The sequence below is a fragment of the Scyliorhinus torazame genome, chromosome 18, assembly GCF_047496885.1.
Source record: "Scyliorhinus torazame isolate Kashiwa2021f chromosome 18, sScyTor2.1, whole genome shotgun sequence".
NCBI classification, from domain to species: Eukaryota; Metazoa; Chordata; class Chondrichthyes; order Carcharhiniformes; family Scyliorhinidae; genus Scyliorhinus; species Scyliorhinus torazame.
In genome coordinates, this window is record NC_092724.1 from 142,584,967 (window position 1) to 142,727,421 (window position 142,455).

The following is a 142,455-nucleotide window of genomic DNA, read 5'->3' on the forward strand; positions in this document are numbered from 1 at the left end:
AGAGAGAGAGAGCGGGAGAGAGAGAGAGAGCGGGAGAGAGAGAGAGAGAGCGGGGAGAGAGAGAGAGAGAGAGCGGGAGAGAGAGAGAGAGCGGGAGAGAGAGAGAGAGCGGGAGAGAGAGAGAGAGCGGGAGAGAGAGAGAGAGCGGGAGAGAGAGAGAGAGCGGGAGAGAGAGAGAGAGCGGGAGAGAGAGAGAGAGCGGGAGAGAGAGAGAGAGAGCGGGAGAGAGAGAGAGAGAGCGGGAGAGAGAGAGAGAGAGCGGGAGAGAGAGAGAGAGCGGGAGAGAGAGAGAGAGCGGGAGAGAGAGAGAGAGAGCGGGAGAGAGAGAGAGAGCGGGAGAGAGAGAGAGAGCGGGAGAGAGAGAGAGAGCGGGAGAGAGAGAGAGAGCGGGAGAGAGAGAGAGAGCGGGAGAGAGAGAGAGAGCGGGGAGAGAGAGAGAGAGCGGGAGAGAGAGAGAGAGCGGGAGAGAGAGAGAGAGCGGGAGAGAGAGAGAGAGCGGGAGAGAGAGAGAGCGGGAGAGAGAGAGAGCGGGAGAGAGAGAGAGAGCGGGAGAGAGAGAGAGCGGGAGAGAGAGAGAGCGGGAGAGAGAGAGAGCGGGAGAGAGAGAGAGCGGGAGAGAGAGAGAGCGGGAGAGAGAGAGAGCGGAGAGAGAGAGAGCGGGAGAGAGAGAGAGCGGGAAGAGAGAGAGAGCGGGAGAGAGAGAGAGCGGGAGAGAGAGAGAGCGGGAGAGAGAGAGAGCGGGGAGAGAGAGAGAGCGGGGAGAGAGAGAGAGCGGGAGAGAGAGAGAGCGGGAGAGAGAGAGAGCGGGAGAGAGAGAGAGCGGGAGAGAGAGAGAGCGGGAGAGAGAGAGAGCGGGAGAGAGAGAGAGCGGGAGAGAGAGAGAGGCGGGAGAGAGAGAGAGAGCGGGAGAGAGAGAGAGCGGGAGAGAGAGAGAGAGCGGGAGAGAGAGAGAGAGCGGGAGAGAGAGAGAGCGGGAGAGAGAGAGAGCGGGAGAGAGAGAGAGCGGGAGAGAGAGAGAGCGGGAGAGAGAGAGAGCGGGAGAGAGAGAGAGCGGGAGAGAGAGAGAGCGGGAGAGAGAGAGAGAGCGGGAGAGAGAGAGAGAGCGGGAGAGAGAGAGAGAGCGGGGAGAGAGAGAGAGAGCGGGGAGAGAGAGAGAGAGCGGGAGAGAGAGAGAGAGCGGGAGAGAGAGAGAGAGCGGGAGAGAGAGAGAGAGCGGAGAGAGAGAGAGAGAGCGGGAGAGAGAGAGAGAGCGGGAGAGAGAGAGAGAGCGGGAGAGAGAGAGAGAGCGGGAGAGAGAGAGAGAGCGGGAGAGAGAGAGAGAGAGCGGGAGAGAGAGAGAGAGCGGGAGAGAGAGAGAGAGCGGGAGAGAGAGAGAGAGCGGGAGAGAGAGAGAGAGCGGGAGAGAGAGAGAGAGCGGGAGAGAGAGAGAGAGCGGGAGAGAGAGAGAGAGCGGGAGAGAGAGAGCGGGAGAGAGAGAGCGGGAGAGAGAGTGAGAGATCCAGGCTGTGACCCTCCAGCTTGATCAAAACACAACTGAAAGCAAGATAAAACCCTCCTTGCCCGCAGAACCTTCCAGAATAGTCAGCACCAATCAGCATTGAGTACCAGCAAAGCACCTGACAATTTAATCAACTCTTCGGCCACCAGCCACGTCCATCAAGGCGTGTCATCACCAAACAGCACATCCTGCTGGGGTTTCCCATTTTAAAATTAATGGTGCATTCTTCATAAATTGTCCAGGTACAAAAATTGAAAGGACAAAACAAGGGACAGACAGGGATTAACAGGAGATCTTTACATCCCCCCCCCGCCCCCCAACTTCAGGCACAAACTTCAGGCATGGACGTTTCATTATGTGGTATGCAAGACATAAATCAACGACACATATTGTTGCAACAGGAACATTACCAATACCTCATCCTCAACCTGGAAGGTTCGGGACCTAGCCTGCTTGTCCTTCTACAGTTTCATTCTAGCTCCAGAAAACTTCAAATGCTCCCAAGCTATCGGACAGGCCCTTGTGAGTCTTCCCAGAAATGTGTCATCCAACTTTGAGGAATGGTCCTCTGGTTTGTGAAACTTCTCCATTGCTTTTAACAGACCCCGTAATCTCATGTCCGTAATCCAACTCAAACAGACTGAAACCAGTAGATTTGGTCGCAGAATCCCTGTTATCAAATAGTAGGAAATCCAACCCTTAGTCCCAATCCTTTGGGTAGTCGTGGCAATAGGCCCTAATCATGGTCTTGTGGGTCTAATGGTACCTCACTAAAGCTCCCGGAATTTGGGGATGATAGGCGGTTGATTTTAACGGTTTGATACCCAGCCCATCAATTATACCATGGAAAACCTTTGACATGAAGTTAGAACCCTGGTCCGATTGTACCTCTAAGGGTAATCCATTGCAGGCGAAAAGCTACGTCTGTTTTTCCAATACTATCTTAGCGGTAATGGTTGGTAAAGGCATAGCTTCCGGGAATTGTGTCTTATCCATGATCGTAAGGATGTACTGATGCCCTGCCTTTGTTTTAGGCAACAGTCCTACACAATCGACCAGTACCCGACTAAACGGTTCTTCAAACACTGGGATGGGTATTAATGGTACGGGTTTGATCACCTTCTGTGGTTTACCTATTACCTGACAGGTTCGACAGAACTGCACTACATCCTGGTGCAGCCCCGGCCAGGAGTTTGCAGCCCGAGAAGCACAAGATGGCGCCAGAGCAAGGCGACTCTCTGCGAGCTCTCCCTAACCTCCCGCTGCCTGGGGAAAGCGGGCAGCATAATCAAAGACCCCTCCCACTCGGCTTACTCACTCTTAAGACTTCTTCCATCGGGCAGGAGATACAGAAGTCTGAGAACACGCACAAACAGACTCAAAAACAGCTTCTTCCCCGTTGTTACCAGACTCCTAAACGACCCTCTTATGGACTGATCTGATTAACACTACACCCTGTATGCTTCACCCGATGCCGGTGTTATCGAGTTACATGGTGTACCTTGTGTTGCCCTATTATGTATTTTCTTTTATTTCCTTTTCATTTCATGTACTTAATGATCTGTTGAGCTGCTCGCAGAAAAATACTTTTCACTGTACCTCGGTGCATGTGACAATAAACAAATCCAATCCAATGGATTAGCACACTGGGCTAAATCGCTGGCTTTTAAAGCAGACCAATGCAGGCCAGCAGCACGGTTCAATTCCCATACCAGCCTCCCCGAACAGGTGCCGGAATGTGGCGACTAGGGGCTTTTCACAGTAACTTCATTGAAGCCTACTCGTGACAATAAGCGATTTTCATTTCATTTTCATTTCAAATGCCTGTTGACTGAGCCCTGAGTTTACCGTATTCCCAGATGTTCTGCCATTGGTATCTCATGCGCTATCCGCAGGACTACCTGATGATACTTGGACAGTACCACTACCTCATGAACAACCGTCCAGTCCTCAACCACGAGCCTATGAGGGTGTCTCCATTTCCTCATCAGAACCCCGTTCTTAAGGTAGCAACCCTCCTGAACCGCCCTCAGCCTCAACTTCGTATAGAGTTGTCTGTGCCAAATACTGTATCTCTGGATCGGTTTTCCAGGCCTCAGCCAAAGCTGTCCTCACAAACGCCTCACCGGAGTTATCATCCTCCCCAAGGATAGTTTTGGCTACTCCTCCCTGCCATGCAGTGTGGCAATAATCATGGGTGGTAACCTTTGTTTAGCCATAGGGTTGGTCACCACACAGTGGGTTGGGGGGGGTGGGGGGAAGAGAGAATCTCAGGAAATTGTTCCTGCAACTGTCCTGTCTCCTTAACCTCCATTGGACTCTGTAATCATGGGTGAAGCTACAACCTTCACTCCTGCCCAATCACTCCCAAAAGTCATTTAACTCCGCCCACTGGTAACTTCTTAACTATCTTGGCAACTACAGGACCAGACAGTAACTCACACACCAACTGCACTTTATACAATGAAACTGGGATATAATCTTCACTGATCCCATTCACTAAATCCGTAGTTCTCATTGAGCTCCCTGGAGGAGAAAATCAAATCTTTTTTGGATTTCACTCATGATTTTATCTTAATCTTTGTTTCATCCTTTGTGGGCCCAAATCAAGCACCCGTGAACCATACAAAAATATTATTTGTACTGGCTGAGGTTATTCATAAGGTCCCTGCCTTCTCAACCTTGCCTGAAGTGTGAGGATCAAGAGAAGAACAGCCTATGGTCCTCTGGGACTGTGTCGACATTCAAACAATTTTTATTATCTCCATATATTTTCTCTCTTGCGAAACAAGAGACTATTAGTGAGAATGCTGAATACTGTGGGGTGTATTTTCTTGTTCTATCCTGTGTCTTGAGTGCCAGGCAAAGAGCCAAAGCTTGTTCGGTTTCACCGACATGAATCTGCCTGTATTTGTAGTTTCAGGTCTATAGCACAGACCCAAAGTGCGGCAGGCACAGACTCATCCTCTACCAGGGCCTTGCAGCAGGGGAGGTTGGGGTTTGGGGGGGGGGGGGGGGGGGGGGGGCGGTGCTGCTACAATCCCAGAGAAGACTGAAGCAGCAGCCAAGTTTTCTCCCATTCAAATGGAGCTGCAGGAAAATAAAACCTTGTGTGCAGCACCTGAATTTTCAGGAGCCATCAATTTTTATTCTCTGGTCTGTATTGTCTGTCCATCTCCAATTCTCTATATCCTGTCTTTTTTTAAAAAAAATATATATATATATTCTTCAAAACGAGTACCCATTCAAGCATTGGTGTAGGTGGGGAGAAAATGAGGGATTGGATTTGTTTATTGTCACCTGTACTGAGATACAGTGAAAAGTATTGTTCTGCGTACACTCCAGACAGATCATTCCATTCGCAAAAACAAACATAGGACATACGATAAATACACAATGTAAATATATAGACACAGGCATCAGGTGAAGCATACTCAGTAAAGAAGATGCATGAAGAGACCAGATCAGACCATATGAGGGTCATTCAGGAGCATGGTAACAGCGGGGGGGGAAATCTGTTAGTGTGTTCTCAGACTTTATCTCCTGCCCGATGGAAGAAGTTGGAAGAGTGAATAAGCCGGTTGGGAGGAGTCTTTGATAATGCTGCCCACTTTCCCCAAGGCAGCGAGAGGTGTAGACAGAGTCAATGGATGGGAGGCGGGTTTGTGTGATGGACTGGGCTGCGTTCACGACTCTAGTTTCTTACGGTCTTGGGCCGAGCAGTTGCCAGGCTGTGATGCAGCCAGATAGGATGCTTTCTATGGTGCATCTGTAAAAGTTGGTTAGAGTCACTGTGGACATGCCGGATTGCCTTAGTTTCCTGAGAAAGTATAGGCGCTGTTGTGCTTTCCTGGTCGTAGCGTTGACCTGGGTGGACCAGGACAGATTGTTGGCGATGTGTACACGTAGGAATTTGAAGCTGTCAACCGTCTCCACCTATGCACCATTGATGCAGATAGGGGTGTGCATGGTACTTTGCTTCCTGAAGTGCATGACCAGCTCTTTAGTTTTGCCAGAGGGGAGATTGTTATCGTTACACCACTCCACTAGGTTCTCTATCTCCCTCCTGTCCTCTGACTCATCGTTGTTCGAGATTTGACCCACTAAGACTAGCTACATCCGCTCCTGCCTCACCTGCTTGCTTACATCTCTTGCAGAGACGAGCACTTTCCCCTCAGGCATTCCCTTACCCCTCTTCTTGGCCCAGGAAGTGGGCATTCCCCAGATGCACTGGGCTGGCAAAATTGGTTCTGATGATTCATGCAGGCTATCAGAGTGAAAGGCAAGTTTGATGGACCAGCCTTGTTTCCCCCCCCTCTTTGTGGATTTGCGTTATAGATAAACTAATAGCTGCTTTATGTCACATCTAAATGTAGAATACGTGTACATTGACTGCAGTCTGTGAATTCTACAATGTTCAGCATCACAATTAGACACCTCTCAGGATAAACTATAAAGATCAGCTATGACATTGAAAAGTGGCTCTCTAATATCTCCATTCATTTTCCCCATATTGTATGGTGCAAGCACTGATATGAGTGGAGGAGGTACAGATTCGAAATGAAAGATGCACCATCAAGTAAATCATCATATATGAGAGTGGGGTCCAGATCTGATGATATTCCATTTTACTACAAGAAAATACTTTACACCTCTGATATATAATAAAACGGCACGCGAGCAAGAATGCAGGGATGTAAAAATGCTCAGTTCAACAAATCAGATATTCTGTGGCTGTCATAATGATGAAGAGCATTGTCACTCTTAAGGCGTTGCTTGACACAGGTATAGCAAGTTGGTTCCACATTCTACTGAGCGTGACTATGCCATTGGAGCGCAGGGTTGAGAAGACCAGGCTGTCCTCCTGAACCTCTTCACAACTCGCTAAAAAAAAAACCAGTAAGAGAGGAAAATAGGTAGTAGGTCAAACATTGGGCCTCTACATCAGGGAATTGTGTTTATCGAGTGACAAAAACAAAACAAAAACAGTTTACTTCAACTTGTAATTTTGTAGAACCATTCTTTATTTCAACAGCTGTTAGCTCAGATGTCATCTGACTGACGCAGTGTACAAGTCAGCTGAAAAAAACCCGACAGAATGCAGAATGATTTGTAGTTGTGGTTTTCATTTATGACAAGTGATTATGGACAACACGCCTTTGGGCTGTGGACAATTGGACTTATTCAGTCCTTTGAACATTGTTTTGCCAACACAGGGAAATTGAATTCATCACCGCTTGTGTATAACCAGTACCCTTAAAACTAAGCTATATTCAAAGTGCTTTGTGGGTTCGAATTTCTGGGACTATGAAAGCAGAAAGCAATTAGATGGCACGTGAAGTTGTACTGTCTGTTCCGATCAAAGGTCAAAGGCAGGACACTTTGGTGTTTACAGTGAACAATCTACAAACTGAACTATTTTACATTATGGGGCAAGGAGCTTTACAAACAGTTGTCAGTAATGCAGGATTGTACAGCTATTTAACAAGCCGCCAGTGGCTGAAGTCAGTGCAACAGCTAATGAGCAACAGTATAGCTTTGAGATTAGAATTGATTTTCAAAAAGCGTTCATTAACAAAATGGCAACAAGTTCATAAAAACCACAGAATATGGTAATTACCCCAAATTCATATTTATGACCTTGTTTTGGTGGTGACTGGAAAGACTAACTAGATAAGACCTGTTACAAATTTGCTCTTCTGGATGCTAAGTAAACGGCCATCAAAACATGGTACTTTTCAGTCAACCGCACTTTCATAGATTATTAAACGTGAATCAGTTCACATTGCAAAAGCAGAACAACAGTCACAAAACTTTTTTAAAATGTCAATCCAACTTTGCTGATGGATCATGAGACCCGAGCAGAAAATATTAATCTTTCCCTTCTCGAATGCTGACAGATTTGCAAGGTAGGTCCAGTATTTTATTTTAAGGCTTCCCATTTCTTTCTCTTAAAAATAAACTACCTTCCCATGATGGGTCATGTGTAAATTTGTGGTCTGTTGAAGGACCAAGCCATGTAGATGAAAAAAAGATTCACGGTTCAGTCTTGGGCTAAATTGCACCATTTGCCTCAGTGCTTTCCAAGAAGTAGGTTGGGCCATGAGAAAAAAATTGCTTACATTAATGCAGCACTCTCCACTGCCAACAGCCATCTCAAAGTGCTTTGGGGTGGGCCCTTGCTGAGGACATGATCAAATATCCCTACTGACACTGTCTGGAAATGCTCACACACAAAGATTGGACTTGGGCAAAATATAGCAAGGCTATTATCACTTCACACATCAAGCAAACCCTGCAACTTCTGGAGACGAAACAAAATTTGAGGGGTTAGAAGGGGGGAGAAAAAAAAATTAAAACTTTTGAAGTTTTGGATACTGGATGTGGTTGTCCTCACTCTTGGTTTTATAAACCCATTATGTATTGGGCATGTTGTGTTGATTGCAATAATACTATAGCTCGGATGCAAATTTTCCTAGCATGGTCTCTACAGCACTACAAATTGTTTCATGAATGCTACACTCAGACTCTACTGGATTTATTAATGAATAAAACAGAAGTTCCAATTCAAAATTGTTGATAAAGTGGTAAAGGAAGTCCTTGATTTTAAATGAGCATCTTGTCATTTATATCGATCAATGCTGCCAAGAACTGAGTCCAGATGTGGCTTGTTTGGGTTCTGTTGCCACATATATTTTTCCGAAGATGACAGTTTTGCACTTCTTCCTCCTATCCCCTCCATCACTTCCTTCCCTCTATAGACCCCTTTATGACACCCACACCTCCCCAGAAAGCAGATGCAGAGATGGCTAAAACCAATTGTCCTTTTAAAAAAAAATAAACGCCATAAATAAGAGGGTGGGAACTGCAAATGGCTGAGGCCTCACCTAATCTCCACCCAAAATGTTGACCAATAATCTATTTCAATGGTGCCTGGCAACAAGCTCCAATTTGATCCCACACGCAACATCCAGGCTATTTTTTAGATGGAAGAGTTGTCGCAGGGTTGTGAAAAAGAACTTCAGCCAGCAGACAGTACAGCAATCAGATGTTTACTGTGATATACTGAATGTTTGACCTGACACATTTCAGATATTAGCTATGTACAGGTCCATGCCTAACATTTTGCATTTGTAGCTCCACTAGGAATCTGCGGCAGGGCTTTAAACAGTATTCTGCCAGCTTACTTTGCCAAAGCCATTACAAATTAAAAGATGGGTTACATCTAATTACTGAAATTGATTAAAATTATTCTAAGATATTAAAGAAGTTTTTTTTTACCCTTTTCAGTGTGGGCTCTTGCCATGAACATTTGATTTTTATGTTCCTCGAAAGGCATTAAAGTACAATGTGACATATTGTCGAAAAGTACAGTCATGCAATGTGAAATTGTAAAGAAAACAAATTCTATTGCTTTTGGCTGGTTTTGTTAATTCGACTTCACTGGCCAATGGGCAGTTTACGATGACATAGGGACTGGCCAGCTGCCAGACTTGACAGAGCATTATTCTTTCAGATCGCAGTTGCTCCATGAATGAACTGCAAACACTTTTGTGCAATTATTCAGATACGGTTTTTTTTCCCCAATGGCACCCAAAACAATAAACACAAAAAGGGTAGAACATGCTTTAAATATTCAATAGGCCTCGTGAACCATGTCTCATAACCAACCCTGTGGTAGCAAGCAGGCAATCATGCGTGCAGCTAAATTGCGACTAAGTATCACATAAGCTTAATACTTTTGCCAAAGAACGAGATAAATATCTCATTGGGACCAAGGATTGAAAGTTATGAAAAAAAGTGCTGAAAAATCCCCTTCAGCAGTATAATTCCTGGATTACTGGGAATAAGAAACATCATTTTAATGAAGACAAACAGTCAAGTATAAAAATGGGATGCCATTTATTCTGGCCTTTCACTCAAATATGTTCAAGCGTAAGAAACTTTCAAGAACAATTGTCCAGCAATTAAACAAGTTGCACAGGGCAGCTTTCTCAATTGGGGGAAATCAGTGGAATGTTTTCCTTTTAATTGTTATCCTTGTTTGAGGCAAGGTAGTTGGTTGGTTTGGGGGGGGGGGGGGGGGGGAGATCTTCATTTTGACTGAAGAATCAGGTACTTTGCTTTTCTACACAAACATGTGTACTGGAAAGGCAGTGCATTTGTTCAAACAACACATGTTGTTCTTTATAATAATCACACTTACACACTATATTAATTAACAGATGAAAAGCAGAGGTCCCATCTCGTTTCCCTCCCCCTCTAATTTGGGAGCATACAACGTCACAAGACACATTAGTGGTTTTCTTTAATCGCCACCGGGCCAAGAGCTCAATTTGAAGGACAGGCCTAATAATGGCCCACTTCAGTGCATCAATATCCCACAATTGATTCTGGTTTCCTGCCCAGAGTAAAAGCTGATATAGCTGCCATGCATCCAGATACCAGCACCACCTGGTTTGTTATGGTCTGAAGCTCCTGTCCCTCCCTCTGGGCAACCATGAAGCACATTTAACGATTCTGCACTGCTTTTAATTCCTGAATCAAGGCTGCCGAGCTTTTATACGCGGGAAGTGGTTATTTGTTTGTTTTTTAAACTTCCAATTTTAAAAAGAGAGAACCAAACGCTGCAGGACCTCGTTTGGTGATGGGAAAAATTGGAATCGAGAAACTTCTGAAATTTGGGTTCGAAAGGCAACTTTTCCGGAATCTCCTTGGGCTGTGGGACCCGGGTAACCGGACGGCACGGAAACAAACGAAGCTCTCGTCCTGGTAACCAGAGTTTCGAAGTTGCCGAGCGGACGGTTCTGCCCCAGCTTCATTGTTGCTTTTCCATTGTTACACAGCGCCAACCAAATGCCACCAGGAAACACTGTATCGAGACCAAAAAAAACCACACACACACACTTCCTACCTGCGCGTTGTATCTGTGTGTGCCCGGTTTCTCAGCTCAGTCTCGGCTCTTTGCTGCTACTTTTATTGCACCGTCTCTCCGCCAGTGACCGCCGGCAGCGCTGCGCTCTGCAGCCCGGCACTGCCGCCCGGGCCTTCTGGGAGATGGAGTTCACGTTCCTTTGACAATTAGTCCCAGCAAACATTTCCCTGCCCCGCCTTGGCCACAGTGCTCCCCCGTCGTTTGCCACCGACAGTCTCATGTGTTGTTTAGTTCATTGCCAAAAGAAAGATTTGCATTGACCAAGCGCCGCCTCAGGACACCCCAGTCGCATGTTCCCGCCAGTGAAGCGCAGTACATTGTTTTATGAAGTGCACTCGTTGCTGAAATTAAGCCTTTGACTCTTGCGCAAAGGTTTATGGCAGGGGTCAGTAACCTTTCAGGAGTAAAAACAGAAAATGCTGGACAATCTCAGCAGGTCTGACGGCATCTGTGGAGGAGGCTAACGTTTTGACTCTCATCCAGGCTCCAAACGTTAGCTCACTTCTCTCTCCACAGATGCTGTCAGACCTGCTCAGATTGTCCGGTATTTTTTAAAATTTCAGATTCCAGCATCCGCAATAATCTGCTTTTACCTTTCAGGAGCAAAACGCTGAGAGTTCTTTCAGTGGCTCTAGTTTCAGGTGGCCAGCAATCTAAAGTTTCCAAATATATTAACCCCCCCCCCCCCCCAACTCCCCTCTATCCTCCCCCCAACGCCCCCTCGCCAACCCCCCAAAGATTCCCTTCACCCAACTACACCCCCCACCTTCCCCAAACACCCCACTCCCTCCATCTCCCCAAACACCCCCCTTCCCTCCACACACACACAAATAACATCCAATTGGTTCCACGATTGCAGGGATCTGATACCACTTTTCAAGCAAGAACACTCTCCTGACAGTTGCGCTGCTGGTCACCCTCCGGGTAGCTTCGGCTTTCTGGCCGGGCTTTTCAAAACAAAACCAATTCGGAGCCACAAAGCTGCTCGAGTGTTGCAAACAGCAGCGTAGCAACAGGATAAAACTGATGCTGACAGACTGGTTTTAAAAAAGACCAGTTACTCTCTGGTCCCAATTTTTTTAAAGCCTGTCTGTCAGATCTGTGGCCCTGGCTGCTCAGACTGGATGGTCATCCAGCATGCCACTGAAAATCATCTTGCATGCCACTGTTGGCATGTGTGGCATCGGTTGCTGACCCTGGCTTATAGACTATCAGACGAACATAAATCTCTTTCAGGAAATGGGAGGATATGGTGTGGTGGTAATGCCACCAGTCTAATAGTCCAGAGGGTCAAACTAAGCCATGGGTTTAGTGGGCATGGGTTCAGATGGCAGTGAATGGAATTAAAATTCAATTAATTAATACATTCAGTAAATTAATAAAACATTTGCAATTGAAAGGCAGTCTCAGTAATGTTGCCACAAAACTATCATTGATTTTTGTAAAATCCCATCTGGTTCACAAATGGCCTTTAGACAATCTGCCGCCCAACCTTGCTCTGGCCGACACATGACTCCAGGCCCACAGCAATGTGGTTAACTGCCCTCTGAGATGGGCGAGCAAGTCACTCAGTTTAAGGGCAATATGGGATGGGAAATAAATGCCAGCCTTGCCAGTGGTGCCTTTGACGCACATCCCACGGCAGAATAAAACAAAAATTAAACACTGGAGAAATCACTGGTGCTTGGCCGTTGCCACAAACGCCGCTCCCTAACCATTAATTCCATCACCGTTCTGGCCACTGTCTCAGACTGTTTGCAACCTTCATATTCTATTTAACCCTACGTTTCTGACCACAGATTCCCTCTGTCACAATCATCACCTATTTCCACCTCAACAATATTGCATATCTCTGCACCCCACCCTCCCCTCAGCCCATCAGCCCTTGAAAATCTCATCCATGGTCTTGTTATCTCCTTACGCAACTGCGGCAATGCGCTCCTGAATGTCCTCCCATCCTCCACTTCAAGTAACCTGATTTTATCCAAAACTTTTGCATCAAAATAATTTCCAATATTCTATTGCCCCTGTGCTCCGTGCCTTACATAGCACTTGGTCCACCAATGCCTCAAATTTAAAATTCTCAGTCTCATGTTAAAAATCTGTCCATGTCCTTGCCCCTCCCTATCTCTGTAACTTCCTCCAACGCTCCGAGAACTTGATTTACTTCACTGTACCATTGGTGAGTGTGCCTTCCACAATTTAGGTTGTAAACTCCAGAATTCTATCTGGAGGAGAAGTTCGAGTTACCCCCGGGAAATGCCTTTAGATATATGCAGGTGAGGGCTTTTGTGAGGAGACAGGTGAGGGAATTCCCGTTGCTCCCGGCACAAGAAATTCAAGACAGGGTGATCTCGGGTGCATGGGTCGGGGAGGGCAAGGTGTCGGCAATACACCAGGAGATGAAAGAAGAGGGGGAAGCGCTGGTAGAAGAGTTGAAGGGTAAATGGGAGGAGGAGCTGGGGGAGGAGATCGAGGAAGGTCTGTGGGCTGATGCCCTGGGTAGGGTTAATTCCTCCTCCTCATGTGCCAGGCTCAGCCTGATACAATTTAAGGTGGTTCACAGAGCTCAATTGACGGGGGCGAGGTTGAGCAGGTTCTTTGGGGTAGAGGACAAATGTGGAAGGTGCTCAGGGAGCCCAGCGAACCATGTCCATATGTTTTGGTCATGCCCGGCACTGGAGGGGTTCTGGAGAGGAGTGGCGGGAGCAATATCTCAGGTGGTGAAAGTCCAGGTCAAGCCAAGCTGGGGGCTAGCAATATTCGGAGTAGTGGACGAACCGGGAGTGCAGGAGGCGAAAGAGGCCGGTATTCTGGCCTTTGCGTCCCTAGTAGCCCGGCGAAGGATCTTGCTAATGTGGAAAGAGGCAAAGCCCCCCAGCGTGGAGGCCTGGATAAACGATATGGCTGAGTTCATAAAGTTGGAGAGGATTAAGTTCGCCTTGAGAGGGTCTGCGCAGGGGTTCTACAGGCGGTGGCAACCGTTCCTAGACTATCTCGAGGAGCGTTTGAGGAAGGTCGGTCAGTAGCAGCAGCAACCTGGGGGGGGGGGGGAGAGGGAGCTGCCTGGGTGGGGGGTGGATGAGCAAGAGATAACACGAAGAGTCAGGGAAACTGGCACGTACGGGAGAGAGCCAGTGTACAAAGCTCTGTAAATATACTATTTTGCCATGTATATATCTTGCTCCGCGCGATTTCTCGTTTCTTTTTTTTTTGTTACGGGGGCGGGGTTATTGTTTGTAGGGGAGAAAAATTGTGTTAAAAACTTTAATAAATATATTTTTTTGAAAAAAGAATACGGGGACGAGCGGCGCCGCCCAATCAGCCACAGTCACAAGTGGAGTACCACAAGGATCTGTTCTGGGGCCGTTGCTGTTTGTCATTTTTATCAATGACCTAGAGGAAGGCGCAGAAGGGTGGGTGAGTAAATTTGCAGACGATACTAAAGTCGGTGGTGTTGTCGATAGTGTGGAAGGATGTAGCAGGTTACAGAGGGACATAGATAAGCTGCAGAGCTGGGCTGAGAGGTGGCAAATGGAGTTTAATGTAGAGAAGTGTGAGGTGATTCACTTTGGAAGGAATAACAGGAATGCTGAATATTTGGCTAATGGTAAAGTTCTTGAAAGTGTGGATGAGCAGAGGGATCTAGGTGTCCATGTACATAGATCCCTGAAAGTTGCCACCCAGGTTGATAGGGTTGTGAAGAAGGCCTATGGAGTGTTGGCCTTTATTGGTAGAGGGATTGAGTTCCGGAGTCAGGAGGTCGTGTTGCATCTGTACAGAACTCTGGTTCGGCCGCATTTGGAGTATTGCGTACAGTTCTGGTCACCGCATTATAGGAAGGACGTGGAGGCTTTGGAGCGGGTGCAGAGGAGATTTACCAGGATGTTTACCAGGAGGACATGTACCTCTGTCCTCAACACACTTCCTAAAACCTATACTAATACACCTCCTTTGCCTCAGGGTTGGTTTTTTGCTGTCTGCTTACACGTGATTGGAAGATTGATTATGTTAAAGGTGTTATAAAAATAGGATCCATACTGCAGCTTAGAATATATAATTAATCAGAAATTCTTGATCAAAATAGTACTCATTTTGAAGCACCTTGACGTATTTTATTTTAAATGTTATGATGGATTTGTGTTAAGTTAGAAGATTTCATGTGAAAGACCATAAGACATGGGAGCAGAAATAGACCATTCAGCCCATCGAGTCTGCTCCACCATTCAATCATGGCTGATATGATAAGTTTAGCCATTTATCCCTTAATTTCAGCCTGAGCGGTTGAGGGCCGAATGTAAAGAATAACAGTGGCATTGTGCACAACAAATTCATGAAACTTCACAACAATCTTCCAGTTCCCACTGAACATCCTGCAAACCATGCAACCTGAGGCCTTGCATTCCAGTTTGCTCTTTGTACTTCTGGACAGATGTTAGAAAGTTCTCTCAAATTTCCATCCAGCTGCACATCATAAATAATTCAGATTTAAATGTTTCCAGTGGTATTTGTCAGGGTTTTATTCAGCAGGAATGATGATGACACGGTGCTAAGATCATATGTACATTTTTTTTTTAAACTCAGTCACAGGATGTGGGTGCAACTGCCAAGGCCTGCATTTATTTCCTATCTCTTCTAATTCCCCTGAGAAGGTGGTGGTGAGCTGTTTCTGGAATACGACAGAGAGACTTGCTCAGCAATTTCAGGGGACAGTTAAGAGTTAACAATGTTATTATGGGCCTGGATTCATTCACGTGGAGGCCAGCAAAACCTCTTTCTCTAAATGGACATTTGTGAACCAGATCCATTTCACAATCAACCTCATAGTTTCATGGCCACCATTACTGATACTCACTTTTTAATTGCAGACCTGTTTAATTAATTATACTTTAATTAAGTGTATTTAAAGTCCCCAGCTGCCTTCTTGGAACTTTAACTCACATATCTGGATGATTATTCCAGGCCACAGGATTATTAGTGCCATGGCATAACCACAATGCTACAGTATCATTGCAGTGGCCACGTTTCAATTGGCGTCTTCAAGGATCCTCATCGGGAGTGACATTTCTTCACTGCAACCCATTTTTAATCAGTACTCTGGAAATAATTCAGATTTGCAGTAAATGCTGATCGGGTAGATCAGATTCTGACTCAGCAAACCTCTGAGGTTGTGGTTTCAAGGTTTAAACGCATAATCTGTGTTAATACCTAAGTGCTGTTTACTGAGATAGTTCTGCACGCCCAGTCTTTTGGTTGAGGGATGGAACCTTGTTGTTGATGTTGAGTTGACCTAAAAGATCCCACGGCATTATGCGACCTTGGCTAACATTTATCCTTGAATTGAAACAAATGCATAATGTATTCTGATCCTTCATCTCTTTGCTGTACGTCGATTGTTGCTATGTGCCTACTGTGCTTTCTTATATTACAACACTGACTACACCTTGAAAGTATTTCATTGGCTTCTGAAGCCCTGAAGCCCTTTGCAAAGTCCTGAGGATGTGATGGGTGTTATATAAATGCAGGTTCTTTCTTTAACATTTCTTCAGTTTTGACAGATCTGCATATTCGGTAAAGTAAGTTGCTCCAGTTGACTGTTGGTTTTGCATTGTATCATAAACCCCACAAAAGATTACAACAACATGCTGGAGTAATGCAATGGAGAGACATCACCAGGAACTACTAAATTCATTTCAAATGATCCAAAAGGCGAAACCCTCAGATAACCTAAATATAGACACATAGATTCTTCAGATAGCAAGTCATGTAATTTAAAGCAGACATTTTGACTTGATGTTTAGTTATTTAAGAATACAGTATATTTTTGCAAAACATTTTTTTTTAAGTCTTAGTGCATGATTCAGCTGAAGTCTGTTGACACACTATATATGTTGAGAACAACATGAGGAGCTCTTCATTTCATTCATTAAACTGACCAAAACTTTTGACTCAGCAAATCGCAATTCAGCTCCAAAGATTTAGATGTGCAAGAAACTTCATCACAATCCTGCAATTATTTCAGCATGATGATGTCACAGACCAGTTTTAAAATGTTATTGTTTATTGTCTGTGATTAAATATATTTGGATTTGTAATTCCTACCCTCAGAGCCATTGAGTCAGTTTAAGTAAGCCAGCAACAAGCTTTTTTGATTTAGAAAGGAAAAAAGTTAGTTTATTTTCCCACAGCCTTTAAGGGGATCAGGGTTATTGGGAGAATGCAGGAGAATGGGGATGAGAAAATATCAGACATGATTGAATGGCGGAGCAGACTCGATGGGCCGAGTGGCCTAATTCTGCTCCTATGTCTTATGGTCTTATGGTCCTGGAGGTTAATAAAGAAGAAAACGGGCCTGATCTAACCAAATGGGATCAGAGTCCCATAGCGAGCACTTTTAGCCGTGTATTTCCCAGTGCTTGCAGCGCCGATAACATCCTGCTATCTAACGCCCATCCAGTTAGATACGGGGCCTCAGCACGGAATGTGTGCCTTGTGGCTGCTCTCAGCCCCATTCTCTGCATCGCGGCGCTTCGCTCGCCGGAACTCTTCAGTGCAGCGAGAGATCGGGACGCCAATTTTAAATGGCATCCCAATCTCCCTAGTTCCTGATGTGACACCTGGGGCTGGATTCTCCGAGCCTCCGCGCCAAAATCGCGTTCGGCATGGGGCGGAGAATGGCCGTTCACACAGAAATCGTGACCGGTGCCGCTGAAGCGATTCTCCGGTCTCCGGTCCCCGGAGAATCGCTCGGGAACGCGCGCGCGATCTATGCGGCGCGGATTGGGGACCATTGACAGAGGCCCTCCCCTCCGCGATTCTCCAAGCGCAACTGACAGAGGTCCCGATAGCGTGGTTCAAACCATGTATCAGCCATGAGGAACCTCAACTGGTGGCTGCGGACTCAGTCTGCGGCCGCCCTGGTGGGGGGGGGGGCGGGGGGGATTGTTCACCGGGGGGGGGGGGGTCTCATGGATGGCCAGGGGAGCAATCAGGCAGCACTGATCCGGGCGGGCGCGATCTCGAGGGAGGCAACATTTTCCATGATGGTCCGCAGTGCGAGTCTGACATACCGCATGGGGAGGACACCACCGTGCGCAAGCGTGTACTCCCGACCAGAAGTGCAGGGCCTTGTATCCACAGCAAGAGCTGCGAGAAGCACTCCGGGACCCTGCAAGCCCCCTGCAGGTAGGAGAATCATTCAGGACTTTCTTAAGGCACGTCCAGAGTGAAACACCAGCGTTTTGACGCTGGCGTGGGGACATAGCCCCATTTTTAGAGAATCCAGCCCCTGAACTCCCCCAAGCCCCAACTCACTATAAGGGGGTCGCTGGGCAACCCTACACCCAACCCCCGTGCAGTGCACCCCCCGGCCTGATCACCGCCATGAAAAATGCCAGCTTGGCACTGCCAGCTTGGCACCACCCTTGTCATCTGGCAGTGCCACACAGGCACCTTGGCAGTACCAGGCTGGTACCCATGTGGTAATGTCATGGTGCCAGGCAATCAGTGCCAGGGTGCCAGTGTGAGGTTGTCTAAGTGGCACCAGCAGTGCCAGGGTGCCAACCTGCCCAGGAGGCATGCACCTCCAATTCCTTGGGAGACACCCACAAGTGCAGTTCCATCTGGTCCTTCTTTGAACGGCGCTCGCCCGAGGTCTCCAAGGCGAAGGGGATAGATCCCAACACCCTGGTTACCTCAGGGAACTGTATATTAGAGTGAGACTAGCTGTCTCGTTCTAATTTTCAGATTTGCCAAAAAGTCATCCCACCCTCAATGGGCGGGCTCTACATCATGAGGCTGAGCAAGCTGAGTAGATCCCAGAAGTGGGATTTACCAGGCATGTTGCATTTTCATTATTCTCTCGTACGTGACTCCTCTGTGACCACTAAATTGGCGACGAGGGTAAAGTGGAGCTATAGTCGGCAATGCTAACCGTTTGAAGCACAGCCACCACTTCTCTTCGTACCAGAATATGCTTTGCTCCATATCAAAAATGCCACTCTTTGGAAGATACAATGTGTTCGATGTGAGCGTGGAGGACTGGACGCAGTATGCAGAGCGTATGGACTATTTCTTTAAGGCTCCCGCTATAGTCAGGGATGAGTAACAGACGATGATCCTCCTGACTGCCTGTTGGGCCTCCACTTTCTGCATTACAAAAAGCCTGACATACGCAACAGCCACACAAGCCGTTCAATGGGTAAGATCAAGGCAGCCATGGACGCTGAAGCACAGCATAAGTCCTTCCGGGCCCACCCGATCCCTACGCACTGCTGCCAAGAATCGACATGGAACCCAGCTGACTAGAGGGCCTTGGGAGCATCCGCTGGTATGGTTAGCTGATTGGGCGGCGCCGCTCGTCCCCGTATTCTTTTTTCAAAAAAATATATTTATTAAAGTTTTTAACACAATTTTTCTCCCCTACAAACAATAACCCCGCCCCCGTAACAAAAAAAAAGAAACGAGAAATCGCGCGGAGCAAGATATATACATGGCAAAATAGTATATTTACAGAGCTTTGTACACTGGCTCTCTCCCGTACGTGCCAGTTTCCCTGACTCTTCATGTTATCTCTTGCTCATCCACCCCCCCCCAGGCAGCTCCCTCTCCCCCCCCCCCCTTCGGACGTGTGTCCCCCCCCCCCCCCCCCCCCCCAGGTTGCTGCTGCTACTGACCGACCTTCCTCAAACGCTCCTCGAGATAGTCTAGGAACAGTTGCCACCGCCTGTAGAACCCCTGCGCAGACCCTCTCAAGGTGAACTTAATCCTCTCCAACTTTATGAACTCAGCCATATCGTTTATCCAGGCCTCCACGCTGGGGGGCTTTGCCTCTTTCCACATTAGCAAGATCCTTCGCCGGGCTACTAGGGACGCAAAGGCCAGAATACCGGCCTCTTTCGCCTCCTGCACTCCCGGTTCGTCCACTACTCCGAATATTGCTAGCCCACAGCTTGGCTTGACCCGGACTTTCACCACCTGAGATATTGCTCCCGCCACTCCTCTCCAGAACCCCTCCAGTGCCGGGCATGACCAAAACATATGGACATGGTTCGCTGGGCTCCCTGAGCACCTTCCACATTTGTCCCCTACCCCAAAGAACCTGCTCAACCTCGCCCCGTCAATTGAGCTCTGTGAACCACCTTAAATTGTATCAGGCTGAGCCTGGCACATGAGGAGGAGGAATTAACCCTACCCAGGGCATCAGCCCACAGACCTTCCTCGATTTCCTCCCCCAGCTCCTCCTCCCATTTACACTTCAACTCTTCTACCAGCGCTTCCGCCTCTTCTTTCATCTCCTGGTGTATTGCCGACACCTTGCCCTCCCCGACCCATGCACCCGAGATAACCCTGTCTTGAATTTCTTGTGCCGGGTGCAACGGGAATTCCCTCACCTGTCTCCTCACAAAAGCCTCACCTGCATATATCTAAAGGCATTTCCCGGGGGTAACTCGAACTTCTCCTCCAGTGCCCCTAAGCTCGCAAACGTCCCGTCAATGAACAGGTCCCCCATTCTTCTAATCCCCGCCCGATGACAGCTCTGGAACCCCCCGTCCATCTTCCCCGGAACAAACCGGTGGTTACCTCTGTTCGGGGACCATACCGATGCTCCCATTACGCCCCGGTGCCATCTCCACTGGCCCCAGATCCTTAACGTTGCCGCCACCACCGGGCTCGTGGTATACTTTGTCGGCGAGAGCGGCAGCGGTGTCGTCACCAACGCCCCCAGGCTCGTTCCTTTACAGGCCACCATCTCCATCCTCTTCCATGCCACCCCCTCTCCCTCCATAACCCACTTGTGGATCATCGCCACATTTGCTGCCCGTAGTAGCTCCCTAGATTTGGCAGCGCCAACCCTCCTCGGTCCCTACTGCGTTCCAGGAACCCTCTCCTTACCCTCGGGGTCTTATTCGTCCACACAAACCCCATAATAGAACATAGAACATAGAACAATACAGCGCAGTACAGACCCTTCGGCCCACGATGTTGCACCGAAACAAAAGCCATCTAACCTACACTATGCCATTATCATCCATATGTTTATCCAATAAACTTTTAAATGCCCTCAATGTTGTCGAGTTCACTACTGTAGCAGGTAGGGCATTCCACGGCCTCACTACTCTTTGCGTAAAGAACCTACCTCTGACCTCTGTCCTATATCTATTACCCCTCAGTTTAAAGTTATGTCCCCTCTTGCCAGCCATTTCCATCCGCGGGAGAAGGCTCTCACTGTCCACCCTATCTAACCCCCTGATCATTTTGTATGCCTCTATTAAGTCTCCTCTTAACCTTCTTCTCTCCAACGAAAACAACCTCAAGTCCATCAGCCTTTCCTCATAAGATTTTCCCTCCATACCAGGCAACATCCTGGTAAATCTCCTCTGCACCCGCTCCAAAGCCTCCACGTCCTTCCTATAATGCGGTGACCAGAACTGTACGCAATACTCCAAATGCGGCCGAACCAGAGTTCTGTACAGCTGCAACATGACCTCCTGACTCCGGAACTCAATCCCTCTACCAATAAAGGCCAACACTCCATAGGCCTTCTTCACAACCCTATCAACCTGGGTGGCAACTTTCAGGGATCTATGTACATGGACACCTAGATCCCTCTGCTCATCCACACTTTCAAGAACTTTACCATTCGCCAAATATTCAGCATTCCTGTTATTCCTTCCAAAGTGAATCACCTCACACTTCTCTACATTAAACTCCATTTGCCACCTCTCAGCCCAGCTCTGCAGCTTATCTATATCCCTCTGTAACCTGCTACATTCTTCCACACTATCGACAACACCACCGACTTTAGTATCGTCTGCAAATTTACTCACCCACCCTTCTGCGCCTTCCTCTAGGTCATTGATAAAAATGACAAACAGCAACGGCCCCAGAACAGATCCTTGTGGTACTCCACTTGTGACTGTACTCCATTCTGAACATTTCCCATCAACCACCACCCTCTGTCTTCTTTCAGCTAGCCAATTTCTGATCCTACCTACTCTCTTAAAAAAGGCCTTGGTGATCACAATGGGGAGGCACTGAAACACAAACAGGAACCTCGGGAGGACCACCATTTTGACCAACTGCACTCTACCCGCCAGCGAGAGCGGTAACATGTCCCATCTTTTGATGTCCCCTTCCATTTGCTCCACCAATCTCGTCAGGTTCAGTTTATGTAGGGCCCCCCCAACTCCTGGCTATCTGGATCCCCAGATACTGAAAGCTCCCCTCCGCCCTCCTCAGCGGTAGGTCCCCTATCCCTCTTTCCTGGTCCCCTGCCTGTAATACGAAGAGTTCACTCTTCCCTACATTGAGCTTATAGCCCGAAAACTCCCCAAACTCCCTCAGAGTCTGCATGACCTCCACCATCCCCTTCATTGGGTCCGCCACGTACAGCAACAGGTCATCCGCATATAGCGACACCCGATGCTCTTCTCCCCCTCAGACCACCCCCCTCCATTTATTAGACTCCCTCAATGACATGGCCAATGGTTCGATCGCCAATGCGAACAGCAGAGGGGACAGGGGGCACCCCTGACTCGTCCCTCGGTACAGTCGAAAGTACTCCGACCTCCACTGGTTCATCACTACACTCGCCACCGGGGCCCTGTAAAGGAGCTTATCCCAACTAATAAACCCTACCCCGAACCCAAACCTACGCAGCGCCTCCCAGAGGTACTCCCACTCTACTCGGTCAAAGGCCTTCTCCGCGTCCATAGCTGCCACTGTCTCCGCCTCTCCCTCCTCCGATGGCATCATCATCACGTTTAAAAGCCGCCGCACATTTGTGTTTAATTGCCTGCCCTTTACAAATCCCGTCTGGTCTTCATGGATCACCCCCGGGACACAGTCCTCGACCCTCGTGGCCAGCACTTTTGCCAGCAACTTTGCATCCACATTGAGGAGCGAGATCGGCCTGTACGATCCACATTGCAGTGGGTCCTTGTCCCGCTTTAAGATCAAATAAATTGTCGCTTCCGACATTGTCGGGGGCAGGGTCCCCGCCTCTCTTGCCTCATTAAAGGTCCTCACTAGTAACGGGGCCAACAGGTCTACATACTTCCTGTAGAACTCCACCGGGAACCCGTCCGGTCCCGGGGCCTTCCCCGCCTGCAAACTCCCCAAACCCTTGCTCAGCTCCTCCAACCCAATTGGTGCCCCCAAGCCAGCCACCTCCTGCTCTTCCACCTTCGGGAATCTCAGTTGGTCTAGGAATCGTCTCATCCCCTCTTCCCCCGCTGGGGGCTGGGATCTGTACAGCTCTTCATAGAAGGCCTTAAATACCTCGTTTATTTTCGTCGCACTCCGAACCGTGGCTCCCCTTCCATCCTTGACTCCCCCTATTTCCCTCGCTGCCATCCTCTTACGGAGCTGGTGTGCCAGCATCCGACAAGCCTTTTCCCCATGCTCGTAGATCGCCCCCTGCTCTTTCCTCCACTGTGCCTCCGCCTTCCCTGTGGTGAACAGGTCAAACTCCGCCTGGAGCCGTCGTCTTTCCCCAAGTAATCTTTCCTCCGGGGCCTCTGCGTATCTCCTGTCCACTCTCAAAATCTCCCCCACTAACCTCTCCCTTTCCATGCCCTCTGTCTTCTCCCTATGAGCCCTAATGGAGATTAGCTCTCCCCTGATTACCGCCTTCAACGCCTCCCATCCCACCCCCACCCGCACCTCCCCGTTGTCATTGGCCTCCAAGTACCTTTCGATACACCCCCTCACCTTCCCACTCACCACCTCGTCTGCCAGCAGTCCCACATCCAGCCGCCACAGCGGGCGTTGGTCCCTCTCCTCTCCCAGCGCCAGTTCCACCCAGTGCGGGGCATGGTCCGAAATGGCTATGGCCGAATACTCCATCCCCTCCACCCTCGGGATGAGCACCCTACCCAGAACAAAAAAATCTCTCCGGGAGTACGCTTTGTGTACATGGGAGAAGAAAGAAAATTCCCTGGCCTGCGGCCTTGCAAACCGCCATGGGTCCACTCCCCCCATCTGATCCATAAACCCCCTGAGCACCTTGGCCGCCGCCGGCCTCTTTCCAGTCCTTGATTTGGAGCGATCTAGTGCTGGATCCAACACTGTATTGAAGTCCCCTCCCATTATCAGGCCTCCTATCTCCAGGTCCGGAATGCGCCCCAACATGCGTTTCATGAATCCTGCATCATCCCAGTTCGGGGCGTATACGTTTACCAACACCACCCGCGACCCTTGCAACCTACCACTCACCATTACATATCGCCCTCCATTGTCCACTACAATAGTCTTGGCCTCAAATAGCACCCGTTTTCCCACCAATATTGCCACCCCTCTGTTCTTCGCGTCCAGTCCCGAGTGGAATATCTGTCCTACCCATCCCTTTCTTAACCTGACCTGGTCCGCCACCTTCAGGTGTGTCTCTTGGAGCATGGCCACGTCCGCCTTCAGTCCCTTTAAGTGCGCGAACACTCGAGCCCTCTTCACCGGCCCATTCAGGCCCCTCACGTTCCACGTTGTCAGTCGGATTGGAGGGGCTCTCTCACCCCCTCCCCCCCTTGCCGACTAGCCATCTCATTTTCTGGGCCAGTCCCGTGTCCACGCCTCCCTCACCCTCCAGTCCCCCAGACGGGGGACCCCGTCCCGACCACCTCTTCTATGCCCCATTCCCTTTCGGCCAGTGCAGCAGCAACCCTTTCCCCCCCCCCCGCTTCCCTCCGCCCCGCTAGACCCCTGTCTAGCTTTTTTGCTCCCCCCCTGTCACTCCCGTAAGTCAGCTGACACCTCTGCCCCCGGCTACCCCCGCTATCCCATTGACCTCCGCGTGTGGGAGTTCCCCCTCCCACCTTTCCTCCCGCGGGCGGGAAAAACAAGTAACCCCGCGCTTTCCAAAGCCCGCTCCGCCCCCTCTGCCGCAGCTCCTGTCGCGGCCTTGTCTCTCTCCCCCAGCCCATGTAACATTTCCTGCGCGTGATTGTGATTGACCCCCTATATACAACAACCATCACACATCAAACCTCAAATATCCCCCCCACCCTCACAAACCCTCAGTTAGAGTCCAACTTTTCGGTTTGTATAAATGTCCACGCCTCTTCAGGTATTTCAAAGTAGTAGTGTTAGCCCGTGTATGTGACCCACTATCGTGATGGATCACAATCTGTTACTGGAACACTTTGAGGAAGACAAGGCAATTCCACCAATAGCGTCCGTCAGGATCCAAAGCTGGGCCCAATTATTGGCGGCGTCCAAAAATATATTTGAGCATCGCCCAGGGAGACAGATTGCGAATGCTGATGCGTTGAGCAGGCTCCCGGTGCTGATGCGCGCCCGCCTCCTCCCAGAGCTGACAAGGTAGTTGCCATGCTGAATTTCATGGATGATAATAATAATAATAGCTTACTGTCACGATTAGACGTCAATGAAGATACTGTGAAAAGCCCCTAGTCGCCACATTCCGGCGCCTGTTCGGGGAGGCCGGTACGGGAATTGAACCCGCATTGCTGGCATTGTTCTGCATTACAAGCCAGCTATTTAGCCCACTATGCTAAACCAGCCCCTATCCGATCACCGCTGCCCAGATACACGATTGGATACAAAAAGCCCCCATATTGTCAAAGGTCCGCCGTGTGGTCTTGTATGAAGATCAGCACGGAAGCTGCCCGATGTCTTGCGGACCTTTGTGACCAAGATGTTGGATCTCAGTATAGAGGATGGCATTCTTCTGTGGGGCGCCTGGAATGTGGTCCTGCACCGGGGCCGAGACCCCATACTACGGGATCTACACAACGGAAACTCGGGTGTCTCAAAAATGAAAATGCTGCCCCTTAGCTACGTGTGGTTGCTGGGCCTGGATGGAGAAATAGAACGGTTGACCCAACAGTGTGACATTTGCCACGAGCAGCAGAAACCCTCACCCGCCACACCACTTGGGTGCGTCTTCATGCCAAATTCGCCGGCCCTTTCCAGGGATCCATGTTCCTGTTTTTAGTAGATGCATATGCCAAGTGGCTAGAGGTCCACAGGCTATCCTCCCCCACATTGAGAGTCACGATTGATAAGTTCCAAGCGGTGGAATCAGGAGCAGCAGGAAAAGCAGAGACAGGCAAGCATGGACCAGGCAGTTCAGAAAGGTGATGCTGTTCATGTTCGGAACATCGGCGACACCGCCGAGTGGGTTCCTGGGACAGTGGTGCGATGGACAGGGCCAGTCTCGTACCAGGTGCGGACGTGAGAAGGGACAATGAAGAAACATTTGGACCACCTCAGGGGTGGAAGACCAGCATTGAGCCATGCCCCTACAGAGAAACCAGCTTCTAAACGTATCACTCGTCCCAAACAGGCTTTAGGGCATCGCCCCCGGGGGTGCGAAACCGGGATGCGAGAGGTCATTGACTCTGACTCAGATATGGAGACCCAGGCATCAGGGGCAAAATTCTCCCCCAACGGCGCGATGTCCGCTGACTGGCGCCAAAAACGGCGCCAATCAAACGGGCATCGCGCCGGCCCAAAGGTGCGGAATGCTCCGCATCTTTGGCGGTCTAGCCCCGACATTGAGGGGCTAGGCCGACGCCGGAGGGATTTGGCGTTTGTTGCCCCGCCAGCTGGCGCGGAAATGCGGCGCATGCGCGGGAGCGTCAGCGGCCGCTGTCAGTTTCCCGGCGCATACACGGGAGCGTCAGCGGCCGCTGTCAGTTTCCCGCGCATGTGCAGTGGGGAGAGTCTCTTCCGCCTCCGCCATGGTGGAGGCCGTGGCGGAGGCGGAAGGGAAAGAGTGCCCCCACGGCACAGGCCCGCCCGCGGATCGGTGGGCCCCGATCGCGGGCCAGGCCACCGTGGGGGCACCCCTCGGGGTCAGATCACCCCGCGCCCACCCCAGGACCCCGGGGCACGCCCACGCCGCCTGGTCCCGCCGGTAAATACCAGGTTTGATTTACGCTGGCGGGACAGGCAATTTCTGGGCGGGACTTCGGCCCATCTGGGCCGGAGAATCCAGCGGGGGGTCCCGCCAACCGGCGCGGCCCGATTCCCGCCCCCGCCTAATCTCCGGTACCCCGGCAGGGGGTCGGAGAATGACGCCCCAGATGTTTCTGACGTTGAGCAGGCTGGAGATCATGCCCTTACCAGATGGTCAGCAAGAAAGCGGCATTCCCCGGAGTGTGTGTCCCCCACCCCCCCTCCCCCCCGGCCCCGAGGTGCTGTAAGTGCAGCCGTGGTTGAAGAAGAGCAGGCACCCTCCTGCTCCACCTTCCTGACACAGGTCTTCAGACTTTGGGAGGGATGTTATAACCCTCATGCGGCCTAAGGGGAGGGACTGATTATCCTCAGCTGGGTCATTGATTACGGACATAAAAGCCAGCCCAGATAGGAGCTGAGGCAGAGAAGTCCTGACTGGGACTTGGATTGTGACCTGTAAATTGATTTTGTTATACGCTCGAGCCTGACTCTTCTGTGACCACTTAACCTGACTCGGGTCAAAGGTGTGTGATAAGCCCTATACTATGTGAAATCGACCCGATCGTGGCGATTCACCTCACCAAAGATCAACTGTCGTCTGGTGTCAGAATTAATCTCTGCCAAGATGGAAAACTCTTTAACCTAAGCTTCTTCCATATCAAAGCTAAACTGACACCATCAGTATGCATGGTATAGAGTTTGCAGATGACTGCAGTGCCAATGCCTACTCTGCACCAAATTTGCAAGCCTCTCTCCATCTCTCAATTCTGCATAAAATATACTTGGCCTGTCTTTGGATGTTGTCAAAACGCAACTAATATAACAACCCATAACTGGTCAGTTAGGAAGGGACGACTCTGAAATATATCAAGTACACACCTCTGTGAAAAGATAATCATTGGCAAGGAAATCCAACATCAGATCAGCTGCACCAGCTCAGCCATCTACAAACTTTGCAGTGCGTGACAACAAAGACCTTGGCATGTCAACAGAAGTCCTAAGTGCACAGAGCAGTTGTTGTCACCAGACTCCTGCACTGCGGTGAGATTCAAACTGTTTATCAGTGACATACAAGAGCACAGGAGAAACTCGACCAGACACTCCACTGTCCAAATGGCTGAAACCACCTCCCTTGCCAGGTCCTGTTCTCTCAACTGTCAAATGGGCAACATTCCAGGGGAGGACAAAGAAAATGTTTGAAAAGCACTCTGAAGCTCTCCTTGAAGAGCATCAGCATTGCCATAATGACTGGTAGGAGTTGGTCACCAATCATTCAAAATGACCACAATATATGTCAAAAACTCATACTCGCTGCAGAGAGAGAGAAAGAGTAAGAGAGAAAGAAAGAAAGAGAGAAAGAAAGAAAGAAAATAAGAAAATCTTGCACAATAGACCCAACTACTAATTGGCATGTCCTGCCCATTATTCAGATGTCATCCTTAAATCGAGGGACAGTGGACAATGTCGGCAAGTAGGATTTCAACAGAAAACCAAAGCAGTTTAGCTCAAGATGTTTTGAAATCCGCCTGCTGGGCAAATAAAATTTGCTTTATGTCACTTCGTAAAATGTGCGTCACACAAAATTTCACAACTTCTCCTGCGCAGTTACTTCGCTTTTTTGCTAAAACATATCCTTATTCTTTCATAAGACCACAAGTTTATTAGCCATGTGCCTTAAGAAATTGACGTCAACATGTTGTGGTCAATTGCAGACCAATTTTGTGGATAGACCTCAACCAAGTATTTAGCCCCTATTTGTACTGTCTGTTTCAGGCAAGTACCTTGGACACCAATGGAAGAACCGTAGCCAAAATGCAGAGCTGTGCTCTTTCCGCATAGAATAACACACCTGCCTTCTACTTTACTGGGCCTTCAGGTGCCTTCTTATGCCTGTAAACGTTTCTGTAAGTCCCTTAAAACCCCCCTGTTTTGGTCCCTTGAATATCTAGTTCTTTGGCTTGACCACCATTTTTATGATTGACTGCATCTCCATAAGATTCCGTCTTGAAACATTTTACTATATTAAAGTTGCGATATAAATGTAACTTGTTGCTCTGTATCCTACATTGTGAAAATGTCAAATGTGTCTGAAATATTTTAAATTCATTGGTGTGATATGATAACACATTGAGTCAAATGCGTATGGTAGATATATGGTTTAATCATAACCTTTTGTTCTGCGGTTTCCTCTCAGCTTGCAGTACATTTTATCAGTTTTGTGCAGCAGTTGCCTCTTCGTTTAAGGAAATTGTGTGGTATCTCTGCTTCCTGTCACATGGTTGGGTTGGTCTCTGACAGAGGGATAATATCCAAAATGAGTATGTTTAGAGTGATGGCTGAAATGCTGCTATTGAAATGAAGATTCTGTCTGGAATACGCAAACTCTAATGGGAGCAGTTGGAAACTATGGAACAAATGGCTGTATATTGTGCAGATGTGGAATCAGGTCAGACTGACATTTAAAACATTGAACTGATAATTATTAAAGTGCAAGGTGATATTTTTGGGCCTCAACACGTTATTTTCAGACTGTATGATTCTTTCTCACTTGTCCTGCAAAATCATTTGTTTGGTCTTTTGGACTTGAATTTATTAAAGTAACAAAATATGGACACAATATTAATTGACATTAATTTTTTAATCAGCTCGTTGAACTTTATGGTTTATTATATTAAAGTTGTGCAGATATTTATTTATGTAAAATGCAGTCATCAGCCACTCGACAAAGGAAAGTATTTTCAACACTCTGTCTGAGTTTGGGGGTAGGAGCCATTACTTCTTTTATTCTAGGAATCCTGTTAATTCTGCCCCTTTAGCTGTAACTGTAGTTTTTCCTTTAGCTGCAGATTGTTTTCTCACAGATGACAATTAGGCAGCTTGATCTCAAGAACCTGCTAATGCCATTCTTCAGATTTACATTGTTTTCTGCCCTGTGGTCTGAAGTATAACCAGCCCCAGTGACATGTTGAGAGGTTGTAGCTTGTTCGCTGTTGGATGAAAGTGACCAGAGGTAAGTGGTTCAGGGAGTTTTCCCTTTTGGTCAAAGTGGGTAAAACAACCTTCTACCTGACATCTCCTTTAACCGAGAGGAGATTGGGAACTTGGTGTGTGGAGAATTGCAATACGGAACCATGTTGTCACACATTAACACAACTGTACATGTTATTAGAACAAGACACTATTGGTGCTACAACTCCACCAGTACCTCACTGTTTGAATATTTTAAGTTGCATTGAAATTTAAAAATAGTGAACAAGGAAAATGGGCTTCTAAGCACCCTTTTCTTAATGTTCTCAGTCCCCTTAGAGCTCCAAAATGGTGTCCGTGGGGCACATGGACACTTATGGGATGAATTGCGTGGAACATTGTAGCTCATGTGTACACACAGTAATAGTGTCAAGAGTCACCTCTTGCTGCTATGTGACCAAAGGCAATGGCCATGCAGGTCAATGCCCTGTATGCTGGCAGCTGTCATGATGCCCCCATTCTGTGGCAATCAGCTGCATTTGAGCCACCACTGCAAGTCAAAGGGTGACTACCAGGTGACAACGTCTATCCGCTGACGATATGCTGATGATTAGGTTACGCAACCCATGCACAAGTGAACAGCATGCATATGATGAATACCATGTTGGCAGACAAAATGCAGTTCATTGGCATGCTGAAGCAATGCTTCTGCTGCCTGAGCCATTCTGGAGGAGCCCTGCCATATTCGGCATAGGGAATGTCAAGATATGTTGATGCACTGTTGTGCGTTGCATATCCTTCCCATCATGAGACGCCCTGGCCACCTGGCAGCCAAGGAACAGGAGGATCAGGAAGAGGAAAAGGATGAAGAAGAGGGAGAGAGAACCTAGCTGGTCCCATACTCGCCCGACCGCAGCATCGCTGGTGGGAGGCTGCTGACTTTCAGTGGTGGGGGCTGCAGATGTTTGTGGAGGACAATCTCGAGAAGCTCAGTCCCTATAAAGCCTGTCCTTTCCCTTTGCCATCTCGGCATTTGTGGCAGCAGTCAGGCCTGGGTGGCTAACAGGCTAACAAAGACAATTGTGGAGTGGCAGGGTGGAGGAAATGAATGCTGTCCTTCTGAGAGAGATTAGCAGATTCATGGTCCACGGTGCCACTGCCACATTCCTGCTGCAGCACTTCAGTAATCCTAAGAATTCACTGGGGGACAGATTACTGGATTGCTGAAGTACCCTCCAAACCTCTTTGCACATTGTAAACCACTAAAATGCTGGAGGCAGTCTGAGTTCACATGACACCAAGCTGACAACATGATAAATGTTTGAGCTTCTACTGCAGCACTCAGATTGTAGGTCGCTGCTTCCTATGCTACAATATCAGGCATCAAATGCTGCATAATGGGTGGATCTCCAAGTTGGTCAGCCCATCCATGCTGGGAAGGATGGGCTCCAAGTTGCCAAAGGAGCTCTGCGCCAACTTGGCGCGGGACCCCTCTTTCCTGTTGGGTCACGGTGAAGGAGGAGGTCATCCAAACACTTGGAAGTTTAAAAATTGATCAGGAGGAGGTATTGGATAAACTGCTCACGCTTCGAGTTGATAAGGCGCCAAGACTGGATGGGTGGCATCCAAGGATACTGAGTAAAGTGAGAGTGGAGTTGCAGAGGTACTGGCCATAATCTTTCAGTTTTCTTTCGCTGCAGGAGTGGCGCCATGGGGCGGTGTAAAGATAAGCCCAGTAACTACAGGCCAGTCAGTTTAACCTCAGCGGTGGGGAAACTTCTAAAAATGATTAATCAGAACAACTTTTATGGTCATTTGGGCAAATGCGGGTTCATTAAAGAAAGCCAGCACGGATTTATTAAGCCATATTTAGCGAACTTGCTGGAGATTTTTGCTGAGATAAAGAGTGGGTTGATGAGGGTAATGGTGTTGATGTGGTGTACATAGATTTCCAAAAGTCATTTATCAAAGTGCCGCACAGCAGACATGTGCGCAAAGTTATAGCTGAAGGTATAAAAGGGACAGTGGAAAGATGGATATGAAATTGGCTGAGTGACATGAACCAGTGAGTGCCAGTTAATGGATGATTTATGGGCCGGAGGAAAGTTTGTAATGGAGTCATCCAGGGGTCAGGGCTGAGACTTTTGTTCTTCCTGATATGGAGTAATGACCTAGATCTGAGTGCACAGGGCACAATTTCAACATCTGAGGATGATACAAAACTCGGAAAGATTGTGAACCTTGAGGAGGATAGTGTAGAACTTCAAAAGGATATAAATAGGTCAGTGGAATGCGTGGACAGGTGGCAGATGGAATTTAATTTTGAAAAGTGTGAAGTCATTCGTTTTGATCGAACTTAGAAGGACAATGGCTGGGATCTCCGAAATCCTGGCCACGTGTTGATGCCGGCGTCAAAATCAGGGCGAGCGAGGCCGGCACCATCGAGCCTCCAGGCCCAGTCATTCTCCCCTTCCTTGGGGGCTAGTATGGCGCCGGAGTGCTGTGCGCTGCTCCGGCACCGAAAGCCGGCCCAACACGGCCGGCGCGGGTCCATGCATGTGCGCCACGGCCGGTGCAGGTCCACGCATGTGCGCCACGGCCGGCGCGGGTCCATGCATGTGCGCCACGGCCGGCGCGGGTCCATGCATGCGCATTGGTTCCCATCTCCGTGCCGGCCCACCAGGATGGCCCCCGCGGTCAGAACTCCGAGATCCCGCCGGGTGGGACCATACGTAAACCACACCAGCGGGACTCGGCGGGCACTCGGCCCGTCGAGCGCGGGGAATCGGCGCGGGGGCTGCTTTCAACGGCCCCCGAATGGCGCGGCGGCGACCACGCAGGCGCAACTGGCGCCTATTCTCTGGTCGCCCGACAATCAGCGGCCTGGCGTCAGAGCGGCGTGGCTTTGGAGAGGGTGCAGAAAAGATTCATGACAATAGTTCCAGGGATGTGGAACTTCAGTTATGGAGATAGATTGGAGAAGTTGGGGCTGTTTTTGTAATAACTTTAACTCACCAGCTAGGCATGAAACAATTAACGTTTAGTTACAACACACTATCTTACAGAGCCATGTAGCTTCGTGGCTGCCAGTCAGCATCCTGAGGCAACAGCTGGTGCAATCTCGATGGGCTGAATGGCCTCCTTCTGCACTGTAAATTCTATGATTCTATGAAAAGCCAGCGCTTGCTAGGGTGACCCAATCATCTCTTAAAGTGGCCAGACACCACTCCCCGCCGGGTTGGAGAATCCCCGGGGGAGGGGCGAATCTTACCCCGTCGTCCCGACGGCGGCGGCGTTTTTCTGGCGGGGGCGGGATTCCCGCCACGCGGGGGCCCTCGGGATGGGGCGCGGGGGGATGCGATCCCGAGTGGGGGGGGCCCACGGTGGCCTGGCCTGCGATTGGGGCCCACCAATGAGCGGGCGGGCTTGTTCCGTGGGGGCACTTATTTCTTCTGCGCCGGGCTCCTGCAGGGCTCCGCCATACTGCCCAGGGGCCGGCGCGGAGAAGAGAACCCCCCGCGCATGTGCAAAAATACGCCGGCCGGTCTGCGCATACACGGAATCACGCCGGCCATTCTGCGCATGCGTGAACTCGCGCCGGCCCTTTGGCGCCGGCTGGAGCAGCGCCAACCCCTCCACCTAGCCCACGAAAATGCGGAGAATTCTGCACTTTCGGGGGCTGTTGACGCCGGAGTGGTTGGCGCCGGTTTCCCAGCCGGCGTGGGGGACTAAGTCCCCAGAATGGAGAATCCCGGCCCACAGTTTTCCTCGGTGAAGAAAAGGTTAAGAAGAGTTTTCATAAAGATATTTAAAATCATGGAAGACCTGGACGGAGTAATAGGGAGAAATAGGGAAAAATCCGAGGCCACTCAGAAGACGACGTACCCCAGCAACTTCAGGAACTGAAACTAGGCGTCTTGTTGGTGCCAGGGGGGGATCAGCAACATTTCTGTGCATTTCCAAAACTTGATGGTCAGCAAATTAAGTTGGAAGTGGATACGGATGCAGCTGTATCATTAATACCTGAGACAATTTATAATCAAAAGTTGAAGCACCTGCCTTTAACATCAGCAAATGTGATCCTAAGGATATACACAGAAGAGGTTGTACCATTAAAAGGATACATTATGGTAAAAGTAGAAGTAAATGGATAAGCAGCAGGGTTGCCTCTTCACGCTGTATGTGGTCATTTTCCTGCTTTATTTGATAGAGCATGGCTGCCAAATGGCATTTTTGTAAATTAATTTTATTGCAAACATGTATCAAAACAGGTTACAACAAATAAACACCCGGGAAACATACTTCCCAGCAACCAACTATACAATCTGTACAACCTTTCTTCCCCTTTTTCTCCCTCTCCCACTCTCCGCCCCTCGCGACGAACAGCTCTTCACAAACATCCCCCACGTTTTCTCAAACCTCTCTGCAGAGCCCCTGAACTCATACTTTATCTTCTCCAACTGCAGGAAATCATACAGGTCACCCAACCATGCCACTACCCCTGGTGGCGATGCCAACCACCACTCGAGTAAAATTTGCCGCCGTGCAATCGAAGAGGAGGACGGCCGACGTCGTGGCCTTCACCTCTCTATGAGCTCTGGCTTCTCTGAAATCCCAAATATCGCCACCAAAGTGTCCGGGTCCACCACCTACCCCACTACCCTGGCTAAGACTGTGAACACACCCGCCCATAATCTTCCCAATTTTTCCCAACCCCAAAACATGTGCGCGTGATTCGCTGGCCCCTGCACACACCTCTCACATTCATCTGCTACCCCCGGAAGAACTCACTCATTCTCGCCCGAGTCATATGCACCCTGTGCACCACCTTAAACTGTATCAGGCTCATCCTTGCACAAGAGGAGGTCCTGCTTACCCTTCGCAATGCCTCACTCCATACTCCCCAATTGACCTCCCCTCCGAAATCCCCTTCCCATTTATCCTTGATCTTCACCACCCATTCGCCTCCCTGCTCTCCTAGCCACTTGTATATATCCCCAAATCGTCCCGCCCCTCCCACGTCCGGAAGCAGCAGTTGCTCCAGCTGGGTGTATCCTGGAAACCAGCTGGCAATGGTTAATCTCAACTGGGGAGCAGTAAATCAGCTCATGGACTCAGAGAGCACCCTACAACAACTTCTGGGGATGTATAAGAAGGTGTTTGTAGATTCACTAGACCAGAGTTGAAGGGCAACTAAAGTACAAGCCAAACAGTACACCCAAATGTATCAAAGCTAGAACCATGCCATACGCCATCAGATTAAAAGATGAAGAAGAACTAGAAAGACTAGTCCAAACGGGAGCCATTGAACCAGTCGCTACAAATGGTTGGGTAATGCCAAAACCTCCTCCACTGAAATGCGATGGATCAGTGAGAATATGTGGGGATTTTAATACCACTATTGACCTCATATTCTGCGCAGATCACTATCCACTGCCGCTGATTGAAGACTTGCTTGCTGGACTTTCTGGGGCCAGAAATTCAGTAAAATTGATCTTTCAGAGGAGTGTTTACAAATGAAAGTGGCTGCAAAATCACAGCCACTACTCACCATCGTGACGCACAAAGGTCTGTTTGTGATGAATGTAGAAATTATTTTATATTTTATCTTTGTGGCAGTGATGTTATTAAATGCCTGGATTAAGGTATATATTTGTTGCAGTAATATTATTGAAGAACCTAGGTTAAGCTATCCAGACTGTGTGTCTGCTAATGTTGTAATTAAGGAGTCATAAAAGTCGGGGTCATGATAGATTCCAACCACTTACTTGGTTACAGATAAAAAGCTAATGGGATATTGTTATGATGGCTGGAGAGTAGATAATTTATGAGGGGCTGTATTTAATGCTAGCGAAACAGGTCATGTGACATCTTAGTGGGACACAGATGATGTAAGTAATGGGAGGAGCCAGGTCTGTCTGTAGTTTTGCAGTTTGCCATGGGATCTGAGTCTGACAAGACAGAAGGACTTTGAGTTCATAGCTTTCATAGAATTTACAGTGCAGAAGGAGGCCATTCGGCCCATCGAGTCTGCACCGGCTCTTGGAAAGAGCACCCTACCCAAGGTCAACACCTCCACCCTATCCCCACAACCCAGCAACCCCACCCAATACTAAGGGCAATTTTGGACACTAAGGGCAATTTATCATGGCCAATCCACCTAACCCGCACATCTTTGGACTGTGGGAGGAAACCGGAGCACCCGGAGGAAACCCACGCACACACGGGGAGGATGTGCAAACTCCGCACAGACAGTGATCCAAGCCGGGAATCGAACCGGGGACCCTGGAGCTGTGAAGCAATTGTGCTAACCACAATGCTACCATGCTGCCCAGTTGAACAGCAGTTTTGCCAAATGCTGCTAGGTGTAGCAGAAGTGTACTGGTTCTGCTCATGAAAGGATCTCTCTCACCAAATGTTTCTACACAGCTAAACAAGTAATCTGTTAACTTTACTTATAAGTGACTTCTCAGATCACGAGGTAGGAGTGCGGTCACGGGCAACGGAGCTCCGACAGTCGCGTCCCGTTCCCGGGGGAGAGACAAAAAAACAAAAAAACGGTCAAACCGGCCGGACTGCCCCCCCCTCCCTCCACGCATGGCAGGAGAAAATGCGGGTACCGAGCCAGAGGCGGGGACCGACCCCTACCCCCCCCCCCCCCCCCCCCCCCCCCCCCCGGTGGCGACCACAAGGCAGACGGCGGAACAAAGGAGGACACCCAGCCCAGCCAGAAGCCTCTCTCTATCTCGACCCTCCTGACCCGGCGTGTGGGTGAGTGAGAGGAAAAAACAAAAGAACTTCCCAAAAAACTTTTTGAAGAGGAAACTTGTGAAGAGAAAAAAAAAATTATTTCCCCTTTTTAAAAAAAAAGTTTAAAAAATTTTTTTTGTTGGAAAAAGTGGTTTAAGAGGGGGGAAAAGAAGTGTTAAAGGAGAGAAGGGAAGGGGGAAAGAAAAGGGGGAGAAAAGAAAAGGGAAAGTGGGGGGAGAAAAAAAAGGGAAAGAAAAAAAAAGTGCCAGAAGGTAGCCAAAGCAGAGGGAGATAGGTCGCCAGAAACAAAAGGGACCATGGGCGAGCCCACTCAGACGGGGTAACCGGCAAATGAAGCGGTGGAACGGAAGGCCCGCCGCAACAAAAAGAACTGGGCAGACAGGAACTTTTTCCCCTTGGACCAGGAGGGAACTGGAACTGGAAGGCAGCCTTTGCTGAGGCGCTGAGGGAACATCAGCAGGAAAACAAGGCAGCAGCTAGGGCAGACATGAAGGCCGCGGTGCAGGCAGCAATAGGTCAAGGCCCTGGTAGAGGTGCAGCTCGCCCTGGGCAGAGCAGAGGAGAGACTGGAAGCCCAAGAGGCGACCATTATGGGGCTGGAAAAAGCCGCGACTGACAAGAGCGACCGGATCACGGCCCTGGAGAAGGAGGTGGAGAGACTGGTCACAACGCAGGGGAGCTTGAAGGGCAGAGTGGACGATCAGGAAAACCGCTTGAGAAGTTAAAATGTGAAGGATAGTGGGCCTTCCAGAGGGGGCTGAGGGTAGAAACCCCACTGCATACGTGGCTGAGATGCTGGGTAACTTAGTGGGGAGGAAAACTTCCACAACCCACCAGAAATGGACAGAGCACACTGGTCGCTGTGCTCGAAGCCCAGGGCAGGGGATTATCCGAGGGCAGTTATAGCTAAACTGCACCGGTACCCGGACAGGGAAACAATCCTGCGCTGGGCCAGGCAAAACAGAACCTGCAAATGGGAAGGACACTTCATTAGAGTCTCCGAGGACATTGGGGCAGACCTAGCCAGGAGACGGGCCAAATTCAATAGAGCGAAAGCAGCTCTTCACAAGAACGACAAACATTTGGTATGCTGTACCCAGCGAAACTCTGGGTCACATACCAAGAGAGTACGACTTCACAGCCCCCGCCGAAGCAAACAGGTTTGTCGAGGAACACGGGCTGGAAAGCCGACAGCAAGGGTAGAAATAATTGGCCCCTGGCAAGGGGCAACAGCGCGCCAACGGAGGGGGGTGAGGCAATGCCAGGCCAGCCCATCCACCCCCCACCCCCCCGCCACGGCAAGCGCACCCTGAACAAAAAGCAAACCACAACCTGAGAGACCGCTTCATGTGGGAGACCAGGCCCCAGCACGAGGGAACGAGAGTAGCGGAGAAGGGAGAGCAAGCGAGAGGAGTGCAGGGTAGGATGGGGGAAGAGCGGGCAGAAAACCGGAGAGGTCAGGCGAGGGAGAAGCGAAACAGTAACTCCCCGTGAGGGGGACCCCCGCATGAGCAGGAAAGCTAGCGGCGGAGGCATGCAACAAAGCAGGGCCACAGCGCGCCACCAACAGGGGGGACGCGCCAGGCAGGGGGGAATGGACCACTCAACAGAGACGAGAGAGCAAACGGGGATAGGAGCAGGGGAAAGAGGGACAAAGGAGAGCTATACGGGAGAGGGGAGAAAAAGGGGGGGAAAGGGAGGGACCGGCGGGGAGGGGGGGGGGGGTCACAGGGAAGGAAGAACAAACAAGGCTAGAAAGGGAATAGCAATAGGGCTACAAAGTGCCACAACCAAAGGCTCGTAACAAGGAATCGCCGTAAGCATCCAACCAGTACGGCCTCTGGGCAAAGGGAGACTCCAAGAGTGCAGGGGACTACCCGCGTGGCGGCCACACGGTGGGCGGCCATGTCAGGTGCCCCCTGGACAAAGGGAAGTCCTGGAGCGCAGGGACCCGACCGCATGGAGAGAGCAGTAACAGCGGCCATCCTGGACGGCCCCCTAACAAAGGGAAACCCCGGAGGGCAGGGGCGCGACCACCAGGTAAGTATGGTTAATCCCACAGGAGCGGGGGGCAGAAGCCCCCCACCAGGATAGTCACCTGGAACATAAGGGGACTCAATGGCCTAGTGAAAAGATCCAGAGTCCTCACCCACCTAAGAAATATGAAGGCCGACATAGCCTTCTTCCAAGAGACACGCCTGAGAGAGCAGGACCGACTGTGGGTAAGAAAGAGCTGGGTGGGGCAGACCTACCGTTCCTGCTATGGGACGAGGGCCAGGGGGGTGGCAATACTGATCAGCAAGAAGACGATGTTTAGGGCGATGAAGACGGTTACGGACCCAGGGGGAAGGTACATCATGGTCAGCAGGGTCCTGGATGGGGCACTGGTAGTACTAGTTAAAGTGTACGCGCCCAACTGGGACGACACGAGCTTCATCAAAAAGACTTTGGCAGAAATCCCTGACACAGCGACGCACCGACTAATCATGGAGGGGGACTTCAACTGTGTTCAGGACCCAACGACTGACAGATCAAGCTCCAAAACGTGGAAAACGTCAAGCATGGCAAGGGAACTCGGTCACTTTATGGAACAGATGGGAGCGGTGGACCCCTGGAGGTTCAGTCACCCAGGGGAGAAGGAGTTCTCTTTCTTATCCCCAATGCACAACGTATACACCAGAATTGACTTCTTTGTGGTGGAGAAAACGGTGCTTCCAGGGATAGACAAAGTGGAATACTCAGCAATTGTGATATCCGACCACGCTCCACGCTACATGGACGTGAGGCTGGAGACGGGCAGGGCCCAATGCCCCAAATGGCGGTTGGACATTGCCGTACTAGCAGACAAGGTCTTCAACAAAAAGATATCACAGGCCATAGCAGAGTACACGGAGAACAACCAAAACATGGAGGTCTCACCCTCCACATTCTGGGAAGTGCTAAAGGCCGTAGTAAGAGGGGAAATTATCGCTTTCAAAGCTCAAAGAGATGGGGCGGAAAGGGCGGCTGGGCAGCAGCTAGTCGACTCCATACTGGAGTGATGCACGATCAATGACCACTAAAGCAAGGTTGGAGTCCAACTGAAGGCTTCAATTAGCTAGATGTTTCCCCCAGCAGCTCAGGTACAGAATGAAGGCTGCTAGGGCGGCACGGGCTCTTAAACCCCATCTTGCAGGGCGGAGCTACCACACAGCTTGACCAATAGGAAACATACAATATCTACCAATGGTGTTCCAGCATTACCAGGTACCGTAATACCTCTACACGGATTACCACATTCACCCCCTGTTAAAAAATAGTCCAGCGGGGGTGGTGGCCTGATATTACAACATGGTAATGTGGTAGAAATTATAGTTATGGAGGTACCTTAATACCTCCGTACAGCGTTTTGCAACTATTTACAATTCTATTTACTATTTACAATTTATGATTCATAATTAGCTACACACGTTAAAATGACGCAATCAGTCGACCGGGGGCCCTGGTCGTCCTCTGTGATCGTCAAAGCTTCAGTGGTGACTCCGGTGGAGGCTCAGACGTCTGTGACTCCGGGGGCGTGGCCTCGATCTCCGTGGCAGCTTCGACATCCCTAGACGGTGCTGGTGGGGAAAACGGTTGACCTGAGAAGGGAGCGTCTGCGGTGGGTGGGGGGGCCTAGTCGGGGCCGGCGGAAGGACCGATCCTCCTGTAAGGTGCACCGGTGGGAGGGAGGGTGGGACTGGTGACTGGGGCGTACGTGGGGCTCCGGCGGGCGCCAGGTCTCGTAGGGAGACCGAATCTTGTCGGCCGTCGGGGTACGCCAAATGGGGGTTAGCGTGGAAAAGATGGACCCTCTTGACCAACGGGTCCGACTTGTGCGCCCGCACGTGTTTTCGGAGCAGGATGGGTCCGGGAGCTGCCAGCCAGGTCGGGAGCAAGGTCCCAGAGGAGGACTTTCTGGGGAAGACCAGGAGACGTTCGTGAGGTGTTTGGTTGGTTGTGGTACAAAGCAGTGAGCGGATGGAGTGGAGGGCAGCCGGGAGGACTTCCTGCCAGCGGGAGACTGGGAGATTCCTGGACCGTAGGGCCAGTAGAACGGTCTTCCAGACCGTTCCGTTCTCCCTCTATATCTGTCCGTTACCCCGGGGGTTGTAACTTGTCGTCCTGCTCGAGGCGATTCCCTTGCTGAGCAGGAATTGACGCAGTTCGTCGCTCATAAAGGAGGACCCCTTATCACTATGTATGTAAGCGGGGAACCCGAACAGTGCAAAGATGCTATGGAGGGCCTTGATGACGGTGGTTGCGATCATGTCGGGGCAGGGGATGGCGAATGGGAACCGGGAGTACTCGTCAATCACGTTCAGGAAGTATGTGTTGCGGTCGGTGGAGGGAAGGGGGCCTTTGAAGTCCATGCTGAGGCGTTCAAAGGGACGGGAAGCCTTTATCAGGTGCGCTTTCTCTGGCAGGTAGAAGTGCGGTTTGCACTCCGCGCAGATTTGGCAGTCCCTGGTGGCTGTCCTGACCTCCTCGATGGAGTAGGGCAGATTGCGGGTCTTGATAAAGTGGAAAAAGCGAGTGACCCCCGGGTGGCAGAGGTCCTCGTGGAGGACTCGGAGGTGGTCCACTTGTGCGTTGGCACATGTGCCGCGGGACAGGGCATCAGGAGGCTCGTTTAACTTCCCGGGACGATACAAGATCCCGTAGTTGTAGGTGGAGAGTTCGATCTTCCACCGCAAGATCTTATCGTTTTTTATCTTGCCCCGCTGTGCATTATCAAACGTGAAAGCAACGGCCGTTGGTCGGTGAGGAGAGTGAATCTCCTGCCGGCTAGGTAATGCCTCCAATGTCGCACAGCTTCTACTATGGCCTGGGCCTCCTTTTCAACTGAGGAGTGGCGGATTTCGGAAGCATGGAGGGTACATGAGAAGAAGGCCACGGGTCTGCCCACTTGGTTGAGGGTGGCCGCCAGAGCTATGTCAGACGCGTCGCTCTCGACCTGGAAGGGGACTCGTCGATGGCGTGCATCGTGGCTTTTGCAATGTCTGCTTTGATGCGGCTGAAGGCCTGGCGGGCCTCTATCGACAGGGGAAAAGCTGTGGATTGGATCAGGGGACGGGCCTCGTCCGCATAGTTGGGGACCCACTGGGCATAGTAAGAGAAAAACCCTCGGCAGCACTTCAGGGCCTTGGAGCAGTGAGGGAGGGGGAACTCCATAAGGGGGCGCATGCGTTCAGGGTCAGGGCCTATAACTCCATTTCGCACTACGTAGCCGAGGATGGCTAGGTGGTCGGTGCTAAACACACATTTATCCTTGTTATATGTAAGGTTAAGGATCTTTGCGGTCTGGAGGAATTTTCGGAGGTTGGTGTCGTGGTCCTGCTGGTCATGGCCGCAGATGGTGACATTATCGAGATACGGAAATGTTGCCCGTAAACCGGACCGGTCAACCATTCAGTCCATCTCGCACTGGAAGACCGAAACCCCGTTGGTGACACCGAAGGGAACCCTTAAGAAGTGATAGAGCCGACCATCTGCCTCGAAGATAGAGTATCTGCAGTCACTAGTGAGGATGGGGAGCTGGTGGTAGGCGGACTTAAGATCCACCGTGGAGAAGACCTTGTAATGCGCGATCCTGTTTACCAGGTCGGATATGCGGGGGAGAGGGTACGCGTCCAGCTGCGTAAACCTGTTGATGGTCTGACTGTAGTCAATGACCATCTTATGCTTCTTCCCAGTCTTTACCACCACTGCTTGAGCTCTCCAGGGACTGTTGCTAGCTTCAATGACCCCTTCCGTTAGTAGCCTTTGGACCTCTGACCTGATGAAGATCCGGTCCTGGGCACTGTACCGTCTGCTCCTGGTGGCGACGGGTTTGCAATCCGGGGTGAGGTTCGCAAACAGGGAAGGCGGATCGACCTTGAGGGTCGCGAGGCAGCAGACAGTGAGGGGGGGTATAGGGCCGCCGAATTTGAAAGTTAGACTTTGGAGATTACACTCGAATTCTAAACCTAGGAGTGTGGCCGCGTAGAGGTGGGGTAGGATGTAGAGCCGTTAATTTTTAAACTCCCTTCCCTGGACTGTGAGGTTTGCTACACAAAACCCCTTTATCTCTGCTCAGTGGGAACCGGAGGCCAGAGAGAATTTTTGATTAATGGGGTGGACGAGGAGAGAACAGCGCCGTACCATGTCGGGGTGTATGAAGCTCTCCGTGCTACCAGAGTCAATTAAGCAGGACGTCCAGTGCCCGTTGATTAGTACTGTTGTTGTAGCAGTTGAGAGTGTTCGAGGCCGGGACTGATCGAGGGTCACCGAGGCTAATCTCAGCAGTTGAGTGTTCTCTTCGGGCGGTGTGCGGTCAGCTGAGCTGGGGTCCTGGGAGTCCATCCAAGATGGCGGCTCCCATTAGTCGCACATGGCTGGGGGTGCCTAAAATGGCGGCGCCCATCCATCGAACGTGGCGTCCGCGGGACAAGATGGTGGCGTCCGCGGGACAAGATGGCGGCGCCCGGGGGCCACACGTGGCCCTGGAGTAGGAAGATGGCGGTGCCCCACAGCTGCACGGGGACCGTGGAGAGGTTTGTGGTGGCGGTCCGCATTCGCCGCCGGAGACTGCGGCGACCGCATGGGCCTGGCATACCACCACGAAGTGGCCCTTTTTACCGCATCCTTTGCAGGTGGATGCGCGGGCCGGGCAGCGCTGCCGGGGGTGCATGGCCTGCCCACAAAAGTAGCAGCGGGGCCCCACGGGGTTGCCAGGCCACCTTGCAGCACAAGCTTGTGGGGGGATGGGGGATGTCTCGGGTTCGGCTGCAGAGGGGTTCCACGCTGCCCAGGGGGCTGCCGCGCGGTCGGGAACGTAAGCGCGGGCGTTTCTGGAGGTCACATTCAGGGAGCTTGCAAGGGCCCGTGCCTCCTTGAGGCCTAGGGTGTCTTTTTCCAGAATCGCTGGCGGATTTGGGAGGACAGCATACCTGCCACGAAAGCGTCCCAGATCAAGAGTTCTGTGTGTTCGCTCGCCGAAACTTGCGGGCAGCTGCAGTTTCTCCCAAACACCAGGAGCGCACGGTAGAATTCTTCCAGCGATTCCCCAGGGATTTTTCGCCTCGTTGCTCGCAGATGCCGGTCGTAGACTTGGTTTACCGGGCGAATATAATGTCCTTTTAGCAGCTCTATTGCTGCATCGAAGTCTTCCGCGTCCTTGATGAGGGTGTAAATTTCCGGGCTCACCCTCAAGTGCAGGACTTGCATTTTCTGTTCTCCCGTGGGTGTGTTTTCGACCATTCTGAAATATCCTTTAAAACACACCAGACAGTGCTTGAAGGTTGCCGCTGAGTTCGCCGCGTGGGGGCTGAGTTGCAGACACTCCGGCTTGATTCGGAGCTCCATCCTTTTAAATCTAGCTTATTAAATTGATGCACGATCAATGACCACTAAAGCGAGGTTGTAGTCCAACTGAAGGTTTTAATCATAGATTATCATAGAATTTACAGTGCAGAAGGAGGCCATTCGGCGCATCAAGTCTGCACCGGCTCTTGGAAAGAGCACCGTACCCAAGGTCAACACCTCCACCCTATCCCCATAACCCAGTAACCCCACCCAACACTAAGGGCAATTTTGGACACTATGGGCAATTTAGCATGGCCAATCCACCTAACCTACACATCTTTGGACTGCGGGAGGAAACCGGAGCACCCGGAGGAAACCCACGCACACACGGGGAGGATGTGCAGACTCCGCACAGACAGTGACCCAAGCCGGAATCGAACCTGGGACCCTGGAGCTGTGAAGCAATTGTGCTATCCACAATGCTACCGTGCTGCCCACGGTAAGCTAGATGTATCCCCCAGCAGCTCAGGTACAGAATGAAGGCTGCTGGGGCGGCACGGGCTCTTATACCCCGCCTTACAGGGCGGAGCTACCATACTGCTTGACCAATAAGAAACATACAATATCTACCAATGGTGTTCCAGCATTACCAGGTACCGTAATACCTCTACACAGACTACCACATGGAGGTAGACCATAAATACTCCGAGGCCCCGACCGTAGAGCTCCTGGCAAAGAGGGAAGAGCTACAAAAGAACTTTGATCTGCTCTCCACCAGGAAAGCAGTGCGCCAGGCACGTGGGACCCTATACAAACATGGAGACAAAGCCAGCCGCCTGTTGGCACACCAGCTGAGAAAGCAGGCAGCCACCAGAGAAATTGCACAAATCAAGGATACCAGAGGCACATTAGAAACAGAACCGGAAAAGATTAACAAAACCTTCAAGGCCTTCTACCAAGGGCTGTACACCTCAGAGCCCCCAATGGGGGAGTCTGGGATGAAACGGTTCCTTGATGGATTGGACATTACAGTCGTGGGGGAGGGCAGAAAACGGGGTCTGGAAGCAGCACTAGCACTGGGAGAGATCATGGACAGCATTAGCTCCATGCAGGCGGGAAGGTGCCGGGACCAGACGGGTTACCGGCGGACTTCTACAAAGAATTTGTGACAGCACTGGCCCCGCACCTGCGGGAGGTGTTCACAGACTCACTAGCGAGGGGCACACTGCCGCCCACGCTAGCACAGGCCTCAATCTCGCTGATACCGAAGAAAGATAAAGACTCATTGGTATGTGGGTCATACAGACCCATCTCACTGCTGAACGCAGATGCCAAAATACTGGCCAAAATCCTAGCCAAAAGGCTAGAAGACTGCGTACCATAGGTGGTCGCAGAGGACCAGACGGGTTTTGTCAAAGGTAGGCAGCTAACCTCGAACATCAGGCGCCTGCTGAACGTGATAATGACCCCCTCCGGGGAGAGAACACCAGTGGTGATCGTCTCCCTAGACGCAGAAAAGGCCTTCGACAGGGTCGAATGGAAATACCTCATAGAGGTACTGGAGTGGTTCGGGCATGGAACAGGGTGTCATAATATGCACCCATGCACACCATGAAGTAAAAGCAGGCAGTGACAGACACCCAGGTGAGCCAATCAACATACAGAACAGAACACAACCAATCACCAGACAGAACACCAGAGGAGGGCTTCCAACTATAAAATACACGAGGCATCAGCACTCCGCCTCTTTCCACTGGTGACAACTGTAGTGACAGTCAGGGTGTACAAATCATTCAACATCTTCTACACATGGATCAGAGCTAGGCTGGTCTAAATAGTTAGAGTTAGTTTACTTAGAGTAGTAGAGAGTCAACCCACAGCAGCTGTGTGCTTCGTTACTGAAGTTCAATAAATTTATTTGAACCAACGCTTACGGTTGGTGTATGCTTTATTGTTTATCTGCATGGTGTTGCAGTCCGTGTTACCTCAGGGTGAATAACACGACACAGGGTTCACCTCCTTGGTAAAACTCTTATACAACGCTCCCATGGCGAGCGTACGGACCAACAACACCAACTCCCGATACTTCCAGCTGCACAGGGGCACCAGACAAGGGTGCCCACTGTCCCCGCTGCTGTTCGCACTAGCAATCGAACCATTAGCAATTGCTCTCAGAGCAGCAAAAAGCTGGAGGGGGATCCAAAGGAGCGGCAGAGAGCACAGAGTCTCTCTCTATGCAGGTGACCTGCTCCTCTACATTTCGGATCCACAGAGCAGCATGGACAGAATCATCGCGCTCCTGAAAGCGTTTGCCGCCTTCTCGGGCTACAAACTCAACATGAGCAAAAGCGAGATCTTTCCGGTACACCCACAAGTAGGGGGGGCAGCACCAACGGGACTGCTGTTTAAACAAGCCCTACACAAATTCCGCTACCTGGGGATCCAAATAACCCATGACTGGAAAGGGATCCACAAATGGAACCTCACCAGTCTGACAGACAAAGTAAAAAAGGACCTGCAAAGATGGAACACACTCCCACTCTCCCTCGCGGAGAGAGTCCAGACGATCAAAATGGATGTGCTGCCCAGGTACCTCTTCCTACTTCGATCCATCCCCATCTACACCCTAAGGCCTTTTTCAAAGTACTATACAAACTAAACATGGCGTTCGTATGGGGGTGGGGGGTGGGGGGGGGGGGGGGGTGGGGGGGTGTGGGGGGGGGGGGGGGGGGGATGGAGAATGCTAGGATCCCAAAGAAGGTCCTACAAAAAACAAAATCCAGGGGGGTGCTAGCCCTCCCAAACCTACAATTCTACAACTTGGCAGCGACGGCCGAGCGAATAAGGGGATGGATCAAGGAGCCAGAAGCCGAGTGGGTGGGTGCGGAAGAGGCCTCCTGCAAGGGGACCTCCCTCCGGGCCCTCGCCACGGTGGCACTCCTAGCCCCACCCAAAAAAACACTCCAGCAGCCACCCTCCTGTCCTTGAACCAACTAAGGCAGCAACTTGGACTGACCAAACTGTCGGACAAAGCTCCCATCGGCAACAACCATAGGTTCACACCAGCGCTGACTGACCCACCTTCAAAAAATGGGGACACGACGGAGGGACACTGACAGTCAGGGACCTATACACTGACAGCAGGGTAGCAACAATGGACGAACTGACAGAGAAATTCCAGTTAGCCGGAGAATCTTCCGCGCCTTCAGGGGCTAGGCCCGCCCCGGAGTGGTTGGCGCCCCGCCGGCCGGCGGGATAGGGGCCTGGCACCACGCCAACCATCGCCGAAGGGCTTCCGCCGGCCTGCTTGAGTCAGCGCGGGAGTGCCAGCGCGTGCTGGCGTCCGCAAGGACCACAACGGCCGATGCAGAAGGAATAGAGTGGCCCCACGGCACAGGCCCGCATATGGATTGGTGGGTCCCAACCCTGGGCCAGGCCACCGTGGGGGCACCTCCCAGGGCAAGATCCCCCCGCGACCCCCCAGGAACCCAGGAGCCCGCCCGCGCCGCCAGGTCCCGCCGGTAAGGGACCTACTCTGACTTACGCCGGCGGGACCGGCTACAGGCAGGCGGGACTTCGGCCCATCGGGGGCCGGAGAATTCGGGCGGCCCCAACACCCATTGTGTCACACCATACCCCGCCATTCTCCGAGGTGGGCGACACGACTCAAGTCGGGCCGGATCTTGGGGGGCGGAAGAATTGGGAGGACGGCGGGAACGGGATTCACACCGACCCCCGACGATTCTCCCACCCGGTGAGGGGTCGGAGAATCCCGCCCCACGTCTTCAAAATGTGACACAACTGAGGTTGTTTTTAGAATCGATCAGCACGGTAGCATTGTGGATAGCACAATTGCTTCACAGCTCCAAGGTCCCAGGTTCGATTCCGGCTTGGGTCACTGTCTGTGCGGAGTCTACATATCCTCCCCGTGTGTGCGTGGGTTTCCTCCGGGTGCTCCGGTTTCCTTCCACAGTCCAAAGATGTGCAGGTTAGGTGGATTGGCCAAGGTAAATTGCCCTTAGTGTCCAAAATTTACCTTAGTGTTGGGTGGGGTTACTGGGTTATGAGGATAGGGTGGAGGTGTGGACCTTGGGTGGGGTGCTCTTTCTAAGAGCCAGTGCAGACACGATGGGCCGAATGGCCTCCTTCTGCACTGTAAATTCTATGAAATAAATTCTATGAATTTGGCTCTGTTTAATCAACTTTGCTCAAGAGTCGCCAGATATCTTTCGACACCGCCACAAGGTTCAGAACCGAATACTGAGCAATGCTCATTTATTTACACACAGTCAAATCTACTCATGCATAAACTCTACAAACTATACTACCACTATTACTAAAGCCTATATCTAGCTTCGGGCACCCACTCAGTCAGAGGAACAATGGCCGTTGCTCGGTTCTGAGGCTGCTGGGTTGAGCTGTTTACAGGGTAGCAACTAGGAGCGTCTATCTCGTAGCGTGCATTGGCTTGGAACTTACTTGGCCTGCTGTAGCTGCTAGGCTGGTCTCTCTCTTCGCTGAGAGCCAAAACCAAAGGAGGGCGTTCTCCCTTGGGGGATACCTTTTATACCCAAAAGGACTTTGCGCTCTTTTGGGCGGGCCCTGAACTTGGCCTCAACTAATTGGGTCTTTCCCAATCATCGGTATCGATTTTCCTCCAATAGCGGGGTGGTTCCCTGATCGCTGGGCGTGTCCTGGTGACTGTCAGTCAGCTTTGTCTTAGCTTCTCCTGGCGCCGGGGAGTCTGTCCTAACATTGTGTATCTAAGTGTTTCCCTTTTGTCCCCGGAGATGGCTCATTAGTATGTAAATCGTTTGGTAGTTTCTGTCCTGTCTGAGCGTTCAAGGTTCTAATCAACAGACAGGGCTTGCACCTGCTTGTTTCTCAGCAATGTCCAATTTTCCCTGCAGTCTTTGCAAGTGTCCATTTTGCAATCGGGACGCGGCCATCCCAGATGGCTACAATTCATACTGACAAAACTAATTTTTATCGTTTGTCTCAACTGTCCACCCTCTGCTTTCCTCCTTCATCCAAACCTTTGCAGCCCCTATCCCAACATGCACTGTTTCATTCGCCAATTATCTGCTCATTGACCAACATTGGCTCCCGATCTGGCAACACCGCATTCAAACTCCTGTCTCCCTATCTCTGTATCTTTCTCAAGCACTCTGCGCATTCCTTCAATACTGGCCTCTTGAGAACGCATGTGCCTTCAGCTGCTCCTGAAAAATTCTGGAATCCCTCCTTGAAACTCCCTGGCTTGGATTTCTGTCCCAGGGTCAGGTTCACAGAGTCGAAGGCAGCACGGTGGCGCAGTGGTTAGCATTGCTGCCTCACAGCGCTGAGGTCCCAGGTTCGATCCTGGCTCGGGGTCACTGTCCGTGTGGAGTTTGCACATTCTCCCCATGTTTGTGTGGGTTTTGCCCTCACAACCCAAACATGGGGCAGCACAGTAGCACAAGTGGCTCGCTCTGTGGCTTCACAGTGCCAGGGTCCCAGGTTCGATTCCCCGCTGTGTCACTGTCTGTGTGGAGTCTGCACGTTCTCCCCGTGTCTGTGTGGGTTTCCTCCGGGTGCTCCGGTTTCGTCCCACAGTCCAAAGACGTGCAGGTTAGGTGGATTGGCCATGATAAATTTCCCTTAGTGACCAAAAAGGTGAGGAGGGGTTATTGGGTTACGGGGATAGGGTGGAAGGGAGTGTTTAAGTGGGTTGGTGCAGACTCGATGGGCCGAATGGCCTCCTTCTGCACGGTATGTTCTATGTGCTATGTGCAGGGTAGGTGGATTGGCCACGCTAAATTGCCCCTTAATTGGAAAAAATGAATTGGGAACTCTAAAATTATTTTTTAAAAGGTTCACAGAGTCGGCAGGTTTCCTGGCTCTGTGAACCCAACCTTCAATGATACTAAACTAGCTGGAAAAGCAGGCAGTGAGGAGGAAGTAAAGAGTTTACAGACGGCTACAGACAGGCTAGGATAATGGGCCAAAATTCGGCAGATGGAGTTTAACGTGGATAAGTGTGATGTTATCCATTTTGGCCAGAAAAATAGAAAGCAAATTATTATCTAAACGGAGATCAGATTCAAAATGGGTCTGGGCAGAGGGATCTGGGTGTCTTTGTTCATGAATCACAGAAAGTCGGGTTGCAGGTACAGCATCTAATAAAAATGCAAATGGAATTTTACCATTTATTGCAAAAGGACTGGAGTATAAAAGTAGTGAAATGTTGTTGCAATAGTATAGGGTGTTGTTGACACCACATCTGGAGTATTGTGTCCAGTTTTGGTCTCCTTATTTGAGGAAGGATCGGGTGGCATTGGAGACAGTTCAGAGGAGGGTCACCAGATTGATTCCGGGAATTAAAGGGTTGACGTATGAGGAGAGATTGGACAGTTTGGGTTTATACTCGCTGGAGGTGAGAAGAATGAGAGGGAATCTGATCGAGGTATATAAGATACTAAGAGGAATTGACAAATTAAGCGTAGACCAAATGTTCCCCATTGTGGGGCAATTTCCAACGAGAAGTCACGGACCTTGTTTGAGAGGCAGTAGATTTAAAACTGAGATGAGGGGAAACTACTTCTCGCAGATGGTTGTCAATTTGTGGAACACTCTGTCCCACAGTGTGGTGGAATCTGAATCATAAATAGTTTCAAAAAGGAGATAGGATATATTTCTGATTTTTAAAAAAACAGTTAAAGGTATATGTGGAACAGGCAAGGAGGTGTTTTGAGACCCGGAAGATATCAGCCAGGATCTGATTGAATGGTGGAGCAGGCTCAAAGGGCTGAATTGACGACTTCTGCTCCTAATTCCTATGTTCTTATGTTTAAAAACGACCTCTGCAGGTGGTATTTTCAATCGTGGTCAATCTCAGAACAAACGCAGATTGGGCGCAAGGCCTGCCACTGTGCTCTGGCATGGTGTTTAAATAAATAAAACAAAAAACATCCCTCCAGCCCTCACCCCCCACCACACACACTCCCTATACCCCCTCCATGTCACCCTATGCTCATGCGTGCTCCTGTATCCAATCCCTATACCCCCCATAAGCTTCTGCCAGCCCATGTCCATCTACTCACCGCATTGTCCCCATAAATGTAGGCCAACTGAATGAAAACTCATGCCAATCCATGGCCACACTCACCAACCTTTGTCTTTATCCCCCTCCATGCCACTGACCTTAGACAGTTTCTTGAAAGCTTTTACACTTCCTGGACAGTTTTGACAGCTGGACGACTCTTTTACAGTTCCTTATCATTGAACAGTTCCTTGACACCTGGAGAATTAACAGTCCCTTGACAGTTGGACAGTTTATTGGCAGCTGGACAGCTCTTTTACAGCTTGACAGTTTCAATAAATTTGTGTGTAAAAAGTGCATAATCACTTTTAACAATCCCACAGGGTGCCGTACCTCTCCCGAAGGTGTCCTGTGACCCTATGAAAAGGGGTACCTCAGTTTTCCAAAGGAATACCTGGCTATCCAAATGAATTCACCAAGTTCCGACCTCCTCGTACCTGTTCTGATCTGCACACTCTGGATTCCACACAATCCCACTTCAGTGGAGGCAGCAGATGCTTTAAATGACCAGCTGCCCCCACGAATTGCGCATGTACAAACCCTGGCCTGATCCAAGCCCGGCCCCAGCGAAGGTGGGAAATGACAGGTTCAGGGGCAGGATTTTGTACTTTTGGCCATTTATGAGACTGGCCACGATGGAGGACCTCTCCCATATCGCGGAAATCCAGGCCTCTGTCTCTTTGCTTCCCAATCATCCAATAAATTGCACCTTAGAACTCAACTCTTTGACCAAGCTTTATTTGTCCTGATGTGGATGGGTGTCATATTTTGCTCCTGTGAGCTGACTTGGGATATGCGATATACAAATGCAAATTGTCGCTGAATAGAATATGCACCAAGATCGGAATTTTTTTTTTAAGTGGGTGTCACTTAGTGGTATCTTTCCCATAAAGCTGTGACTCTCGACATATGGAATATTAATAATGTATAAGCAGACCAGTTTAAGGATTTATCTGGAGAGTCACTGGGCCTACGGGTATTTGCTCTTTCCTGACAGATTGCAACTCATTGTCAAATGTTTCTCTGCAACCCTATCACCAAACTGGCATCTTCCAGGAACTGCCAAGTTACGAGACAGTGAGAAGAAGGACAGAATGCCCGTCTTCCAAAAATGAACAGCGTTTTTCAATTCAGGACTCAGGAAATGAGATTTCAAATTTACAATTCATAGCAGAAGAGCTGCTGCTATTTGAAGATCGCAAACAATCTCTTCGAGAGCTTCCTGTTAGTCTGACAGAGAAAAGAAAAATGAGGTCAGTTCTGTCCCATTACGGCAATGTCTTGTATTGATATTGAGTTGTTTCCCTTCCCGCACTTAGTACCTAGACTTTCATCTGTTCCCATAGCAAGGTTTCTACTGGAACAAGTCGTTAGCCTGTCAGCAAGAGGCTTATAGCTTGAGGGGCGCCGCCCCACATCAAGCCTGGCTGACCAGGAGTGTCTCCCACTCTTACTGCCTGCCATTGGCGTGTTGGAAAGATTTACAGGTTGATACTCAACCTGTTTGGCCACATAATGAATGTACCTTCCTTGGCCATCAAGTCCTGGAGTGGGACTCGAAGCCGGAGCTCCTGCTCAGAGGCAGGGACGCTATCCAGTGCACGACAGGACCATTGATAATTAATAAGTTTGGTGAAATATAAACAGCTGTCTTGTTGTTTTATATAGAACCTATTTAAATTTGGATGCTATTTCCACAACATTTATTGATAAGAAGTAGCTGAATATGGCTTTAAAAGTTCTAGGATTATTCCAAAGGTCTCACTTCACCTACTACTGTCATAAGATACCTGATCATTTGGATGCCTTTGCTGCAGAGTGTTCCTTTATCCTAAACATCCATGATCTCTGCTCTCTAACCTTTATACATCTCCTTCCAGTGTGTTCCTTGTTTTTCTTTCCCTACTTGAATGCCCTCCCACTGATGTATTCCCGTTTCCCCAACTTGGGATGACAGTTCTTGCACGGTGTCATCTGGGTGAGAACACAACCTCACATATTGAAGGTTTCTCAGGATGCCATCCCATGGAACCATCATTTTATTTGGACGGGAGCAGTGGTGGCAAATCCAGCATTCGTTGTCCATCCCAAATTGGGACGGTGGTGGTGAGCTTTCTTTCTGAGCTTCTGCAGTCCATGTGGTGTAGATAAATCTGAAGTGCTGTCAGGATAGGAGTTTCCGGTCTTTGACCCAGTAACGTGATGGAATGGCGATATAGTTCAGTCAGGATGGTGTGTGGCTTGGAGGGGAACTTACAGGTAGTGGTGCTGCCGTACATCTAGCTTTGGGAATTCAAGAGGGGAGTTCCTCTCCTAGAATCCCTAGACTCTGACCTGCCCTTATAGCCACAGCGTGACTTGACTGAATGTATGGTCGTTAAATTTACTGATGATACAAAGAGAGATAGGAAATTAAGTTGTGAAGAGGACATCAGGGGTGGGATTCTCCAACCTCCCGCCGGGTCAGAGAATCGCTGCGGCACCGCGCGAATCACGCAACGCCGCTCCGACGCCGGGACGCCATTCTCCGATGCGTGCCAATACAGGCGCCCGGCCGCACAGAGAATTGTTAGGCAGTCCAATGCATGCGGTTGGATCTATGTTGGCATGGGTGCACAGGGCACATGGCCAACGCAGCTTGTATGGGTGGCTGCAGCCATGCGGGTCACGACAGTGGTTTGTACCGTCCCCCTGGGGAGGGGGTGTGTGTCACACGTGTGGGGGGTAGGGGGGTTGGTGCCATGGGCACATTGCTGGGTACTCACCCTGGCTGCCCTCAGTAGGTCGTTGAGCTTTTTGCAACGCTGGATGTCAATGCAATGGCACTGATGGCCACGCCCACCTCCCTCCACAGACGTCGGGCCACGTCGTTGTGTTGGGCCCTCTGGCCGAGTCCAGGGAACAGACGCTCCCTTCTCTCCTCAAGGGCGTCCAGGAGCGTCTCCAGGTCATGGTCCGTGAACCGGGGGCTGCTCGGCGTGGCGCCATGTTGCTCCATCGGCGTCCTGTGCGCCCATGTCGCCTTATGTGTCCCGCGGCGCAGCGCCGATCGCATGGCGCCGGGTCTCCGACGCTGCTCTGAGGCCACGGCCCTGCACTCCCCGCCACGCCCCTGCTAGCCCCCTTGCACGCCGGAGAATGGGGTCCCGGAACGGGCGCTGACTGCGGAGTGAAACACTCCTGTTTTGACGCCGGCGCTGACACTCTGCCATTGGAGCAGAGAATCGCCCCCCAGAAGTCTGCAAACTAATATGGATAGGTTAAGTGAGTGGGCAAACATTTGACAGGTGGAGTATAATGTGGGATAATGTGAATGCTTTAGAACATAGAACATAGAACATTACAGCGCAGTACAGGCCCTTCGGCCCTCGATGTTGCGCCGACCTGTGAAACCACGCTTTGGTAGGAAGAATAGAAAAATAGTGTATTATTTAAATGGGGAGAGATTGCAGAGCCTTGAGGTGCAGAGGGATCTGGGTGTCCTGGTACATGAATCAAGAAAAGTTAATATGTGGGTAAAGCAAGTGATTGGGAAGGCAAATGGAATGTTGTTGTTTATTGCAAGGCGAATGGAATATAAAAGTAGGAATGTTTTACTACAGTTGTACAGGGCATTAGTGAAATCAGTATCGTGTACAGTTTTGGTCTCCTTGATATAAATGCACCAGAAGCAGTTCAGAGAAGGTTCACTCGACTGATACTGGGATGGAGCAGAGTTGTCTTCTGAGGAAAGGTTGGGCAAATTAGGCCAGTATCTGCTGGAATTTAGAAGAATGAGAGATGATCTCTTTGAAGCACATAGGATCCTCAGGGGACTTGACAGGGAAGGTACCGTAAGGATGTTTCTCCTTGTGGGGGAATCTAGAAAGAGGGGACACCATTTACAAATAAGGAGGGGAACTGAGTCAGCCATGGCAACATGTTACCTGGGTGATCAATGGGTGGAAGTCAGGGTGGTGGAGATGACAATCGGTAGGGTGGTTGGGAATTCGGGTTGGGGTGGGCGGATTGGGGGTACCTAGGGAGTTTGGGGTATTGCCAGGCTGGGGGGAGGGGGAGTCCATTGGCCTGTGAGGGGCCGGGGCAGGTTTGTTGTGTATGTGGGGGGTTGCTGTGGGTCAGTGCCAAAGTTACCCAAAAGCTGAAAGTGATTTTAAATCTACGGTCGTTTTCTGAATAAATTGTCATTGTAACACAGTCAGAACCATTCAAAGTTTACAGAGGATGGGTCCCGGGTTCAATTCCGACCTTGGGTGACTGTGTGGGTTTCTTCCGGGTACTCTCGTTTCCTCCCACAGTCCAGTGCAGGATAGAGTGGGAGTGTGGGCCTAGGTAGGGTTCTCTTTCGGAGGGTCGGTGCAGGTTCGATGGGCAGGATGGTCTCCTTCTGCACTGTCGGCATTCTATGTTCATTATAATCTATACCAATTAATCTATCAAATAAATCTGGCATGCTGATCCAAAAAATCATTTTGTCCATATGTCCTCAAAGTGGATCAGTAAAGGAAGTGACCCATTTCTTTGTCCATTGCAATTTAAGTTTAACTTTTCCACAGAGAGAAAAGGAAGTACAACAGTGGATCTCTCAGCAGCTGGGAGACCTGGAAGCAAAGCCAGCAGAAATTACTGAAGAGGCTCAAGGAGGAAGCATCACATGCTATATCCTGGCTGGAACTGTGGAAGGGCTCTCTGGGTGAAATAGAAGGTATGAGTGACTTCTTCAGTGTGGGATGTTGTTCATAGCACAGGAAGCATCAAAGCGTCAAGTGCAAAGGGGAAATCAGCTTTCTGAAGATTTTCCCATCGGGAGGAGATGGAGATATATTTTAGTCAAAGTAAACATCACTGCAGCTCAGTGGAGGTACCTGAATGAATTTGATAGAGGGTAGGATTGTTTTTAAAGTTTCTCATGGAATAAATTGAAGAAAGACAAAGCTGGGGACAATAGTAAAGAAGAACAGATACCTGGAAGTGGTTGCTCATCAAGCAGTTCAGGTGATCTATCCATTAAATATTAGTTATTAGGAGGCTATTACAACACTTTATTAAGAGTTTTCAGGAAATAATAGATACCAGCAGTGAGGAATGGATAAAAAGTAGAAGTGTGGGTGAAGGAGGGGACATTTGTTTATATAGCACAACCTCAGAATATCCCAAAGCATCACCCAGCCAGGGAAACACTTTTCAAAGCATAGTACCTATTGTAATGTAGGGAACAACACCAACCAAATTGAGCATAGCGAGATCCGCAAAACAGCAAAGAGATAACAGCCAGATTTTTTAACTGATGTTGATTACTAAACAATAGTCTCATGGAAAGGTTCAGATTGTTTATATAGAGAACATTGACCATACCTAGGGAGCATTTTAAAGCTTTACATTTACTAAGAAGCTGTGATGTCATTCACTCCAAATTCATGGTCAATTTTGAAGATAGTGAGGAAACAATATCCTTTGTTCATTGATGCACGATCAATTAAACTCAAAGACGAGGTTGTAACATAACTGAAGGCTTTAATAGACTGGATCTGTTCCCCAGCAGCTTCGGTACAGAATGAGGGCTGCTGGGATGGCACCTGTTCTTATACCCCGTCTGTCAGGGCGGAGCCACATACCAAACAGCCAATGGTAAACTCCTAGGCTTACCCAATGGACTACAGCCTCTCGGGTACTGCAATACCTGATACTACCACATTCATGTTCCCAAAATGTTCAGCAGGAATTGAAATCCCGCAGCCTTGCTGACACACTCCCACTGTCACTGAGGCAAGAGAATGGCAGAAGGTCTGAGGGCTCAACTGAGACTTAAATACATCCATCAGGGATAACCTGTTGGGAGCAGAGATTCCCACCTATCCAAACACAGACATCAATATAGGAGTCAAAGTTGGGACAGAGGCACCCCAGCATTGTCTTACTTCTAGAAGTGTCTACATTCCTGGTCCTCAGAGAAAACCTGGTGTAGGATCAGCAGAGAAATACCCAGTGAGGCCAGGCGTACGATTCTGTGAACCTGTAAAGCGTGACCTCACCCGGATGAACTGAGGAAGAACTGAACTGTTTTTTTCTGTAAGAAACAGGTTAAGCGCAACCCACTCGCAAAGGGATACCCTGAAAGATATTTCTGGGGGTCAGGATGAGATGGGTAAATTAACCAACAGGCCACTTTTCCAACTCTCCAATGGGTGGGAATCTTAGATGCTTCTCCAGTGGCATGTGTGCCTGTCAAAGATTGGGGTCAACAGCAAATTTCCCAAGTGGGCACTTCTGCCCCAGGTGTAAGCCCTCATATCTTTGGGCTCCATGTTTTTTATATCTAACAAACTCACACAGGAATGTTACCTTGGTGCCCCTAATGTCAGCATTTTCCATATTTTAATGATCCCTTACACCGATTTCCTCTAACGTAAATGCAGCATCTAACAACCTCTTACATAGGACAATCTTATCTGCTGGTTGGTCTTGAATTGTTAGCATGTTCTTTGCAATCATGTTTGCCGTTTTATTATAAAGTCCTGGAGTATCTAAGATTTTTGACTTTGTAGGTGCCGGGGCTATGTATGATATTTTCTCACAGAATATCAACAATAATTTGTATAAATTTAAGCTGTGGATACCAACAGATATTAGTCTTAGATTCCAGGGTTATCCACCGATAGCCTTGTGCAAACCTCCAGAGCAAATGAATTTGAACAGGTACCAACCAACCAGCAGGCAATGGAAAGGCAAATGGGGCAGTGCATCATGGGCTGGACTGATAGAACTTGCAGGCCATATGAGCCACAGTTTGGAAATCCTGCCTTTATATCAAATTTCCAAAAGTGTGGACCTTCTACTCACTTTAGTATTCAATAGAGTAACGCTGTTTAGCATGGCTCACTAGCAAATCATGAATAGATGGATTGATATGTGTCTCCATCAGGATTTCTGCACTGGGAAAGTAATGGAAAGTACTTTGTCATATATGGAGCGTTTCATTGAGTGATATAATAAGTGAGGTCACGTATGCAACACACAAAGGCCTATCCTTCGATAGCTCAACTGGTAGAGCGGAGGACTGTAGATGATTAAAGCTGACATCCTTAGGTCGCTGGTTCAATTCCGTCTCGAAGGAAGCCTTACCCACCTTTTTATGGGCGGCACGGTAGCACAGTGGTTAGCTTCACAGCGCCAGGGACTCGGGTTCGATTTCCAGCTTGGGTCATTGTCTGTGGGGAGTCTGTACGTTCTCCCTGTGTCTGCGTGGGTTTCCTCCGGGTACTCTGGTTTCCTCCCACATGTCCCGAAAGACGTGCTTGTTAGGTGAATTAGACATTCTGAATTCTCCCTCTGTGTACCTGAACAGGCGCTGGAGTGTGGCGACTAGGGGCTTTTCACAGTAACTTCATTGCAGTGTTAATGTAAACCTACTTGTGACAATAAAGATTATTATGATTATTTTATGTACTATTCACTGCTTTGTGCTCTGTTGTGGACTAGGTCGATATGGCAATGGCATCCAGTCATACTTCACCTTCCTGCGCTTTTTGGTCTTCCTGAATCTTTTTGCCTTTCTTTTGGTTGGTGGTTTTGTGCTCCTCCCGTCCATCTATATCAGTAAACTGGAACTCAATCAGACAGTCGCAGAGCAGCCGCAGAACAGTGAGTATGCCAAGACTGTGACACGAAACAGCACACCAATTTATATCACTATTAATACACTTTGTGCCTGTTCCTCTTTAAATGGGCTAAATCGCTGGCTTTGAAAGCAGACCAAGGCAGGCCAGCAGCACGGTTCAATTCCCGTACAGGCCTCCCCGAACAGGCGCCGGAATGTGGCGACTAGGGGCTTTTCACAGTAACTTTATTGAAACCTACTTGTGACAATAAGCGATTTCCAGGGGCAGCACGGTAGCCTTGTGGATAGCACAATTGCTTCACAGCTTCAGGGTCCCAGGTTCGATTCTGGCTTGGGTCACTGCCTGTGCGGAGTCTGCACATCCTCCCCGTGTGTGCGTGGGTTTCCTCCGGGTGCTCCGGTTTCCTCCCACAGTCCAAAGATGTGTGGGTTAGGTGGATTGGCCATGATAAATTGCCCTTAGTGTCCAAAATTGCCCTTAGTGTTGGGTGGGGTTACTGGGTTGTGGGGCTGGGGTGGCGGTGTTGACCTTGGGTAGGGTGCTCTTTCCAAGAGCCGGTGCAGACTCGATGGGCTGAATGGCCTCCTTCTACACTGTAAATTCTATGATCCTATGATTGCCATTTCATTTCATTTTCATATCATTTCATTTCATTTCAATTGGTTTATCCAGTTAAATTGACAGGTTAAATAAGTTGGCTCTTTAGTTACAAGCACTGTTAACTACCTTTTTAACGATTGAAGCTGAGATGGGTGCATGTATGGTAGCCAACATTCAGCATATTCAGAGACCTATTCTTCCATTGCTTTGATTGACTGTCTGTTGGTGGGCAGTATTTGTTGTGTTAGGGCCATTCTTGTTTCCAAGAATTTTTCAATCACTTTCTGTAATAAAAGATCCCTCCTGGTCCTTCATTGTGATTACCTTTGACTTTATTTCAAATCCAGCTGATCCCAAGGTGCTAATTTCAAAATATCTCTGCAGTCTCTATTTGTTTTCTTTTAATTGAACAGGGAAACTTTGTGCGGCACCTGTCCCATTGCCACTATGTTCAATTGCCCTGTTTGGCAGTTAGAATCCGAGATCATCACAAAGAGGTTTTACTGGACGTTCGATGTGTTCTTCAGAGATTTCTGTAATCTAACTCATTTACGCCTAAAAACCAATGGTTTACTCACTAGGATTTTAGACTTAACCATTGGAAATAGTAAGTCATCTATATCTAAGGTTTTATTTCATGGGTCTTCATTTACATTGTAGGCAGCAGTCTTAAACTGAGAATATCCCATTTACACTCTCACTGTTAGTCTCAGACTGAGAATATCCCATTTACACTCTCACTGTTAGTCTCAGACTGAGAATATCCCATTTTTAGTCAATTCTAGTCTTAAACTGAGAATATCCCATTTACACTCTCACTGTTCGTCTCAGACTGAGAATATCCCATTTACACTGTCAATTCTAGTCTCAAATTGAGAATATCCCATTTCTAGTCAATTCTAGTCTTAAACTGAGAATATCCCATTTACACTCTCACTGTTATCTCAGACTGAGAATATCCCATTTACACTACAGGCACCAGTCACCGTCACAGGCTGGGCAACTCAGCCTTGCCACTGGATTTAAACCATTAGCACATTATTTGCAGCATTTGGCATGAATGCCAGTTCATCAGTCTATTTGGGATCTGTACCTGTTTGGTTCTAGATATCATGGACGCCGCCTGACATTTTAAATGGAATAGCAGTATCTGCATTGGATTAATGTTCAACCTAATCGGTTTATATGTATATTTCCCCAAAGTGTCAAGGCCTTGGATGTGAAACTACCCTCACACTTCCTGAGGTCTCACCCTACTTTTCTCCTAGCCAGACTGAGGCCTGGTGTTCGCTTTATGTTACAATTTCAGTATTGGTGCTAAATACACTTTCAGTGGTGCATTCTCATTGCACTAGCTCACATTAACTTACACTGTAGTCAATTAAGTTGCTGAGGACAGCACAGTAAATCAGCAGACACAACATTAACAAAATGTGTTTTCAATTTCCTTTTCAGCCTCTGAATGTTTCAAGTACGATCCATACCTTCATGGCTTGGTTCCTTTTTATGCATATATCTTGGATCTGTTCTCTGGAACGGTAATTTACTTTTGCTGAAAAAAGAGACATGCTATCAAAGTTTTTCATCTGGCACTCACCTGGACAGCTACACACGATAAATCAACAGTAAAAGGAACAACAATTTAAATTGCCTGAGAAGAGAGTGCTGATTGGTTGGCAAGTAGGCTCTGATTGACAGAGGCGTTGCCATGGAGAATGCAGCAGAAAAGAGTTAACTGTTAACTACCAAGACTTGTGTTACAAATTAAAATCAGACAGGTCAACTCTGATTGGTCGAGGTATTGCAGTGGGGAACAAACCGGGAAATGGCCGTCCCCCAAGCCTTAGTTTAGCTGGAAAAGGCGAAATCTGAAATGAAAGTGCAGGAAATGCTCAGCAGGTCTGGTAGCATCTGTGGAGGGAGAAACAGAGTTAACATTTCGAGTCCGCATGATTCTTCTTCGGAGCCGCTGCGTTTTTCCAGTATTTTTATATTTTCATTTTCGATTTCCACCATCCGCAGTATTTTGGTTTTATTTGATGTCATGACTTCTATATGGTTGGCCCAGTAACATAACCACTGGGTAATTCAAGGGTAGAATAAATGCAACTAAATTTGTTCACACATGAGGTTTGTGGTCAATACCAAAGGGAACTAATGTTGCACATTCCCCTACAGGGGGGGGGTGCAGTTTGACCATGTATTCCTTCTATCCACCGCATGTTTGTTCAGTGCCCACAAAAACTGCATCAGACGTTGTGATTAATGCCTTGTAGTCTCTAGTTAAATTTTTTAATTGAGGTTTGTAAGTAATTGATCCTAAAATCTCCCCTTCTGCCCCTGTACGCTGTCATTTGGTCAATTAACTCAGATAATTAGTTTGAGCCGGCACTCCGAACTGAAAAACCGCTTGGTATTAACAGCTGGGGAGGTAGAGTGACAGGGTAATGGAAAACCAGATTGATTTGGTACGCAAAATTAATTAAGAGGCTGGGAATATTGTCTGATCTGTGTCTTTCTCTCTCTCTCTCTCTCTCGAATTACCAGTCCTTTGATGGTTTCTGAGGGAAAGTACTTGGGGGGGGGGGGAGAAGAGGGGAGAGATCAGGGGGGGAGATGGGAGAGATCAGTGGGGGGGAAGAGGGGAGAGATCGGGGGGGGGGGGGGGGGGGAGAGAGATCAGAATATGAAAAATGCTGAAAAAAGATTCAAAAGTAATGGACAGAAAAAAACTTTTTTCCCTCTTGGATTAACAGCCTGAGAGGTACCCACAGCTGTTTTAGCTACTGAACAATAATTTCTAAAAAGGAAAATACAGTGGTTTAAGAAACTTAGATGGTGGGGACAGATGTTTTAGCCTTCACCTAGTTGATCACTCACAAGCAGGTCCTGTTGGGGTGGGGGTCATCTTCTTCCCGGTGTGGCAGGGGGGTCTAATGGAGTTCCTGTATTTGGAGAAGGTGAAATTTTCTCTGAGAGAGGCAGATGTGGGGTTCCACCATAGATGGGGTTTGTTTATCTTACATTTTGGGGATCTGGTCGCCATCAAGGGGTGGGGGGAGGGGTTGTATTGGGCTTATGCTTATTTTTTGTAAAAATATTAAAATGTTGAAAATTTTAATAAAAATATATATTTTTAAAAAGAAACTTGGATAACAGCATAAAATTGCAATGTTCATAATTAACACCACAAAACAATAACATTGTAAGATTGCAACATCTCCCCACAAGATGGCACCATCATATGTTTTATTGAATTAATTTAGTTTGTAGAAACCGGCGAAAAGGTGGGCACTGATCTTCTCTTAACACCTTTATAGTTGCTGCTCACTTAATGCAATTATTCTCACTAAAATAACTGTACCTTGAGTGCCTCATTTCGCCAATCTCCCCAGTTAAGAGAGTTAGTGGACTTTAACCAGATACCGGGGCATATCATCACAGGTCAAATGGCTAATTTGCTACATGTGGAGTTACAGATAACTACAGTACTAAATCCCGGCACAGTGGTCAAGAACTCCAACATAACAAATTTAGAGGTGGTGAAGGTAAGGCCGCTCAATTTAAATTATGATTGGGATCCAAATCCATGCGACCTGCATTGGGCTTTGGTGGAGAGACTTTAATGAGAAGCCTAAACTATTTAGCGGCAATTATCTTGTTCAGAAAATGCACCATCTTTAAAGTAGACTTTAAGGTGAATGTGTAGGTGAGCCACTGGCTAAGGGCGGATGGAGGCTTGGTCCCAGAGCTCTGCGGTTCTTCAGAGTTGAATGACATCAGCATATATTCCCTTAAATGGAGAAAATTGAGCTACTGTTATTTTATTGTCTGTGTGGGAACCATTGTACCATTTACGCTGAAGCGTTAAAGGGAATCAGGGCAAGTGACTCTTGGAGATAGACTAATGCTGCCTGGTGTGTTCTTCAATTCCCGTTACTAACTGCAGCTTGTAAGCTGATCCAAAAACAATGGCAGGTCACCCATTTAACCGAGGCAGCCAAGTATAGTTTATATAGCTTTGTGGTTTAACAAAATTATCCTTTTTTAACTCCATGTTACTCCACTGGAGGTTTGTATGATTTTTTGACATGTGTTAGGTTGAAAATTATTTTCAGGAACTAATTTTCATCAAAAGATTTAATAAACATTTTTAATAAACTATCTTATGTAGAACAAATAAGTCCAGAAGGAAAAAATAAGTTTCAATGGAGTGTCGACGTTGGAAAGTGCTTTTAACATTTTTAAATGCTGCAAGGCACTTCACAACAGGTGAAGCGGACTCGGAACTAGCACTTAGAGAAGAGATGGGAAGAGTGAGCAAAGGCATAGATATGTTTTGAAGAGGATTTAAAGGTGTAGGGAAGGAATGGAGGAGATCTGTGGGGCCGTGGTGGTGACTCCGGGGCCATGAAAGGTCTGTTTTCATAATGTGGCCAATCATGTCGATTATCCGCCCGTAAATCCTTCCAATATGTCTGATGGTAGGCGGTGAGAGCGGGAGAGTTTTCCTGGTCAGCCAGACTGCAGAAATCACGACGGCACTTTGCCAAGCATAATCGACCAATCCAATAGAAGTCCATGGGTGCCATCATCTTCCTCGGGCATGGTGCCTGAAGGAGGTGGGGTGAAGTAGCTAGAACGAGGCTTGGAGAAGAGAATTCCATACTGCAGGCTGGCGAAGGGTTGATGACCTTCTTCAATAGTGGACCATAGTGAGGAAGAGAGCTGTTACACAGGGGGAAGCCAAGATGATGCCACCTGGGATATTGACTGAAAGAGGTTGCAATGGCGCAGAAGAGTGACGCCATTTTGACATTTTAAGTGAGGCTAAGATGTGGAAATCTCCGTGCGGGGACCTGAAGATCCAATGGAGCTTTTCCATTATGGTGGCGAATGTGGATCAGCAGGGGATAAGGGGCGGGATATAACCAAATGGGAACAGAGTCCTGTAACCAGCGCATTTAGCCAGGTATTTCCCAGAAGCTTGCAGCACCAAGAAACACCACGCTATCCACTGGGACTCTGGTTCTATTCAGGCCTTAGCGGGGAACACCCTGCCAAGGCCGCACTTAGTTTCATTTCCTGCACTGAGGAACTCTGCTCGCCGACCCTCAAAGCCCCAACTCACCCATAAGAGGGTCCTTGGACCCTCCCCGCACCCCACCACATCCATGCAGGGCACCCCGGAGCCCAATCCCCTTCATGGGAAATATGCCAGCTTGGCAATCCCAGCCTCGAACCCTGGCAGTGCCACCCGGGCACCTTGGCAGTGCCAGGCTGGCACCCAGGTGGCACTGCCATGGTACCAGACTGGCAGTGCCAAGGTACTGGGGTGGTCCCAGTAGTGCCAGGGTGCCACCCTGTCAAGAGGGCAAGCATCTGGGGGCCTCCAACCCCCTGGGAGAGGCCCACGATTGCTCTCTTATCTAGTCCCTGTTTGTGGAGACCAGCACTGAACAGCACTCGGCCAAGGGCTCCGAGGTGAAAGGTTAGAATCCAACGCCTCAGGGGAGAGCAGATTAGAGTGAGACTCGCTGTCTCCAAAATATTTCCAAAATAGTGACCCCGCCCACAATGAGCGGGATTCAGATCACAACACCTCGCGAGATCACGTTCGATCCTGCAAGGCGTGGCAACCTAGGTAGCTCCCGAAAGAACAAAGTGCAGATTTTGAGAATGGATTTCCGAAGGTGAGCATTTGAGGAACCAAATCCCAAACATGGATAGCGGCCTCAACAATGATGAAAGGTTAGCTGGAAGAGAGGAGGTCAATGTTTATGGATAGGGATTAGGTGATGTTAATGAGCCGTTGGGAAGGTGGATGGAAGGGGGCGAGTGGGGGGTTTCGATACAGTTTCTATGGTGTGGAATTTATCTCTTTCCACTGCTAAGCTAAAGGACGTTTCGGGTCAATCAAAGCCTGCAGAACAATGATCAAATATGTTATAATTAGAAACGCAATGATCTCGTAATTAGATGTGGAACCAACATTAAATGTTAACGTTACGATTAAAATCATCAAATAATTCCTTCTCTAACATTGATTGTTTTTTTTTTACAGGGATTCATGGAAGATTCCTACATGTTCTATGGGTATTATACATTTGATGGAAAACAGATCTTTAACTATAACCTCCCTCTGGCCTATCTGCTGACCATGGCCCTCTACTTCCTCTTTTGCCTTTGCTGGATTCTTAAAAGGTTAGAACTTTCATAGCCCTTAGCACTTTCCTCGTGCCAAATTCATTGCTGTTGACGCAGTCACGAGCTATCAAAACAGTCCAAGAACTCAGGGGAAAACCTAAATTCAGGAAACTAAAATCAGATGAGCTGTCTGTTCAGTCGGCTAGACAGCCAGCATGTGGATCAAGTTAGTGCCAGCAGCATGGGATTCGATCCCCATCCCGGCTCGGGCGGATTCGGGACTAGCCTCCTAACCCAACCCATCGTAAAAATCACAGCACTTTGCTGTGATTCTGCAAATAATTACGAAGGACCTGACTTCAGGCAGAGAACAGGAGAGGAGGATAATATATATGTTGAACTGTTTCTAACTAGTGAACGCCTTTAGGATACAAGTTAAATTATTGAAAAGGAATCAACCAATTTTCCCAAGATAGAAGATACTCATTGAAGCCGGCAACAATCTCAAATATGGAATTAAATAATGTCATAACTTAATTTGATCTGCTTATAATGGCTCTTAAAAGTTGTTCTAAGGCTTGTAGAGGCCAGGTTGCTGATGACAAATGATCACAGATCTATTCCAAATGTGCTTGCAGTCCTGTGTGAATTTGGTAGTATTATATCTTTTGTGTATTGTTGCAAGGCAAATATACAAGCTGAGGTTTGGGATGACACTATGTCACATCAGAGTGTTGAAAATGCAATGTGAGACTCTGGCGGTATTTAATGGAGGTGATGGGGGTCTCACCCACCGACTGGAGGGCCACAAGAGACTCACGTTGTCTCTTTTCGGGAAGGCCCACCAAATGAAACGTTGCTTGGGTATTTAACTGGACAGTGGTGGGCCTGCCCCTAGATCAAGGACCCCAGGGGCCAAGTTCTCACCCGCTGAGGGCTGACAGCTAATCAGAGGCCGGTAGCTCTACTGAGTAGCTGCACCATCACAGAGGTTGAGGCTGTTGTGGGTATGACACCCACCGAAGGCCCAGTATTATCACTGGATTGCAGGCCACCAAGTGTTGACAGTGATAACATATAGCAAAACGTTGCATTTAGGGCGTACAGGGAAAAATGGTAGGTTGGCAAATCTAATGAAAACCACAACATTCTGCATTACAGCTTCAAGCTAGAAAAATGCCCCAAGATGCTTCAGTGTTTTAACTTAAAATGAAAATGGACAGAAGCTAAAATATAAAATTGAAGTGCGGAATAAACAGATTTGGCCATAACTCCTGGGCTTCTCCACACCGTGTTGGGGGCAGGGGGCTGGGGGAGGGGGGTACTCCAAAGATGCGCATGAAAATCCCCTTTGGAAGTTCCCACATAAGGGTTTGCATGGTAATTGTACAGAAGCACAAACTTCCCCTGGACAGCACAGGGAATCATCTGAAAATTAGATTTAAATTGCAAACATCTGACAGTGTCTAGTTGCTCAGAAAAGGTTAAAAGGATTCAAACACTTCTAACTTCTGCATATCTATTGCATAACCCAGGCCGTACCCCACTGGACTCCTCCGATATGTCCAACCCCCGAATACTCCCTCCACGGGACTTACCCACTTCCAAGATCCCTGAAAGGCCACTCGTCCAATTGCAATGTCACCCACAGTATTCTCCCAAGACCAGATCCTCCCCAGTCCCCACCAGGCCCAACTCTAATCCCCACACGGACACCCCCAAGCCTGACCTGAACCGGCCTGAGGCCCGAGACGCTCCACTGAGGCCTGACCCCCTCCGCACTGATGTCAAACTGCCCCCCTAAAGCTCAACACCCCCTCCCCTCGTGCCCCGAGCGCTGACCACCGACCCCCCTGCGACCTCCGGCACCGACCTCTGACCACTCCGACCACCGAACTCCCCGACTTCAGATCTCTCCCGCACCGACCTCCAATCTCCCCCCCCCCCGACCTCCGATTCCCCCACCATGACCTCTGACCCACCACTCCCCAAATCCTATCCACTTCCCTTTGACAAATAACTTCGTCCTGGGCTGTCAAGGGCTTGAAGTTTCACTGGCCCTTTAAACTTACCTAGTTTACAGCAGCTAGTGCAGTAAAAAAGGGTGTGTGACCTCCTTTTGTTCGACACACTTCAACAATAAAAAAAATAAAAATAATAATCGCTTAGTAGGCTTCAATGAAGTTACTGTGAAAAACCCCTAGTCGCCACATTCTGGCGGCTGTTTGGGGAGGCTGGCATGGGAATTGAATCAGGAATTGTTCTGCATTACAAGCCAGCTGTTTAGCCCACTGTGCTAAACCAGCCTAGGCCCTGGGGGCGTGTTGCACTACCTTGATCTTACCTGGCCTGAGTCCAGACACACTGAGAGAAAAAGTTCATGCATAAAATTGGGTGCACAGTGGCAATCCGATGATGATTGCCACTCCGAGAGAGTTCAGGCCCATTATGCACTGGGCTGGGCTCTTATTTCTGGGACTTAATCTGTGGGTAGTTGATGCTGTCAGTGTACTGGTTGCATACGTGATGTAAATGCCTTGTTACTGTCGCAATCCCATTGAATTTTCAATAAGTTTACACCTAAATTAAAGTTCCTCGTTAGTATAGTGGTTAGTATCCCTGCCTGTCACGCGGGAGACCAGGGTTCAATTCCCCGACGGGGAGAGTTTGTACCTTACCAGAAAAAAATTGGGAAATATTTTTCCACTACAGAGACCTGGTTGAGGGAAGGGCAGGATTGGCAGCTAAACGTTCCAGGATTTGGATGTTTCAGGCGGGATAGAGGGGGATGTAAAAGGGGAGGCGGAGTTGCGCTACTGGTTCGGGAGAATATCACAGCTGTACTGCGAGAGGACACCTCAGAGGGCAGTGAGGCTATATGGGTAGAGATCAGGAATAAGAAGGGTGCAGTCACAATGTTGGGGGTTTACTACAGGCCTCCCAACAGCCAGCGGGAGATAGAAGAGCAGATAGGTAGACAGATTTTGGAAAAGAGTAAAAACAACAGGGTTGTGGTGATGGGAGACTTCAACTTCCCCAATATTGACTGGGACTCACTTAGTGCCAGGGGCTTAGACGGGGCGGAGTTTGTAAGGAGTATCCAGGAGGGCTTCTTAAAACAATATGTAGACAGTCCAACTAGGGAAGGGGCGGTACTGGACCTGGTATTGGGGAATGAGCCCGGCCAGGTGGTAGATGTTTCAGTAGGGGAGCATTTCGGTAACAGTGACCACAATTCAGTAAGTTTTAAAGTACTGGTGGACAAGGATAAGAGTGGTCCTAGGATGAATGTGCTAAATTGGGGGAAGGCTAATTATATCAATATTCGGCGGGAACTGAAGAACATAGATTGGGGGCGGATGTTTGAGGGCAAATCAACATCTGACATGTGGGAGGCTTTCAAGTGGCAGTTGAAAGGAATTCAGGACCGGCATGTTCCTGTGAGGAAGAAGGATAAATACGGCAATTTTCGGGAACATTGGATGACGAGAGATATTGTAGGCCTCGTCAAAAAGAAAAAGGAGGCATTTGTCAGGGCTAAAAGGCTGGGAACAGACGAAGCCTGCGAGGAATATAAGGAAAGTAGGAAGGAACTTAAGCAAGGAGTCAGGAGGGCTAGAAGGGGTCACGAAAAGTAATTGGCAAATAGGGTTAAGGAAAATCCCAAGGCTTTTTACACGTACATAAAAAGCAAGAGGGTAGCCAGGGAAAGGGTTGGCCCACTGAAGGATAGGCAAGGGAATCTATGTGTGGAGCCAGAGGAAATGGGCGAGGTACTAAATGAATACTTTGCATCAGTATTCACCAAAGAGAAGAAATTGGTAGATGTTGAGTCTGGAGAAGGGTGTGTAGATAGCCTGGGTCACATTGAGATCCAAAAAGACGAGGTGTTGGGTGTCTTAAAAAATATTAAGGTAGATAAGTCCCCAGGGCCTGATGGGATCTACCCCAGAATACTGAAGGAGGCTGGAGAGGAAATTGCTGAGGCCTTGACAGAAATCTTTGGATCCTCGCTGTCTTCAGGGGATGTCCCGGAGGACTGGAGAATAGCCAATGTTGTTCCTCTGTTTAAGAAGGGTAGCAAGGATAATCCTGGGGACTACAGGCCGGTGAGCCTTACTTCAGTGGTAGGGAAATTACTGGAGAGAATTCTTCGAGACAGGATCGACTCCCATTTGGAAGCAAATGGACGTATTAGTGAGAGGCAGCACGGTTTTGTGAAGGGGAGGCCGTGTCTCACTAACTTGATAGAGTTTTTCGAGGAGGTCACTAAGATGATTGATGCAGGTAGGGCAGTGGATGTTGTCTATATGGACTTCAGTAAGGCCTTTGACAAGGTCCCTCATGGTAGACTAGTACAAAAGGTGAAGTCACACGGGATCAGGGGTGAGCTGGCAAGGTGGATACAGAACTGGCTAGGCCATAGAAGGCAGAGAGTAGCAATGGAAGGATGCTTTTCTCATTGGAGGGCTGTGACCAGTGGTGTTCCACAGGGATCAGTGCTGGGACCTTTGCTCTTTGTAGTATATATAAATGATTTGGAGGAAAATGTAACTGGTCTGATTAGTAAGTTTGCAGACGACACAAAGGTTGGTGGAATTGCGGATAGCGATGAGGACTGTCGGAGGATACAGCAGGATTTAGATTGTTTGGAGACTTGGGCGGAGAGATGGCAGATGGAGTTTAATCCGGACAAATGTAAGGTAATGCATTTTGGAAGGTCTAATGCAGGTAGGGAATATACAGTGAATGGTAGAACCCTCAAGAGTATTGAAAGTCAAAGAGATCTAGGAGTACAGGTCCACAGGTCATTGAAAGGGGCAACACAGGTGGAGAAGGTAGTCAAGAAGGCATAGAGCATGCTTGCCTTCATTGGCCGGGGCATTGAGTATAAGAATTGGCAAGTCATGTTGCAGCTGTATAGAACCTTAGTTAGGCCACACTTGGAGTATAGTGTTCAATTCTGGTCGCCACACTACCAGAAGGATGTGGAGGCTTTAGAGAGGGTGCAGAAGAGATTTACCAGAATGTTGCCTGGTATGGAGGGCATTAGCTATGAGGAGCGGTTGAATAAACTCGGTTTGTTCTCACTGGAACGAAGGAGGTTGAGGGGAGACCTGATAGAGGTATACAAAATTATGAGGGGCATAGACAGAGTGGATAGTCAGAGGCTTTTCCCCAGGGTAGAGGGGTCAATTACTAGGGGGCATAGGTTTAAGGTGAGAGGGGCAAGGTTTAGAGTAGATGTACGAGGCAAGCTTTTTACGCAGAGGGTAGTGGGTGCCTGGAACTCGCTACCGGAGGAGGTGGTGGAAGCAGGGACGATAGTGACATTTAAGGGGCATCTTGACAAATACATGAATAGGATGGGAATAAAGGGATACGGACCCAGGAAGTGTAGAAGATTGTAGTTTAGTCGGGCAGCATGGTCGGCACTGGCTTGGAGGGCCGAAGGGCCTGTTCCTGTGCTGTACATTTCTTTGTTCTTTGTTCTTTGTTCTTTGTAAACGTGATCATGAAAGATATGCAATTATTTATCTTGAGGCGTGTGCCCATTGCAATCTTTAGTGGTTTGAAAAATAACGAGGAAGAAATATTGGGGATGTAACCCCCTGGAAAGTGTGCATGAAAGGCTATGGCAGCCCTGGGGTTCAGCATGTGGTTTGATGTGATCGGCGGTGCTCCTTCAAAAAACATAAAAGCTTTCTCTTCCCTCCAGGATTGTGAATGGATTTAAGCAGGAATGCATGCAAGAGGCGAGTTACAGCACCAGACACAGTGCCAAAATCTTCTCCCATTGGGACTTTTGTATCAAGGCACCCATGATGGCCACACTTAAACAACAGAGCATTGTAAATGACCTGAAGGTATTGCCACTCAATATTCAGCTTCACTGCAATGGTGCTTCAAAATTTCACCGAAACACCATAACATAACTTCTCACGCAGTTCGTTAATTAATTCAGAAACCTTACTCCTAAACTCTCTTCACATTTGGCTTTTTGATGATACCGTTACAGATTCTGCAGTAATTGATTCGTCGTTATGAGGTCGATAAAATCTACCTAATTTTAATATTTCTGTCAGTTAGAAAATGTCATATAGCTTAATTTTATCCATTGGCAAATCTTTGATTGAGCTGAATGGAAACCGCAACATTACACCTCGCAGCTTGTGACCTTCACAGCTATTAATTAGCAAGACTTGACATTTATTGATCTGTAGGATACAAGAAAGATCAGGGACGGAACTAAGTTTTAAGCATATTATGATAACATGGTCCCTTTAAGTGGCGATCTTTCATGGGCCACGTGAACCCTGACCAAAGGGGAAAAAGTGGGGGGTTCTGGGAGCAGGGGCCTGGCAAAGTGGACCCAAGGGCCAAGGAGTAATGACCTTTGTGATATACCTCTGTGCCTGTATAGAGTTAAACCTGATTGTTGTTTCCAATAAACCTCTTTGTTGTACACAAAGCCTCCTCAGTGATACCTCGCGCTATTGCACGTATCTTCCTCCCCTCACTGTTTTTTTTTAACCCTTTGGAATAATGGGGGAAGGATTCCTGAGCCAATTATCCACCCATTGAACTACATTGAACATTCCCTCCGTGGCCAATGAGACCTGGCATTGGCCTGAACCCAGTGCTTCTGGTCCAGACGTAGGGATGTGCTTCCCACTGCACCACAAGGCCCCCCCTCTACCGAACTCTTGAGAAGTATCAAACATTCTTGCCAGGCTGCAGCAGTTCAATTTTAATGATTTGAACCGGATAGTTTGCAGTGTAGATGGCAGTGTAGATTTTGTCGTGCTTTGCAAGCCCGAACTGTGCTCCTACAGTGATTTCTTTTTTTCAGACTTATTTATGGTTTTATGAATTGAACCATCTGCGGCAAAAAGGAACAATTAAAACCAGTAGCAATGGCTGATATCCACCAGCATCACAAAGTGCGGCAGGAATATTTAGGTGAAATATCGCCTTGGTCATATTGTTTCGAAGGATGGTGTCACTTTTCAGTGATCAAGACTGCAAATTCGAGACTGTTGCCAATTGCATTGCATTTGGTAGAATCATAGAATAGAATCAAAGAAGAATTACAGCACAGAAGGAGGCTATTCAGCCCATTAACTCGGTACTGTCTCACTGCGAAAGCAATTCAGCTAGACCCACTCCATGGCCCTTTCCCCGTAACGCTATAAATGATTTCTCTTTACGGATTCATTCAATTTCCTTTTGAAAGCCAGAATTGAATCTGTCTTCACCACTACTGAGACAGCGTATTCCAGATCCTGACCACTTGATGTTTTCAAAAATGTATTTTCCTGTTGCTTTTTGTCCTTTTGGCAATCACCTTATATCGGTGTCCTCTTGTTCTCAAACTTTCTGCCAAAGGGAGCAAGCGGGTTCTCCTTGTCTACTCTGTATTAACCCCTCATGATTTTGAACATCCCTGTCATCTCTCCTCTCAAAATTCTCTTCCCCATGGAGAACATCTCTAGCTCCTCCGATCAATCTACGTGACTGGCATCTCTCATCCCTATGTAATAACCCCACCAGGCCCGTGGGGTAACCGTAATTGATTTCCCTGTGGGATCATTGAATACGAGCCTCCCCGCTAGTGGCTGGAGGCCCACCCAGCTGGAACTTGCAAGATTGGGCATAAAAGCCGGCCCAAGCAGGGACCGGCATGTCGGTTGCCCCAGCGGAAACTGTGACGTGTAACTAATTCACCTCCTTGGGCAGACTTTATGTTGCCTTAATTAACATCTATGTTCATCCTACTGCTGGCTTCCTAGTCATTAAACCCTCGGACAATTCTCATAAATATTTTCTTCAACCTAAATAAAGCCTTCACATGTTCCCGAAATTGCAATGCTGTGAATTGCCACAATGCTCCAGTAGGGGGTGCACTGCGGATTTTGAAGAGTTTAGTGTAACTAAACTTGCTTGCAAACAGACAATTCACCAATGCTTTAAAAAATTGGCATTTCTCAACAAAAATATTGAAGATGGCAATTGAACAAAATATGGAGCCCAGTTAAGCTTGGCCTGATTAGATTAGGCCATCAATTCATCTTAATTAGCTTGTTTCAATTAGATTTTCAATTCCTGACAAAGCTCACTGCAGGATGTTTTCAGAAATGATTCCGAAACGATAATTGTGACGCTGTTTCAAAATGTAACGCCTTTAATATTTAGGAAATGTCAGTTTAATATAAGTTTGCAATGAACTGACTGAACAAGGCTGGAGTTCTGAATGGAGACAGCTTCTTGATCGCTGGTTTGTTTTTGCTAGATTGATTTGCAGGAGCAAATCTACAGGAGGAAGAAAGCAGAGCGAAGCACGAAGGACAAAATGTTCCTCTACTCCATTCGGGCTGTGCTCAATCTGTTCATCATGCTTCTACTGACTGGAGCTTTTTACTGCATTTACCAAGCGACTAAATCATCCCAACAATTCCAGCAGAAGGTCAGTGCATAGCTGCCACTGTTCAGGTTACAGAATATCGAGTGACGATATTTCAGATGTAAAATGATTCAGATGTTGCAGCACATTACGGCCAACTGATTTATGACAGTGATCCACACGATTCTCCTCCCAATACATTTCATCCAACCCTAGCCTCCTGTTCCTTTCTCCCATGTGCATTTGCCTACCTTCCCTTTCAAATGCATCCGAGCTATTCACTGCCACTATTCACTGTGGTAGGAGGTTCCACATCCTAACCACGCTCCGGGGAAAGAAGTCTCTCCTGTATTCGTTATTGGATTTGGTAGTGGTTGCTTTACAGTTATAGCCTGTTGTTTTGGGTAGTATCAAAATGATACAATTGCTTTTCTCAAAGGCAGCCAAATCGAATGCGCTTTCAACGTAAATCATTTGTATTTCAAAATACTTCACCTATTCTGTCCCCAGTTTTAGAGATTGACCAGAGGCAATCTATCAGACCAGAATCAGAATCTCATGGTTCTAAACTGTGGGTGGAAATTAAAGGAGCGGTCACGGCACTGAGGACCCGGGTCACTGTCTGTGTAGAGTTTGCACATTCTCCCTGTGTCTGCGCGGGTCTCACCCCCACAACCCAAAGATGTACAGGGTAGGTGGATTGGCCGTGCTAAATTGTCACTTATTTGCAAAAAACATTTTAAAAGGAAATTAAAGGAACAGGGACATAACTACTTTAAAAAAAAAATTAAAAATTGGAGTATCCAATTCTTTCTTCTTTCCTTCTTTGGCACCGGTATGATGATGGTCTTCTTGAAGCAGGTGGGAACCTCGGAAAGGAGCAGGGAGAGGTTGAAGATGTCCGCGAACACACCCACCAGTTGGTCCACTCAGGATCTGAGTGCACGACCAGGGACCCCGTCAGGACCCATTGCTTTCTGAGGGTTCACTTTCAAGAAGGCCGACCTTGATATGAACATGATTTGCGACCTCTTTCCCCCTCCACCCCCCACCACAGCGTTCACAAACATCCTCCAACCCCCCCTCAAAAAATCAGTCATCATCACCCTTGTGAGTTGCGCCCTATACACCAATAGTCACATTCAATATCAAACTTAAGAATTTACCAATTAGCAATTTATTTACAGCACAGTATAATGAGCATATTTTTGGCCTACTGATAAATGAGAGGAAATTGTTTGTCCTGAAATTCATGGGCTTGTGAAGCTGGTGCTAGGGTGAAAAATGGGCACGGGAGCCAGGTTGTTTAAAGCTGAGAGGAGGCAGGTGCTTCTAGTCCCCACCTGTCTGTGGGGCCATTGCAACAGGTGGAATGACCTCTCTCACCAACGTCACCTTTGCTAGAAACAGGGTAATGTAGCTCTGCATGAAACCAGCCGACTTATTACATCAATAAGGCACCAGGAGCCTAATAGCACCTTTCCAGTGACAATCAAATGGAGTCAGGGAGGTAGTGCAGAGACCAGCCCACAGTGATAATAAGACGCTGTCCACAGATTCAAAATTAGGCTCCCAAGATAGGGCAGACTAGCACATCTGTACGAAGGCTGCTGCTCCAAAGATGTGAGGGCTGTCATGTGTGCATCTTCTGTTTATAAAACAACACACTTTTCTTTCCAGGGAAATGGAAGCGGGAAAATTTATTTTCTCTTCGAATTCTTCATGGAATATCTCCCACCCATTGTCATCTCTGTCAGCAATATTCTTCTGCCATTCCTATTTTGGATAATTGTCCGATATGAAGAGTATCCGCCAAACACTGAAATCAATTTGATATTAATCAGGTAAACTTTCTTTGACGTGTAATTAGGCATGGTATTTTATTGATGTGAGGGCTGCTGCAGGTCTGCCCATCATTAAAGGAAAATGTATTTCACGCATTAGTCTATTCTTTCAGAGATTGACATCATCTAATTTCTTCATCCCATTTGAAATGATCTTATTTCACTTCAGTCACTATGGATATGTCATAAAATTACTCATTGCCAACCAGCATTATATTTGGATGAGAAAAATCTACAGAGAGCTTTAGTCAGTTGCAGCATCAATCACTGCCTGTGTTATGGGATGGTTTTACATCCTGGGCTAACTCGGGGAAAATACTGAAATAACTCAGGGAGGCACAGTGGTTTGCCCTGCTGCCTCACAGCGCCAGAGACCCGGGTTCAATTCTGGCCTTGGGTGACTGTGTGGAGTTGCCACATTCTCCCTGTGTCTGCGTGGGTTTCCTCTGGGTGCTCCAGTTTCCTCCCACAGTTCACAGATGGGCAGGATAGATGGACTGGCTGTGCTAAAATTGCCCCTTAGTTTCCAAAGATGTGCCGGTTAGTTGGGGTTATGGGGTAATGGGGATAGGGCAGGGGTGTGGGCCTAGGTTTGGTGCAGACTTAATGGGTCAAATGGCCTCCTTCCGCACTCTAGAAATTCTATGAACTCGGGGATGAACCTCTCAATCATTATTGCTGAACCCAAGTAGTAGCACTGTAGTAATAAATTTTAAAATCATGTGTTTTGAAGCAGCACTTTCATGTCATTGGGACATTTCCAAGTGCTCCATAGATGATGAATTGATTTTCAAGTTAAGTCAATGCAGTTATATAGATCAATGTGACAATTTTTTGTACTGTTGGTTAGTGGATAAATGTTAGACAGGATACTGGGAGAATTGTCCTGCTCTTCTACAAACATTGCCACTATGCCACTGTCTCCACATTTGACAACATTGCTGGTCTAGTAATCGAACGATTGAGGTTAATGCTCCATGGAAATTAATTAAAATCGAGAATTGAAAGCGAGTCTCAGTGATGGTGACCGTGAAGCATTATTTTGTCATTGAAAGCCCTTCTGGTTCGCGAAAGTCTTTTAGTAGAAGGAAATTTGCTATCCTTACCTTTCAGACCTACATGTGACTCTAGACTCACAGTTTAAAAAAAAATAAAAAAATTTTAGTGTACCCAATTAATTTTTTCCAATTAAGGGGCAATTTAGCGTGGCCAATCCACCTACCCTGCACATCTTTGGGTTATTGGGGCGAAACCCACGCAAACACGGGGAGAATGTACAAACTCCACACAGACAGTGACCCAGAGCCGGGACCGAACCAGGGACCTCGGCGCCGTGAGGCCGCAGGACTAACCCACTGCGCCACCGTGCTGCCCAACTAGACTCACAGTTAACTCTTAAATGCCCTCTGAAATGGCCTGAGCTCAAGGGCAGTTAGGGGTGGGCAATAAATGCTGACCCAGCCAGAAAGGCCCAGATCCCATTGATGAATAAAATAAAGAATCTTTGCTGGGTCTTGGGTTTTTAACTTATATATAGACTGCGAAGGTCTGAAGTTTGATCCTTTAATTGAGGTATATAAGACGATAAAGGGGATTGACAAAGTAGACATCGAAGGATGTTTCCTCTTGTGGGGCAATCGAGGACGAGTGATTGTAGTTTTAGGATAAGAGGTAGCAGATTTAAAACAGCGATGAGGAGAAATTACTTTCCTCAAAGGGTCATGAATCTGTGGAATTCAACACCCCAGAGTGCAGTGGATGCCGGGACAGTGAGCAAATCTAAGGAGGAGATAGGCAGATTTTTAATTAGTAATGGGTTGAAGGGTTATGGAAAACAGGCAGGAAAGTGCAGTTCAGGCTGAGAGCAGATCAGTCATGATTGCATTGAATAGCGGAGGGGAATCGAGGGACTGAATTGCCGACTCCTCCTCCTAGTTCTTATGTTGTTGGCTAATGGAACATTAGACAGTTGTTCCTCAGGCGGTGTGGTGGGGCGATGTTGACAGGGTTCCTCCTGATAACCACTGTTGTCTATTCACTCCACTTGGAGCAGTCATCAGGTGAAATTGCGTAGCCATGTACAATTCCATCCTTACGTACAGTACCCGTCCAGTATTTTCACACAGCACCATCTCAGGGGGCGGCACAGCAGCACAGTGGTTAGCACTGTTGCTTCACAGTGTCTGGGACCAGGGTTCGATTCCCGGCTTGGGTCACTGTCTGTGCGGGGTCTGCACGTTTTCCCTGTGTCTGCGTGGGTTTCCTCCGGGTGCTCCAGTTTCCGCCCACAAGTCCCGAAAGGTGTGCTTGTTGGGTGAATTGGACATTCTGAATTCTCCCTCAGTGTACCCGAACAGGTGCCATAGTGTGGCGACTAGGGGCTTTTCACACTAACTTCGTTGTAGTGTTAATGTAAGCCTACTTGTGACTCTAATAAATATTATTATTATACTCAGCCTGCTGTAGCACAAACAAATCTCATGTGGCTATTGTGCCAGGATTTTTACAGCATAAATCATTGGCTTGCATCACAATACCACCAATTTTTAATTATAACCGCTTCTAGTTTGAACTCCAGCAATAACAGCGGGTATGAGTGTAACTGATGTCATATTACCCAGAAACAGAGTTATGTTTAGTCGGAGCAAAGTTTTCTGTTCCAGATAATCAGCTGGTGAAGGGTCGAACTGGAACTTTATCTTTCCGTACTCGACAAGCTTTTATTGGCAGAGATACACATTACATAGAACATAGAACATAGAACGATACAGCGCAGTACAGGCCCTTCGGCCCACGATGTTGCACCGAAACAAAAGCCATCTAACCTACACTATGCCATTATCATCCATATGCTTATCCAATAAACTTTTAAATGCCCTCAATGTTGGCGTGTTCACTACTGTAGCCGGTAGGGCATTCCACGGCCTCACCACTCTTTGCGTAAAGAACCTACCTCTGACCTCTGTCCTATATCTATTACCCCTCAGTTTAAAGCTATGTCCCCTCGTGCCAGCCATTTCCATCCGCGGGAGAAGGCTCTCACTGTCCACCCTATCTAACCCCCTGATCATTTTGTATGCCTCTATTAAGTCTCCTCTTAACCTTCTTCTCTCCAACGAAAACAACCTCAAGTCCATCAGCCTTTCCTCATAAGATTTTCCCTCCATACCAGGCAACATCCTGGTAAATCTCCTCTGCACCCGCTCCAAAGCCTCCACGTCCTTCCTATAATGCGGTGACCAGAACTGTACGCAATACTCCAAATGCGGCCATACCAGAGTTTTGTACAGCTGCAACATGAACTCCTGACTCCGGAACTCAATCCCTCTACCAATAAAGGCCAACACTCCATAGGCCTTCTTCACAACCCTATCAACCTGGGTGGCAACTTTCAGGGATCTATGTACATGGACACCTAGATCCCTCTGCTCATCCACACTTCCAAGATCTTTACCATTAGCCAAATACTCCGCATTCCTGTTATTCCTTCCAAAGTGAATCACCTCACACTTCTCTACATTAAACTCCATTTGCCACCTCTCAGCCCAGCTCTGCAGCTTATCTATGTCCCTCTGTAACCTGCTACATCCTTCCACACTGCCGACAACACCACCGACTTTAGTGTCGTCTGCAAATTTACTCACCCACCCTTCTGCGCCTTCCTCTAGGTCATTGATAAAAATGACAAACAGCAACGGCCCCAGAACAGATCCTTGTGGTACGCCACTTGTAACTGAACTCCATTCTGAACATTTCCCATCAACCACCACCCTCTGTCTTCTTTCAGCTAGCCAATTTCTGATCCACATCTCTAAATCACCCTCAATCCCCAGCCTCCGTATTTTCTGCAATAGCCTACCGTGGGAAACCTTATCAAACGCTTTACTGAAATCCATATACACCACATCAACTGCTCTACCCTTGTCTACCTGTTCAGTCACCTTCTCAAAGAACTCGATAAGGTTTGTGAGGCATGACCTACGTTTCACAAAGCCATGCTGACTATCCCTGATCATATTATTCCTATCTAGATGATTATAAATCTTGTCTCTTATAATCCCCTCCAAGACTTTACCCACTACAGACGTGAGGCTCACCGGTCTATAGTTGCTGGGGTTGTCTCTGCTCTCCTTTTTGAACAAAGGGACCACATTTGCTATCCTCCAGTCCTCTGGCACTATTCATGTAGCCAATGATGACATAAAAATCAAAGCCAAAGGTCCAGCAATCTCTTCCCTGGCCTCCCAGCATCCTCATCTTCCCTGGTCCCCATCTAGCATCCTCTCCGCCACCGTAATACTGCTCTTGACTAGCAGCGCCGTGCACCTCCTAACCAAGCAGCCAAAGTTTCAGTAGGACCACAGGATAAGCCCCAGTTATTGCCCACCCCCCAATAGCATTAAATACTCAATCACTATACAGTACAAATAATGCAAGAAGAAGGAGAAAAACAGGAAAAAAATGTCTTCCCATGCAGGAAAATAAGGATTTCTGTGTTGTAGGAAGTTTCACTGCTTTTGTGTTTCTCCATTTGTTTCCATTTAGGAGTGTATTCTTAAGACTGTCCAATCTGAGCATGCTGGTATTCTCCTTGTGGCAGCATATCACCTGCTCTGATGGTAAAAAAGAGGATTGTGAAGCCTGTGGTTACAACATACACTACCAAGTGAGTGAAAAAACAACAATAAATAGTAGCTTTAGAGAGCTCGGTGGTGCGGGAGAGGCTGTCGCTGCAGCATCACACAGCAATCCAATCTCTTGCAAGTTTTTGACTTAGTTAAGGAAGGGACATTTTGGCATTCTTCACGGGATCGCTTTCATTGGACTTTATGGCAACAAGACTGCCATTTCCTCTGACCTGTGAGTGTAAGGAATAACCTTCATGTGCATATCGTCCTATCACATCCTCGGGACGTTCCAACATGCTTTGCAACCAATGAATTCATTTGGCAATCAGTGATCACAGACGTGAAGCTAGTTGGTCCATAAACTCTTCCGGGCCAATCCTATTTTGGTTAAACAGACACATTCCTCAGAGAGGTGGTCTGAGTTGTTAATAATAATTGTTATTATTATTATTATTAGTTGTCGGATGCCATTGTACAAAGCGGAATTACTCTTGGCAAGCCAATACAGTGAGCCAAACATACGTGATTCTAGTTTGAGCATTTAATTCCGATCAACATTTTGCTGCAGAAGGTAGTGTTTTGTTGCCAGATAATGTCCCAAATCTCGCTGGACCCATTGTTTGCAAACAGTACCAGGGAGAGTTTTCAGAGTGTTAGATGAATAATAACATTTTGTTACTCAAAGATCTCCAATTTAAATGAAGCATCTCCTCGCTGTACAATTTCTCAGTTGCAAATTGATGCAGATATCACACTGCTGCTTGCATGTTTACTGATATTTATTTCTGCTTCACCCTCCAGTGTTGGGAGACAAAGATTGGACAAGAAATGTACAAGCTGATGTTGTTTGACTTTCTAGCTTGCATCGGTGTCACATTTTGTGTGGAACTTCCAAGAAAGTAAGCAATTACAAACGAGACATTTCCACATGCCCCGGAGCTGAGAAAATTAAGGCCTGAATTTTCACTTCCCGGTTGGGAGGGCAGACTGGGGCAAATTACTGGCTTCACAAACCAGACTCGGGAAAAGGTACTCCAATTTTGGTTCCAGGGGATAATAGGAGTCAGGCCTGCAAACCCCTGATGTAGCGTAAATAGACATAGACATAGAACATACAGTGCAGAAGGAGGCCATTCGGCCCATCGAGTCTGCACCAACCCATTTAAGCCCTCACTGCCACCCTATCCCCATAACCCAATGGCTCCTCCTAACCTTTTTTGGTCACTAAGGGCAATTTATTATGGCCAATCCACCTAGCCTGCACGTCTTTGGACTGTGGGAGGAAACTGGAGCACCTGGAGGAAACCCATGCAGACACAGGGAGAACGTGCAGACTCCGCACAGACAGTGACCCAGTGGGGAATCGAACCTGGGACCCTGGCGTTGTGAAGCCACAGTGCTATCCACTTGTGCTACTGTGCTGCTATGCTGCCTGTAAAGGCGGAGGAGGACCCAGCCGGTTGGGCGACTCGGTCAGGTTTAAACAGCGAGCTGGTAGCAAGGTCCAATTGTGGGCCAGGGAGTTGTTACTGTGCCTTGGAGGAAATGTCATTGAGCAGTCAGGTGAATGAGCGCAAACTCTCCAAATGTTGTCCGACTAGTTGCTGACTCTGAAATAAATGGCACACCCTGGGCTTTCCATCGGCAAAAATAGCCATTGTCGCCACCTATTTACACTGTAATTAAGGAAAATACTAAACCATGCCAAACAAGGAGAGGTGCCACAAGACACATCTATTGAGATGGCACCATCTTGGCCTCACTAGCTGCTCACAATATTCTGGGTTGAGGCCGGTGACTGTTATGCCTCTGGAGATGTCTGGTGCACATGACAATTGACATGATCCCTCATGATGTGTTTCCAATATGTTGAAGCCAATGATTTTGATAGTATTTTTTTATGTAACGGAGTCAAACTCATTAATTTTACTGTTCTCTCTTGTCAGGAGTGCGTGTTTCCATGTGCAATTGTGGTTTTCAAGTTAAAGGTTTATTTTGTGAAAGTTGCTCACCAGGGACTGGTTGAGGGTGAGCGTGAGATTCCGGGACCGCAGGTGAATCTATTCTAGGGTAGCAGGCTTCTGGCAATGACCCTCTCTTGCACAGAATCAGCCTGGCTACATGGGCATGCCCCTCACCTGCTCTGCCATTGCTGCCCATCCATGTCAGATTCTTGATAATGGACAGGGGCATCCTCCTCCTCCTGCTCCGCCTCCTCCTCATCTTTTTTATCTTCCTCCCCTTCAGATGTTGGAACTCTGGGTACGACTTCTTCCTCGTCCAGTTATAGGTCCCTCTGCTGCACGACATTGCGTAAGATTCAGCACACCACTACTATTCAGGATACCCTTGCAGAGGAATAACGTAGATCTCTACCCCAGTGGTCAAGGCACCCAAAATGCATTTTGAGGATGCCAATGGCTACTATTCCAGATAAACACATAAATATTATAATACTTATTTTTGAGCTTGGTTTGTGGTTGCCTAAAGTTACCTTCTGTAATGTTCTCAGCTTATTTCCATTCACACCAAACACAATCTGGTCCCGAATCATGGAAAGTCACCGCAGAAAAATTACAGGTTTTAGTTTTTAACTTTAAATCAGTGTTGAACTGATCTATGGACTGTCCTGTCTTCTGTAAATGTGATCCAAACACATAGCGTTCATAAATTTAATTCTTTCTGGGGGTGCAATGTTCATCAAATCTTTGAATTACTTCATTAAAATTTTTACTATCTTCATCGTTTGCGAATTTAAACATATTAAACACACCAATTGCTTTGGGCCCTGCCGCTGTTAGGAGCATCGCTTCCTTACACAAATCTGAGTGATCTCCTAAATTTACTGCAGTAAGAAACAGATTAAATTGCTGTTTAAACACATACCAGGTGCTGTCCACATTACCATGAAATCTGAGACACATTGGTGGCTTTAACGACTCCATGTAGTTCATTCTTACAGTTTGCAAAATCTTCAATTCTCTGTGGACCTTGTGGCAGGCTTTACTCGATGTGATGTGATAGTTTTTTTTCTCAGCGCTTATTACCATCCAGTCCTGGTACCATGTAATGTTCTTGTCGAATGGTCCTGATTTATATTATAAGAACACTTGTAGGTAAAGCTATAAATGATTTATTAACATTAACTGTGGGTCAAATATATACAAACAACAGATGGATAATAGTATGATCATGCAGAAACATCCTCTCTCCCAGCTCCCTAGTCAGTCGGTGAATTACAACACAATTATGATATCACTACACATTCTACATTGGGTTTCAGTCATATTGTGATTTGAGCTCCAAGGTCAGTACACCCTCACTTCAGGGTAAAACCCTATTGTCCTCCTCCCCATTCCCAGTGCACACAATGCTTCCCCCACCTCCTGGCATCGTGCTCTCCCTCCGGCCTCACCAGGTCACGTTCACTTGTCTCTATGTGCCACACCCATTTTGTCTCTTCTTTGACACAGTACCCAGTGCTCACTTCCCTGATACACACCACTTCTTGCCACCAGTGTGCCTGAGTCAGCAGGGGCAAAAGGCTTGCCCTTGTTATTCCAGCAGCCCACCCTTGGGTTAAAGCCAGGCCTTTTCTGTGGCAGCTGCTACAACTTTTCATTGTTACCCAAAGGAATCCCTGGACCTATCGAAAAAGGAACCACATCTCTCCAAAGAACTCCACAAATTTTAGATCTTCTCCTGATTGGTTTAGTTTTGCCCAAATCGTATTTCCCATTCACTCCTTGTGAAAATCAGATCCGACTGAAGGCAGCTGCGGTTTCATATATACAGCTGTCTCTGTGAAACACTCATACCAAAGTGCGACCCTTCAGCCTTCTCCCCCCGCCCCCCCTCTCTTTATTGTGGATGTCTGGTATGGTTCTAAATGGGAACAATATCGTAACTTTAAAGATGACGTTAAATAGGATGGGAAACGCACAGACAAATAACACTGGTGCAGGTCTGATGGGCTGAAAGGCCTCTGTGTGTATTATGACATTCAATGATTCCTGATGTTACATTAAATAATGCAGTCGAACTCCCAACATTCCATGAGAAGCTATACTTACATTATTGGAAAAAATTCTATATTTTTATTAATCCCTGATGTATTCAAAATTTATTCCATCTGCAATTTCTGATTCACGTTCCTTCAGGTTGAATTGCATTGTGTGTTCCAATATCTGCCCATACCTAAGTACAAGGGTAACCTCCCCTGTAACCTTTGTCTAAAGCAAAGCAAGGCAAGGAATGTACTGAAACACTTTTTCCATTGTTTAGATTTGTGGCAGAGCATGGTCCCATTTGGTTAACTAAAGTGTTGAAGAAGCAGCAATTCCTGGTTGCAGAGAATGTTCTGGATATTGTTGACGGACAAACTATCGTCTGGATTGGGATGTTTTACTCTCCATTACTGCCACTTCTCAACATCGTCAAATACTTCATCACTTTCTATGTGAAAAAGGTAAGCTAGAGAAAATAAATGTGACTGCAGCTAGAGTTTTGCTTTTAATTGAAGACAGTCAGTAGGTGGTAGTGTATTACTGGGGCTCAAACCAATCTTCTGTCACACGAACATGATTCTCTGGTGATTGGAATGAAGGTAAATGGGCCAGAAAGATCCTTGCTGTTCAAATTTGTAAAGAGGCTGTGCACATAAGCAGCGTTCATGGACAAACAGACGGGTCAGTTTTGCACATGTTTATCCGATAGCCCAAGTTAGCCCATTCAAATCTGTCTCCCACCTGGAAGAGGGCGAAACTTGGCCACTCACGTGGAAGGCCTAGGAGAAGGCAGGAGGAGGGAATGAGCATCAAGGACAGCACCAGAATTTTAAAACCACTTCCCAGTCCCAGCAGGTTGAATGACCTTACAGCATGGCTGAATTTTGACCGAATTACTGCACGTTTTCTTGCATATCCTTATATGGGATTTGGGCTTAGAGCAACATTGTTACCTTCAGGACAGGTGACATCGTCCGCGATTCAAGTTAAAATCTGGTTTTGGGGGCGCTTGGCAGGGAGTTTCGCGACGGCCATGTTTCCGAGACCGCCTCTGATGACCATGCGCCTGGCACTACCCCCGTCCAGCATCAGGACGCGTCCCACCCCACCCATGTCCATCAATGGTGCCCAGGCCTGCTTCCCCATGCCCCCCACCCGCCCCCGTTAATGAATTGTGCAGCTCACGGTGTCCTCTGTGTCTTCGCAGGAGACGCTGGCCCATAGCAGAGCGTGAATTCTCCTTTTTTCCAGCTGCAGAAAAGGAAGGAAACAGCAACAGGAGCTGCCAGGCATCTGCAGCCACCAGCAGGAACAAGCAGCAAATGCAACCTGCAGCTGTGACATGCTCTCACAACTAAAAAGGCTCATTATTCATTTGAAATAGCCTTCAGCTGTGAAGCTAGAGGATGCTCACAGTCAAAGGGAGTGAAATTGACTTTCATGAGAGAAGCTGCACCAGGGCTCTGTCCTGGAAGAGTTTGGTAGGACAGGCAGGCTGCAGCTATGGTTGCCCCTGTTATGGGTCTCCACAATATTTAAAGATGGCTTGAAGTCCTCACAGACGCAAAGCCCCTCCACCACCCCACCCCCCCCCCCAACCGGCCCAGAGGCAACCCACGATCTGGGACACTTCAATCCCCCGGTCAAACCCAACCTCACCACGACTCACAGCGAGGAAATACATCAACTAAGCAACAGTCCAAGTCCCAGGAGGACCATCCTGAGATTCCAGCTCCTTCATGGGCAGGCTTTTATCTCAGGAAATTAACCAGCCCACAGTTGGGCCTCCGTCCTTCAGCGGGGCAGCTCGTACTCCACGTGCCTCATGGGGAGATTAATTGGGTCATCCCAGGTCTCGTGGGGTTATAACATCCCTCACTGCCTAAGTCCGTAAGTCCTTCTGTTGTTGGGAGTGGATGAGTTTGTCTTTTTTGCTACTCCCCTGGTTGTGCCTGCGGCTGTCGTGGTGGTGGGCCGAGGGGGGTGTATCATGTTGGGGAACGCCATTTTCACATGGATCATCCGGGGGACACCATCGGGCGACCGTTCCCTGTCGAGACCATGTTCTGAAAAGCCGGACGTCTGAATCGCCATGACGTATTCTGAATCTACCACTTCACGCATCTGAGTGTTGGGGCCCCTCGGGGGTGATAGCCCCAGGCCCCCTTGTGCTAGGCTGGGGAGCTGGAAGACAGTTCCTTTGATGGGGTTTGTCCTGACGCTGGCTCCTTGCTCCAGATGTGGTCCAGGTCCTTCTGCACCGTTCGTTCTAGCGTGTTTACCGAGTAGGACACTGGGCCAGTCTGCTTCCTCATGGAGACCAGCGGGCATCAACTCCAAAGTTTTGGATGTATACTGCGTCCCCAGGTCGGAAACCTCTGGCCTGTGTCCATTTCTTTCAGTACTGCCTCTGAAGGTCTTGACTCCTTTCCATTTTCCCACTAATATCAGGGAACACATAGACATAGAATTTACAGTGCAGAAGGAGGCCATTCGGCCCATCGAGTCTGCACCGGCTCTTGGAAAGAGCACCCGACCCAAGTCCACACCTCCACCCTATCCCCATAACCCAGTAACCCCACCCAGCACTAAGGGCAATTTTGGACACTAAGGGCAATTTAGCTTGGCCAATCCACCTCACCTGCACATCTTTGGACTGTGGGAGGAAACCGGAGCACCCGGAGGAAACCCACGCAGACACGGGGAGAACGTGCAGACTCCACACAGACAGTAACCCAGTGGGGAATCGAACCTGGGACCCTGGAGCTGTGAAGCAATTGTGCTAACCACCATGCTACCGTGTTGCCCCGAACGTTAGGGTAAGATGAGCCCTGAGCCTCCGGCCCATCAGCAGTTCAGCCGGTGCCACTCCAACCGTAACGTATGGTGTGGTCCGGTAGCTGAACCAAAAGATGCCTGGGCAGGCTTTTATCTCGAGGAATTAACGGGCCTGCTGTTGGGCCTCCGTCCCTCAATGGGGGTGCTCGTACTCCACGAGCCCCAAGGGGAGATCAATCGGGCCATCCCTGTGGGCATCCTGGGAGTTATAAGAAGCTGCATGCTGGGTAATGGAAATGGCTTGTCACCTCCTCAGTTCCTCTCAGAAGCCATTGCGCCAGCTTCACGTTTTTGAAAAGGAGTACTAAACGACTCCCGCGTGATTTTGCGCTGGGGAGTCAGGTAATTCCTGGGAGGCCGCTGCATTCGACTTCAATCTTGTTAATGAATGCAAATTAAGGTGAGTGATATTTAAAGGGGCCTCGCGGCTGTCAAAACCCAGCCCAAGCTCCATGGCCGCCATTGCTCCCTCGGGGCCAGGACCCCCAAATCTTGTCCCGCCACATCTCTGGGGTTCACGATCCACCATTGAAAAGCCCTGCTGTATGGAGCTGAGTGATGGTAAATATTCATTACCTAAAATGTAAGCTATTCAATACACAGTTGTGTTTTTTTTAATAAACTCACTCAGATGTATATTTGTTTTTTTTTGCTTATTCTCTTTGTGATATGGAACAACAATTCAACCTGTAATGTGCCAGCCTGTGTTCAGGTATAATGAGTTTTCATCTGCTTGATTGTGTCTGCAGCATTCTTTGTACAACTACTGCCGCCCTGGAAAAAGACTGTTTCGACCATCGAGCTCGATGATTTTCTTTCAGTTGATTTTGCTCTTTGGGCTTGTTGTAGCAATTGTTCCCATCATTGTCAATGTCACTCTGTAAGTATGTGTGGAAAAACAGGAACAGTTTACACGTGGGAGAGGAAATCGGCGGGGAGTGGGGGAGACGGGGGACGGGGGACGGGGGGGGGGGACGGGGGGTGGACGGACGGACGGGGGGATGGACATGACTAATCCAACACAGAGAGACTGAATGGCCACTCTTTGTGCCAATGACTCAATGATTTGTGAAAGATTTAAATTTAATTATCAGGATCAATTATTTTGCCTTGGTGTAGGAATGCAAAATGATGATCAAATTTGGAGATGGACTGAGAAGAGTGTTTTGTCCAAAGCAAGGTCATAATGTGTGATCAGTAAGAAGTCTTACAAAACCAGGTTAAAATCCAACAGGTTTATTTGGAAGCACTAGCTTTTGGAGCGTAGTTCCTTCATCAGGTGACTCCTGATGAAGGGGTTATGCTCTGAAAGCTCGTGATTCCAAACAAACCTGTTGGACTTTTACTTGGTGCTGTAAGACTTCTTACTGTGCCCACACCCCAGTCCAACGCCGGCATCTCCACATCATAATGTGTGATCACCTCCCTGATTAGAGAAGGAGGGAGTTGACATCCATAAATAAAAAGAAGGCACATTATCAGAGAATTTAGCTATTTCTCTTCTTAATTGGGCTGAACAGTGTTTACTTCAACAATCAAGCCAAACATCCATTCACAAAATAATTCTGGGTGAGAAGCAGAATTCAAATGTAAAAAGGAACTGTTAATGAAATTGGCTGTCTTCCTGCTTGCTGGCATCGCCGTTGTTTCATGCCAAGACATCCCCTTCATTTGGCACCAGATTTAAACTGCCAGAGGGCATGGGGAAAATCATACCACGAGTATCACTGGATACTTGCGGCAGCTTTCTTCTAAGTCTTACCGCTGACTGAAAAATCTGGGGCGAGTGATGAAACAACATGATGGCTGACCCAAATCTCACAGCAAATAAACATGCCTCAATGGTCTCCCTATAACATCCACCCAAACCCACATCCTTCTTTGACATTCTCTCACTTGAGGCAATGCCTCTAACTTGCTGGCTGGCTGGTGGTACTCCTTTGTATCATCCCTGTGACCAACCTCATGTAAGGGCCCTAATATTTGACTGTCAGGAGGCTTTTTGACCGTGAATCGTGTTTAAGCGTTAAGTGAGCAGAATGCAGCCTTCACCTGATCTCTCTGCACGTATATTATTTGTGGCTGATGTTCTCACACGCACTATTGATTTTGACAGCATTTGTTCAGATCTAGGAGCTGGTTTACATCACTGAAAAGTCTGAATGTAACTCCTGATTATCCCCCAGGGTCCATCCATCAATACCATGTGGTCCATTTCAACAGCATAAAACAGCCTGGGAAATTATTCCAAAATTGGTGTCAACACTTCCATCAGAAGCGCAGATCTTTCTGAAGTACATTACCTCAGAACCCTTTATCCTGTTGCTGATCACTGTTTTATGGTAAGAACTGCAACAGATTACTATAAGAACATTTACGGTTAAGGAACAAGGGGTTTCAATTTGACATTTTAAATTATAAATAGAAAAATTAGTGATCTAATGGAAATTTGTTGCTTTACAATTTACTACATTTCGGTAGCACAGTGGTTAGCACTGTTGCTTCACAGCGCCAGGGTCCCAGGTTCGATTCTCGCTTGGTTCACTGTCTGTGCAGAGTCTACACGTTCTCCCGTGTGTGCGTGGGTTTCCTCCGGGTGCTCCGGTTTCCTCCCAGAAGTCCTGAAAGACGTGCTTGTTAGGTGAATTGGACATTCTTGAATTCTCCCTCCGTGTACCCGAACAGGCGCTGGAGTGTGGCGACTAGGGGATTTTCACAATAACTTCATTGCAGTGTTAATGTAAGCCTACTTGTGACACTAATAAAGATTATTATGTACAAGTGTACTTGACATGTGATACAAATTATTAATTTCAATTCAATCTCAATATATGTAAAAGACATTTTAGGTACACACTTGCATATTGAAAAACAATCTGTAACTCGTTTATTTAGATAAACTGCAAAGTGATTAATACTGGAAGAATAAAGATATCAGCAGTCATACACAACATCTCTGTGAATGGATTGAATAGATTTGCATGTAACGTGACTAAGAATTACTCATTGCTCAGGATACACACTGGAATGATTGATAGGATACCCACTACATCCTTGTAATTCCATTCATGACTGGCATGAAATCTCCTTTAACAACAACCGTGGAGAATAAACTTACATTTATTTAATTCAATCCCATCTACTTGCCACACCTGTCAGCACTCAAGGGAAGGTGTAAAGGAAATCCAATCAGACAGTAGCCTTTGCTCCAATGTAAAAATTGCCACACCCTCCCAGTGTCCCAGTGCCTTGCTAAACTTCCTGTGCGAGGATGTAATAAAGGCATGAGATAGTCCAGCCCTTTCCGTCGGCAGAATCTTCTGGTCCCACTGAAGGTGACCACCTCCTCCCACGGCGGGTTCCGAGCAGCAGGATGGGCGAGCCATGCAAAATGCCGTAGTCATCAATGGGACTGGACGAGCCCGGCGGCCAATGACAAGCTGCCTCCGTGCCGGAAAATAAGCAGCGGAAGGCAGGGAGGGGGGGATGGACCTGGAAAATCCCGTCAGACCGTACATAACCTGTGTCAAGCTACAGTTCAGATGGTAGCACTCATGCCCCTGAGTTGTGAGGTTGTGACTTTATGTCCTACTCCAGGACTTGAACACGAAAATATCTCTGCTAACAATCCAGTGCAATACTGAGGGAGTGCTGGGTCCCATCAGAGGTGTGGTCTTCAGACGAGCTGTTAAACTGGAGCCCTATCAAGTGGATTAGAGGATTCCCTGGCACTATTTTGAAGAAGAACAGAGGAGTTATTCCCAATGCCTTGGCCAATATTTATCCCTCAATCAGTGACGCAAAAACAGATTATTTGGTCTTTACTATTTGGCTGGTTATCGGAGTTTGCTTTGTAAATAAGATGCTACGATCCCTACATTACAAGAGTGACTACACTTCAAAAGCAGGCTGTAAAGTGCTTTGGAACATCTGTTGGTTGTGGATAGCCCTATATAAATGGAAGTCTTTATTTCTTTATGATGCTGGAAGGGACACATTTCTGTCATATTCCCATAAAATGCTATTGGAATGAGGTGATGGAGTGAAATAATGCAGTCTTGTTTTTCCAACGAGACTGAATCCAACCAGACTGATAGGGGCACAGTTCCAAGAGTCAGCCATTCAGTCCTTTGATCATGTTCAACCATGGCTCCATATCCCTTACTACTCATGGCTGGCACAAAATCTATCAATCTCAGATTTGAATTTACTTGCGATAGCATCTACTACTTTCTGTGGCATAGAGTTAGGTGCCTTTGCTTGCCTTTGTAGAACAGAGTGTTTCCTCACTTATCTCCTGAATAGCCTGGCTCAGGATTTAAGGTTATGTTCCCTTGTCTTAGAATCCTTCACCAGGGGAAAATTCTTCTCAAAGTCATCTCATGATTTCCTTTCATTGTCCTAAAAAGCTCAATCCAAATCACCCTATGATTCCTATATTCCAGCGAATCATGACCTAGTTTATGTAATCTCTCCTCATCATCCTTCGAGCCCTATAAGATTCTGGTGAATCTATGCCGCACTGTTTTTAAGACCAATCTGATTCCCTAATGGGAGGAAATACGATTTTAATGTAAATACTAAAAGACCGAAGGTACATAAAAAGAGCTTGGACAGTCTCAAACCAAATCAGCATATAAACTGAATTCTATTGTTTGCCTGCCCTGTTTTAACTCCATCAGTTTTGAATGGCAGCCAATTAGGAAACACTGAATTTGTAGTTGTTGCGTAACACAGAAACCAAGGATTGAGCTTTGTTTAGAGTTCTTAATTTCAATCAATTAGAATGTCTCTTCTGTTACCTACAATCTTAAATGAGCAGAGAATAGAACATTTGTGTGGCAGCTAACTAGAGGAATATACAAATTGCTTGATGAAATAAGACTAGGGTGCATCCAGTTTGCTTTCTAATTCTGACTATCCTTGGAGTGCTTAGCACTGTCACCACATATTTTATAATTGTTCTTTTCTTACCGTGAGTTTCTGGTGTAACCTTTTGAATGAAGGAAGGCTTTTGCAACTAAAATAGTTATATCACTTTCTACTCTCTGGTGGCTGCTAGAATTTTTTTTTTTTTTTTAAATATTTATTAAAGTTTTTTAACACAATTCTTCACCCTGACAAACAATAACCCCCCCCCTCGTAACAAAATAACAAGAAATCACACAGAGCAAGATATATACATGGTTGAATGATATGTTACATAGCTTTGTACACTGGCTCTCTCCTGCACGTGCCAGTTTCCCCAATCCTTCATGTTATCTCTTGCTCATCCACCCTCCAGGCAAGCCCCCATTCCCCCCCCTCCCCTCTCCCCCCCTCCCCCTCCCAGGACATTCCCCCCCCCCGCCCCTAGGTTGCTGCTGCTGACCGACCTTCCTCTAACGCTCCGCGAGATAGTCTAGGAACAGTTGCCACCGCCTGTAGAACCCCTGCGCAAACCCTCTCAAGGCAAACTTAATCCTCTCCAGCTTTATGAACCAGCCATGTCATTTATCCAAGTCTCCAGGCTGGGGGGCTTCGCCTCCTTCCACATTAGCAAGATCCGTCGCCGGGCTACTAGGGACGCAAAGGCCAGAATGCCGGCCTCTTTCACCTACTGCACTCCCGGCTCGTCCACTACTCCAAATATTGCTAGCCCCCAGCTTGGCTTGACCCAGACTTTCACCACCTGAGATATTGCTCCCGCCACTCCTCTCCAGAACCCCTCCAGTGCCGGGCATGACCAAAACATATGGACATGGTTCGCCGGGCTCCCTGAGCACCTTCCACATCTGACCTCTACCCCAAAGAACCTACTCAACCTCGCCCCCGTCAAGTGCGCTCTGTGAACCACCTTAAATTGTATCAGGCTGAGCCTGGCACACGAGGAGGAGGAATTAACCCTACCTAGGGCATCAGCCCACAGACCTTCCTCAATCTCCTCCCCCAGCTCCTCCTCGCATTTACCCTTCAACTCCACTACCAGCGCTTCCCCCTCTTCTTTCATCTCCTGGTATATTGCCGACACCTTGCCCTCCCCGAGATCACCCTGTCTTGAACTTCTTGTGCCGGGAGCAACAGGAATTCCCTCACCTGTCGCCTCACAAACGCCCTCACCTGCATATATCTAAAAGCATTTCCCGGGGGTATCTCAAACGTCTCCTCCAGTGCCCCTAGGCTCGCAAACGTCCCGTCCATGAACAGGTCCCCCATTCTTCTAATTCCTGCCCGATGCCAGCTCTGAAACCCCCCGTCCATCCTCCCCAGGACAAACCGGTGGTTACCCCTGATCGGGGACCACACCGAGGCTCCCATTGCACCCCTGTGCCGTCTCCACTGGCCCCAGATCCTTAGCGTTGCCGCCACCACCAGGCTCGTGGTGTACCTTGTTGGCGAGAGTGGCAGCGGTGCCGTCACCAATGCCCCCAGGCTCGTTCCTTTACAGGACGCCATCTCCATCCTCTTCCATGCCGCCCCCTCTCCCTCCATCACCCACTTGCGGATCATCGCCACATTTGCTGCCCAGTAGTAGCTCCCTAGGTTTGGCAGCGCCAAACCTCCTCGGTCCCTACTGCGTTCCAGGAACCCTCTCCTTACCCTCGGGGTCCTATTCGCCCACACAAACCCCATAATACTCCTACCTACTCTCTTAAAAAAGGCCTTGGGAATGGCCTCACGATGGGAAGGCACTGAAACACAAACAGAAACCTCGGAAGGACCACCATTTTGACCGACTGCACTCTACCCGCTAGCGAGAGCGGTAACATGTCCCATCTTTGAAGTCCTCCTCCATTTGCCCCACCAACCTCGTCAGATTCAGTTTATGTAGGGCCCCCCAACTCCTGGCTATCTGGGTCCCCAGGTACCGAAAGCTCCCCTCCGCCCTCCTCAGCGGTAGACCCCCTATCCCCCTTTCTTGGTCCCCTGCCTGTGGTACAAAAAGCTCACTCTTCCCTACATTGAGCTTATAGCCCCAAAACTCCCCACTGCTAGAATTATTAAGGAGTGATCACATGCATTTCTTACTTTTAAAAGTCTGTAATTTAACTTCACCAGAACAAGAGTTAAATTGAAAAGTGCAAACATGAATAAATAAGAATATTAGTTCACACATACCTCTCATGTGTTAATCATCATACTTAGGAAGATAGAACGTATTATTTTGAATGCCACTATCTTCATGGATATTATATAAATAATCATAGAATCCAGGCAGTGCAGAAGGAGGCCATTCCACTCATAGAGTCTGCACCAACCCTCTGAAAAAGCATTCCAACCAGGCCCCATTTCCATCTCTGTAACCCCACCTAACCTGCACATCTTTGGACACTAAGGGCAATTTGGCATGGCCAATCCGCCTAACCTGCATATCTTTGGACTGTGGGAGGAAACTGGAGTACCCGGAGGAAACCCACACAGGCACTGGAAGAATGTACAAACTCCACACAGAGAAGGACAAAATTAAACCCGGGTCTCTGGTGGTGTGAGGCAGCAGTGCTCACCAGTGTGCCGGTATAATATAATATTTTGAAATGTCAAAGACTAAATACTTTGAAATCTTTGCTCATACATCTAAAGGTTACTTCTGAGAGTCTCCTATTGTCTTAGACATTTGAGATAGAAAATACATATGTTTGCATAAATATTTTAATACTTTTCCTCTTGTCAACAGTACGGTGCTGACAATATTGGCTTCATTGGTTCAAACTAACAGAAGTACTATTACCCAACTGAAACAGCATTTAATCCTGGTAAGCTTTCACTGCACTGATGGTGCTGTATTAAACCGAGGTACAGTACAGTGACTTAGATTTTTCAGGTTTTATTGCACTGTATCACATCTATGTGAATATAACAAAATAAAAGATTCACGTTTCGAAAAGTAGTATTGAAAGTGGCTAAACACTAAAACGACATGGAACAATATTCTCCGGTCCCCAGCTGTGTGTTTCTTGGTGACGCCCCTTTCGCTGGAGGCAGAATTCTATCTTCCCGCCGCTTGTAAATGAGATTTCCCATTGTAATCACCCCCGCCGCCACGGAGTCCAAGGCCGGGGGGTGCACTGCCAACGGGAAAAGTGAATCCCGAACACCGGAGAATTCCGGAATTGGCAATAGTGGAGTTATTTGAAATTTGATGTTGATTTCCCTGGGAAAGTAAATCTTAAAACGGGATTTTGTTTTAAAGGTGCTAATTTGTTTGAACCTGCAGACTGGAATCTGAAGATCGGCTTCAAGCCACACAACCTTAACCTACATATTGCTGGCCAGTGGAAGATGAACAAACTATTATAATGACATTAGGAACTTGTGCTCAGGATTAGCACTAGATTGCCGGACTAATTATTTATCAGAAAGGATGTGATGTATGGTTGGAAGGAAAAGCCTTTCAAATAAAGCTATATGCTTCATGAGATTGCCTGAAAATTCCTAGATTGAAGTGAGTAGGGGGCCATCCAGGTGATAAAAGAGGCAGGGAGAAGGATACAACATGTCAACAAGAATGGAGTGTGCATAAAAAGTGATTATCTCCATTGTAACTTGCACTTAAAGTTTAGATTCAAGTCCAATAACTGAATTTATCCAACATGCTTTTCAGATATTTTATTTAAGAGACCATCTTTCTCTAACTTGTTGGTGCTCTATTTATAAGTTATAAATATGTGCTATCAGATCATTTCTGAGCAATTTTACCACATGATTTTTCTTAGTCCTCCCCTTGAGATAGGTGAAGGCGACCCAGTTTTTCACAAAGAAATTATATATTAAACATTCTCACAGCAAGAGATTGAGGAAGCTTCATTCTCATTAGATACATTCTTGCACTGATTTGAAAACTATTGAACTTTTGCATAAATGATCTGATTACTCCAACATTTGTCATTTCAAATTACTGGAACACTTGGTACAGTGAAAAGTATTTTAAATTGGTTTAACTCACTTATTTTGAGCAAATCAGTGGTGATTTCCTCAGCTTTGCCACATAACCTGCTAGTTTTTCCTTCCTTCTTAAAGCTCCATCATTTGCTGAAGACTTTTAGAGGCCTCTAGCGCACCAAAATAGTTTGCATTAATGCCAGATTTTAATAACTTGGAACCATTTGTTTTACTAGGCTGGAAAGGATAAACGATATTTGGTGAAACAGCTATCAACACATTTTCAGCAGCCAAGTGTTGGTCCCTTTCAAGACAGCTTTTCTGAAAGTGTCAAAGATGTCAACAGTCGGGCTTGAACCGTTCAACAATGGAACTTTTTCAAGAACATTACCAGTTAGTTGTCTCTTCCAAGAGAAGTACAACATTTGAGAGAAGGGAAGATATTTTTCACAATCAGTTATGAAAACGATCAATAATGTTTGTCAGGTGCTTAACCTTCCATGTGGGTGAAATGGGTTAGCCTGTAAAATTTGTATGGCTGTGCATGTTTTCTTTCTGTATTTTAGTCTTTTGAAGTTAGCGACCATTTTTACATGTAATATTTCCTCAGTAATCAATGCTGAAAGCTGCAACTTCTGACACAATCCAAATCCAAATCTACACTCACAAATCCCAAATTATATTCTTGGACTAAACACACTTCAGTCAACAGAACTTGAATGAATTTAATGAAATGTGGTGCAGAATCCCTTCCTGGTCTCTCGAAAACTCAAACAAACAACATAAAATAAAAGACTCAGTCTACGGAGATAGCATATAGTCTACTCGCAAACTGAGTTCAATGATAAGGTTAAATCCATGCCCAAAAGAAAGGGAAAAGAACCCAGGCAGCTAGGAACAGACTCGTCCTCGATGGAATCGGGTTCCTCGTGGTACGTCTTGGGTGTTGAGATGGCATCGACAGAGCTGCAGTCAATGGCAGTCCCAATCACATTACATACACTTTCAGACGCTTTGCCTAAGAATTGAACAAACAATTCAACTTACACTTCGAGAAGCTGTGGAAGCTGATCTCCGACAGAATATGCAAGTCAATTGAAGAAGCGTTGGGCCCAGTCCAGGTGGAGCTGGATAAAGCGGTGGGGATGGTGTGAGAGCATGGCGCGATCTTGAAAGGTGTCGAGGAGGCGCTCACGAGACATGATGAGCAGCTTGCGTAGCTGGAGGCCGCGGTGGCAACGATGGCCAATGAAAACAAAAGGTTGAAGGCGAAGGTTGAGAAGGCAAAACATCCGAGTTGTGGGTTTGCTGAAGGGGGTGGAGGATCTGACCCCCACCGAGTACTTATCGCGGATTATCTGGAACATGGTATGCGATTGTGGTCTCCCTCTCCCCACCCCCTCCCCTCCAGTACTCAACAGAGCCCATGGGATGCTCAGGAGAAAACCTCGACAGAATAAGTCACCTCGTGCATTGATCACTAGGTTTCATAGCTACCGAGATAAGGAGAGGATCCTGCAGTGGGCCAAGGAGCACCGCGACCTGAAATGAGAAGGAAGCATTGAACGAGTTTATCAAGGCGTCGGTGCAGAATTAGTGACGAAGCAGGCGGCCTTTAACAAGGTGAAAGCAGTGCTTTACAGGAAGGGCATTGAATTCTGCAAGGCTATGGGTTACACTCAAGGCCACAGACTTTTTTTCAAGGTACCTGTAGAGGTGAAGGACTTTATCAACAAACATGGATTGGGGTCCAATTAAATGAAAGGTGTTGTTTGGGGGTTTTGATTTTTTTTGTTTCTTGTTAAAGTTGTGAGCTGAAGGGGGTGGTGGTTTTTTTCTATTTTGGTTGTAAATAACCCATCATTGAAATATGTTTTTCTTGTTGTAGGGACAATGGGGGGGGGGGGTTCTAGATTATAGGGTCGACGGGTCATTTTCTCGTCTGTTCTAAGAAGTAGTTTATCCTCGTGTTGGACTATGATGTTGTCTCTTTCATTGTCCTGGCAGGAGCTATCTCTCTAGCAGGATATAACGCTGGTGAATGGGAGTGAGGTACGAGGAGGAGCTGCAAAGCCAGCTCGGTCTGGTTTGGCGTGCTTAGTGTGGTGGTTGGGGAGGGGGGAGAGTGTTGGAACTGTGGGTCTCATTTCTTTCAGGGGTGGGTTAGTTGGTTGATGGTTGATCTAGAACATTCTTTAACTTTTGGGGGGGGCTGGGGTTGGCTGCCATCATGATCAATACCTCTTAAAGGTTTGTTTGTTTGTCCCTGATGGGGGGAAATGGCTGATTCTGGAAAGAGGGGTGGGCGGGAAACCCTTACTTCGGTTGATCATCTGGAACGTAAGGGGACTGGGTGGCTCAGGGAAGAGAACGAGAGTTGTTTCGCATCTTAAAAACTTCAACGCTGATGTGGTGTTTTTTGCGGGTGAGGGATAAGACCAGACTCTGGGAAGGGTGCGTAGGGCATGTGTCTAACACGGGCTTTGATGGTGGACCCCACGTTGCAGCAATTTTGATTAATAAGCGCATACCTTTTTCGACCACCCGGGTTGTGGTTGACCACAATTAGTAAGTACATGATAGTGAGTGGGTTCTTGGCTGGAACTCTGGTAGTTATGGTTAATATATATCCCCTAACTGGGATGATGTAGCATTTGTCAAAGATTTGCTAACCGGCATCCCTGACTAGGACACACATCGATTAATCTTGGAGGGGGCGGTGGACTTCAACTGTGTGCTGGAATCCAAAATGGACCGATCAAGGCCTAAATCTCTGGCTCGCCCGGAAATTGTGACAGACCATGGAGAATACGGCATCCACATGGTCGGGAATTCATCTTTTTTCCTGTGGTCTCTTTTTCTGTAGTTTTTTTCTGTGGAGAGAGAACAGAGCTGTTCGTTTGAGTCTGGATGACTCTTCATCACAGCTAACATTCTAAACAAGTTTGGATTGGCCCGAAGCATTTCCTAATAGGCTATGTCCATACACCCAAAGAAACCCCAGTGCTGAAGCATGTTAAAATGATTGTCAGTTTATGAAGAACTCAGATGTCAAGGTACCTTCCTGTAAATATTGGGTTGATATGCAGCACAGCTAGATCAATATGAAGCCAGGCTATGATTTATCATTTGGGTAAAACGAACACTGCATTTAAAGTTGTTATTTTTAACATTTATTTCACAGAAAGTGAGCATTGTTGGCGAGGCCAGCATTTATTTCCCATCGTTAATTGTCCTTGAGGAGGTGGTGGTGAGCCACCTTCTAGAACCGCTGTAGTCCATGTGGTGCAGTTACAGCCATATAGTGTTTGGAAGGGAGTTCCTGTATTTTGGCCCAATGACTGTGAGGGAACGGCAATATAGTGCCAAGTGTGTGGCTAAGAGGGGAACTTGAAGTGATAGTGTTCCCATATTTCTGCAGCCCTTGTCTTCTAGGTGGTAAAAGCTGCAGGTTTGGAAGGTGCTGTTGAAGGAACCTTGGTGAGTTGCTGCAGTGCACCATGTAGATGGTATGACACCGTGTATCGGTGGTGGAGGAAGTGAATATTTAAGGTGATGGATGGGATGCCAATCAAGCAGGCCGCTTTGTCAGGAATGGTGTAGCTGGTAGTATAATAGGTTAATTGAATAGTCATGGTAATGAATGATGCAGTTCATGATGCAACAGTGATATCAGCGATCATGTACGAGAGACTCTGGACAGTTGATGGATTAGTCTGCACTGAAGAGAGATAGACCATAAGACATAGGAGCAGAATTAACCACTTGGCCCATTGAGTCTGCTCCGCCATTCAACCATGGCTGATATTTTTCTCATGTCCTTTCTCCTGCCTTCTCGCCATAACTCCTGATCCCCTTATTGATCAAGAATTTATCTATCTCTGTCTTAGACACTCAGTGATTTGGCCTCCACAGCCTCCTGAGGCAAAGAGTTTAACAGATTCACCACCCCCTGGCTGAAGAAATTGCTCCTCATCTCAGTTTTAAAGGATCGTCACTTTAGCCTGAGATGGTGTCCTCTGCTTCTCGTTTTTCCAACAAGTGGAAACATCCTCTCCACGTCCACTCTATCCAGGCTTCGCAGTATCCTGTAAGTTTTAATAAGGTCCCCCCTCATCCTTCTAAATTCCAACGAGTACAGACCCAGTGTCCTCAACCATTCCTCATATGGCAAGCTCTTCATTCCAGGGATCATTCTTGATAAAATGTGGCAATTGAGTTTATATCGTGTATATAGTGTACCTTGTGTAAATAAACCAGTTTGAAGTAACTACCTGAGTCAGATTACAATCTCTCTAGATAAGATAGGGCACTCAATTAGCATAAGAAACTGATGATGTAGAGCTGCTTGAGTGTTGTTGGAGCTGCACCCATCCAGGCAAGTGGAGAGTATTCCATCACACTTTCGACTTGTGTCTTGTAGATGGTGGACAGGCTCTGGTGTTCGTTGTCACAATATCCCCAGCCTCTGACCTACTCTTGTAGACAGAGAATTTATGCAGCTGGCCAAGTTTTGTTTCTGGTCAACAGCAACTCCCAGGATATTGAGAGTGTGGGATTCAGTGATAGTATTGTCATTGAATGTCAAGGGGAGATGATTGAAGTCTCTCTTGATAGACATGGTTGTCGCTTGGCACTTGTGCGGCATGAATATATACTTACAGCATCAATTGTTGCATGTTTTCCAAGTTTGCATTGTAAATATGTAAGCTGTGTAAAATAATGCCTTCTGATTAAATTTATAAGATTTGGTACTTCAGAATTAAAGATTTAAAACAGTTGGGTCATGAAATGAAACAAATTGATTTTAAAATATCTGCACTATTATAAAAAGCGCTTCACAACCAACAGCTTAGTCACTGTTGTGTCCCAATATCACAATTAGACAAGAGTCCACTTGTATTCATTGAATCGTATAGTGTGGAAGGAGGCCATTCACCCCATCCTGCTGTGTTGGCTCCAAGAAAAAGCGTTCTAATTAGTCCCGCTTCCCTGCCTTTTCCCCACAGCTCTGCAATTTTTTTCATTTCTCAGTTTGCATCAAGTTCGCTTTTGAGAGAAATGTTTGACGGTTCCGGTACCTTTTGAGGCTGTGCATTCCAACTGTCTCTTAAAAATATAAACCTTTGTCTCTGGCTTTTTTTACACGATGCAAAATATCCCGTACCAGCCTCCCCGAACAGGCGCCAGAATGTGGCGACAAGGGGCTTTTCACAGTAACTTCATTTGAAGCCGACTTGTGACAATAAGCGAGTTTCATTTTTTCATTTCGTCTGTCCCCTGGTTCTGGACCCTCCTGTCAGTGCAAACAGTTTATCTGCCCGACCAAACTCCTCATAATTTTGAACACCCCAGAGTAAATGTCCACTTAATCACTCCTCGAAAGAGAACAATCCCAGTTTTTCCCATCCCTCAGTGTGCCTGACGGCCCTCATCAGTCGCCACAGTAGAGGATGAGGAGATAATACCGGAGATACAAATAAAACTGCAGAATTGGTACAGCAAGAACAGAAACACTCAACACGTCAGGCACAACAACTGCACAGAGATGACATGTTAATGTTCCAGGCATTGCCCTTCACGGCTACCAGGACGTATTACAGATGGATTGCTTGTAAGAAAGGGGTGGAGAATGAAAGACACAATTACCAGTTTTCCAGCTGCAAAGTGGTTAGGCAGAGAAGATGGTTAACTTTGCAAAAACTATCATTTCATGAGTGGAGCTGCTCTCCGCTCAGTTGCTGAGATCAGTCGCTCTCTCCGGGAGAATTACTTTGTGATGACTGGTGAGCAGCCTTCCTTTCCCAACAACCCAAACTCCAGCAGTGTTTCCAAGAATTCCCTCATTCCCCCCTCCAAACACCAGGGGTGGGATTCTCCACTCCCACGCCGAAGTGCCCACGCCGTCGAGGTTCACAACGGTGCGAAACGGCCCCTATCCCGACCGATTCAGGGCCCGATAATGGGCTAGGAGCGGGGCCGCGTCATCTACATGCGCCAGGCCTTGTCGCCGCGTAAAGGCGGCGCCGCATACATGGCGCGGCCGGCGCCGCATAACTGGGATCACCCGGGCATGCGCGGGTTGGCCGGCGCCAACCCACGTATGCGTGGTTGCCGTCCTCTCCGTGTCCGCCCCGCAAGAAGATGGGGGACGGATCTTGCGGGGCCGCGGAAGGAAGGAGGTCCTCCTTCAGAGAGGACAGCCCGACGATTGGTGGGCACCGATCGCGGGCCATCCCATATTTGAGGTACCACCCGGTGCAGGATCCCCCTCCCCCTCCAGCAGGCCGCACCCCCCCCCCCCCAGTGTTCCCGCACTGTTCCCGACGGCAGCGACCAGGTGTGGACGGCGCCGGGGGGAACCCGCTGTTTTGGCCTGGCCGCTCGGCCCATCCGGGCCTGAGAATAACGGGAGTGCCGGCGAATCGCCATTTTGGGTGTCTCCGGCGATTCTCCGGCCTGCGGCCCGCGGAACTCGACCGGGCCGTTCCTGCCGCTTGGGGGAATCGCGGGAGGACGTCGGACCGACGTCGCAGAAAATTTTGGCGGCCCAGGCGATTCTCCCAACCGGCGGGGGAGTGGAGAATCTCGCCCCAGGTGCAGGATTCTCCATTTCAGCGGCAAACTACCAGCTCAAACGGAGTATTTGCGGGCGTTTTACGACGTCAAATCAGCGCTGAACCCTCACCGATTCCGGGACCGGTGACGGGTTCGCAGCGGCGCCGGGTGAACTCCTGGCTCCCGTGCAGAAAACTGCTGGAGAATACCCGGGTCCCTGGCCGCATATGCGCACGGCGATGACCTACAGCGGTTGCCCTGTACAACATGGCGCCAGCCATGCGCGGACCTGACCCACCATCCGTGTCCCGACAGGCCAACCCCTGGCCACCCCCAACCAGTCCCCCTAGCCCTCAGGGAAGCCCTGCTGGCCAGCAGCACGGGATCCCGGCAGAGTGTGGCGGCACTGGACGCAGACTGGTTCCCGACTGCTGAGACCACACATCAAACGCGCGGTCGGGAACCAGGCACATCAGGGGCAGAGCATCGGGGTAGGGTATTCCGATGACGCGCCAATGGCATAGAAATGGTTCCACCAAAATTACGCCACTTCGGTGGGGGCAGAAAAAGACTGACCGGCGTCAAACCAGCGCCAGCCTCGATTTGGCCGTCGGAGTCCATTCTCTGCCCGGTTACGATATCGGCGTGGGGCAAAGGAGAACTCCGCCCCGGAAATCAAGAGACTGGAACATTGCTCCGTTCAGAGATTTTTATTACACTTTATTTAGATCTGCAATTAAACAATAACAAATAGAAAGTGCAGTCTTCCCAGGGCTGCCCTATCTCCAGCTCAGCCACCGCTCTCTGGCTGCCCGCGGCCTCCAGGTTCTCCCAGCGGGGAGCTTGTCCCCTCCCGGAGCCAGATGCAGAAGTCGGTGCCCTGGGCACTGCTACCTCCCTGGGTCACTGATCCAGTCACCATTGCTGACACCGCGCCCAGCAGCCGCTTCCGTTCCTGCAGCAGCTGATCGGCCACGTTAGTCAGCACCTGCTAACTTGTTCACTTGGGAATTAATATTTCGCATTTCGGAATTGAAACATGCATTTCTACATATTTTAGTTATTGAGTAAACATTGGAATCGCAATTTACAAACACCGGATCCACGCCCATCTCTCCGAAACTCGGAATCAGTTTATATTTGTTACGAAGCTGATTGATGTTTGCTCCATTGTGAACTGGGCTCTGGGGAGACGAGTCTGGGTTTGGGAACTCCATCCATCCCAGTCAGGTGAAAAATGCATCTGTTCAATTTCAGAACACAGGAAGCGCGGAATCACCAATTGCACAAAGAGACTCACTTTAGGGTTAATGGTCTGAATCAGATGTTTGCTTAATGTCTGTCCCTTTTAATATTGTCAATGTAGTTTGATTTTCAGTTGCTGTTAATATTGTTAAGCGGATGTAAATTCAATTTCTGCTCCGATTCATGTGGAATTACGTTACTTCGCTTCTGTGAGTGTAGATTGAGTATCATTAATAATTTACTTCGTGTCACAATCCCTTCTGAGCGAGTGCAGGTTGAGACACGTTACTTCCCTGTCACTCGGATCTATGTTTATGTGGCGCTGCTGTGTGTAACCGCGTTGGTTCAGTTTCTGGTGCCGGCAACGTTGTCAGTCTGTGTTTAATTTCTGTCACTGTTAACGTTGTTAATCGGATCCAATGTTTCATTTCTGTTACTGTTCATGTTGGGACTGCAGGTTGAGCTTCTGCTACTTCGACGAGGTCAGAATTTGGGTTCAGTTTCTGCTAATCTGAACCTTGTCACTCGGATCTGTGTTTAATGCTGTGTTGCTGTGTGTAGTAGGAGAGTTTGATGAATATTTACAACGTGGAGCTGCTCTCCGCTCAGTTGCTGAGTTCAGTCGCTCTCTCCGGGAGAATGACTTTGTGATCAATGGTGAGCTGCCTTCCTTCCCCAACAACCCAAACTCCAGGTGTGTTTCCGAGAATTCCCTCACCCCCTCCAAACACCAGGTATCGGTGATGCAGAGTTTGACACACTCATCTGTTCACAGATTTCACAACAATATTAACAAAAGTGAATCAAGTTCATTTTATTGACACTCTTACATTGAACAATACAGAAGTGCCCAGGATGAATGTGACATTTTGAACAGTATCTCTGGAGGATGTATTGGGAGTTTGGAGATGGCACTCGCTGCTGCTGCTGTTTGCTGGAAGTCTGCCTGACAGAGGCATCATGTCGCTGCTTCCTCGGCTCCTGTTCCGAGCCAAGTGGGTGAAGCTGACGGTGCGATCGGCCCCGCTCAGGATCAGCACTCGGTTCGTGAGAAGCCGCTGACGGCGGCCGTGTTGTCTTTCAGGTCGAATTTGTGGGTTGGGATATTCATCATCCCAATCAGAATAAGAATTAATAACTTCAAGTATTAGGTCATGCGAAGGAACGGAGCCACCGATCGCACCAAGAGACTCGCTTTATTGTTCATGTTCGGAATCAGATGCTTGTATAATGCCTGCCCCTGTTAACGTTGTCAATGTACTTTGTATTTCAGTTCCTGCTAACGTTGTCAATGCACTTTGCATTTCAGTTCCCGTTAACGTTGTCAATGTACTTCGCATTTCAGTTCCTGTTAACGTTGTCAATGTACTTTGCATTTCAGTTCCCGTTAACGTTGTCAATACACTTTGCATCTCAGTTCCTGTTAACGTTGTCAATCCACTTTGAATTTCAGTTGCTGTTAACGTTGTCAATGCACTTTGTATTTCAGTTGCTGTTAACGTTGTCAATGCACTTTGCATTTCAGTTGCTGTTAACGTCGTCAATGTACTTCGCATTTCAGTTGTTGTTAACGTTGTCAATGTACATTGAATTTCAGTTCCTGTTAACGTTGTCAATGTACTTTGCATTTCAGTTCCTGTCAACGTTGTCAATGTAATTTGAATTTCAGTTCCTGTTAACGTTGTCAATGTACATTGAATTTCAGTTGCTGTTAACGTTGTCAATGTACATTGAATTTCAGTTCCAGTTATCGTTGTCAATGTACTTTGAATTTCTGTTACTATTAACATTTTCAAGTGGATCCAAATCCAATTTCTCCTCCTGTTCGCCTTGGAATTCAATTTGAGCCTCGTTACTTCGCACTGTGAGTGTCGGTTCATACACGTGTTCCGCTGCTCAATGATTGTTCCAATATTTCTCTTTTCCTTTCCACTCCTCCTTCCTGGATTGACTGATATTTTCATATTCACTTGGGGACATATATTTCGCATTTCGGAATTGAAACATGCATTTCTGCATATTTTAATTATTGAGTAAACATTGGAATCGCAATTTACAAACACCGGATCCACGCCCATCTCTCCGAAACTCGGAATCAGTTTATATTTGTTACGAAGCTGATTGATGTTTGCCCCATTGTGAACTGGGCTCTGGGGAGACGAGTCTGGGTTTGGGAACTCCATCCATCCCAGTCAGGTGAAAAATGCATCTGTTCAATTTCAGATCACAGGAAGCGCGGAATCCCCAATTGCACAAAGAGACTCACTTTAGGGTTAATGGTCTGAATCAAATGTTTGCTTAATGTCTGTCCCTTTTAATATTGTCAATATAGTTTGATTTTCAGTTGCTGTTAATATTGTTAAGCGGATGTAAATTCAATTTCTGCTCCGATTCATGTGGAATTACGTTACTTCGCTTCTGTGGGTGTAGATTGAGTATCATTAATAATTTACTTCGAGTCACAATCCCTTCTGAGCGAGTGCAGGTTGAGCCACGTTACTTCCCTGTCACTCGGATCTATGTTTATGTGGCGCTGCTGTGTGTAACCGCGTTGGTTCAGTTTCTGGTGCCGGCAACGTTGTCAGTCTGTGTTTAATTTCTGTCACTGTTAACGTTGTTAATCGGATCCAATGTTTCATTTCTGTTACTGTTCATGTTGGGACTGCAGGTTGAGCTTCTGCTACTTCGACGAGGTCAGAATTTGGGTTCAGTTTCTGCTAATCTGAACCTTGTCACTCGGATCTGTGTTTAATGCTGTGTTGCTGTGTGTAGAAGGAGAGTTTGATGAATATTTACAACGTGGAGCTGCTCTCCGCTCAGTTGCTGAGTTCAGTCGCTCTCTCCGGGAGAATGACTTTGTGATCAATGGTGAGCTGCCTTCCTTCCCCAACAACCCAAACTCCAGGTGTGTTTCGGAGAATTCCCTCACCCCCTCCAAACACCAGGTATCGGTGATGCAGAGTTTGACACACTCATCTGTTCACAGATTTCACAACAATATTAACAAAAGTGAATCAAGTTCATTTTATTGACACTCTTACATTGAACAATACAGAAGTGCCCAGGATGAATGTGACATTTTGAACAGTATCTCTGGAGGATGTATTGGGAGTTTGGAGATGGCACTCGCTGCTGCTGCTGTTTGCTGGAAGTCTGCCTGACAGAGACATCATGTCGCTGCTTCCTCGGCTCCTGTTCCGAGCCAAGTGAGTGAAGCTGACGGTGCGATCGGCCCCGCTCAGGATCAGCACTCGGTTCGTGAAAAGCCGCTGACGGCGGCCGTGTTGTCTTTCCAGTCGAATTTGTGGGTTGGGATATTCATCATCCCAATCAGAATAAGAATTAATAACTTCAAGTATTAGGTCATGCGAAGGAACGGAGCCACCGATCGCACCAAGAGACTCGCTTTATTGTTCATGTTCGGAATCAGATGCTTGTATAATGCCTGCCCCTGTTAACGTTGTCAATGTACTTTGTATTTCAGTTCCTGCTAACGTTGTCAATGCACTTTGCATTTCAGTTCCCGTTAACGTTGTCAATGTACTTCGCATTTCAGTTCATGTTAACGTTGTCAATGTACTTTGCATTTCAGTTCCCGTTAACGTTGTCAATACACTTTGCATCTCAGTTCCTGTTAACGTTGTCAATCCACTTTGCATTTCAGTTGCTGTTAACGTTGTCAATGCACTTTGTATTTCAGTTGCTGCTAACGTTGTCAATGCACTTTGCATTTCAGTTGCTGTTAACGTCATCAATGTACTTCGCATTTCAGTTCCTGTTAACGTCGTCAATGTACATTGAATTTCAGTTCCTGTTAACGTTGTCAATGTACTTTGCATTTCAGTTCCCGTTAACGTTGTCAATACACTTTGCATTTCAGTTCCTGCTAACGTTGTCAATGCACATTGCATCTCAGTTCCTGTTAACGTTGTCAATCCACTTTGCATTTCAGTTGCTGTTAACGTTGTCAATGCACTTTGCATTTCAGTTGCTGTTAACGTCGTCAATGTACTTCGCATTTCAGTTGTTGTTAACGTTGTCAATGTACTTTGCATTTCAGTTCCTGTCAACGTTGTCAATGTAATTTGAATTTCAGTTCCTGTTAACGTTGTCAATGTACATTGAATTTCAGTTGCTGTTAACGTTGTCAATGTACATTGAATTTCAGTTCCAGTTATCGTTGTCAATGTACTTTGAATATCTGTTACTATTAACATTTTCAAGTGGATCCAAATCCAATTTCTCCTCCTGTTCGCCTTGGAATTCAATTGGAGCCTCGTTACTTCGCACTGTGAGTGTCGGTTCATACACGTGTTCCGCTGCTCAATGATTGTTCCAATATTTCTCTTTTCCTTTCCACTCCTCCTTCCTGGATTGACTGATATTTTCATATTCACTTGGGGACATATATTTCGCATTTCGGAATTGAAACATGCATTTCTGCATATTTTAATTATTGAGTAAACATTGGAATCGCAATTTACAAACACCGGATCCACGCCCATCTCTCCGAAACTCGGAATCAGTTTATATTTGTTACGAAGCTGATTGATGTTTGCCCCATTGTGAACTGGGCTCTGGGGAGACGAGTCTGGGTTTGGGAACTCCATCCATCCCAGTCAGGTGGAAAATGCATCTGTTCAATTTCAGATCACAGGAAGCGCGGAATCCCCAATTGCACAAAGAGACTCACTTTAGGGTTAATGGTCTGAATCAAATGTTTGCTTAATGTCTGTCCCTTTTAATATTGTCAATGTAGTTTGATTTTCAGTTGATGTTAATATTGTTAAGCGGATGTAAATTCAATTTCTGCTCCGATTCATGTGGACTTACGTTACTTCGCTTCTGTGGGTGTAGATTGAGTATCATTAATAATTTACTTCGAGTCACAATCCCTTCTGAGCGAGTGCAGGTTGAGACACGTTACTTCCCTGTCACTCGGATCTATGTTTATGTGGCGCTGCTGTGTGTAACCGCGTTGGTTCAGTTTCTGGTGCCGGCAACGTTGTCAGTCTGTGTTTAATTTCTGTCACTGTTAACGTTGTTAATCGGATCCAATGTTTCATTTCTGTTACTGTTCATGTTGGGACTGCAGGTTGAGCTTCTGCTACTTCGACGAGGTCAGAATTTGGGTTCAGTTTCTGCTAATCTGAACCTTGTCACTCGGATCTGTGTTTAATGCTGTGTTGCTGTGTGTAGAAGGAGAGTTTGATGAATATTTACAACGTGGAGCTGCTCTCCGCTCAGTTGCTGAGTTCAGTCGCTCTCTCCGGGAGAATGACTTTGTGATCAATGGTGAGCTGCCTTCCTTCCCCAACAACCCAAACTCCAGGTGTGTTTCGGAGAATTCCCTCACCCCCTCCAAACACCAGGTATCGGTGATGCAGAGTTTGACACACTCATCTGTTCACAGATTTCACAACAATATTAACAAAAGTGAATCAAGTTCATTTTATTGACACTCTTACATTGAACAATACAGAAGTGCCCAGGATGAATGTGACATTTTGAACAGTATCTCTGGAGGATGTATTGGGAGTTTGGAGATGGCACTCGCTGCTGCTGCTGTTTGCTGGAAGTCTGCCTGACAGAGACATCATGTCGCTGCTTCCTCGGCTCCTGTTCCGAGCCAAGTGGGTGAAGCTGACGGTGCGATCGGCCCCGCTCAGGATCAGCACTCGGTTCGTGAAAAGCCGCTGACGGCGGCCGTGTTGTCTTTCGGGTCGAATTTGTGGGTTGGGATATTCATCATCCCAATCAGAATAAGAATTAATAACTTCAAGTATTAGGTCATGCGAAGGAACGGAGCCACCGATCGCACCAAGAGACTCGCTTTATTGTTCATGTTCGGAATCAGATGCTTGTATAATGCCTGCCCCTGTTAACGTTGTCAATGTACTTTGTATTTCAGTTCCTGCTAACGTTGTCAATGCACTTTGCATTTCAGTTCCCGTTAACGTTGTCAATGTACTTCGCATTTCAGTTCCTGTTAACGTTGTCAATGCACTTTGTATTTCAGTTGCTGTTAACGTTGTCAATGCACTTTGCATTTCAGTTGCTGTTAACGTCGTCAATGTACTTCGCATTTCAGTTGTTGTTAACGTTGTCAATGTACATTGAATTTCAGTTCCTGTTAACGTTGTCAATGTACTTTGCATTTCAGTTCCTGTCAACGTTGTCAATGTAATTTGAATTTCAGTTCCTGTTAACGTTGTCAATGTACATTGAATTTCAGTTGCTGTTAACGTTGTCAATGTACATTGAATTTCAGTTCCAGTTATCGTTGTCAATGTACTTTGAATTTCTGTTACTATTAACATTTTCAAGTGGATCCAAATCCAATTTCTCCTCCTGTTCGCCTTGGAATTCAATTTGAGCCTCGTTACTTCGCACTGTGAGTGTCGGTTCATACACGTGTTCCGCTGCTCAATGATTGTTCCAATATTTCTCTTTTCCTTTCCACTCCTCCTTCCTGGATTGACTGATATTTTCATATTCACTTGGGGACATATATTTCGCATTTCGGAATTGAAACATGCATTTCTGCATATTTTAATTATTGAGTAAACATTGGAATCGCAATTTACAAACACCGGATCCACGCCCATCTCTCCGAAACTCGGAATCAGTTTATATTTGTTACGAAGCTGATTGATGTTTGCCCCATTGTGAACTGGGCTCTGGGGAGACGAGTCTGGGTTTGGGAACTCCATCCATCCCAGTCAGGTGAAAAATGCATCTGTTCAATTTCAGATCACAGGAAGCGCGGAATCCCCAATTGCACAAAGAGACTCACTTTAGGGTTAATGGTCTGAATCAAATGTTTGCTTAATGTCTGTCCCTTTTAATATTGTCAATATAGTTTGATTTTCAGTTGCTGTTAATATTGTTAAGCGGATGTAAATTCAATTTCTGCTCCGATTCATGTGGAATTACGTTACTTCGCTTCTGTGGGTGTAGATTGAGTATCATTAATAATTTACTTCGAGTCACAATCCCTTCTGAGCGAGTGCAGGTTGAGACACGTTACTTCCCTGTCACTCGGATCTATGTTTATGTGGCGCTGCTGTGTGTAACCGCGTTGGTTCAGTTTCTGGTGCCGGCAACGTTGTCAGTCTGTGTTTAATTTCTGTCACTGTTAACGTTGTTAATCGGATCCAATGTTTCATTTCTGTTACTGTTCATGTTGGGACTGCAGGTTGAGCTTCTGCTACTTCGACGAGGTCAGAATTTGGGTTCAGTTTCTGCTAATCTGAACCTTGTCACTCGGATCTGTGTTTAATGCTGTGTTGCTGTGTGTAGAAGGAGAGTTTGATGAATATTTACAACGTGGAGCTGCTCTCCGCTCAGTTGCTGAGTTCAGTCGCTCTCTCCGGGAGAATGACTTTGTGATCAATGGTGAGCTGCCTTCCTTCCCCAACAACCCAAACTCCAGGTGTGTTTCCGAGAATTCCCTCACCCCCTCCAAACACCAGGTATCGGTGATGCAGAGTTTGACACACTCATCTGTTCACAGATTTCACAACAATATTAACAAAAGTGAATCAAGTTCATTTTATTGACACTCTTACATTGAACAATACAGAAGTGCCCAGGATGAATGTGACATTTTGAACAGTATCTCTGGAGGATGTATTGGGAGTTTGGAGATGGCACTCGCTGCTGCTGCTGTTTGCTGGAAGTCTGCCTGACAGAGACATCATGTCGCTGCTTCCTCGGCTCCTGTTCCGAGCCAAGTGAGTGAAGCTGACGGTGCGATCGGCCCCGCTCAGGATCAGCACTCGGTTCGTGAAAAGCCGCTGACGGCGGCCGTGTTGTCTTTCCAGTCGAATTTGTGGGTTGGGATATTCATCATCCCAATCAGAATAAGAATTAATAACTTCAAGTATTAGGTCATGCGAAGGAACGGAGCCACCGATCGCACCAAGAGACTCGCTTTATTGTTCATGTTCGGAATCAGATGCTTGTATAATGCCTGCCCCTGTTAACGTTGTCAATGTACTTTGTATTTCAGTTCCTGCTAACGTTGTCAATGCACTTTGCATTTCAGTTCCCGTTAACGTTGTCAATGTACTTCGCATTTCAGTTCATGTTAACGTTGTCAATGTACTTTGCATTTCAGTTCCCGTTAACGTTGTCAATACACTTTGCATCTCAGTTCCTGTTAACGTTGTCAATCCACTTTGCATTTCAGTTGCTGTTAACGTTGTCAATGCACTTTGTATTTCAGTTGCTGCTAACGTTGTCAATGCACTTTGCATTTCAGTTGCTGTTAACGTCATCAATGTACTTCGCATTTCAGTTCCTGTTAACGTCGTCAATGTACATTGAATTTCAGTTCCCGTTAACGTTGTCAATACACTTTGCATTTCAGTTCCTGCTAACGTTGTCAATGCACATTGCATCTCAGTTCCTGTTAACGTTGTCAATCCACGTTGCATTTCAGTTGCTGTTAACGTTGTCAATGCACTTTGCATTTCAGTTGCTGTTAACGTCGTCAATGTACTTCGCATTTCAGTTGTTGTTAACGTTGTCAATGTACTTTGCATTTCAGTTCCTGTCAACGTTGTCAATGTAATTTGAATTTCAGTTCCTGTTAACGTTGTCAATGTACATTGAATTTCAGTTGCTGTTAACGTTGTCAATGTACATTGAATTTCAGTTCCAGTTATCGTTGTCAATGTACTTTGAATATCTGTTACTATTAACATTTTCAAGTGGATCCAAATCCAATTTCTCCTCCTGTTCGCCTTGGAATTCAATTGGAGCCTCGTTACTTCGCACTGTGAGTGTCGGTTCATACACGTGTTCCGCTGCTCAATGATTGTTCCAATATTTCTCTTTTCCTTTCCACTCCTCCTTCCTGGATTGACTGATATTTTCATATTCACTTGGGGACATATATTTCGCATTTCGGAATTGAAACATGCATTTCTGCATATTTTAATTATTGAGTAAACATTGGAATCGCAATTTACAAACACCGGATCCACGCCCATCTCTCCGAAACTCGGAATCAGTTTATATTTGTTACGAAGCTGATTGATGTTTGCCCCATTGTGAACTGGGCTCTGGGGAGACGAGTCTGGGTTTGGGAACTCCATCCATCCCAGTCAGGTGAAAAATGCATCTGTTCAATTTCAGATCACAGGAAGCGCGGAATCCCCAATTGCACAAAGAGACTCACTTTAGGGTTAATGGTCTGAATCAAATGTTTGCTTAATGTCTGTCCCTTTTAATATTGTCAATGTAGTTTGATTTTCAGTTGATGTTAATATTGTTAAGCGGATGTAAATTCAATTTCTGCTCCGATTCATGTGGAATTACGTTACTTCGCTTCTGTGGGTGTAGATTGAGTATCATTAATAATTTACTTCGAGTCACAATCCCTTCTGAGCGAGTGCAGGTTGAGACACGTTACTTCCCTGTCACTCGGATCTATGTTTATGTGGCGCTGCTGTGTGTAACCGCGTTGGTTCAGTTTCTGGTGCCGGCAACGTTGTCAGTCTGTGTTTAATTTCTGTCACTGTTAACGTTGTTAATCGGATCCAATGTTTCATTTCTGTTACTGTTCATGTTGGGACTGCAGGTTGAGCTTCTGCTACTTCGACGAGGTCAGAATTTGGGTTCAGTTTCTGCTAATCTGAACCTTGTCACTCGGATCTGTGTTTAATGCTGTGTTGCTGTGTGTAGAAGGAGAGTTTGATGAATATTTACAACGTGGAGCTGCTCTCCGCTCAGTTGCTGAGTTCAGTCGCTCTCTCCGGGAGAATGACTTTGTGATCAATGGTGAGCTGCCTTCCTTCCCCAACAACCCAAACTCCAGGTGTGTTTCGGAGAATTCCCTCACCCCCTCCAAACACCAGGTATCGGTGATGCAGAGTTTGACACACTCATCTGTTCACAGATTTCACAACAATATTAACAAAAGTGAATCAAGTTCATTTTATTGACACTCTTACATTGAACAATACAGAAGTGCCCAGGATGAATGTGACATTTTGAACAGTATCTCTGGAGGATGTATTGGGAGTTTGGAGATGGCACTCGCTGCTGCTGCTGTTTGCTGGAAGTCTGCCTGACAGAGACATCATGTCGCTGCTTCCTCGGCTCCTGTTCCGAGCCAAGTGGGTGAAGCTGACGGTGCGATCGGCCCCGCTCAGGATCAGCACTCGGTTCGTGAAAAGCCGCTGACGGCGGCCGTGTTGTCTTTCGGGTCGAATTTGTGGGTTGGGATATTCATCATCCCAATCAGAATAAGAATTAATAACTTCAAGTATTAGGTCATGCGAAGGAACGGAGCCACCGATCGCACCAAGAGACTCGCTTTATTGTTCATGTTCGGAATCAGATGCTTGTATAATGCCTGCCCCTGTTAACGTTGTCAATGTACTTTGTATTTCAGTTCCTGCTAACGTTGTCAATGCACTTTGCATTTCAGTTCCCGTTAACGTTGTCAATGTACTTCGCATTTCAGTTCCTGTTAACGTTGTCAATGTACTTTGCATTTCAGTTCCCGTTAACGTTGTCAATACACTTTGTATCTCAGTTCCTGTTAACGTTGTCAATCCACTTTGCATTTCAGTTGCTGTTAACGTTGTCAATGCACTTTGTATTTCAGTTGCTGTTAACGTTGTCAATGCACTTTGCATTTCAGTTGCTGTTAACGTCGTCAATGTACTTCGCATTTCAGTTGTTGTTAACGTTGTCAATGTACATTGAATTTCAGTTCCTGTTAACGTTGTCAATGTACTTTGCATTTCAGTTCCTGTCAACGTTGTCAATGTAATTTGAATTTCAGTTCCTGTTAACGTTGTCAATGTACATTGAATTTCAGTTGCTGTTAACGTTGTCAATGTACATTGAATTTCAGTTCCAGTTATCGTTGTCAATGTACTTTGAATTTCTGTTACTATTAACATTTTCAAGTGGATCCAAATCCAATTTCTACTACTGTTCCCCTTGGAATTCAATTTGAGCCTCGTTACTTCGCACTGTGAGTGTCGGTGCATACACGTGTTCCGCTGCTCAATGATTGTTCCAATATTTCTCTTTTCCTTTCCACTCCTCCTTCCTGGATTGACTGATGTTTTCATATTCACTTGGGGACATATATTTCGCATTTCGGAATTGAAACATGCATTTCTGCATATTTTAATTATTGAGTAAACATTGGAATCGCAATTTACAAACACCGGATCCACGCCCATCTCTCCGAAACTCGGAATCAGTTTATATTTGTTACGAAGCTGATTGATGTTTGCCCCATTGTGAACTGGGCTCTGGGGAGACGAGTCTGGGTTTGGGAACTCCATCCATCCCAGTCAGGTGGAAAATGCATCTGTTCAATTTCAGATCACAGGAAGCGCGGAATCCCCAATTGCACAAAGAGACTCACTTTAGGGTTAATGGTCTGAATCAAATGTTTGCTTAATGTCTGTCCCTTTTAATATTGTCAATGTAGTTTGATTTTCAGTTGATGTTAATATTGTTAAGCGGATGTAAATTCAATTTCTGCTCCGATTCATGTGGACTTACGTTACTTCGCTTCTGTGGGTGTAGATTGAGTATCATTAATAATTTACTTCGAGTCACAATCCCTTCTGAGCGAGTGCAGGTTGAGACACGTTACTTCCCTGTCACTCGGATCTATGTTTATGTGGCGCTGCTGTGTGTAACCGCGTTGGTTCAGTTTCTGGTGCCGGCAACGTTGTCAGTCTGTGTTTAATTTCTGTCACTGTTAACGTTGTTAATCGGATCCAATGTTTCATTTCTGTTACTGTTCATGTTGGGACTGCAGGTTGAGCTTCTGCTACTTCGACGAGGTCAGAATTTGGGTTCAGTTTCTGCTAATCTGAACCTTGTCACTCGGATCTGTGTTTAATGCTGTGTTGCTGTGTGTAGAAGGAGAGTTTGATGAATATTTACAACGTGGAGCTGCTCTCCGCTCAGTTGCTGAGTTCAGTCGCTCTCTCCGGGAGAATGACTTTGTGATCAATGGTGAGCTGCCTTCCTTCCCCAACAACCCAAACTCCAGGTGTGTTTCGGAGAATTCCCTCACCCCCTCCAAACACCAGGTATCGGTGATGCAGAGTTTGACACACTCATCTGTTCACAGATTTCACAACAATATTAACAAAAGTGAATCAAGTTCATTTTATTGACACTCTTACATTGAACAATACAGAAGTGCCCAGGATGAATGTGACATTTTGAACAGTATCTCTGGAGGATGTATTGGGAGTTTGGAGATGGCACTCGCTGCTGCTGCTGTTTGCTGGAAGTCTGCCTGACAGAGACATCATGTCGCTGCTTCCTCGGCTCCTGTTCCGAGCCAAGTGGGTGAAGCTGACGGTGCGATCGGCCCCGCTCAGGATCAGCACTCGGTTCGTGAAAAGCCGCTGACGGCGGCCGTGTTGTCTTTCGGGTCGAATTTGTGGGTTGGGATATTCATCATCCCAATCAGAATAAGAATTAATAACTTCAAGTATTAGGTCATGCGAAGGAACGGAGCCACCGATCGCACCAAGAGACTCGCTTTATTGTTCATGTTCGGAATCAGATGCTTGTATAATGCCTGCCCCTGTTAACGTTGTCAATGTACTTTGTATTTCAGTTCCTGCTAACGTTGTCAATGCACTTTGCATTTCAGTTCCCGTTAACGTTGTCAATGTACTTCGCATTTCAGTTCCTGTTAACGTTGTCAATGCACTTTGTATTTCAGTTGCTGTTAACGTTGTCAATGCACTTTGCATTTCAGTTGCTGTTAACGTCGTCAATGTACTTCGCATTTCAGTTGTTGTTAACGTTGTCAATGTACATTGAATTTCAGTTCCTGTTAACGTTGTCAATGTACTTTGCATTTCAGTTCCTGTCAACGTTGTCAATGTAATTTGAATTTCAGTTCCTGTTAACGTTGTCAATGTACATTGAATTTCAGTTGCTGTTAACGTTGTCAATGTACATTGAATTTCAGTTCCAGTTATCGTTGTCAATGTACTTTGAATTTCTGTTACTATTAACATTTTCAAGTGGATCCAAATCCAATTTCTCCTCCTGTTCGCCTTGGAATTCAATTTGAGCCTCGTTACTTCGCACTGTGAGTGTCGGTTCATACACGTGTTCCGCTGCTCAATGATTGTTCCAATATTTCTCTTTTCCTTTCCACTCCTCCTTCCTGGATTGACTGATATTTTCATATTCACTTGGGGACATATATTTCGCATTTCGGAATTGAAACATGCATTTCTGCATATTTTAATTATTGAGTAAACATTGGAATCGCAATTTACAAACACCGGATCCACGCCCATCTCTCCGAAACTCGGAATCAGTTTATATTTGTTACGAAGCTGATTGATGTTTGCCCCATTGTGAACTGGGCTCTGGGGAGACGAGTCTGGGTTTGGGAACTCCATCCATCCCAGTCAGGTGAAAAATGCATCTGTTCAATTTCAGATCACAGGAAGCGCGGAATCCCCAATTGCACAAAGAGACTCACTTTAGGGTTAATGGTCTGAATCAAATGTTTGCTTAATGTCTGTCCCTTTTAATATTGTCAATATAGTTTGATTTTCAGTTGCTGTTAATATTGTTAAGCGGATGTAAATTCAATTTCTGCTCCGATTCATGTGGAATTACGTTACTTCGCTTCTGTGGGTGTAGATTGAGTATCATTAATAATTTACTTCGAGTCACAATCCCTTCTGAGCGAGTGCAGGTTGAGACACGTTACTTCCCTGTCACTCGGATCTATGTTTATGTGGCGCTGCTGTGTGTAACCGCGTTGGTTCAGTTTCTGGTGCCGGCAACGTTGTCAGTCTGTGTTTAATTTCTGTCACTGTTAACGTTGTTAATCGGATCCAATGTTTCATTTCTGTTACTGTTCATGTTGGGACTGCAGGTTGAGCTTCTGCTACTTCGACGAGGTCAGAATTTGGGTTCAGTTTCTGCTAATCTGAACCTTGTCACTCGGATCTGTGTTTAATGCTGTGTTGCTGTGTGTAGAAGGAGAGTTTGATGAATATTTACAACGTGGAGCTGCTCTCCGCTCAGTTGCTGAGTTCAGTCGCTCTCTCCGGGAGAATGACTTTGTGATCAATGGTGAGCTGCCTTCCTTCCCCAACAACCCAAACTCCAGGTGTGTTTCCGAGAATTCCCTCACCCCCTCCAAACACCAGGTATCGGTGATGCAGAGTTTGACACACTCATCTGTTCACAGATTTCACAACAATATTAACAAAAGTGAATCAAGTTCATTTTATTGACACTCTTACATTGAACAATACAGAAGTGCCCAGGATGAATGTGACATTTTGAACAGTATCTCTGGAGGATGTATTGGGAGTTTGGAGATGGCACTCGCTGCTGCTGCTGTTTGCTGGAAGTCTGCCTGACAGAGACATCATGTCGCTGCTTCCTCGGCTCCTGTTCCGAGCCAAGTGAGTGAAGCTGACGGTGCGATCGGCCCCGCTCAGGATCAGCACTCGGTTCGTGAAAAGCCGCTGACGGCGGCCGTGTTGTCTTTCCAGTCGAATTTGTGGGTTGGGATATTCATCATCCCAATCAGAATAAGAATTAATAACTTCAAGTATTAGGTCATGCGAAGGAACGGAGCCACCGATCGCACCAAGAGACTCGCTTTATTGTTCATGTTCGGAATCAGATGCTTGTATAATGCCTGCCCCTGTTAACGTTGTCAATGTACTTTGTATTTCAGTTCCTGCTAACGTTGTCAATGCACTTTGCATTTCAGTTCCCGTTAACGTTGTCAATGTACTTCGCATTTCAGTTCATGTTAACGTTGTCAATGTACTTTGCATTTCAGTTCCCGTTAACGTTGTCAATACACTTTGCATCTCAGTTCCTGTTAACGTTGTCAATCCACTTTGCATTTCAGTTGCTGTTAACGTTGTCAATGCACTTTGTATTTCAGTTGCTGCTAACGTTGTCAATGCACTTTGCATTTCAGTTGCTGTTAACGTCATCAATGTACTTCGCATTTCAGTTCCTGTTAACGTCGTCAATGTACATTGAATTTCAGTTCCCGTTAACGTTGTCAATACACTTTGCATTTCAGTTCCTGCTAACGTTGTCAATGCACATTGCATCTCAGTTCCTGTTAACGTTGTCAATCCACGTTGCATTTCAGTTGCTGTTAACGTTGTCAATGCACTTTGCATTTCAGTTGCTGTTAACGTCGTCAATGTACTTCGCATTTCAGTTGTTGTTAACGTTGTCAATGTACTTTGCATTTCAGTTCCTGTCAACGTTGTCAATGTAATTTGAATTTCAGTTCCTGTTAACGTTGTCAATGTACATTGAATTTCAGTTGCTGTTAACGTTGTCAATGTACATTGAATTTCAGTTCCAGTTATCGTTGTCAATGTACTTTGAATATCTGTTACTATTAACATTTTCAAGTGGATCCAAATCCAATTTCTCCTCCTGTTCGCCTTGGAATTCAATTGGAGCCTCGTTACTTCGCACTGTGAGTGTCGGTTCATACACGTGTTCCGCTGCTCAATGATTGTTCCAATATTTCTCTTTTCCTTTCCACTCCTCCTTCCTGGATTGACTGATATTTTCATATTCACTTGGGGACATATATTTCGCATTTCGGAATTGAAACATGCATTTCTGCATATTTTAATTATTGAGTAAACATTGGAATCGCAATTTACAAACACCGGATCCACGCCCATCTCTCCGAAACTCGGAATCAGTTTATATTTGTTACGAAGCTGATTGATGTTTGCCCCATTGTGAACTGGGCTCTGGGGAGACGAGTCTGGGTTTGGGAACTCCATCCATCCCAGTCAGGTGAAAAATGCATCTGTTCAATTTCAGATCACAGGAAGCGCGGAATCCCCAATTGCACAAAGAGACTCACTTTAGGGTTAATGGTCTGAATCAAATGTTTGCTTAATGTCTGTCCCTTTTAATATTGTCAATGTAGTTTGATTTTCAGTTGATGTTAATATTGTTAAGCGGATGTAAATTCAATTTCTGCTCCGATTCATGTGGAATTACGTTACTTCGCTTCTGTGGGTGTAGATTGAGTATCATTAATAATTTACTTCGAGTCACAATCCCTTCTGAGCGAGTGCAGGTTGAGACACGTTACTTCCCTGTCACTCGGATCTATGTTTATGTGGCGCTGCTGTGTGTAACCGCGTTGGTTCAGTTTCTGGTGCCGGCAACGTTGTCAGTCTGTGTTTAATTTCTGTCACTGTTAACGTTGTTAATCGGATCCAATGTTTCATTTCTGTTACTGTTCATGTTGGGACTGCAGGTTGAGCTTCTGCTACTTCGACGAGGTCAGAATTTGGGTTCAGTTTCTGCTAATCTGAACCTTGTCACTCGGATCTGTGTTTAATGCTGTGTTGCTGTGTGTAGAAGGAGAGTTTGATGAATATTTACAACGTGGAGCTGCTCTCCGCTCAGTTGCTGAGTTCAGTCGCTCTCTCCGGGAGAATGACTTTGTGATCAATGGTGAGCTGCCTTCCTTCCCCAACAACCCAAACTCCAGGTGTGTTTCGGAGAATTCCCTCACCCCCTCCAAACACCAGGTATCGGTGATGCAGAGTTTGACACACTCATCTGTTCACAGATTTCACAACAATATTAACAAAAGTGAATCAAGTTCATTTTATTGACACTCTTACATTGAACAATACAGAAGTGCCCAGGATGAATGTGACATTTTGAACAGTATCTCTGGAGGATGTATTGGGAGTTTGGAGATGGCACTCGCTGCTGCTGCTGTTTGCTGGAAGTCTGCCTGACAGAGACATCATGTCGCTGCTTCCTCGGCTCCTGTTCCGAGCCAAGTGGGTGAAGCTGACGGTGCGATCGGCCCCGCTCAGGATCAGCACTCGGTTCGTGAAAAGCCGCTGACGGCGGCCGTGTTGTCTTTCGGGTCGAATTTGTGGGTTGGGATATTCATCATCCCAATCAGAATAAGAATTAATAACTTCAAGTATTAGGTCATGCGAAGGAACGGAGCCACCGATCGCACCAAGAGACTCGCTTTATTGTTCATGTTCGGAATCAGATGCTTGTATAATGCCTGCCCCTGTTAACGTTGTCAATGTACTTTGTATTTCAGTTCCTGCTAACGTTGTCAATGCACTTTGCATTTCAGTTCCCGTTAACGTTGTCAATGTACTTCGCATTTCAGTTCCTGTTAACGTTGTCAATGTACTTTGCATTTCAGTTCCCGTTAACGTTGTCAATACACTTTGTATCTCAGTTCCTGTTAACGTTGTCAATCCACTTTGCATTTCAGTTGCTGTTAACGTTGTCAATGCACTTTGTATTTCAGTTGCTGTTAACGTTGTCAATGCACTTTGCATTTCAGTTGCTGTTAACGTCGTCAATGTACTTCGCATTTCAGTTGTTGTTAACGTTGTCAATGTACATTGAATTTCAGTTCCTGTTAACGTTGTCAATGTACTTTGCATTTCAGTTCCTGTCAACGTTGTCAATGTAATTTGAATTTCAGTTCCTGTTAACGTTGTCAATGTACATTGAATTTCAGTTGCTGTTAACGTTGTCAATGTACATTGAATTTCAGTTCCAGTTATCGTTGTCAATGTACTTTGAATTTCTGTTACTATTAACATTTTCAAGTGGATCCAAATCCAATTTCTACTACTGTTCCCCTTGGAATTCAATTTGAGCCTCGTTACTTCGCACTGTGAGTGTCGGTGCATACACGTGTTCCGCTGCTCAATGATTGTTCCAATATTTCTCTTTTCCTTTCCACTCCTCCTTCCTGGATTGACTGATGTTTTCATATTCACTTGGGGACATATATTTCGCATTTCGGAATTGAAACATGCATTTCTGCATATTTTAATTATTGAGTAAACATTGGAATCGCAATTTACAAACACCGGATCCACGCCCATCTCTCCGAAACTCGGAATCAGTTTATATTTGTTACGAAGCTGAGTGATGTTTGCTCCATTGTGAACTGGGCTCTGGGGAGACGAGTCCGGGTTTGGGAACTCCATCCATCCCAGTCAGGTGAAAAATGCATCTGTTCAACTTTAGATCTCAGCAAGCGCGGAATCACCTATTGCACAAAGAGACTCACTTTAGGGTTAATGTTCTGAATCAGATGTTTGTTTAATGTCTGTCCCTTTTAACATTGTCAATGTAGTTTCAATTTCAGTTACTGTTAATATTGTTAAGCGGATCTAAGTTCAATTTCTGCTCCGATTCATGTCGGAATTGAGTTTGAGGCTCATTAACTTGGTTTCTGTGAGTGTAGATTGAGTTTCATTAATAATTTACTTCGTGTCACAATCCCTTCTGAGCGAGTGCAGGTTGAGACACGTTACTTCCCTGTCACTCGGATCTATGTTTATGTGGCGCTGCTGTGTGTAACCGCGTTGGTTCAGTTTCTGGTGCCGGCAACGTTGTCAGTCTGTGTTTAATTTCTGTCACTGTTAACGTTGTTAATCGGAACCGATGTCTCATTTCTGTCACTGCTCATGTTGGAACTGCAGGTTGAGTTTCTGCTACTTCGACGTGGTCAGAATTTGGGTTCAGTTTCTGCTAATCTGAACCTTCTAACTCGGATTTGTGTTTAATGCTGTGTTGCTGTGTGTAGAAGGAGAGTTTGATGAATATTTACAATGTGGAGCTGCTCTCCGCTCACTTTCTGAGACCAGTGGCTCTCGGGGAGAATGACTTTGTGATGAATGGTGAGCTGCCCTTCCCTCTACAATCTACACTCACTGAATCGAAGTTATTAAGACTCAAACGTATTTTCCACATGAATCGGAGCAGAAATTGTACTTGATCCGCTTAACAACGTTAACAGTAACTGAACAGAGTGGTTAGTACACTGAACAGAGTGGTTAGCACTATGTCTTCACAGCGCCAGGGACCCGGTTCCGATTCCCGGCTTGGGGCACTGTCTCTGCGGAGTCTACGCCTTCCCTGTGGCTGCGTGGGCTTCCTTCGGGTGCTCAACAGCGCCACGTAACCATAGATCCGAGTGATAAGGAAGTAACGTGTTTCAACCCGCACTCACTCAGAGTCGATGGAGACACGAAGTAAATAATTGATGAAACTCAATCTACACTCACAGAAACGAAGTTAATGAGCCTCAAACTCAATTTCGACATGAATCGGAGCAGAAATTGAACTTAGATCCGCTTAACAATGTTAACAGTAACTGAAATTCAAACTACACTGACAACGTTAACAGGGACAGACATTAAACAAACACCTGATTCAGAACATTAACCCTAAAGTGAGTCTCTTTGTGCAATTGGGGATTCCGCACTTCCTGTGATCTGAAGTTGAACAGATGCATTTTTCACCTGACTGGGATGGATGGAGTTCCCAAACCCAGACTCGTCTCCCCAGAGCCCAGTTCACAATGGGGCAAACATCACTCAGCTTCGTAACAAATATAAACTGATTCCGAGTTTCGGAGAGATGGGCGTGGATCCGCAGATTGTAAATTGCGATTCCAATGTTTACTCCTAAATTTAAATATGTAGAAATTCCGAAATGCGAAATATATGTCCCCAAGTGAACTATGAAAACATCAGACAATCCAGGAAGGAGGAGTAGAAAGGAAAAGAGGAATATTGGAAGAATCATTGAGCAGCAGAGTAACGTGTCTGGACCGACACTCACCGTGACGAAGTAACGAGGCTCAAATTGAATTCCAACTTGAACAGTAGCAGAACGTGAACTTGGATCCGCTTGAAAATGTTCACAGTAACTGCAATTCAAAGTACATTGACAATGTTAACAGGACAGACATTATACAAGCATCTGATTCAGAACATGAACACTAAAGTGAGTCACTTCGTGCGATCGGTGGCTGCGTTCTTTCCCATGATCTGTATTTGAAGTTATTAATTCTTATTCTGATTTGGAGGATGAGGGCCCCCAACCCACACCCGAGACCCGAGACCACAACACTTGCGCCGTCAGCAGCTTCTCCGGGGCCCCCGGGTGCTGTTCCTGAGCGGGGCCGATCGCACCGTCAGCTTCACCCACTTGGCTCGGAACAGGGGCCGAGGAAGCAGCGACATGATGTCTCTGTCAGGCAGACTTCCAGCAAACAGCAGCAGCAACAGCGAGTGGAAATTCCAAACTCCCAATACATCCTCCAGAGATATTGTTCAAAATGTCACATTCATCCTGGGCACTTATGTCTTGTTCAATGTAAAACATTATCAATAACATGAACTTTATTCTCTTTTGTTAATATTGTTGTGAAATCTGTGAACAGATGAGTGTGTCAAACTCTGCATCACCGATACCTGGTGTTTGGAGGGGGTGAGGGAATTCTCGGAAACACACCTGGAGTTTGGGTTGTTGGGGAAGGAAGGCAGCTCACCATTGATCACAAAGTCATTCTCCCGGAGAGAGCGACTGAGCTCAGCAACTGAGCGGAGAGCAGCTCCACATTATAAATATTCATCCAGCGCTCCTACACACAGCAGCAACACAGCATTAAACACAGATCCGAGTGACAAGGTTCAGATTAGCAGAAATTGAACCCAAATTCTGACCACGTCGAAGTAGCAGAAACCCAACCTGCAGTCCCAACATGAACAGTAACAGAAATGAAACATTGGATCCGATTAACAACGTTAACAGTGACAGAAATTAAACACCGACTGACAACGTTGCCGGCACCAGAAACTGAACGAACGCGGTTACACACAGCAGCGCCACATAAACATAGATCCGAGTGACAGGGAAGTAACGTGTTTCAACCTGCACTCGCTCAGAAGGGATTGTGACACGAAGTAAATTATTAATGATACTCAATCTACACTCACAGAAACGACGTTCATGAGACTCAAATTGAATTCCCACATGAACAGTAGCAGAACGTGAACTTGGATCCGCTTGAAAATGTTCACAGTAACTGCAATTCAAAGTACATTGACAACGTTAACAAGAACAGACATTATACAAGCACCTGATTCAGAACATGAACACTAAAGTGAGTCTCTTTGTGCGATTCTTCCAATGATCTGTATTTGAAGTTATTAATTCTTATTCTGATTGGGAGGATGAGGGTCTCCAACCCACACCCTCGACCCGAGACCGAGACACTTGCGCCGTCAGCAGCTTCTCCGGGGCCCGGGTGCTGATCCTGAGCGGGGCCGATCGCACCGTCAGCTTCACCCACTTGGCTCGGAACAGGGGCCGAGGCAGCAGCGACATGATGTCTCTGTCAGGCAGACTTCCAGCAAACAGCAGCAGCAGCAGCAGCGAGTGACATCTCCAAACTCCCAATACATCCTCCAGATTTACTGTTCAAAATGTCACATTCATCCTGGGCACTTCTGTCTTGTTCAATGGAAAACATTATCAATAAACAGCAGCGCCGCATAAACAGAGATCCGAGTGACAGGGAAGTAACGTGTCTCAACCTGCACTCGCTCAGAGTCGGTGGAGACACGAAGTAAATAATTGATGAAACTCTATTTAAACTCATAGAAAGGAGGTAAGGAGACTCGTACTGATATAATAATAATCTTTATTAGTGTCACAAGTAGACTTAGACTGCAATTAAGTTATTGTCAAAAACACCTAGTCGCCACATTCTGGCGCCAGTTTCTTTGAGCGAAGATTGAGCTTCATTAATTATTCGCTTCGTGTCTCCAACGTCTCTGAGTTGAGCGCAGGTTGAGACACGTTGCCTCCTTGTCGCTCGGGTCTGTGTACGAAGTCTTACAACACCAGGTTAAAGTCAACAAGTTTGTTTCGAATCACTAGCTTTCGGAGCACTGCACCTTCCTCAGGTGAATCTGAGCAATGAGCAGTGCTCTGAAAGTTAGTGATTCGAAACAAACCTGTTGGACTTTAATCTGGTGCTGTCAGACTTGCTACTGTGCTCACCCCAGTCCAACGCTGCCATCTCCACATCATGACTCGGATCTATGTTTATGTGGCGCTGCTGTGTGTAACCGCGTTGGTTCAGTTTCTGGTGCCGGCAACGTTGTCAGTCGGTGTTTAATTTCTGTCACTGTTAACGTTGTTAATCGGATCCAATGTTTCATTTCTGTTACTGTTCATGTTGGGACTGCAGGTTGAGTTTCTGCTACTTCGACGAGGTCAGAATTTGGGTTCAGTTTCTGCTAATCTGAACCTTGTCACTCGGATCTGTGTTTAATGCTGTGTTGCTGTGTGTAGAAGGAGAGTTTGATGAATATTTACAACGTGGAGCTGCTCTCCGCTCAGTTGCTGAGCGCAGTCGCTCTCTCCGGGAGAATGACTTTGTGATCAATGGTGAGCTGCCTTCCTTCCCCAACAACCCAAACTCCAGGTGTGTTTCCGAGAATTCCCTCACCCCCTCCAAACACCAGGTATCGGTGATGCAGAGTTTGACACACTCATCTGTTCACAGATTTCACAACAATATTAACAAAAGTGAATCAAGTTCATTTTATTGACACTCTTACATTGAACAATACAGAAGTGCCCAGGATGAATGTGACATTTTGAACAATATCTCTGGAGGATGTATTGGGAGTTTGGAGATGGCACTCGCTGCTGCTGCTGTTTGCTGGAAGTCTGCCTGACAGAGGCATCATGTCGCTGCTTCCTCGGCCCCTGTTCCGAGCCAAGTGGGTGAAGCTGACGGTGCGATCGGCCCCGCTCAGGAACAGCACACGGGCCCCGGAGAAGCTGCTGACGGCGCAAGTGTTGTGGTTTCGGGTTCTGGGGGGTTCCCTTGTGGGAGCGGCTCCCCTGAGAGACCGGCCCCGGTCCGCAGCCGCCGAGAAGGAAGGGGCCGGCTTGCAGGCCGGGCCGCCCCTCCCGTCTCACTTTGTCCCGGCCCAGCCAACGTCCCTCCTCAGGCCGGGAGGAGAGAAATCCAGAGGCAGAAAGTGAGGCCCAGGGTGCGGAGGTTCAGGGTTGGGGCCGGGCTGCGGAGGTTCAGGCCTGGGACCCGGGCTGCGGAGGTTCAGGCCTGGGTCCCGGGCTGCGGAGGTTCAGGCCTGGGGCCCGGGGTGCGGAGGTTCAGGCCTGGGTCCCGGGCTGCGGAGGTTCAGGCCTGGGGCCCGGGGTGCGGAGGTTCAGGCCTGGGGCCCGGACTGCGGAGGTTCAGGCCTGGGGCCCGGGCTGCGGAGGTTCAGGCCTGGGCCCCGGGCTGCAGAGGTTCAGGCAGTGGGGAGGTCCCACTCTCCCCTGGCTGCCCCACTTCCTGTTCAGCTGCCGCTCTGACTGTAGCCACCCGCGGTCTCCGCACTGAGACATGGAAAACCTTCCATTTCCGCGGGTGGTGCAGACTCAATGGGCCGATTGGCCTCCTCTTGCACTGTTGGGATTCCATGGAAAACAGGAGACAGCCATTCTGCCCATCGTGCCAGCTACTCCATTCAATGTGATCATGACTGATCCTCTGCCTGAACCGCACATAGTACTGTGCCCCCCATCCACTTGATCCACCCCATGCCACTTGATCCCCATGGCACTTGTTGCGCCCATGCCACTTGATTCCCATGCCACTTGATGCCCCATGCCGCTTCATCCACCATGCCACCTCATGCCCCCTGCCATCCGATGCCCCATGCCACTTGATGCCCCCATGCCACTTGATCCCCATGCTACTTTATGTCCCCATGCCACTTGACACGCCTATGCCACTTGATCCCCATGCTACTTGTTGCACCCATGCCACCTGATGCTCCATGCCACTTGATTCCCCATACAACTTGATGCACCCATGCTACTTAATCCCCATGCCACTTCATCCACCATGCCACCTCATGCCCCCTGCTATCTGATACCCCCATGCCACTTGATACAGCATTCCACCTCATGCCCCATGCCACTTGATTCCCCATTCAACTTGATGCACCCATGCTACTTAATCCCCATGCCACTTGATTCCCCATGCCACTTGATGCCCCCATGCCACTTGATTCCCCATGCCACTTGATCCCCATGCTACTTTATGCCCCCATGCCACTTGACACACCTATGCCACTTAATCCCCATGCCACTTGATTCCCCATGCCACTTGATCCCCATGCTACTTTATGCCCCCATGCCACTTGACATGCCAATGCCACTTGATCCCCATGCCACTTGATTCCCCATGCCACTTGATCCCCATGCTACTTTATGCCCCCATGCCACTTGACACGCCTATGCCACTTGATCCCCATGCTACTTTATGCCCCATGCCACTTGATCCCCATGCCACTTGTTGCGCCCATGCCACTTGATTCCCCATGCCATTTCATCCACCATGCCACCTCATGCCTCCTACCATCTGATGCCCCCATGCCACTTGATTCCCCATGCCACTTGATCCCCATGCTACTTTATGCCCCCATGCCACTTGATCCCCATGCCACTTGTTGCGCCCATGCCACTTGATCCCCATGCCACTTGATGCCTTTTAGTGTCTTGAAATCTATCAATTTCTTTCTTTAAAATGTTCAGTGACTTGACCTCCACAGTCTTATGGAGGGTCACACTTCTGAGTGAAGTAGTTTTCGTTCTCTCAGTCCTAAATTGCCTGCAGCATATCCTAGGCCCTCTTGTGTGGACACCGCCAGCCAGGGGAAATAACATTGAATGGTTAGCACTGTTGCTTCACAGTGCCAGAGTCCCAGGTTTGATTCTCGGCTTAGGTCACAGTCTGTGCGGAGTCTCCCTGTTCTCCCTGTGTCTGCGTGGGATTCCTCCGGGCGCTCCGGTTTCCTACCACAAGTCCTGAAAGATGTGCTGTTAGGTAATTTGGACATTCTGAATTCTCCCTCAACAGGCGCCGGAATGTGGCGATTAGGGGCATTTCACAGTAACTTCATTGCAGTGTTAATGTAAGTCTACTTGTGATAATAATGATTCTTTTTATTATTTCCATGGTCATCTCCTTTATTACCCTGGGATTCAGGTATTGAGGCCCTGGGGATTTATCAACATTCAGCCCCATTGGTTTCTCCAGCACCATTTTTTTTTACTAATACTAATTTCCTTCACTTCCTCCTCCTCAGTAGACCCTTGCTTTCCTAGCATTGCTGGGAAGTTATTTGTGTCTTTTTCTGTGAAGGCATAACTAAAGTAGTTGTTTAATTGCTCTGCCATTTCCTTGTTCTCCATGATCAATTCTCCTGTTTCAGACTGTAAGGCACCTACGTTTGTCTTTATTAATCTAATTCTTTTTACATACTGATAGAAGCTTTTACAGTCCGCTTTCATGATCCTTGCAAGTTTACTGTCACTATCTGTTTTTCTGCTCTTAATCAATCACTTGGTCTTTCTTTGCGCAATTTTAAACCGCTCCCAATTCTTAGCCTTACTACTTTTTCTAGCACCTTTATATGACCCCTCTTTGAATTTAATGCTTTTGTAAAATAAATTTAGAGTACCCAATTATTATTTTTTTCAATTAAGGGGCAACTTAGCGTGGCCAATCCACCTACCCTGCACATCTTTTGGGTTGTGGGGGTGAAACCCACGCAGACACGGGGAGAATGTTCTGGACCTAACGCTGTCCTTAATTTCTTTCCAGTGTTGCCCAATGGAGAGCGTCCTATCTCCCGGTGCCTTCAGCAGGTGAGAGGCTGATACAATCTGCTCTGGTCTGATGGAAAATCCGGTGCCCGTGGACATTCTTGCCACGTCGGGTCCACTGTTACAGACACAGCCTCCAGCAACGACTCCCATTTCTGCATCAGGTTAGTCAGCACCTGTATCTCCTCGTCTTTCAATTGATCCACCGGGAGAATCGATCCCATCTCCAGGAGGGGCTTCAGCTTAATGTTTAAAATAATCCTTTACTCTGCTCCCTTCCTTCGCCCTATATACATCACCATTTTGAGAATCTGTAGATAATTTGAATATAACTGCACTCTCTGTAATTACCATTTTGAAATATCTGTAATGTTCCCTTTATTGTATTGAAGCACCTCAGAGTGCAACATGATCTATGTAGAAAACTTGAATATCATTGCACTTTCTGTGACGGCCATTTTGAAATATGTGTAATGTTTTTTCAGATATTTTATGAATAAATATATTTTTGCAAAAAAAAAGGCAAGGTCTCTGAATCGTAGAATAATTTTGCACTGTGGCCCATCAGCTTCTTGCACGTCTTCGAAGTGAATTTCTCTTTGCAGGTATCCTGCCACATTCCTACTAATTTAAATGGACTAGTAATCCAGAAACCCTGAGTAATGCTCTGAGGTTTGAACCCGGGTTTGAATCCCACCTTGGCAGATGGTGAAATTTCAATTCAATAAAAATCTGGAATTACAAGTCTAATGATGACCATGAAACCACTGTTAATTGTCGTAAAAACCGACCTGGTTCATTAATGTTCTTTTGGGAAGGAAATATACCATCCTTACCTGGTGTGGCCTACATGTGACTCCAGATCCACAGAACATGATTGATACTTAACTGCCCAGGGCAATTAGGGATGGGCAATAAATGCAGGCCCAGCCAGTGATCCTCCCATCCCATGAATGAATTTAAAAATATTCCTCATTTGTAACAAAACCATGCCATAGAATAAAATCCCTACAGTGCAGAGGGAGGCCATTTGGCCCTTCAAGCCTGCACCAACCTTCCGAAAGAGCACTCTACCTAAGTCCATTACCCTTCCCTATCCTCATGACCCCATCTAATCTCACATCTTTGGACATTAAGGAACAATTTGTACACATGGCCAATCCACCTAAGCAACACATCTTTGGACCATGGGGGGAACCAGAGCCAACACAAACACTGGGTGAAAGTGCAAGCTCCTCATAGACAGTCACTCTAGGCCGGAATCAAACCCGGGTCCCTGATGGGGTGAGGCAGCGGTGCTAGCCACTATGTCACCATCTGGCCTGGTGTTTCTTTCTTTAAATATTCTGACCTCGGCTCTCCTTCACTTCAGACATTCTTGTATTGCAGACAGACCCAGAGTAAAGCCAAGTATTGCACCATGTTAATGCTGGTTACAAAGTGGGCTTCATAATTGTTCAATTCATAAAATGAATTATATTTATGATGAACACAACGAATAACAATATTCGTTATTGATGTGGAGTTTGATTAGAACAGTGAACATGTGATTTTACCATGAGCACAGTGAATGATTATGTTCGAAGGGAGGTTACTGTTCCCAAATACCAGCTGTTGTTTGGTTGAGTGATATTTCTGAAACGACAATCATTGTGAACCAACACTTCACAGAAACCTGGGTGAAGCGAACCTCATATCCCTCCTCTCTGCTGTGAAATGTAATAGTTGATGTTGTCATAAGTGTCTCGGGTTATTAACCGGTTGGCTGGCAATGAGCGCAGATAAACATGCCTCGGAGTCGGTACAAATGTTCAGATTTCCAGCGTGGAGTGAACGTTCGAGACTGTACCAACATCGATTGTCTAATCAAGTACCTTAAACCCAAATTACTGTCCCCAAGCACTGAAAATCAAGAAGGGAATTGTATTATAATGTGACACAACTGAATGAAGTTAAAACTCAATATAACATTAACACCCCTACCCCAAAGTTGCTGCCATTCAGGTGACATCCTAATATGCCGCTGGTGTTGAATTGCCATTTTTTGCACTGCAAAAGCTGAGCTAGATGGTGTAATGTTCTCTGAATTTTGATAATGTAGTGTGAACTTTGTTTTATTAACAAAGTTATTTATTACTAACACTACACTAACAAATTACTAAAATGTCTAAGATTAATACAGTTGGAAATAATGGTCTAACACTAAAATACAGTAAGATACCACAGAGTTGCTCTAATATGTGACTGCTACAAACTCTTTACTAGCACCTTCTTTTCCAACACATGGGGAGGTGTTGGCCAGTCGCTGAAGCCGAAATCGCATTCGGCAATCGGCCGAGAATCCCCATTTGCGCTGAAACATGCTCCGCCCCCAATGGGACGAGTTCCCAACGGCGTGGAACACTTGTCCTTTTTACTTTTGTGAACCCTGCGTGGCAGCTGCAGACTGAGTCCAGCGCCACCACAGTCGGGCGGAGGAGGGGGGGGGGGGGGCGGGTTCCGTGGGCAGGGGGGCTTTGGTGGGGGCTGGGGGCACTGGTGGGGGGTGTTCGGGGAGTGGCGAGGCTGATTACAGGAGGGTAGCTTTTGGTAGGCTTGGTCCATGTGCGGTCGGCGCCATGTTGCGTGGCGCAGCCGCTGCAGGTCGCCGCTGTGCGCATGCGTGGCCACAGACCCGGCAATTCTCCGGCCGTATTCGCAGGTAAAGACGGTATGCTGCGTGCCTGCAAGTTTCTGCATACACCCACCATCTAGTGGTCAGATGCTGGAACTACAACAGTTCTATTTATATTATTATTTACACACAGATGATAATACAGATGACAATCTACTTATCATCACAGATGGATTTTTCATTAACTTTAAAAAAAAATATATATTTATTAAAGTTTTTAACACAATTTAACTCCCTTACAAACAATAACCCCCCCCCGTGACAAAAAAAAAGAAACGAGAAATCGCGCGGAGCAAGATATATGGCAAAATAGTATATTTACAGAGCTGTGTACACTGGCTCTCTCCCGTGCGTGCCAGTTTCTCCGACTCTTCATGTTATCTTTTGCTCATCCACCCCCCCAGGCAGCTTCCCCTTCCCCCTCCCCCCCACTCCCTGGACGTCCCCCCCCCCCGTCCCCCCCCGTCCCCCCCAGGTTGCTGCTGCTGCTGACTGACGTTCCTCTGATGCTCTGCAAGATAGTCTAGGAACGGTTGCCACCGCCTGTAGAACCCCTGCGCAGACCCTTTCAAGGCGAACTTAATCCTCTCCAACTTTATGAACCCAGCCATATCATTTATCCAGGCCTCCACGCTGGGGGGCTTCGCCTCCTTCCACATTAGCAAGATCCGTCGCCGGGCTACTAGGGACGCAAAGGCCAGAATACCGGCCTCTTTCACCTCCTGCACTCCCGGTTCGTCCACTACTCTGAATATTGCTAGCCCCCAGCTTGGCTTTCACCACCTGAGATATTGCTCCCGCCACTCCTCTCCAGAACCCCTCCAGTGCCGGGCATGACCAAAACATATGGACATGGTTCGCTGGGCTCCCTGAGCACCTTCCACATCTATCCTCTTCCCCAAAGAACCTGCTCAACCTCGCCCCCGTCAATTGGGCTCTGTGAACCACCTTAAATTGTATCAGGCTGAGCCTGGCATACGAGGAGGAGGAATTAACCCGACCCCGGGCATCAGCCCACAGACCTTCCTCGATCTCCTCCCCCAGCTCCTCCTCCCATTTACCCTTCAACTCTTCTACCAGCACTTCCCCCTCTTCTTTCAACTCCTGGTGTATTGCCGACACCTTGCCCTCCGCGACCCATGCACGCGAGATCACCCTGTCTTGAATTTCTTGTGCCGGGAGCAACGGGAATTCCCTCACCTGTCTCCTCACAAAAGCCCTCACCTGCATATATCTAAACGCATTTCCCGGGGGTAACTCGAACTTCTCCTCCAGTGCCCCTAAGCTCGCAAATGTCCCGTCAATGAACAGGTCCCCCATTCTTCCAATCCCCGCCCGATGCCAGCTCTGGAACCCCCCGTTCATCTTCCCCAGAACAAACCGGTGGTTACCTCTGATCGGGGACCATACCGATGCTCCCATTGCGCCCCGGTGCCGTCTCCACTGGCCCCAGATCCTTAACGTTGCTGCCACCACTGGGCTCGTGGTATAAGTTGTCGGCGAGAGCGGCAGCGGTGCCGTCACCAACGCCCCCAGGCTCGTTCCTTTACAGGCCGCCATCTCCATCCACTTCCATGCCGCCCCCTCTCCCTCCATAACCCACTTGCGGATCATCGCCACATTTGGCAGCGCCAACCCTCCTCGGTCCCTACTGCGTTCCAGGAACCCTCTCCTTACCCTCGGGGTCTTATTCGCCCACACAAACCCCATAATACTCCTACCTACTCTCTTTAAAAAGGCCTTGGCGATCACGATGGGGAGGCACTGAAACACAAACAGGAACCGCGGAAGGACCACCATTTTGACCGACTGCACTCTACCCGCCAGCGAGAGCGGTAACATGTCCCATCTTTTGAAGTCCCCCTCCATTTGCTCCACCAATCCCGTCAGGTTCAGTTTATGTAGGGCCCCCCAACTCCTGGCTATCTGGATCCCCAGATACCAAAAGCTCCCCTCCGCCCTCCTCAGCGGTAGGTCCCCTATCCCTCTTTCCTGGTCCCCTGCCTGTAATACGAAGAGCTCACTCTTCCCTACATTGAGCTTATAGCCCGAAAACTCCCCAAACTCCCTCAGAGTCTGCATGACCTCCACCATCCCCTTCATTGGGTCCGCCACGGACAGCAACAGGTCATCCGCATGTAGCGACACCCGATGCTCTTCTCCCCCTCGGACCATCCCCCTCCATTTATTCGACTCCCTCAATGACATGGCCAATGGTTCGATCGCCAATGCGAACAGCAGGGGGGACAGGGGGCACCCCTGTCTCGTCCCTCGGTACAGTCGAAAGTACTCCGACCTCCGCCGGTCCGTCACTACACTCGCCACCGGGGCTCTGTAAAGGAGCTTAACCAAACTAATAAACCCTACCCCGAACCCAAACCTATGCAGCGCCTCCCAGAGATACTCCCACTCTACTCGGTCAAAGGCCTTCTCCGCGTCCATAGCTGCCACTATCTCCGCCTCTCCCTCCTCCAATGGCATCATCATCACGTTTAAAAGCCGCCGCACATTTGTGTTTAATTGCCTGCCCTTTTCAAATCCCGTCTGGTCTTCATGGATCACCCCCGGGACACAGTCCTCTATTCTCGTGGCCAGCACTTTTGCCAGCAACTTTGCATCCACATTGAGGAGCGAGATCGGCCTGTACGATCCACATTGCAGTGGGTCCTTGTCCCGCTTTAAGATCAAATAAATTGTCGCTTCCGACATTGTCGGGGGCAGGGTCACCTCCACTCTTGCCTCGTTAAAGGTCCTCACTAGTAACGGGGCCAACAGGTCTACATACTTCCTGTAGAACTCCACCGGGAACCCGTCCGGTCCCGGGGCCTTCCCCGCCTGCATACTCCCCAAACCCTTGCTCAGCTCCTCTAACCCAATTGGTGCCCCCAAGCCAGCCACCTCCTGCTCTTCCACCCTCAGGAATCTCAGTTGGTCGAGGAATCGTCTCATCCCCTCTTCCCCCGCTGGGGGCTGGGATCTGTACAGCTCTTCATAGAAGGCCTTAAATACCTCGTTTATTTTCATCGCACTCTGAACCGTGGCTCCCCTTCCATCCTTGACTCCCCCTATTTCCCTCGCTGCCATCATCTTACGGAGCTGGTGTGCCAGCATCCGACTAGCCTTTTCCCCATGCTCGTAGATTGCCCCCTGCGCTTTCCTCCACTGTGCCTCCGCCTTCCCTGTGGTGAACAGGTTAAACTCCGTCTGGAGCCATCGTCTTTCCCCAAGTAATCTTTCCTCCGGGGCCTCTGCGTATCTCCTGTCCACTCTCAAAATCTCCCCCACTAACCTCTCCCTTTCCATGCCCTCTGTCTTCTCCCTATGAGCCCTAATGGAGATTAGCTCTCCCCTGATCACCGCCTTCAATGCCTCCCATACCACCCCCACCCGCACCTCCCCGTTGTCATTTGCCTCCAAGTACCTTTCGATACACCCCCTCACCTTCCCACTCACCACCTTGTCCGCCAGCAGTCCCACATCCAGCCGCCACAGCGGGCGTTGGTCCCTCTCCTCTCCCAGTGCCAGTTCCACCCAGTGCGGGGCATGGTCCGAAACGGCTATGGCCGAATACTCCGTCCCCTCCACCCTCGGGATGAGCGCCCTGCCCAGAACAAACAAAATCTATCCGGGAGTAGGCTTTGTGTACATGGGAGTAGAAAGAAAATTCCCTGGCCTGCGGCCTTGCAAACCGCCATGGGTCCACTCCCCCCATCTGATCCATAAACCCCCTGAGCACCTTGGCCGCCGCCGGCCTCTTTCCAGTCCTTGATTTGGAGCGGTCCAGTGCTGGGTCCAACACTGTATTGAAGTCCCCTCCCATTATCAGGCCTCCTATCTCCAGGTCCGGAATGCGCCCCAACATGCGCTTCATGAATCCTGCATCATCCCAGTTCGGGGTGTATACATTTAGCAACACCACCCGCGTCCCTTGCAACCTACCACTCACCATTACATATCGCCCTCCATTGTCTGCTACAATAGTCTTGGCCTCAAATAACACCCGTTTTCCCACCAAAACTGCCACCCCTCTACTCTTCGCGTCCAGTCCCGAGTGGAATATCTGTCCTACCCATCCCTTTCTTAACCTGACCTGGTCCGCCACCTTCAGGTGTGTCTCTTGGAGCATGACCACATCTGCCTTCAGTCCCTTTAAGTGCGTGATCACTCGAGCCCTCTTCACCGGCCCATTCAGGCCCCTCACGTTCCACGTTATCAGCCGGATTGGAGGGGCACTCACCCCCCCCCCCCCCCCCCCCCCCCCACCCCACCCCCTGCCGACTAGCCATCTCCTTTTCTGGGCCAGTCCCGTGTCCACGCCTCCCTCACCCGTCCCGACCACCTCTTCTATGTCCCATTCCCTTTCGGCCAGTGCAGCAGCAACCCTTCCCCCCCCCCCTTACCTCCCCCCCCCCCCCCCCCCCCCGCTAGACCACTGTCTAGCTTTTCTGCTCCCCCAAGTCACTCCCGTATGTCAGCTGACACCTGCTGACCCCGGCTACCCGCTATCCCATTGACCTCCCCGTATGGGAGTTCTCCCTCCCACCTTTCTTCCCGCGTGCGGGAAAAACAAGAAACCCCGCGCTTTCCAAAGCCCGCTCCACCCCCTCTGGCGCAGCTCCTGTCGCGGCCTTGTCTCTCTCCCCCAGCCCATGTAACATTTCCTGCGCGTGATTGTGATTGACCCCCTATATACAACAACCATCACACATCAAACCTCAAATATCCCCCCCCACCCTCACAAACCCTCAGTTAGAGTCCAACTTTTCGGTTTGTATAAATGTCCACGCCTCTTCAGGCGTTTCAAAGTAGTAGTGTTGGCCCTTGTATGTGACCCACAGTCGCGCTGGCTGCAGCATTCCGAATTTCACTTCTTTCCGGTGCAACACCGCTTTGGCCCGGTTGAAACCCGCTCTCCGCTTTGCAACCTCCGTGCTCCAGTCCGGGTATATTCGGATCTCTGCATTGTCCCACTTACTGCTCCGCTCCTTCTTGGCCCATTTCAGGACCCACTCTCTGTCCGTGAACCGGTGGAACCTCACCACCATTGCCCTTGGCGGCTCATTTGCCCGGGGCCTCCTCGCCAGCACCCGGTGTGCCCCCTCCAACTCCAGCGGCCTCGAAGGGGCCTCCTTGCCCATCATCGCCCCGAGCATCATGCTCGCGTATGCCCCGGCATCGGCCCCCTCCATTCCTTCAGGGAGACCCAGGATCCGCAGATTCTTTCTCCTCGACCTGTTCTCCAGGTCTTCGAGTCTTCCCGCCCACCTCCTGTGTAGCGCCTCGTTCTGCTCCACTCTCACCACCAGGCCCGAGATCTCGTCCTCGTTCTGACCAACTCTTTTTTGTACCTCCTGGATCTGAACCTCGTGGGCCTCTGGGTGATCCCTAGTCCTTCGATTGCCGAAAGCATAGGCGCCAGCATTTCCTTACGCAGCTCCTCACGCTGCTCCTCGAAGCAGTGCTTGATAAACTCCTGCAGCTCCACTTTGTCTCTGGCCGCCGCCATTTTGTCTTTTTTCCCCGTTTTTTCCCGTTGCTCCAATGCCACTTTTGTGGCCGTTACACTTCGAGTCCCTTTCATAAAAGTTGGAGGGGGACCTCCCTCTTACCTTCCCCACGGGTTGGTATCAAAAAAAGTTCCGTTGGGGCTCTTCTAACGAGCCCGAACGTCCGTGGTAGCGGGAGCTGCCGAATCGTGCGGCTCAGCTCCGCATAGCCGCAACCGGAAGTCCGATTTTTCATTAACAAGGGGGGTGAAAGGATATCGGTAGGCAGGAGTGTGGGGTTGAAGATACAAGCCGATAAACAGTGATCTTGTTGAATGGCGGAGCAGACTCGAGGGGCCGAGTGGTCTACTCCTCCTAATTCATGTGTTCACTGTCCTTTGTGCATTGGAACCTGCTCTGTTTCGATGCACTCAGACTCCCCCCCTTTCCAAATTAACTAACCCACTTGAATTATTCATACATCACATGTCTTTTATTTTTGATGTCGTGCCCCCATTTAACTCATGTTATCATTGTTTCTGCCAGTTCTCCAATTAACCGCATTACACCTTTCACGTTTTTTGTCAATGTGTTTTTTCGCGCCCCCACCACCTTTCTTTCACGTCTTTGCTTTGTGCGAGCTATTTATTTGTACTATTTCCTGGTACTGATGACGGGGTGTGCCTAAAATGTTAACTTGTCACCTCTGTGCCGATGTTGTGCCTGTTTTGCTGAGTGTTTTCAGTAGTTTCTGTTTTTGTTCCACCAAAAATCTACCTTCATGTTTTTGTTTTTCTTGAATTTAGCAACATTCACCTGTCAAAATTAATCCATGAACCGCGAAGCAACTTGGGGTAATTTAGATGTTGCAGCCAAACAATGCTTGATTAGGGATAGTCAGCACGGATTTGTGAGGGGTAGGTCTTGCCTCACAAGTCTTATTGAATTCTTTGAGGAAGTGACCAAGCATGTAGATGAAGGTAAAGCAGTGGATGTAGTGTACATGGATTTTAGTAAGGAATTTGATAAGGTTCCCCATGGTAGGCTTATGCAGAAAATAAGGAGGCATGGGATAGTGGGGAATTTGGCCAGTTGGATAATAAACTGGCTAACCGATAGAAGTCAGAGAGTGGTGGTGGATGGCAAATATTCAGCCTGGAGCCCAGTTACCAGTGGCGTACCGCAGGGATCAGTTCTGGGTCCTCTGCTGTTTGTGATTTTCATTAATGACTTGGATGAGGGAGTTGAAGGGTGGGTCAGTAAATTTGCAGACGATACGAAGATTGGTGGAGTTGTGGATAGTGAGGAGGGCTGTTGTCGGCTGCAAAAAGACATAGATAGGATGCAGAGCTGGGCTGAGAAGTGGCAGATGGAGTTTAACCCTGAAAAGTGTGAGGTTGTCCATTTTGGAAGGACAAATATGAATGCGGAATACAGGGTTAACGGTAGGGTTCTTGGCAATATGAAGGAGCAGAGAGATCTTGGGGTCTATGTTCATAGATCTTTGAAAGTTGCCACTCAAGTGGATAGAGCTGTGCAGAAGGCCTATGGTGTGCTAGCGTTCATTAGCAGAGGGATTGAATTTAAGAGCCGTGAGGTGATGATGCAGCTATACAAACCTTGGTAAGGCCACATTTGGAGTACTGTGTGCAGTTCTGGTCGCCTCATTTTAGGAAGGATGTGGAAGCTTTGGAAAAGGTGCAAAGGAGATTTACCAGGATGTTGCCTGGAATGGAGAGTAGGTCTTGCGAGGAAAGGTTGAGGGTGCTAGGCCTTTTCTCATTAGAACGGAGAAGGAAGAGGGGCGACTTGATAGAGGTTTATAAGATGATCAGAGGAATAGATAGAGTAAACAGTCAGAGACGTTTTCCTCAGGTGGAACAAACCATTCCAAGGGGTCATAAATTTAAGGTGAATGGTGGAAGATATAGGGGGGGATGTCAGAGGTAGGTTCTTTACCCAGAGAGTAGTGGGGGCATGGAATGCACTGCCTGTGGAAGTTGTTGAGTCGGAAACATTAGGGACCTTAAAGCGGCTATTGGATAAGTACATGGATTACAGTAGAATGCTGGGGTGTAGATTGATTTGTTCTTATCCTATTCATTTTTCTATTCTACTTCACTAGGAACATTTGAAACTGAGCATCGTGGAATAATTGCATCACTATTATGATTTTCTATGTTCTATGTCCTTTTCTTCTAAATAACAAGCACTTTGATTTTATAATTCAACCAATTCAATTATTTTAAATCCTTAATCCTGAAGTAAAATTAACCAAAATGCATTATTTTAAAACAGGTTTTATTTCAAGGTGTGTACCATCATACACTACAAATTGAAACAAGTGAACAGGCAAATATGCTGTAAATCAGGATTTGCAAATTTTCCCAGTCACGGAACCCTTTTGACCTCCCAAGAGTACTGACAACCCCTCAGAAACATTCATATTATACAAAATGTATAACAGAATAAGTACTGCTCTTCTCTTCGACACACTTCCCTTCATATTATATTGAAGAGCTAAACCACAAAAAAAGATTATTGAGCAATAGGTACACAATACAAAAACACATTTTTAAAAAATGTTTCCATTTCTTATGAGTATGCCTTTAATATAATTAAAAATGTATCTTATTTGACAAATTCTTCTCTTTTTGTTATTTGTAATGGGGGATTGATGTTGATCTTTTGGTCACAAATTCATTTAATACTGAGTGCTGCTGAAGAGCTGGGTTCTCATTTCAGATATGCACACACACACAGACTCACACCCAAAAGAAGCACAAGCGCACACACACTCACCTCTCACACACACACTCACCTCTCACACAATCCTGTCTCTCACACACTCGGGTCTCTCACACACACTCGCCTTGTAATACACGCATACCCCTCTCTCACACAAATACCCATCTCACACACACAGAACCCTCGCTCACACACAAAGACCCCTCGCTCACTCACACTTGCCTTGTCTCACACACACACACCCCTCTCTCTCACACACACGCCCCCTCTCTCACTCATATCAGCCTCTCTCTTACACAAGCACCCCACTCTTGCACAGGTATGCCTCTCTCTCACACACACATATGACCCTCTCACACACACCCCTCTCTCACACATACACAGGCCCCTCTCTCACACATACACAGGCCCCTCTCTCACACACACACCCACCCCTCTCTCACATACACACAAGCCCCCCTCTCACACACACGTATGACCCTCTCTCATACACACACATGCCCCCCTCTCTCACACACACACCATTCTCTGTGTCTCACACATACGCACACTGTCTCACAGACACACATTCCCCCTGACTCACACACCACAAGCACCTCTCTCACACAAACACATTGACTTCTCACACACACCTCTCCCTCTCACACACATGCCTCTCTCCCTCACACACACCTCTCCCTCTCTCTCACACACATGCCTCTCTCCCTCACACACACCTCTCCCTCTCTCTCACACACATGCCTCTCTCCCTCACACACACCTCTCTCATAAATAAACCTCACTCACAGACACAGCTCTCTCTCATACTTACACACTTACTTCTCTCGCTCACACACTTAGCTCGCTCACACACACTCATCTCCCTCACACAGAAACACCTCTTTCTCACACAACACACTCACCTCACACACAACACACCTCTCTCACGCACACATACACCTCTCTCTCACACACACAGCTCTCCCTCTCTCACACACACTTCTCCCTCTCATGCACACACTCATTTATTCACACGCACACACTAATCTCTTTACACACACATATACTCACCTCTCGCACACACACTCACCTCTCTCACACACACTCGTCTCTCACACACACTCATCTCTCACCCATACGCACACACTCATCTCTCTCATGCACACATGCCTACCTCTCTGTCTGAAATATGGTCACAATTACACATCTCTCTGTGTATCCAAAGTTGGCCCCTCCCGGACTCCCGCAGCCCTAGTCTCTCTCCGGCCCCTCTCGGCCCCAGCCCATTCCGCTCCTGGTACCTCCCAGCCCTAGCACCTCCCAGCCCTGGCACCTCTTGGCCCGGGTACCCAAGCCCCAGTCTCTCCCATCCCGTGGATGTGACCTACCTAGCTCCAGCATCCAGTTGCCTTCATTCTTGGTCTTGTCTGTCAGTTTAAACTGACTTTGCCGGTGTTTTTAGCTCATCCAATCAGAGGCTGGCATCTCAGTGTGTTGGCTGCTGATAGGCTGACTAGTGCACCCATCCGAATACGGTGTGAAAATCGCCTCTGATTGGAGGAGCTGGAAGGACCATTTTGTTTCCCAATGTAAAACTACTGGATGAATCCCGCAGAACCCTAGAGTTCCAAGGAACCTGATTTGGAAAATCCTGCCCTAGATATCCATGGAAATTGCAATATCTGTTTTGCGAAGAGTAAAGTCATACCCTGCTTTCAAATTAATCTAAAACTAACATCAAATATTGTGACGCGAGTTTGTTCATAACAGGCAGAATACAGACCGTACTCTAAACCAGCCCGTGCTTGTTAAACCCCAAAAAAGACAGTTACTGTTAGATGCAATTCTGCTACTGCGCAGCATTTGCTGAACAATCCTGAGTGTGCTAACCGCGACAAAACAACCAATCTAAGATAATCAGTCGAGCTCATAACATGACTCATTTAAGTTTGCTAGAAATGACTTACATTCGCACACAAAGATCCATTCTCTTCAAACAAAAGGAATATGTTCTAGCCTTGTGTCTTTTTTTAATTACCTGGGAGCTTGAGGAGCCGATAATTCCCAATTTCTTTATGCCTCATGGTGACTCAGCCAATCAGAGTCAACTTGTCAACCAATGAGCACCCTTTTTTCCTCTTGTATAAAGTGTGACCATTTGAAATTTGGTGTTCTTGCATTTGTCCTGATGAGTGCAAGACAAAAAACTTCAGCTACATGTCGCTCTTTCAAAAACATATGAAATGGGAACCACAATAGACCATAAAGCTAATGAACACCAAGAACAGAAAATGATGGACAATTTCAGCAGGTCTGACAGCAGCTATGGACAGAGAACAGACGAAACGTTTTGAGTCTAGATGACTTTTTGTCCAAGCTCATCAAGACTGTTGTGTCATTCAATAAGAGTGTAACTAAACTTCTATATCAGCTCCATTTTCCTTATAGTAATGCCCTTCAATTGCCTAAACATCTATCAATCTCACTCCTGATAATGTCTACCATCCGGCCATCCACAGCCCTCTGGGATAGTGAACATGTACACAGGTGACATCTAATTCTACTTCACCAACACCTCTCATGACCCCTCCACTGTCCCTAAATAGTCAGATTGCTTATCTGACACCTGTAATAATAATCTTTATTGTCACAAGTAGGCTTACGTTAACACTGCAGTGAAGTTACTGTAAAAAGCCATTCGTCGCCACATTCCGGTGCCCGTTTGGGTACATAGAGGGAGAATTCAGAATGTCCAATTCACCTAACAGCACGTCTTTTGGGACTTGTGGGAGAAAACCGGAGCACCCGGAGGAAACCCACGCA

General features: G+C 47.5%; 3 protein-coding genes and 1 non-coding gene across 6 annotated transcripts in view; 2 read left to right on the top strand and 2 right to left on the bottom strand.

Moving 5' to 3' along the window:
* The window catches only part of LOC140395582 (transmembrane channel-like protein 6), a 132,041-nt gene extending 121,501 nt beyond the window's left edge, over nt 1–10,540 (bottom strand). The window contains exon 1 of one of the 3 annotated variants that reach the window (XM_072483539.1): nt 10,413–10,540. The gene's annotated coding sequence lies outside the window, so the exon portion shown is untranslated. The remainder of the gene's footprint in view (nt 1–10,412) is intronic. The other 2 variants (XM_072483542.1, XM_072483540.1) reach the window with 2 other exon arrangements.
* Nucleotides 10,541–28,662: 18,122 nt separating this feature from the next.
* On the top strand, nt 28,663–96,053 carry LOC140395583 (transmembrane channel-like protein 7). Its single transcript, XM_072483543.1, is given in 17 exon segments — nt 28,663–28,797; nt 51,473–51,728; nt 55,032–55,180; nt 57,955–58,116; nt 60,150–60,232; nt 64,759–64,898; nt 70,561–70,708; nt 73,135–73,308; nt 74,926–75,089; nt 79,635–79,755; nt 80,519–80,616; nt 84,002–84,185; nt 87,312–87,442; nt 88,749–88,904; nt 94,217–94,295; nt 95,658–95,758; nt 95,760–96,053. Coding segments are annotated over 17 exon segments (2,277 nt in total). The 5' UTR covers nt 28,663–28,757; the 3' UTR covers nt 95,851–96,053.
* Nucleotides 57,502–57,589, top strand: trnay-gua (transfer RNA tyrosine (anticodon GUA)). The gene is given in 2 exon segments: nt 57,502–57,538; nt 57,554–57,589. It is a non-coding gene; the product is annotated as a tRNA-Tyr (tRNA).
* A 19,308-nt stretch (nt 96,054–115,361) lies between the features above and the next one.
* On the bottom strand, nt 115,362–123,440 carry LOC140395584 (uncharacterized). Its single transcript, XM_072483544.1, has 2 exons — nt 122,887–123,440; nt 115,362–121,306 (listed from the first exon to the last, which is right to left on the bottom strand). Exon 2 carries the CDS (start codon nt 119,031–119,033, stop codon nt 118,017–118,019), a length of 1,017 nt encoding a protein of 338 aa, XP_072339645.1. The 5' UTR covers nt 119,034–121,306; nt 122,887–123,440; the 3' UTR covers nt 115,362–118,016.
* Nucleotides 123,441–142,455: the final 19,015 nt, after the last annotated feature.

What these genes read in the sequence shown, in the direction of transcription:
- LOC140395584 (XM_072483544.1), bottom strand. Translation starts at nt 119,033, where the DNA reads ATGGAGTTCCCAAACCCAGACTCGTCTCCCCAGAGCCCAGTTCACAAT.